This window comes from Oncorhynchus gorbuscha, linkage group LG03, assembly GCF_021184085.1.
Source record: "Oncorhynchus gorbuscha isolate QuinsamMale2020 ecotype Even-year linkage group LG03, OgorEven_v1.0, whole genome shotgun sequence".
NCBI classification, from domain to species: Eukaryota; Metazoa; Chordata; class Actinopteri; order Salmoniformes; family Salmonidae; genus Oncorhynchus; species Oncorhynchus gorbuscha.
In genome coordinates this window covers 103,068,330-103,205,829 of record NC_060175.1, presented here as the reverse complement: position 1 = coordinate 103,205,829, position 137,500 = coordinate 103,068,330, and the positions used below count along the sequence as shown (strand labels likewise).

General features: G+C 43.8%; 1 protein-coding gene across 1 annotated transcript; it reads right to left on the bottom strand.

Moving 5' to 3' along the window:
* Positions 1 to 29,345: 29,345 nt before the first annotated feature.
* Positions 29,346 to 84,898, bottom strand: LOC124018072 (transcription elongation factor A protein 2-like). Its single transcript, XM_046333331.1, has 10 exons — positions 84,684 to 84,898; positions 79,360 to 79,422; positions 78,812 to 78,917; positions 67,497 to 67,593; positions 65,822 to 65,946; positions 57,399 to 57,455; positions 37,058 to 37,212; positions 35,413 to 35,559; positions 33,041 to 33,112; positions 29,346 to 29,873 (listed from the first exon to the last, which is right to left on the bottom strand). Exons 1-10 carry the CDS (start codon positions 84,750 to 84,752, stop codon positions 29,865 to 29,867), a joined length of 900 nt encoding a protein of 299 aa, XP_046189287.1. The 5' UTR covers positions 84,753 to 84,898; the 3' UTR covers positions 29,346 to 29,864.
* Positions 84,899 to 137,500: the final 52,602 nt, after the last annotated feature.

Below are 137,500 nucleotides of genomic sequence, written 5' to 3'. Positions count from 1 at the left end.
AGTTAAACAACTGTTTCATGGGAAATGGAGTTTGAGGACAACACTTGTCTGTAGTTAGAAGACTGAAGATGATGCCTAGGTCTTTACTAGACTTGTTGTCACTCAAAATGCTTTAAACTTAGTATTATTAATGTTATTTATTTTATATTTTGTTAAACTGTGATAATGATTTTATTGTACATATATAAACAGAAACCCTTGACCATCAACACAAACCTCGCACAAACTCTCAATCAAATCATCAACTGTGTTTAAAGTTCTCTATGTGGTACCCTATTCCCTCAATGATGCACTAACAAAGCCCATTGCTTTTTGTCAAAAGTAGTGCACTCCATAGGGAATAGGGTTCCATTTGGGACCAGATTTGGTATTTCCAGGTTGAAAGGCCATGCTCTCTGGCACCGCCTGTAGGTGGTGAATGGTACTACCTCTATGTTAGGGTGTCTCCCTGCTGTGTGTGTGTGTGTGTGTGTGTGTGTGTGTGTGTGTGTGTGTGTGTGTGTGTGTGTGTGTGTGTGTGTGTGTGTGTGTGTGTGTGTGTGTGTGTGTGTGTGTGTGTGTGTGTGTGTGTGTGTGTGTGTGTGTGTGTGTGTGTGTGTGTGTGTGTGTGTGTTTCAAGTCCGTCTCCAGGTATGTTGGACAGGTGTGTCTTAGTTCTCATATAGTATACATCATACAGCCAACATCGTGTCAACATTTCTCCAGAACAGCTCTGGACTGAAAGATGGCCAACAAACATTTCATCCACTCTGTCCCTGGTGCTTCTGGGTAAAATACTGTGAACTGAACTCCTCCCATCACTGTCTCAAGTCAAGTCCCCTCACTCTGTCTAGTCCCCTTCTTGCCTCAAGTCAAGTCCCCTCACTCTGTCTAGTCCCCTTCCTGTCTCAAGTCAAGTCCCTCACTCTGTCTAGTCCCCTTCTTGCCTCAAGTCAAGTCCCCTCACTCTGTCTAGTCCCCTTCCTGTCTCAAGTCAAGTCCCCTCACTCTGTCTAGTCCCCTTCCTGTCTCAAGTCAAGTCCCCTCACTCTGTCTAGTCCCCTTCCTGTCTCAAGTCAAGTCCCCTCACTCTGTCTAGTCCCCTTCCTGTCTCAAGTCAAGTCCCCTCACTCTGTCTAGTCCCCTTCCTGTCTCAAGTCAAGTCCCCTCACTCTGTCTGGTCTCCTTCCTGTCTCTGCTGCTGTTAAGCAGTACATACTGTAGGACCAGTTCCCCAGACAGAGATTAAGCTTAGTCCTGGACTACGGGCCCAATGTGAAACACACCATCACCAACACCAGCCTGAAATGATGACACGCTGCATGATAGACAGTTGAAGTTTACATACACCATAGCCACACACCTTAGATGTACTGATGAAGTTTACATACACCATAGCCACACACCTTAGATGTACTGATGAAGTTTACATACACCATAGCCACACACCTTAGATGTACTGATGAAGTTTACATACACCATAGCCACACACCTTAGATGTACTGATGAAGTTTACATACACCATAGCCACACACCTTAGATGTACTGATGAAGTTTACATACACCATAGCCACACACCTTAGATGTACTGATGAAGTTTACATACACCATAGCCACACACCTTAGATGTACTGATGAAGTTTACATACACCATAGCCACACACCTTAGATGTACTGATGAAGTTTACATACACCATAGCCACACACCTTAGATGTACTGATGAAGTTTACATACACCATAGCCACACACCTTAGATGTACTGATGAAGTTTACATACACCATAGCCACACACCTTAGATGTACTGATGAAGTTTACATACACCATAGCCACACACCTTAGATGTACTGATGAAGTTTACATACACCATAGCCACACACCTTAGATGTACTGATGAAGTTTACATACACCATAGCCACACACCTTAGATGTACTGATGAAGTTTACATACACCATAGCCACACACCTTAGATGTACTGATGAAGTTTACATACACCATAGCCATACACCTTACTACAATCCTCTAGTGTCCAGTGTTTTTTTCCCCTCAGCCCGTAGTTTCTTGTTTTTGTTTTTGCTGAAAGAAGTGGAACTCTTAATGGTCGTCGGCTTGCCATTCCTCATTCGTGTCAAGGTACGATGAGTTGTGCATTCTGTCATAGGTCTTTGGCCATCAATTTTCTACAGGACTGTCAGTTGACTAACTGCTCTGCACAATTCATATCAGCCTCCTTTGTTCTCTTTAAAAATAAAAAAAACAGCAGTTTTTGACACACTCAAACCGGAATGTCTGGAACCTACTACTATACCCCGTTCAAAGGCACTTCAATATCTTGTCTTGCCCATTCACTCCCATGAATGGCACACACACACACAATGCATGTCTCAATTGTCTCAAGGGTTAAAAAATCCTTCTTTAGCCCATCTCCTCCTCCTACATCTACACTGATTGAAGTGGATTTAACAAGTGACATCAATAAGGGATCCTATATCTTTCGTCTGGATTCACCTGGTCAGTCTATGTCATGGAAAGAGCAGGTGTTCCTAATGTTTTGTACACTCAGTGTAGACTCCATTGAAAGTACATTCTAGTCCAGGACTAGGCTTGATCCATGTCTGGGAAACCAGCTCTAGATTATTTTTCAGAACAAAGTTTATTTTCAGATTGGGTCTGTCCACAAATTGCATTTTTCCTTTAAAAAAATGACTATTTTGTAAATATAAAGGGAATAGTCCATACACATAATACATACATGTACTACATACATGTACTACATACATACACATACTACATACACATACATAATACATACACATACATAATACATACACATACTACATACATGTACTACATACATACACATATTACATACACATACATAATACATACATACACATAATACATACACATACATAATACATACACATACGACATACATGTACTACATACATACACATACTACATACATACACATAATACATACACATACGACATTCATACACATAATACATACACATACGACATACATACACATAATACATACATACACATAAAAGATACACCTACTACATACACATAATACATACACCTACTACATACACCTACTACATACACATACTACATACATACACATAATACATACACATAAAAGATACACATATTACATACATACACATAATACATAAACATACTACATACATGTACTACATACATACACATAATATATACATGTACTACATACATATGCATAATACATACATGTACTACATACATACACATAATACATACATGTACTACATACATACACATAATGCATACACATAATACATTTACATTACATTTACATTACATTTAAGTCATTTAGCAGACGCTCTTATCCAGAGCGACTTACAAATTGGTGCATTCACCTTATGACATCCAGTAGAACAGTCACTTTACAATAGTGCATCTAAAACTTAAGGGGGGTGAGAGGGATTACTTATCCTATCCTAGGTATTCCTTAAAGAGGTGGGGTTTCAGGTGTCTCCGGAAGGTGGTGATTGACTCCGCTGTCCTGGCGTCGTGAGGGAGTTTGTTCCACCATTGGGGGCCAGGGCAGCGAACAGTTTTGACTGGGCAGAGCGGGAGCTGTACTTCCTCAGTGGTAGGGAGGCGAGCAGGCCAGAGGTGGATGAACGCAGTGCCCTTGTTTGGGTGTAGGGCCTGATCAGAGCCTGGAGGTACTGAGGTGCCGTTCCCCTCACAGCTCCGTAGGCAAGCACCATGGTCTTGTAGCGGATGCAAGCTTCAACTGGAAGCCAGTGGAGAGAACGGAGGAGCGGGGTGACGTGAGAGAACTTGGGAAGGTTGAACACCAGACGGGCTGCGGCGTTCTGGATGAGTTGAAGGGGTTTAATGGCACAGGCAGGGAGCCCAGCCAACAGCGAGTTGCAGTAATCCAGACGGGAGATGACAAGTGCCTGGATTAGGACCTGCGCCGCTTCCTGTGTGAGGCAGGGTCGTACTCTGCGGATGTTGTAGAACATGAACCTACAGGAACGGGCCACCGCCTTGATGTTGGTTGAGAACGACAGGGTGTTGTCCAGGATCACGCCAAGGTTCTTGGCGCTCTGGGAGGAGGACACAATGGAGTTGTCAACCGTGATGGCGAGATCATGGAACGGGCAGTCCTTCCCCGGGAGGAAGAGCAGCTCCGTCTTGCCGAGGTTCAGCTTGAGGTGGTGATCCGTCATCCACACTGATATGTCTGCCAGACATGCAGAGATGCGATTCGCCACCTGGTCATCAGAAGGGGGAAAGGAGAAGATTAATTGTGTGTCGTCTGCATAGCAATGATAAGAGAGACCATGTGAGGTTATGACAGAGCCAAGTGACTTGGTGTATAGCGAGAATAGGAGAGGGCCAAGAACAGAGCCCTGGGGACACCAGTGGTGAGAGCGCGTGGTGAGGAGACAGATTCTCGCCACGCCACCTGGTAGGAGCGACCTGTCAGGTAGGACGCAATCCAAGCGTGGGCCGCGCCGGAGATGCCCAACTCTGAGAGGGTGGAGAGGAGGATCTGATGGTTCACAGTATCGAAGGCAGCCGATAGATCTAGAAGGATGAGAGCAGAGGAGAGAGAGTTAGCTTTAGCAGTGCGGAGCGCCTCCGTGATACAGAGGAGAGCAGTCTCAGTTGAATGACTAGTCTTGAAACCTGACTGATTTGGATCAAGAAGGTCATTCAGAGAGAGATAGCGGGAGAGCTGGCCAAGGACGGCACGTTCAAGAGTTTTGAGAGAAAAGAAAGAAGGGATACTGGTCTGTAATTGTTGACATCGGAGGGATCGAGTGTAGGTTTTTTTCAGAAGGGGTGCAACTCTCGCTCTCTTGAAGACGGAAGGGACGTAGCCAGCGGTCAGGGATGAGTTGATGAGCGAGGTGAGGTAAGGGAGAAGGTCTCCGGAAATGGTCTGGAGAAGAGAGGAGGGGATAGGGTCAAGCGGGCAGGTTGTTGGGCGGCCGGCCATCACAAGACGCGAGATTTCATCTGAGAGAGAGGGGAGAAAGAGGTCAGAGCACAGGGTAGGGCAGTGTGAGCAGAACCAGCGGTGTCGTTTGACTTAGCAAACGAGGATCGGATGTCGTCGACCTTCTTTTCAAAATGGTTGACGAAGTCATCTGCAGAGAGGGGGGGGGGGGAGGAGGATTCAGGAGGGAGGAGAAGGTGGCAAAGAGCTTCCTAGGGTTAGAGGCAGATGCTTGGAATTTAGCGTGGTAGAAAGTGGCTTTAGCAGCAGAGACAGAGGAGGAAAATGTAGAGAGGAGGGAGTGAAAGGATGCCAGGTCCGCAGGGAGGCGAGTTTTCCTCCATTTCCGCTCGGCTGCCCGGAGCCCTGTTCTGTGAGCTCGCAATGAGTCATCGAGCCACGGAGCGGGGGAGGGGAGGACCGAGCCGGCCTGGAGGATAGGGGACATAGAGAGTCAAGGGATGCAGAGAGGGAGGAGAGGAGGGTTGAGGAGGCAGAATCAGGAGATAGGTGGGAGAAGGTTTGAGCGGAGGGAAGAGATGATAGGATGGAAGAGGAGAGAGTAGCGGGGGAGAGAGAGCGAAGGTTGGGACGGCGCGATACCATCCGAGTAGGGGCAGTGTGGGAGGTGTTGGATGAGAGCGAGAGGGAAAAGGATACAAGGTAGTGGTCGGAGACTTGGAGGGGAGTTGCAATGAGGTTAGTGGAAGAACAGCATCTAGTAAAGATGAGGTCGAGCGTATTGCCTGCCTTGTGAGTAGGGGGGAAGGTGAGAGGGTGAGGTCAAAAGAGGAGAGGAGTGGAAAGAAGGAGGCAGAGAGGAAAGAGTCAAAGGTAGACGTGGGGAGGTTAAAGTCGCCCAGAACTGTGAGAGGTGAGCCGTCCTCAGGAAAGGAGCTTATCAAGGCATCAAGGTCATTGATGAACTCTCCGAGGGAACCTGGAGGGCGATAAATGATAAGGATGTTAAGCTTGAAAGGGCTAGTAACTGTGACAGCATGGAATTCAAAGGAGGCGATAGACAGATGGGTAAGGGGAGAAAGAGAGAATGACCACTTGGGAGAGATGAGGATCCCGGTGCCACCACCCCGCTGACCAGACGCTCTCGGGTGTGCGAGAACACGTGGGCGGACGAAGAGAGAGCAGTAGGAGTAGCAGTGTTGTCTGTGGTGATCCATGTTTCCGTCAGTGCCAAGAAGTCGAGGGACTGGAGGGAGGCATAGGCTGAGATGAACTCTGCCTTGTTGACCGCAGATTGGCAGTTCCAAAGGCTACCGGAGACCTGGAACTCCACGTGGGTCGTGCGCGCTGGGACCACCAGAGTAGGGTGGCCGCGGCCACGCGGTGTGGAGCGTTTGTATGGTCTGTGCAGAGAGGAGAGAACAGGGATAGACAGACACATAGTTGACAGGCTACAGAAGAGGCTACGCTAATGCAAAGGAGATTGGAATGACAAGTGGACTACACGTCTCGAATGTTCAGAAAGTTAAGCTTACGTAGCAAGAATCTTATTGACTAAAATGATTAAAATGAGTGTAATAGTTTCTGCAGTGTTGCTATTCATGTACTACATACATGTACTACATACATACACATACATACACATAATACATACATGTACTACATACATACATACACATAAAAGATACACATACTACATACATACACATAATACACATAATACACACACATACTACATACATACATACACATACTACATACACATACTACATACATACACATACTACATACACACACATAATACCTACACATACTACATACATACATGCACTACATACATACACATACTACATACATGTACTACATACATACACATACTACATACATACACATAATACATACATGTACTACATACATACACATAATACATACATACATACACACATACATACATACATACATACATACATACATACATACATACATACATACATACATACATACATACACACACACACACACACACACACACACACACACACACACACACACACACACATACATACATACATACATACATACATACATACATACATACATACATACATACATACATACATACATACATACATACATACATACATACATACATACATACATACATACATACATACATACATACATACATACATACATACACACAATACATACATACACACACATACATACATACATACATACATACATACATACATACATACATACATACATACATACATACATACATACATACATACATACATACATACATACATACATACATACATACATACATACATACATACATACATACATACATACATACATACATACATACATACATACATACATACATACACATAATACATACATGTACTACATACATACACATAATACATACATACATACATGGTCCTTCTGTAGCTCAGTTGGTAGAGCATGGCGCTTGTAACGCCAGGGTAGTGGGTTCAATCCCCGGGACCACCCATACGTAGAATGTATGCACACATGACTGTAAGTCGCTTTGGATAAAAGCGTCTGCTAAATGGCATATATTATTATATATTATTATATTACACATGATACATACACACAATACATACATACACATGATACATACATACACATAATACATACATACACATGATACATACACACAATACATACATGTACAAAGGCTTGCGTAAGTATTCATCCCCCCTTTGGCATTTGTCCTATTTTATTACAAACTGGAATTAAAATAGTTTTTTGGGGATGTTTGTATCATTTGATTTACACAACATGCCTACCACTTTGAAGATACAAAATGTGTATGATTTATTTCAGTTTTTATTTCTTTCATCACATTCCCAGTCGGTCAGAAGTTCACATACACTCAATTAGTATGTGGTAGCATTGCCTTTAAATTGTTTAACTTGGGTCAAGCATTTCGGGAAGCCTTCCACAAGCTTTTGGCCCATTCCTCCTGACAGAGCTGGTGTAACGGAGTCAGGTTTGTAGGCCTCCTTGCTCGTGCATGCTTTTTCACTTCTGCCCAAACAAATTCTAGAGAATTGAGGTTAGGGCTTTGTGATGGCCCCTCCAATACCTTGACTTTGTTGTCCTTAAGCCATTTTGCCAAAACTTTGGAAGTATGCTTGGGGTTATTGTCCATTTGGAAGACCAATTTGCGACCAAGCTTTAACTTCTGACTGATGTCTTTGAGATGTTGCTTCAATATATCCATATACTTATCCTTCCTCATGATATCATCTATTTGGTGAAGTACACCAGTCCCTCCTGCAGCAAAGCACCTCCACAACATGATGCTGCCACCCCCATGCTTCATGGTTGGGATGGTGTTCTTCGGCTTGCAAGCCTCCACCTTTTCCTTCAAACATAATAATGGTCATTATGACCAAACAGTTCTATTTTTGTTTCATCAGACCAGAGGACATTTCTCCCAAAAGTATGATCTTTGTTCCCATGTGCAGTTGCAAACCATAGTCTGGCTTTTTTATGGAGGTTTTGGAGCAGTGGCTTCTTCCTTGCTGAGCGGTCTCTCAGGTTATGTCGATATAGGACTCGTTTTACTGTGGATTTAGATACTTTTGTACCTGTTTCTTCCAGCATCTTCACAAGGTCCTTTGCTGTTGTTCTGGGATTGATTTGCACCAAAGTACATTCATCTCTAGGAGACAGGACTCGTCTCCTTCCTGAGCGGTATGACGGCTGTGTGGTCCCATGGTGTTTATACTTGCGTACTATTGTTTGTACAGATGAACGTGGAACCTTCAGACGTTTGGAAATTGCTCCCAAGGATGAACCAGACTTGTGGAGGTCTACAATTTTTTTTTTGCTGATTTCTTTTGATTTTCCCATGATGTCAAGCAAAGAGGCACTGAGTTTGAAGGTAGGCCTTGAAATACATCCACAGGTTCACCTCCAATTGACTCAAATGATGTCAATTAGCCTATCAGAAGCTTCTAAAACCATGACATCATTTTCTAGAATTTTCCAAGCTGTTTAAAGGCACAGTCAACGTAGTGTATGTCATCTTCTGACCCACTGGAATTGTGATACAGTGAATTATAAGTGAAATAATCTGTCTGTAAACAATTGATGGAAAAATATTTGCCCCCTTCCTGATTTCTTTTTTTGCCCCATATTTGTCACTTAAAATGTTTCAGATCATCAAACAAATTTAAATATTACACAAAGGTAACCCAAGTAAACACAAAATGCAGTTAAGTGATGATTAAGTGATGAAAAAAGATATCTGGATCTTCATGGCCCTATGTGACAAAGTAATTGCCCCCTAAACCTAATAACTGGTCGTGCCTCTGCAGCAACAACTGAAATGCAGTGCTGGCTTCACATCGTTGTGAAGGACGTTTGGCCCACTCTTCTCTCCAGAATTGTTTTATTTGTTATTAATTAATTTCACCTTTATTTAACCAGGTAGGCTAGTTGAGAACACCTTTATTTAACCAGGTAGGCCAGTTGAGAACACCTTTATTTAACCAGGTAGGCCAGTTGAGAACACCTTTATTTAACCAGGTAGGCCAGTTGAGAACACCTTTATTTAACCAGGTAGGCTAGTTGAGAACACCTTTATTTACCCAGGTAGGCTAGTTGAGAACACCTTTATTTAACCAGGTAGGCTAGTTGAGAACACCTTTATTTACCCAGGTAGGCCAGTTGAGAACACCTTTATTTATCGAGGTAGGCTAGTTGAGAACACCTTTATTTAACCAGGTAGGCTAGTTGAGAACACCTTTATTTAACCAGGTAGGTTAGTTGAGAATACCTTTATTTACCCAGGTAGGCTAGTTGAGAACAGCTTTATTTAACCAGGTAGGCCAGTTGAGAACACCTTTATTTAACCAGGTAGGCCAGTTGAGAACACCTTTATTTAACCAGGTAGGCCAGTTGAGAACACCTTTATTTAACCAGGTAGGCTAGTTGAGAACACCTTTATTTACCCAGGTAGGCTAGTTGAGAACACCTTTATTTAACCAGGTAGGCCAGTTGAGAACACCTTTATTTAACCAGGTAGGCCATTTGAGAACACCTTTATTTAACCAGGTAGGCTAGTTGAGAACACCTTTATTTAACCAGGTAGGCTAGTTGAGAACACCTTTATTTAACCAGGTAGGCCAGTTGAGAACACCTTTATTTAACCAGGTAGGCTAGTTGAGAACACCTTTATTTAACCAGGTAGGCTAGTTGAGAACACCTATATTTAACCAGGTAGGACCAGTTGAGAACACCTTTATTTAACCAGGTAGGCCAGTTGAGAACACCTTTATTTAACCAGGTAGGCTAGTTGAGAACACCTTTATTTAACCAGGTAGGCTAGTTGAGAACACCTTTATTTAACCAGGTAGGCCAGTTGAGAACACCTTTATTTAACCAGGTAGGCCAGTTGAGAACACCTTTATTTAACCAGGTAGGCCAGTTGAGAACACCTTTATTTAACCAGGTAGGCCAGTTGAGAACACATTTATGTAACCAGGTAGGCCAGTTGAGAACACCTTTATTTAACCAGGTAGGCTAGTTGAGAACACCTTTATTTAACCAGGTAGGCTAGTTGAGAACACCTTTATTTAACCAGGTAGGCCAGTTGAGAACACCTTTATTTAACCAGGTAGGCCAGTTGAGAACACCTTTATTTAACCAGGTAGGCCAGTTGAGAACACCTTTATTTACCCAGGTAGGCTAGTTGAGAACACCTTTATTTAACCAGGTAGGCTAGTTGAGAACACCTTTATTTACCCAGGTAGGCCAGTTGAGAACACCTTTATTTATCGAGGTAGGCTAGTTGAGAACACCTTTATTTAACCAGGTAGGCTAGTTGAGAACACCTTTATTTAACCAGGTAGGCTAGTTGAGAACACCTTTATTTACCCAGGTAGGCCAGTTGAGAACACCTGTATTTAACCAGGTAGGCCAGTTGAGAACACCTTTATTTAACCAGGTAGGCTAGTTGAGAACACCTTTATTTAACCAGGTAGGCTAGTTGAGAACACCTTTATTTAACCAGGTAGGCTAGTTGAGAACACCTTTATTTAACCAGGTAGGCTAGTTGAGAACACCTTTATTTAACCAGGTAGGCCAGTTGAGAACACCTTTATTTAACCAGGTAGGCCAGTTGAGAACACCTTTATTTAACCAGGTAGGCCAGTTGAGAACACCTTTATTTAACCAGGTAGGCCAGTTGAGAACACCTTTATTTAACCAGGTAGGCTAGTTGAGAACACCTTTATTTAACCAGGTAGGCTAGTTGAGAACACCTTTATTTAACCAGGTAGGCCAGTTGAGAACACCTTTATTTAACCAGGTAGGCCATTTGAGAACACCTTTATTTAACCAGGTAGGCTAGTTGAGAACACCTTTATTTACCCAGGTAGGCCAGTTGAGAACACCTTTATTTAACCAGGTAGGCCAGTTGAGAACACCTTTATTTAACCAGGTAGGCTAGTTGAGAACACCTTTATTTAACCAGGTAGGCTAGTTGAGAACACCTATATTTACCCAGGTAGGCTAGTTGAGAACACCTTTATTTACCCAGGTAGGCTAGTTGAGAACACCTTTATTTAACCAGGTAGGCTAGTTGAGAACACCTATATTTACCCAGGTAGGCTAGTTGAGAACACCTTTATTTACCCAGGTAGGCTAGTTGAGAACACCTTTATTTAACCAGGTAGGCTAGTTGAGAACACCTTTATTTACCCAGGTAGGCTAGTTGAGAACACCTTTATTTAACCAGGTAGGCTAGTTGAGAACACCTTTATTTAACCAGGTAGGCCAGTTGAGAACACCTTTATTTAACCAGGTAGGCTAGTTGAGAACACCTTTATTTAACCAGGTTAACCAGGTTAAATGCAACTGCGACCTGGCCAAGATAAAGCATAGCAGTGTGAACAGACAACACAGTGTTACACATGGAGTAAACAATTAACAAGTCAATAACACAGTAGAAAAAAGGGGAGTCTATATACAATGTGTGCAAAAGGCATGAGGAGGTAGGCGAATAATTGCAATTTTACAGATTAACACTGGAGTGATAAATGATCAGATGGTCATGTACAGGTAGAGATATTGGTGTGCAAAAGAGCAGAAAAGTAAATAAATAAAAACAGTATGGGGATGAGGTAGGTAAAAATGGGTGGGCTATTTACCAAAAGACTATGTACAGCTGCAGCGATCGGTTAGCTGCTCAGATAGCTGATGTTTGAAGTTGGTGAGGGAGATAAAAGTCTCCAACTTCAGCGATTTTTGCAATTCGTTCCAATTGTTTTAATTCAGCCACATTGGAGGGTTTTCGAGCATGAACCGCCTTTTTTAAGGTCACGCCACAGCATCTCAATGGGATTCAAGTCCGGACTTTGACTAGGCCTCTCCAAAACCTTCATTTAGTTTTTTATTTAAGCCATTCAGAGGTGGACTTGCTGTTGTGTTTTGGATCATTGTCCTGCTGCAGAACCCAAGTGAGCTTCAGCTTGAGGTCACGTACTGATGGCCGGACATTCTCCTTCAGAATTTGTTTTGGGGTAGAGAGCAGAACTCACGGTTCCATCCATCACAGCAAGTCATCCAGGACCTGAAGCAGCAAAGCAGACCATCACACCACCACCACCACCACATTTGTCTGTTGGTATGATGTTCTATTTCTGAAACACTGTTACTTTTACACCAGATGTAAAGGGAAGCACACCTTCCAAAAAAGTTTAACATTTTGTCTCGTCAGTCCACAGAATGTTTTCACAAAAGCCTTGGGGATCATCAAGATGTTTTTTTTTTTGCCAAAAGTGAGACGAGCCTTTATGTTATTTTTTTTGGTCAGCAGTGGTTTTCCCCTTGGAACTCTGCCACGGATGCCATTTTTGCCCAGTCTCTTTCTTATGGTTGAGTTATGGACACTGACCTTAACTGAGGCAAGTGAGGTCTGCAGTTCTGTAGATGTTGTTGTGGGTTCTTTTGTGACCTCTTGGATGAGTCGTCGCTGCGCTCTTGGGGTAATTTTGGTAGGCCGGCCTCTCCTGGGAAGGTTCACCACTGTTCCAAATGTTCTCCATTTGTGGATAACGTCTCTCACTGTGGTTGGTTGGAGTCGCAAAGCTTTAGAAATGGCTTTGTAACCCTTTATAGACTTATAGATGTCAATCACTCTGTTTCTCATCTGTTCCTGAATTTCTTTGGATCGCGGCATGATGTCTTGTTTTTTGAGATCTTTTGGCCTACTTCACTTTGTCAGACAGGTTCTCTTTAAGTGATTTCTTGATTCAACAGGTCTGGCAGTAATCAGGCCTGGCAGTAATCAGGTCTGGCAGTAATCAGACCTGGCAGTAATCAGGCCTGGCAGTAATCAGGTCTGGCAGTAATCAGGCCTGGCAGTAATCAAGTCTGGCAGTAATCAGGTCTGGCAGTAAATCAGGTCTGGCAGTAATCAGGTCTGGCAGTAATCAGGCCTGGCAGTAATCAAGTCTGGCAGTAATCAGGCCTGGCAGTAATCAGGCCTGGCAGTAATCAGACCTGGCAGTAATCAGGTCTGGCAGTAATCAGGCCTGGCAGTAATCAGGTCTGGCAGGTCTGGCAGTAATCAGGCCTGGCAGTAATCAGGCCTGGCAGTAATCAGGCCTGGCAGTAATCAGGTCTGGCAGTAATCAGGTCTGGCAGTAATCAGGTCTGGCAGTAATCAGACCTGGCAGTAATCAGGTCTGGCAGGTCTGGCAGTAATCAGGCCTGGCAGTAATCAGGCCTGGCAGTAATCAGGCCTGGCAGTAATCAGGTCTGGCAGTAATCAGGTCTGGCAGTAATCAGGCCTGGCAGGTCTGGCAGTAATCAGGTCTGGCAGTAATCAGGCCTGGCAGGTCTGGCAGTAATCAGGCCTGGCAGTAATCAGGTCTGGCAGGTCTGGCAGTAATCAGGTCTGGCAGTAATCAGGCCTGGCAGTAATCAGGTCTGGCAGTAATCAGACCTGGCAGTAATCAGGTCTGGCAGTAATCAGGTCTGGCAGTAATCAGGTCTGGCAGTAATCAGGCCTGGCAGTAATCAGGCCTGGCAGTAATCAGGTCTGGCAGTAATCAGGTCTGGCAGTAATCAGGCCTGGCAGTAATCAGGTCTGGCAGTAATCAGGCCAGGCAGTAATCAGGCCTGGCAGTAATCAGGTCTGGCAGTAATCAGGTCTGGCAGTAATCAGGTCTGGCAGTAATCAGACCTGGGTGTGGCTAGTGAAATTGAACTCAGCTTTCCAAAAAATGTGATTAACCACAGTAAAGTCATGATTTAACAAGGGGGGGGGGGGTAATTGCTTTTTCCCTTCATAAATAAAATGATCACTTAAAAACGGCATTTTGTGTTTACTTGGGTTATCTTTGTGTAATATTTAAAATTGTTTGATGATCTGAAATATTTAAGTGTGACAAATGTGCAAAATAAGAAATCAGGAAGGGGGCAAATACTTTTCCGCAGCATTGTAGATTTATTTATTTTATTTTTATTTCACCTTTATTTACCCAGGTAGGCTAGTTGAGAACACCTTTATTTAACCAGGTAGGCCAGTTGAGAACAAGTTCTCATTTACAACTGCGACCTGGCCAAGATAAAGCAAAGCAGATGTCCTAACCGACTGGCCAAAAACTATAGTTTGTTAATTAACAAGAAATGTGTGGAGTGGTTGAAAAACGAGTTTTAATGACTCCAACCTAAGTGTATGTAAACTTCATGTGACAGATCATGTGACACTTAGATTGCACACAGGTGGACTTTATTGAACTAATTATGTGACACCTGAAGGTAATTAGTTGCACCAGATCTTATTTAGGGGCTTCATAGCAAAGGGGGTGAATACATACACAGAGGGGGTGAATACATACACAGAGGGGGTGAATACATACACAGAGGGGGTGAATACATACACAGAGGGGGTGAATACATACACAGAGGGGTGAATACATACACAGAGGGGGTGAATACATACACAGAGGGGGTGAATACATACACAGAGGGGGTGAATACATACACACACACCACTTTTCAGTTGAAAAGAAAAATTAGATTTTTTTTTTCCATTTCACCAATTTGAACTATTTTGTGTATGTCCATTACATGAAATCGAAAAATAAAAAACGTTTAAATTACACGTTGTAATGCAGCAAAATAGGAAAGGGGGATGAATACTTTTGCAAGGCAATGTATATAATAACATTGAATGTAAAGCTACTATGTCATAGAGAACTCCATTAGAAATGTCATTTTACCACAAAACAAAAGACTATTGAAATCCTACCGTGGAGTGGTTGATGCTCTGCAATTTGAAATGATTTTTGTCTCTGAGACGTTTAGGAGCATGCATGAGAGTATATGGGTTGTATGTACTATGCGTGTGTGTGCATACAGGCAGAGGAATGAATAGTGTGTAGCCTTGGCAGCCATCTGGCAATAGGAAGACACTGGTATGTCAAGTAGATGTGATAACAGACAGCAGTAGATGTGATAACAGAGAGCAGTAGATGTGATAACAGACAGCAGTAGATGTGATAACAGAGAGCAGCAGATGTGATAACAGACAGCAGTAGATGTGATAACAGACAGCAGTAGATGTGATAACAGAGAGCAGTAGATGTGATAACAGAGAGCAGTAGATGTGATAACAGACAGCAGTAGATGTGATAACAGACAGCAGTAGATGTGATAACAGACAGCAGTAGATGTGATAACAGACAGCAGTAGATGTGATAACAGAGAGCAGTAGATGTGATAACAGAGAGCAGTAGATGTGATAACAGAGAGCAGCAGTAGATGTGATAACAGAGAGCAGTAGATGTGATAACAGAGAGCAGCAGTAGATGTGATAACAGAGAGCAGGATAACAGACAGCAGTAGATGTGATAACAGAGAGCAGTAGATGTGATAACAGACAGCAGTAGATGTGATAACAGAGAGCAGCAGTAGATGTGATAACAGAGAGCAGTAGATGTGATAACAGAGAGCAGCAGTAGATGTGATAACAGAGAGCAGCAGTAGATGTGATAACAGCTCCAGGCTCTGATCAGGCCCTACACCCAAATAAGGGCACTGCGTTCATCCACCTCTGGCCTGCTCGCCTCCCTACCACTGAGGAAGTACAGTTCCCGCTCAGCCCAGTCAAAACTGTTCGCTGCTCTGGCTCCCCAATGGTGGAACAAACTCCCTCACGACGCCAGGACAGCGGAGTCAATCACCACCTTCCGGAGACACCTGAAACCCCACCTCTTTAAGGAATACCTAGGATAGGATAAAGTAATCCTTCTCACGCCCCCCCCCCCTTAAAATATTTAGATGCACTATTGTAAAGTGGCTGTTCCACTGGATGTCATAAGGTGAATGCACCAATTTGTAAGTCGCTCTGGATAAGAGCGTCTGCTAAATGACTTAAATGTAAATGTAAATAACAGACAGCAGTAGATGTGATAACAGACAGCAGTAGATGTGATAACAGACAGCAGTAGATGTGATAACAGACAGCAGTAGATGTGATAGCAGAGAGCAGGATAACAGACAGCAGTAGATGTGATAACAGACAGCAGTAGATGTGATAACAGACAGCAGTAGATGTGATAACAGAGAGCAGGATAACAGACAGCAGTAGATGTGATAACAGAGAGCAGGATAACAGACAGCAGTAGATGTGATAACTCCTCACAGAGAACAGGGAAGAGAAGGAGGGCACTTAACAACTTCGCTGTGTAACCCAGCAATGCTCTCGTACTGTTACCCTGGAACCCAGGACTCCTTGGAAAAAAAGTGGCAATTTTTACTGAATGGACAATCCTAGCTAAATACAATTAAATGAAATGTCACCTTTAACTGTAGCAGCTTTGCAACATATAACTCTTTTACTAAATGTAAATTCACCAAATGTCACAGTTGAAAGTAGGTCCTAGACCTTTATCTAATATTCCATTTGATGTTTTTGGCAGAGATGACAGAGTTCCTCTCCTCAGCTTCTGTTGTCAGGTGGACATGTGTTGGATGCTAGAGGGACAGGAAGGAGGACAGGCTGGACAGGAAGGAAGACAGGCTGGACAGGAAGGAGGACAGGCTGGACAGGAAGGAGGACAGGCTGGACAGGAAGGAGGACAGGCTGGACAGGAAGGAAGACAGGCTGGACAGGAAGGAAGACAGGCTGGACAGGAAGGAGGACAGGCTGGACAGGAAGGAGGACAGGCTGGACAGGAAGGAAGACAGGCTGGACAGGAAGGAGGACAGGCTGGACAGGAAGGAAGACCAGCTGGACAGGAAGGAAGACAGGCTGGACAGGAAGGAGGACAGGCTGGACAGGAAGGAAGACCAGCTGGACAGGAAGGAAGACAGGCTGGACAGGAAGGAGGACAGGCTGGACAGGAAGGAGGACAGGCTGGACAGGAAGGAGGACAGGCTGGACAGGAAGGAGGACAGGCTGGACAGGAAGGAAGAAAGGCTGGACAGGAAGGAGGACAGGCTGGACAGGAAGGAAGACCAGCTGGACAGGAAGGAAGACAGGCTGGACAGGAAGGAGGACAGGCTGGACAGGAAGGAAGACCAGCTGGACAGGAAGGAAGACAGGCTGGACAGGAAGGAGGACAGGCTGGACAGGAAGGAGGACAGGCTGGACAGGAAGGAAGACAGGCTGGACAGGAAGGAGGACAGGCTGGACAGGAAGGATAGGCTGGACAGGAAGGAAGACAGGCTGGACAGGAAGGAGGACAGGCTGGACAGGAAGGAGGACAAGCTGGACAGGAAGGAGGACAGGCTGGAAAGGAAGGAAGACAGGCTGGACAGGAGTCAACCCTCACATATCTAGAATGAACAAAAAATATAAACGCAACATGTATGTTTAATGAGCTGGAATAAAACATCCCAGAAATGTTCCATGCTGTAAGGGATTTCTTCCATTGACGGAGAGGCAGACCAAAGCGCAGTGTGGTTGTTTTAATTCATGTTTTAATAAATCACTTCACATGAACAAACTAACAAAAACAAGAAACGTGAAAACCCAAAACAGTCCTATCTGGTGCAAAGACAGAGACAGGAACAATCACCCACTTACACACGGTGAAACCCAGGCTACCTCAGTATGATTCTCAATCAGAGACAACTAATGACACCTGCCTCTGATTGAGAACCATACTAGGCCGAAACATAGAAATACCCCAAAAACATAGAAAAACAAACATAGACTGCCCACCCAACTCACGCCCTGAACATACTAAATAATGACATAAACAAAGGAAATAAAGGTCAGAACGTGACACATGCACACATTTTTTTTTACATTATTTCTCTCAAATTTTGTGCACAAATGTTTTTACATCCTTGTTAGTGAGCATTCCTCCTTTCCCAAGATAATCTATCCACCTTACAGGTCCGGCATATCAACAAGCTGATTAAACAGCATGATCATTACACAGGTGCACCTTGTGCTGGGGATAATAGAAGGCCATTCTAAAATGTGCAGTTTTGTTACACAACACATTGCCACAGATGTCTCAGGTTTTGAGGGAGCGTACAATTGGCATGCTGACTGGAGGAATGTCCACCAGAGCTGTTACCAGAGAAGAGAATGTTAATTTCTTTACCATAAGTCTACCAACGTCGCTTTAGAGAATATGGCAGTACGTCCAACTGGCCTCGCAACCCCAGACCACATAACCATGCCAACCCAGGACCTCCACATCCGGCCTCTTCACCTGCGGGATCGCCTGAGACCAGCCACCCGGACAGCTGATGAAACTGTGGGATCGCCTGAGACCAGCCACCCAGACAGCTGATGGAACTGTGGGATCGCCTGAGACCAGCCACCCAGACAGCTGATGGAACTGTGGGATCGCCTGAGACCAGCCACCCAGACAGCTGATGGAACTGTGGGATCGCCTGAGACCAGCCACCCGGACAGCTGATGAAACTGTGGGTTTTCACATCTGAAGAATTTCTGCACAAACTGTCAGAAACAGTCTCAGGGAAGTTCATCCGTGTGCTCATAATCCTCACCAGGGTCTTGACCTGACTGCAGTTTGGCATCATCAGTGGGCAAATGCTCCCCTTCAATAGCCACTGGCACGCTGGAGAAGTGTGCTCTTCGAGGATGAATCCTGGGTTTCAACTGTACCAGGCAGATGGCAGACAGCATGTGTGGCGTCGTGTGGATGAGCGGTTTGCTGATGTCAACGTTGTGAACAGATTGCCCCATTTACTGCCAGGTCGCAGTTGTAAATGAGAACTTGTTCTCAACTAGCCTACCTGGTTAAATAAAGGTGAAATAAATAAATAAATGGTGATGGTGGGGTTATGGTATGGGGCGGGGCGGGCATAAGCTACAGACAACAAACACAATTGTATTTCATCAAAGGCAATTTGAAAGCACAGTTACCGTAAAGAGATCCTGAGGCCCGTTGTGGTGCCATTCATCCGCCTCCATCACCTCATGTTTCAGCATGATAATATACAGCCCCATGTCACAAGGATCTGGACACAATTCCTGGAAGCTGAAAATGTCCCAGTTCTTCCATGGCCTGCATACTCACCAGACATGACCCATTGAGCATGTTTGGGATGCTCTGGATAGTCGTGTACGACAGTGTGTTCCAGTTCCCACCAATATCCAGCAACTTCGCACAGCCATTGAAGAGCAGTGGCACAACATTCCACAGGCCACAATCAACAGCCTGATCAACTCTTATGTGAAGGGGATGTGTCGCTGCATGAAGCAAATTGTGGTCAGACCAGATACTGACTGGTTTTCTGTTAAATGTATAAATGTTGTGTCCAGGAAATAAAACAAGTATTTAAAACTCCAGGACACCCAGCTGGTGATGGTGATATAACTGAGTATAACAATCCTTCAACACCAGACTGACAACATTACCTACATCTTTCATTCCTTCCATTTCAAACATATAGGAATCTGTGACCAGCAGATGCATATCTGTATTCCCAGTCATGTGAAATCAATTTCTCTCCAGAGAGAAAGCACGGAGGACTATGTGTCCAGAGAGAGAAAGGACGGAGGACTATGTGTCCAGAGAGAGAAAGGACAGGGGGAATATGTGTCCAGAGAGAGAAAGGACGTAGGACTACGTGTCCAGAGAGAGAAAGAACGGAGGACTATGTGTCCAGATAGAGAAAGGACGAGGGGAATATGTGTCCAGAGAGAGAAAGGACGGAGGACTATGTGTCCAGAGAGAGAAAGGACGGAGGACTATGTGTCCAGAGAGAGAAAGGACGGAGGACTATGTGTCCAGAGAGAGAAAGGACGGAGGACTATGTGTCCAGATAGAGAAAGGACGGACGACTATGTGTCCAGAGAGAGAAAGGACGGAGGACTATGTGTCCAGAGAGAGAAAGAATGGAGGACTATGTGTCCAGATAGAGAAAGGACGAGGGGACTATGTGTCCAGAGAGAGAAAGGACGGAGGACTATGTGTCCAGAGAGAGAAAGGACGGAGGACTATGTGTCCAGAGAGAGAAAGGACGGAGGACTATGTGTCCAGAGAGAGAAAGGACGGAGGACTATGTGTCCAGATAGAGAAAGGACGGACGACTATGTGTCCAGAGAGAGAAAGGACGGAGGACTATGTGTCCAGAGAGAGAAAGAATGGTGGAGGACTATGTGTCCAGATAGAGAAAGGACGAGGGGACTATGTGTCCAGAGAGAGAAAGGACGGAGGACTATGTGTCCAGAGAGAGAAAGGACGGAGGACTATGTGCCCAGAGAGAGAAAGGACGGAGGACTATGTGTCCAGATCGAGAAAGGACGGAGGACTATGTGTCCAGAGAGAGAAAGGACGGAGGACTATGTGTCCAGAGAGAGAAAGGACGGAGGACTATGTGTCCAGAGAGAGAAAGGACGGAGGACTATGTGTCCAGATAGAGAAAGGACGGACGACTATGTGTCCAGAGAGAGAAAGGACGGAGGACTATGTGTCCAGAGAGAGAAAGGACGGAGGACTATGTGTCCAGATAGAGAAAGGACGGACGACTATGTGTCCAGAGAGAGAAAGGACGGAGGACTATGTGCCCAGAGAGAGAAAGGACGGAGGACTATGTGTCCAGAGAGAGAAAGGACGGAGGACTATGTGCCCAGAGAGAGAAAGGACGGAGGACTATGTGTCCAGATCGAGAAAGGACGGAGGACTATGTGTCCAGAGAGAGAAAGGACGGAGGACTATGTGTCCAGAGAGAGAAAGGACGGAGGACTATGTGTCCAGAGAGAGAAAGGACGGAGGACTATGTGTCCAGATAGAGAAAGGACGGACGACTATGTGTCCAGAGAGAGAAAGGACGGAGGACTATGTGCCCAGAGAGAGAAAGGACGGAGGACTATGTGTCCAGAGAGAGAAAGGACGGAGGACTATGTGTCCAGATAGAGAAAGGACGGACGACTATGTGTCCAGAGAGAGAAAGGACGGAGGACTATGTGTCCAGAGAGAGAAAGGACGGAGGACTATGTGTCCAGATAGAGAAAGGACGGACGACTATGTGTCCAGAGAGAGAAAGGACGGAGGACTATGTGCCCAGAGAGAGAAAGGACGGAGGACTATGTGTCCAGAGAGAGAAAGGACGGAGGACTATGTGTCCAGAGAGAGAAAGGACGGAGGACTATGTGTCCAGAGAGAGAAAGGACGGAGGACTATGTGTCCAGAGAGAGAAACGGAGGACCATTGGGGGGGTTATTGTCAGCAGAGAGAAAGAAACAAGAGACCGGGGCTAAGTGAATACATACACTGAAACCTAATTAAGACTACAGTAATTAAGCGTCTAGTCTTGCAGTTCTTTAGAATTCACGTTGCCTCTGAGTGTCTTGTCAGGAGAGGTTGTGTCTAGACTTCACAGTTCATGCAACTTTACCATTCTGATCATTCTGTCTACACCTACATTTAAATGTGTCCACAGTGCGGCCTGCTTTCCAGCGCTATATTCAAATGCCAGCATGAATTCTACAAACGGTGGAATAGGCTAAATATCACAAACAACAACAACTGATGGCAACAGCTAACCAGCAAGCTAACCTCTGTAGCTAGCCAGCAAGCTAACCTCTGTAGCTAGCCAGCAAGCTACCCTCTGTAGCTAGCCAGCAACGTTAAAGGGATTGCAAAAAGGTTAGCATAACTCTGTTAGCCAAACAAAACCTTTTTTTTTCTAAATATTAGCTAGCTGGCTAGCATTTATAAGGCCAGCAAACACGTTAAAGGGACTAGGTCAAAACACATTTTCAGGAAACTTGTGGGAGGAGTGCTGATGACTGTCATCTCCCACTGTACCAACTTTCAGTAGCCTGAACGCATCCAGACTGAAGAGAAATCTGCACACAATGTTTAATTCAACCTTTATGTAACTAGGCAAGTCAGTTAAGAACAAATTCTCATTTACAATGATGGCCTAGGAACAGTGGGTTAACTGGTCTAGGAACAGTGGGTTAACTGGTCTAGGAACAGTGGGGTTAACTGGTGTAGGAACAGTGGGTTAACTGGTCTAGGAACAGTGGGGTTAACTGGTCTAGGAACAGTGGGGTTAACTGGTCTAGGAACAGTGGGTTAACTGGCCTAGGAACAGTGGGGTTAACTGGTCTAGGAACAGTGGGTTAACTGGTCTAGGAACAGTGGGTTAACTGGTCTAGGAACAGTGGGTTAATTGGTCTAGGAACAGTGGGTTAACTGGTCTAGGAACAGTGGGTTAACTGGCCTAGGAACAGTGGGGTTAACTGGTGTAGGAACAGTGGGTTAACTGGTCTAGGAACAGTGGGGTTAACTGGTCTAGGAACAGTGGGGTTAACTGGTCTAGGAACAGTGGGTTAACTGGCCTAGGAACAGTGGGGTTAACTGGTCTAGGAACAGTGGGTTAACTGGTCTAGGAACAGTGGGTTAACTGGTCTAGGAACAGTGGGTTAATTGGTCTAGGAACAGTGGGGTTAACTGGTCTAGGAACAGTGGGTTAACTGGTCTAGGAACAGTGGGTTAACTGGTCTAGGAACAGTGGGTTAACTGCCTTGTTCAGGGGCCGAATGACAGATTTTTACTTTGTCAGCTCAGGGGGTTCGAACCAGCAACCTTTACGCATACTGGCCCAGCACTCTAACCACTAGGCTACCTGACCGCCCCTACACTCTAACCACTAGGCTACCTGCCTCTAACCACTAGGTTACCTGCCGCCCCTACACTCTAACCACTAGGCTACCTGCCTCTAACCACTAGGCTACCTGCCGCCCCTACACTCTAACCACTAGGCTACCTGCCACCCCTACACTCTAACCACTAGGCTACCTGCCTCTAACCACTAGGCTACCTGCCACCCCTACACTCTAACCACTAGGCTACCTGCCTCTAACCACTAGGCTACCTGCCACCCCTACACTCTAACCACTAGGCTACCTGCCTCTAACCACTAGGCTACCTGCCACCGCCCCTACACTCTAACCACTAGGCTACCCTGCCACCCCTACACTCTAACCACTAGGCTACCTGCCTCTAACCACTAGGCTACCTGCCTCTAACCACTAGGTTACCTGTCGCCCCTACACTCTAACCACTAGGCTACCCTGCCACCCCTACACTCTAACCACTAGGCTACCTGCCTCTAACCACTAGGCTACCTGCTGCCCCTACACTCTAACCACTAGACTACCTGCCTCTAACCACTAGGCTACCTGCCGCCCCTACACTCTAACCACTAGGCTACCCTGCCACCCCTACACTCTAACCACTAGGCTACCTGCCTCTAACCACTAGGCTACCTGCCTCTAACCACTAGGTTACCTGTCGCCCCTACACTCTAACCACTAGGCTACCCTGCCACCCCTACACTCTAACCACTAGGCTACCTGCCTCTAACCACTAGACTACCTGCCTCTAACCACTAGGCTACCTGCCACCTCTTGAAGTGTTCAGCCAGATCTGAATATAATCAGATCGCAAAGCGACCTTTTTAATGCGATCTTTTGTATTCTGAAGTCACATGTAAGTGTCAAGTGTAGACAGGAGGGGGTTTTGAAAGGCCTGGTCCCCCGTCCTGATCCACAGATATGGAAATAACCTCCTATTGCCAAAATAAACATAGCACTCCACACACACAGACGCTACCACGAATAACTCACATTTCAAGTGTAGACACGACCTCACAATCGTGGTCATTACGGTACGCCGTAGTAAAATGTTTTGTATACTCTGTTTTGTACCATTTTGGTCTGTTTCCTACATTGTGAATGACTTAAATGTAATGTAAATGTATGTGAACAGGACTCTAGTCTCAGACCGTAGAGATGGCAGCTGTCCCATTTTGGTCTGTTTCCTACATTGTGAACAGGACTCTAGTCTCAGACCGTAGAGATGGCAGCTGTCCCATTTTGGTCTGTTTCCTACATTGTGAACAGGACTAGAGTCTCAGACAGTAGAGATGGCAGCTGTCCCATTTTGGTCTGTTTCCTACATTGTGAACAGGACTCTAGTCTCAGACCGTAGAGATGGCAGCTGTCCCATTTTGGTCTGTTTCCTACATTGTGAACAGGACTAGAGTCTCAGACAGTAGAGATGGCAGCTGTCCCATTTTGGTCTGTTTCCTACATTGTGAACAGGACTAGAGTCTCAGACCGTAGAGATGGCAGCTGTCCCATTTTGGTCTGTTTCCTACATTGTGAACAGGACTCTAGTCTCAGACCGTAGAGATGGCAGCCGTCCCATTTTGGTCTGTTTCCTACATTGTGAACAGGACTAGAGTCTCAGACAGTAGAGATGGCAGCTGTCCCATTTTGGTCTGTTTCCTACATTGTGAACAGGACTAGAGTCTCAGACCGTAGAGATGGCAGCTGTCCCATTTTGGTCTGTTTCCTACATTGTGAACAGGACTCTAGTCTCAGACCGTAGAGATGGCAGCTGTCCCATTTTGGTCTGTTTCCTACATTGTGAACAGGACTCTAGTCTCAGACCGTAGAGATGGCAGCTGTCCCATTTTGGTCTGTTTCCTACATTGTGAACAGGACTAGAGTCTCAGACAGTAGAGATGGCAGCTGTCCCATTTTGGTCTGTTTCCTACATTGTGAACAGGACTCTAGTCTCAGACCGTAGAGATGGCAGCCGTCCCATTTTGGTCTGTTTCCTACATTGTGAACAGGACTAGAGTCTCAGACAGTAGAGATGGCAGCTGTCCCATTTTGGTCTGTTTCCTACATTGTGAACAGGACTAGAGTCTCAGACCGTAGAGATGGCAGCTGTACCATTTTGGTCTGTTTCCTACATTGTGAACAGGACTCTAGTCTCAGACCGTAGAGATGGCAGCTGTACCATTTTGGTCTGTTTCCTACATTGTGAACAGGACTCTAGTCTCAGACCGTAGAGATGGCAGCTGTCCCATTTTGGTCTGTTTCCTACATTGTGAACAGGACTAGAGTCTCAGACCGTAGAGATGGCAGCTGTCCCATTTTGGTCTGTTTCCTACATTGTGAACAGGACTCTAGTCTCAGACCGTAGAGATGGCAGCTGTCCCATTTTGGTCTGTTTCCTACATTGTGAACAGGACTAGAGTCTCAGACAGTAGAGATGGCAGCTGTCCCATTTTGGTCTGTTTCCTACATTGTGAACAGGACTCTAGTCTCAGACCGTAGAGATGGCAGCTGTCCCATTTTGGTCTGTTTCCTACATTGTGAACAGGACTCTAGTCTCAGACCGTAGAGATGGCAGCTGTCCCATTTTGGTCTGTTTCCTACATTGTGAACAGGACTCTAGTCTCAGACAGTAGAGATGGCAGCTGTCCCATTTTGGTCTGTTTCCTACATTGTGAACAGGACTAGAGTCTCAGACCGTAGAGATGGCAGCTGTACCATTTTGGTCTGTTTCCTACATTGTGAACAGGACTCTAGTCTCAGACCGTAGAGATGGCAGCTGTCCCATTTTGGTCTGTTTCCTACATTGTGAACAGGACTAGAGTCTCAGACAGTAGAGATGGCAGCTGTCCCATTTTGGTCTGTTTCCTACATTGTGAACAGGACTAGAGTCTCAGACCGTAGAGATGGCAGCTGTCCCATTTTGGTCTGTTTCCTACATTGTGAACAGGACTCTAGTCTCAGACCGTAGAGATGGCAGCTGTCCCATTTTGGTCTGTTTACTACATTGTGAACAGGACTCTAGTCTCAGACCGTAGAGATGGCAGCTGTACCATTCCAAACCCGGTGTGACTACCTCATGACCTCGATGACACTGAACTACAACATTTAGTCATGTATAGGTTAATTAGTCACTTATAGATGTTTAATTACAATTAGGTTTCTATTCGAGGATAAGGTCAGCAGCAGATGGACTTTTAGGAGTAACTAGAAAGTGCCATGCCAAATGTAGTAGAGCTGAGATGTCATATTAAATGTAGTAGAGCTGAGATGTCATATTAAATGTAGTAGAGCTGAGATGTCATATTAAATGTAGTAGAGCTGAGATGTCATGTTAAATGTAGTAGAGCTGAGATGTCATATTAAATGTAGTAGAGCTGAATGGGCTAGAGGTTTGTTCCTCTTTTGGGTTTTTCCACAGCAAACTTTTCAGTTGATTTGGTGAGAAGTGATGGGAAACGTACATCAACTTTCTGTAAGGTTTTATATTCTATGATGAAGTGATACTCTAAAATATTTTATAAGACAAAGGGCAGGATTTCAGGCGTAACAAGTCAGGTAACATTGTCAAAAAGGGGGATACTTCCTGCTTTTTTGGGTGCAAACATTCCATCATGTAGATGGACCATCCTTGGTTCTTTCACCTTGTTTGCATAGGTGGTGCGTGTTCAGCGGGACGCAACGTTGTCGAACGTTCAGATAGAAATATGCCACGTAGAACAAACATGCTTCTCTGACATGGTTTCCTTGTTCTACATGTCTGATCTAGAACATTTGATCTACTGAACTGCATGTGGCCCAGTTGATCTACTGAACTTTACGTGGCCCAGTTGATCTACTGAACTGCATGTGGCCTAGTTGATCTACTGAACTGCATGTGGCCTAGTTGATCTACTGAACTGCATGTGGCATAGTTGATCTACTGAACTGCATGTGGCCCAGTTGATCTACTGAACTTTACGTGGCCCAGTTGATCTACTGAACTGCACGTGGCCCAGTTGATCTACTGAACTGCATGTGGCCTAGTTGATCTACTGAACTGCATGTGGCCTAGTTGATCTACTGAACTGCATGTGGCCCAGTTGATCTACTGAACTGCATGTGGCCTAGTTGATCTACTGAACTGCATGTGGCCCAGTTGATCTACTTAACTGCATGTGGCCCAGTTGATCTACTGAACTGCATGTGGCCCAGTTGATTTACTGAACTGCATGTGGCCCAGTTGATCTACTGAACTGCATGTGGCCCAGTTGATCTACTGAACTGCATGTGGCCTAGTTGATCTACTGAACTGCATGTGGCCCAGTTGATTTACTGAACTGCATGTGGCCTAGTTGATTTACTGAACTGCATGTGGCCTAGTTGATTTACTGAACTGCATGTGACCTAGTTGATTTCAGGTTCCCGAGTGGCTTGCGGTCTAAGGCATTTCAGTGCTAGAGGCGTCACTACAAACCCTGGTTCAATTCCAGGCTGTATCACAACCGACCTTTATTGGGAGTCCCATAGGGCAGCGCACAATTGGCCCAGCGTCGTCTGGGTTTGGGTTTGACCGGAGATAGGCCATCATTGTAAATAAGAATTTGTTCTTAACTGACTTGCCTGGTTAAATAAAGAAAGTGTTTACAAGTGCTAACAAGAACTTACCAGGACCCCCAGTCTCTTTCCACACTCCATACTGTTTTTAATTCAATTGACACTAGTACCCATTGGGAGGACAAATGTTTACATACAAAATAAATCACTTGCATGACAAAACTTTTCAAACCAGTCGAGCGTTTTTGTCAGGATGCCTTCTTCTCCAGTCCCCACTAACCTTCTTCTCCAGTCCCCACTAACCTTCTTCTCCAGTCCCCACTAACCTACTTCTCCAGTCCCCACTAACCTACTTCTCCAGTCCCCACTAACCTACTTCTCCAATTCCCACTAACCTACTTCTCCAGTCCCCACTAACCTTCTTCTCCAGTCCCCACTAACCTACTTCTCCAATCCCCACTAACCTACTTCTCCAGTCCCCACTAACCTTCTTCTCCAGTCCCCACTAACCTTCTTCTCCAGTCCCCACTAACCTTCTTCTCCAGTCCCCACTAACCTACTTCTCCAGTCCCCACTAACCTACTTCTCCAGTCCCCACTAACCTACTTCTCCAGTCCCCACTAACCTTCTTCTCCAGTCCCCACTAACCTACTTCTCCAGTCCCCACTAACCTTCTTCTCCAGTCCCCACTAACCTACTTCTCCAGTCCCCACTAACCTTCTTCTCCAGTCCCCACTAACCTTCTTCTCCAGTCCCCACTAACCTTCTTCTCCAGTCCCCACTAACCTTCTTCTCCAGTCCCCACTAACCTACTTCTCCAATCCCCACTAACCTACTTCTCCAATCCCCACTAACCTTCTTCTCCAGTCCCCACTAACCTTCTTCTCCAGTCCCCACTAACCTTCTTCCCCAGTCCCCACTAACCTTCTTCTCCAGTCCCCACTAACCTTCTTCCCCAGTCCCCACTAACCTTCTTCTCCAGTCCCCACTAACCTTCTTCTCCAGTCCCCACTAACCTTCTTCTCCAGTCCCCACTAACCTTCTTCTCCAGTCCCCACTAACCTACTTCTCCAATCCCCACTAACCTTCTTCTCCAGTCCCCACTAACCTTCTTCTCCAGTCCCCACTAACCTTCTTCTCCAGTCCCCACTAACCTTCTTCTCCAGTCCCCACTAACCTTCTTCTCCACTCCTCTGCAACTCTACATCTTCTAGCAGAACCTCCAGTTTCATTCATTTGTTCATTTTAACAGAAGAATTTAAACCTAAATGGAAGTCTTCAATAAGAACCCGTGCAGCGTGTATGTAAAGACAGTAGATTCAGAATGACTCCAAACAACGGTTTGTTCTATATACAGCAGGGCTGTGTCCCAAATGGCACCTTCTTCACTATATAGTGCACTATATAGTGAATAAGGTGCCATTTGGGATACAGACGTTAAGAGTGCATATACTCTATCTACAGCAAGTGTATAAAACTAATAGCAAAATAATCATTTGTGGCACAGAGAGGCAAAAAAAGGCACCACTATGTTCCCTAATGCCAAAAACAAAAGCTTTTTTGTTGTTGTTGTAAGTTATAGCTTAAACTAATAAACATCAAACCAAAACCTTATTTTTAAGAATAAGTGCTTAACTTCAGCCTGGTACCGATAACGGTTTCTATGATCGGATTCCGAGATCGGATTCCGAGATCGGATTCCGAGATCGGATTCCGAGATCGGATTCGAGATCGGTTTCTGAGATCGGATTCCGAGATCGGTTGGTGCTCTTGTCAACTCGTTGTCAAGCCAAACATGACATTCAATAAGAGGTTGGTAAGAGAGCAGAAACAGAAGATACCCAGACGAGCTCCATATCATAGAAATTAAAATACTAGACTAGCTCCATATCATAGAAATTAAAATACTAGACTAGCTCCATATCATAGAAATTAAAATACTAGACTAGCTCCATATCATAGAAATTAAAATACTAGACGAGCTCCATATCATAGAAATTAAAATACTAGACTAGCTCCATATCATAGAAATTAAAATACTAGACTAGCTATATATCATAGAAATTAAAATACTAGACTAGCTCCATATGATAGACATTTTCTCAAAATATATTCCAGATTTATGAGGTACAAAATGAAAACAACAAAAGTAGGAAAAGAAAAAAACGATTTGCAGTTGTAACAAAATAGGTCCCGGTTCTTCGTTATCCGTGTCAGCTCATCTTGTAGCAAATCATCATCTTCTCCTTAACAGAACTGGAATGGAAGGAGAAGAGATTTCAGTAAAGGTTCTACGTGTGGTTGATTTTACCTCAGTTGAATTCACTGATTGCAAGTCTTCTGGATTAGAGCGTCTGCTAAATTACCTAAATGTGAGAATACATGAGATAGAGAGAGAAAAAAAACTCTGGTTGGTGTGTGGTATTATCCTGATATGAGAGAATGTATAACTTCATTAAAAGTGTGCACGGTTACCACTACATTCGTAACCAAGGTAAAGTCAGCACTGCTTGACAATGTCTGCTACCATCTAGTGGTGACACTGTGGTACTGCAAAAGGGCTGAGCGAGCAAGCCACAGCCAGAATCACCATGATCCCACTTCCCCTACGTCTACCTAGCCCTTATTTACAAATCACAACAAGTCAAGGTGAGGTACCTCTCATTAGTCATATGTTGGATTCCAAATCAACGCCTTACCTCGACCCCGTATACACATGACTACTGATCTGACAGAAGTGGATACGTGGAAGCAATGTTGGTAAACATTCCACCTAACCAAATCACAACGTGAACCTCCATACATACAACTACCGTTCCAATCATTTAATATCTAGCGAAGAGGGTCCATGTGGAACTCAGCAAGATGCCCCAAACCCTTATCGATCCTAACTCCAACAAGAAAAAGTTAGGGAGCAGGGAAGTGTGTATATCTAGGGAGCAGGGTAGTGTGTATATCTAGGGAGCAGGGTAGTGTATATAACTAGGGAGCAGGGTAGTGTATATAACTAGGGAGCAGGGTAGTGTATATAACTAGGGAGCAGGGTAGTGTGTATATAACTAGGGAGCAGGGTAGTGTATATAACTAGGGAGCAGGGTAGTGTGTATATAACTAGGGAGCAGGGTAGTGTACCTAACTAGGCGCAGGGTAGTGTGTATATAACTAGGGAGCAGGGTAGTATACATAACTAGGGAGCAGGGTAGTGTCTATATCTAGGGAGCAGGGTAGTGTACATAACTAGGGAGCAGGGTAGTGTGTATATAACTAGGGAGCAGGGTAGTGGCTATAACTAGGAAGCAGGGTAGTGTATATAACTAGGGAGCAGGATAGTGTATATAACTAGGGAGCAGGGTAATGTATATAACTAGGGAGCAGGGTAGTGTGTATATAACTAGGGAGCAGGGTAGTGTGTATATAACTAGGGAGCAGGGTAGTATATATAACTAGGGAGCAGGGTAGTGTGTATATAACTAGGGAGCAGGGTAGTGTCTATAACTAGGGAGCAGGGTAGTGTATATATCTAGGGAGCAGGGTAGTGTATATAATTAGGGAGCAGGGTAGTGTCTAAAACTAGGGAGCAGGGTAGTGTATATATCTAGGGAGCAGGGTAGTGTATATAACTAGAGAGCAGGGTAGTGTCTATAACTAGGGAGCAGGGTAGTGTCTATAACTAGGGAGCAGGGTAGTGTCTATAACTAGGGAGCAGGGTAGTGTATATATCTAGGGAGCAGGGTAGTGTGTATATCTAGGGAGCAGGGTAGTGTATATAACTAGAGAGCAGGGTAGTGTATATAACTAGAGAGCAGGGTAGTGTATATAACTAGGGAGCAGGGTAGTGTATATAACTAGGGAGCAGGGTGGTGTATATAACTAGGGAGCAGGGTAGTGTATATAACTAGGGAGCAGGGTAGTGTCTATAACTAGGGAGCAGGGTAGTGTCTATAACTAGGGAGCAGGGTAGTGTCTATAACTAGGAAGCAGGGTAGTGTATATAACTAGGGAGCAGGATAGTGTATATAACTAGGGAGCAGGGTAATGTATATAACTAGGGAGCAGGGTAGTGTATATATCTAGGGAGCAGGGTAGTGTCTATAAATAGGGAGCAGGGTAGTGTGTATATCTAGGGAGCAGGGTAGTGTCTATAAATAGGGAGCAGGGTAGTGTGTATATCTAGGGAGCAGGGTAGTGTATATAACTAGGGAGCAGGGTAGTGTATATAACTAGGGAGCAGGGTAGTGTATATAACTAGGGAGCAGGGTAGTGTATATAACTAGGGAGCAGGGTAGTGTATATAACTAGGGAGCAGGGTAGTGTATATAACTAGGGAGCAGGGTAGTGTGTATAACTAGGGAGCAGGGTAGTGTGTATATAACTAGGGAGCAGGGTAGTGTATATAACTAGGGAGCAGGGTAGTGTATATAACTAGGGAGCAGGGTAGTGTGTATAACTAGGGAGCAGGGTAGTGTATATAACTAGGGAGCAGGGTAGTGTGTATATAACTAGGGAGCAGGGTAGTGTATATAACTAGGGAGCAGGGTAGTGTATATAACTAGGGAGCAGGGTAGTGTATATAACTAGGGAGCAGGGTAGTGTGTATATAACTAGGGAGCAGGGTAGTGTGTATATAACTAGGGAGCAGGGTAGTGTACATAACTAGGGAGCAGGGTAGTGTCTATATGTAGGGAGCAGGGTAGTGTACATAACTAGGGAGCAGGGTAGTGTTTATATAACTAGGGAGCAGGGTAGTGGCTATAACTAGGAAGCAGGGTAGTGTATATAACTAGGGAGCAGGATAGTGTATATAACTAGGGAGCAGGGTAATGTATATAACTAGGGAGCAGGGTAGTGTGTATATAACTAGGGAGCAGGGTAGTGTATATAACTAGGGAGCAGGGTAGTGTGTATATAACTAGGGAGCAGGGTAGTGTGTATATAACTAGGGAGCAGGGTAGTGTATATAACTAGGGAGCAGGGTAGTGTGTATAACTAGGGAGCAGGGTAGTGTATATAACTAGGGAGCAGGGTAGTGTGTATATAACTAGGGAGCAGGGTAGTGTATATAACTAGGGAGCAGGGTAGTGTATATAACTAGGGAGCAGGGTAGTGTATATAACTAGGGAGCAGGGTAGTGTGTATATAACTAGGGAGCAGGGTAGTGTGTATATAACTAGGGAGCAAGGTAGTGTGTATATAACTAGGGAGCAGGGTAGTGTACATAACTAGGGAGCAGGGTAGTGTGTACATAACTAGGGAGCAGGGTAGTGTGTATATAACTAGGGAGCAGGGTAGTGTCTATAACTAGGGAGCAGGGTAGTGTCTATATCTAGGGAGCAGGGTAGTGTACATAACTAGGGAGCAGGGTAGTGTATATAACTAGGGAGCAGGGTAGTGTATATAACTAGGGAGCAGGATACACAGCCTACCTTCCAGCGATTGCCACAGCCGTTGCACAGTACGAATGTAGTCATGGGTTCGTCAGCACTGCGCGTCTGCACCTAGAAAACACAGAGAACGACAGAGTGTACAGCAGGGGTAGGCAACTCAATTCAGCCGTGGGAAGATTTTTGTCGGAGCAGATGTTCAGGGGCACGGGGCATATTGATATTAATGTGTACACTACAACTAAGTCTAAAAATAGATTGTATTTGAAAATAAATAAAATTACATTGAGACATGATCACATATTTCTGATGATTTTACAGTCATTTTTCACCCCAAAATAAATATTTATAAATACAATACCAGTCAAAAGTTTGGACACACCTACTCATTCAAGGGTTTTTTATTTATTTTTACTATTTTCTACATTGTAAAATAATAGTGAAGACATCAAAACTGTGTAATGACACATATGGAAACATGTAGTAACCAAAAAAGTGTTAAAACACAGCAAAATATATTTTAGATTCTTCAAAGTAGCCACCCTTTGCCTTGATGACAGTTTTGCACACTCTTAACATTCTCTCAACCAGCTTCATAAAGGTAGTCACCTGGAATGCATTTCAATTAAGAGGTGTGCATTGCTAAAAGTTCAATTGTGGAATTTCTTTCCTTCTTAAATGCGTGTGAGCCAATCAGTTGTGTCGTGACATGGTAGGGGTGCTTTACAGAAGATAGACCTATTTGGTATAAGTGCATACTGAACAGGCAGTTAACCCACTGTTCCTCGGCCGTCATTGAAAATAAGAATTTGTTCTCAATAACTGACTAAATAAAGGTCAAATAAAAAATAAAAATAAAATCAATCTACACCCAATACCCCATAATGACAAAGCAAAAACAGGAAATGTTTGCTAATTTCTTAAAAATAAAAAATGTAAATGCCTTATTTACATAAGTATTCAGACCCTTTTGCTAAGAGACTGTAACTTGAGCTCATGTTCATCCTGTTTCCATTGATCATCCTTGAGATGTTTCTACAACTTGATTGGAGTTCACCTGTCTCAAATTCAATTGATTGGACATGATTTAGAAAGGCACACACACCTGTCTATATAAGGTCTGAGCCATTAGGTCCAAGGAATTGTCCCTAGAGCTCCGAGACAGAATTGTGTACACAGATCTGGGGATCTGGGGAAGGGTACCAAAACATTTCTGCAGCATTGAAGGTCCCCAAGAACACAGTGGTCTCCATCGTTCTTCAATGGAAGAAGTTTGAAACCACTAAGACTCTTACTAGAGCTGGCCGACCGTCCAAACTGAGCAATCGGGGGAAAAGGGTCTTAGTCAGGCTGGTGACCATGAACCTGATGGTCACTCTGACAGATCTCCAGAGCTCCTCTGTGTAGATGGGAGAACCTTCCAGAAGGACAGCGATCTATGCAGCACTCCACCAGTCAGGCCTTTATAGTAAAGTAGCCATACGGAAGACACTCCTCAGTAAAAGGCACATGACAGCCTGTTTGGAGTTTTCCAAAAGACACCTATGAGACCATGAGACACAAGATTCTCTGGCTTGATAAAACCAAGATTGAACACTGTGGCCTGAATGCCAAGCATCACGTCTGGAGGAAACCTGGAGGTACCATCCCAGTTCACTATGTCAGTACCTGTGTAGGTCCAGTTCACTATGTCGGTACCTGTGTCCAGTTCACTATGTCAGTACCTGTGTGTAGGTCCAGTTCACTATGTCGGTACCTGTGTAGAGGTCCAGTTCACTATGTCGGTACCTGTGTCCAGTTCACTATGTCAGTACCTGTGTGTAGGTCCAGTTCACTATGTCGGTACCTGTGTAGAGGTGCAGTTCACTATGTCGGTACCTGTGTCCAGTTCACTATGTCAGTACCTGTGTAGAGGTCCAGTTCACTATGTCGGTACCTGTGTCCAGTTCACTATGTCAGTACCTGTGTGTAGGTCCAGTTCACTATGTCGGTACCTGTGTAGAGGTCCAGTTCACTATGTCGGTACCTGTGTCCAGTTCACTATGTCAGTACCTGTGTAGAGGTCCAGTTCACTATGTCGGTACCTGTGTCCAGTTCACTATGTCAGTACCTGTGTAGAGGTCCAGTTCACTATGTCGGTACCTGTGTAGAGGTGCAGTTCACTATGTCGGTACCTGTGTAGAGGTCCAGTTCACTATGTCAGTACCTGTGTAGGTCCAGTTCACTATGTCAGTACCTGTGTGTAGGTCCAGTTCACTATGTCAGTACCTGTGTGTAGGTCCAGTTCACTATGTCAGTACCTGTGTCCAGTTCACTATGTCAGTACCTGTGTCCAGTTCACTATGTCAGTACCTGTGTAGGTCCAGTTCACTATGTCAGTACCTGTGTGTAGGTCCAGTTCACTATGTCGGTACCTGTGTGTAGGTGCAGTTCTTGCCCCTGCATTTTCCACATTGAAACATGTCAGTCTCGGTCCCGCCCACTTTAGACAGCTGGTGCTCTCTGATGGCGTCCTTGGTCAACGTCTTCCTCATCTCTTTCAGCTCCGCGCTCGCCATCTCCTGTTGGGTCACACACAGACAGAACCTTTACAGGACGCGTCTCAGCGTCAGAGATGAAGCGCACACAAACCACACTGTTTTAGAGTGAAACCCTTATATTTCAAAGCACCTGTCAAAAGGCGTCCGAATGCTTCGCATTGTTTTGTTTTTTTTCCTCGGACTGTTCCGGAAAGAAAAAAAGGAAAGGAAAGCCTAAGTCGGTAGCTGAAGTCCACGCCCCCTTTCGTTCTGTGATTGGTCAACAGTAGGGTTTTCTACAATTACGTTTTTTTGTTGTAATTCAACGAGAGACGACTCGCTTTCATGTCAAAAAATAAATAAAATCCATTGAGAAATACTACACCAAACATCTCTGTCAGATGTACAAATGTAGTTATCTTGGTTTATTCTGGCTACAACGTCTTTGTTTTTCAAGCGAAGATCTTTTAAGGGATTATGCGAGCTCACTAGTTTGGTTGGGGCCTGGGGCCTTTGGTTTGGTTGGGGCCTGGGGCCTTTTGTTTGGTTGGGGCCTGGGGCCTTTGGTTTGGTTGGGGCCTGGGGCCTTTGGTTTGGTTGGGGCCTGGGGCCTTTGGTTTGGTTGGGGCCTGGGGCCTTTGGTTTGGTTGGGGCCTGGGGCCTTTGGTTTGGTTGGGGCCTGGGGCCTTTGGTTTGGTTGGGGCCTGGGGCCTTTGGTTTGGTTGGGGCCTGGGGCCTTTGGTTTGGTTGGGGCCTGGTTAGACACCAGCTGAACTGAAGCACGATGCTACTATTACTATTAGAACATGAAATACACACACACACACTCCGACCCCACGCTCCCCACAACACACACTCCCCTCCACACAACACACACTCCCCCCCACACACACACTCCGACCCCACGCTCCCCACACACACACACCTCCTGTCCCCACTCTCCCCACACACACCCTCCCCCCACACACACCCCCCACACACACACACACCTCCCCCCACACACACACCCCCCCCACACACACTCCCCCCACACACACACCCCCCCACACACACACTCCCCCCACACACACACTCCCCCCCACACACACACCTCCTGTCCCCACGCTCCCACACACACACCTCCTGTCCCCACGCTCCCCACACACACACCTCCTGTCCCCACGCTCCCCACACACACACCTCCTGTCCCCACGCTCCCCACACACACACACACCTCCTGTCCCCACGCTCCCCACACACACACACACCTCCTGTCCCCACGCTCCCCACACACACACACCTCCTGTCCCCACGCTCCCCACACACACACACACCTCCTGTCCCCACGCTCCCCACACACACACACCTCCTGTCCCCACGCTCCCCACACACACACACACCTCCTGTCCCCACGCTCCCCACACACACACCTCCTGTCCCCACGCTCCCCACACACACACCTCCTGTCCCCACGCTCCCCACGCTCCCCCCACACACACACCCCCCCCACACCCCTCCCACCCACCACACGCTCCCCTCCCCGCACACAGACCCCCCGTACCTCAGCAGCCATGTTAGCGATACGGTCAGCAGAGATGTTTCCAGCGAGGACGTTGCGTCGGAGGTCCGGGTTCTTCTGGTCCTTCAGGTTGGAGATACGGCTCCTCAGTCTGGACTTGTACTTCTGGTCTGTGGACTTAAACTCCTGGTAGATACGTGAAGCAGGGAGAGTGAAGGAGAACCAGAAACAGAACGAAAACAAGAACAACTCTGTCCTCACACTATTACAATGTGTCTGGTCCTCACTACATCACACTATTACAATGTGTCTAGTCCTCACTACATCACACTATTACAATGTGTCTAGTCCTCACTACATCACACTATTACAATGTGTCTAGTCCTCACTACATCACACTATTACAATGTGTCTAGTCCTCACTACATCACACTATTACAATGTGTCTAGTCCTCACTACATCACACTATTACAATGTGTCTAGTCCTCACTACATCACACTATTACAATGTGTCTAGTCCTCACTACATCACACTATTACAATGTGTCTAGTCCTCACTACATCACACAATTACAATGTGTCTAGTCCTCACACTATTACAATGTGTCTAGTCCTCACTACATCACACTATTACAATGTGTCTAGTCCTCACTACATCACACTATTACAATGTGTCTAGTCCTCACACTATTACAATGTGTCTAGTCCTCACTACATCACACTATTACAATGTGTCTAGTCCTCACTACATCACACTATTACAATGTGTCTAGTCCTCACTACATCACACTATTACAATGTGTCTAGTCCTCACACTATTACAATGTGTCTAGTCCTCACACTATTACAATGTGTCTAGTCCTCACTACATCACACTATTACAATGTGTCTAGTCCTCACTACATCACACTATTACAATGTGTCTAGTCCTCACACTATTACAATGTGTCTGGTCCTCACTACATCACACTATTACAATGTGTCTGGTCCTCACTACATCACACTATTACAATGTGTCTGGTCCTCACACTATTACAATGTATCTAGTCCTCACACTATTACAATGTGTCTGGTCCTCACTACATCACACTATTACAATGTGTCTAGTCCTCACTACATCACACTATTACAATGTGTCTAGTCCTCACTACATCACACTATTACAATGTGTCTGGTCCTCACTACATCACACTATTACAATGTGTCTAGTCCTCACTACATCACACTATTACAATGTGTCTGGTCCTCACACTATTACAATGTGTCTGGTCCTCACTACATCACACTATTACAATGTGTCTAGTCCTCACTACATCACACTATTACAATGTGTCTGGTCCTCACTACATCACACTATTACAATGTGTCTAGTCCTCACACTATTACAATGTGTCTGGTCCTCACTACATCACACTATTACAATGTGTCTAGTCCTCACTACATCACACTATTACAATGTGTCTACTCCTCACTACATCACACTATTACAATGTGTCTAGTCCTCACTACATCACACTATTACAATGTGTCTAGTCCTCACACTATTACAATGTGTCTGGTCCTCACTACATCACACTATTACAATGTGTCTGGTCCTCACTACATCACACTATTACAATGTGTCTAGTCCTCACTACATCACACTATTACAATGTGTCTAGTCCTCACTACATCACACTATTACAATGTGTCTAGTCCTCACTACATCACACTATTACAATGTGTCTAGTCCTCACACTATTACAATGTGTCTGGTCCTCACTACATCACACTATTACAATGTGTCTGGTCCTCACTACATCACACTATTACAATGTGTCTAGTCCTCACTACATCACACTATTACAATGTGTCTAGTCCTCACTACATCACACTATTACAATGTGTCTAGTCCTCACTACACCACACTATTACAATGTGTCTAGTCCTCACTACATCACACTATTACAATGTGTCTAGTCCTCACTACATCACACTATTACAATGTGTCTAGTCCTCACTACATCACACTATTACAATGTGTCTAGTCCTCACACTATTACAATGTGTCTGGTCCTCACTACATCACACTATTACAATGTGTCTGGTCCTCACTACATCACACTATTACAATGTGTCTAGTCCTCACTACATCACACTATTACAATGTGTCTAGTCCTCACTACATCACACTATTACAATGTGTCTAGTCCTCACTACATCACACTATTACAATGTGTCTAGTCCTCACTACATCACACTATTACAATGTGTCTAGTCCTCACTACATCACACTATTACAATGTGTCTAGTCCTCACTACATCACACTATTACAATGTGTCTGGTCCTCACTACATCACACTATTACAATGTGTCTAGTCCTCACTACATCACACTATTACAATGTGTCTGGTCCATCACACTATTACAATGTGTCTAGTCCTCACTACATCACACTATTACAATGTGTCTAGTCCTCACTACATCACACTATTACAATGTGTCTGGTCCTCACACTATTACAATGTGTCTGGTCCTCACTACATCACACTATTACAATGTGTCTAGTCCTCACTACATCACACTATTACAATGTGTCTGGTCCTCACTACATCACACTATTACAATGTGTCTAGTCCTCACACTATTACAATGTGTCTGGTCCTCACTACATCACACTATTACAATGTGTCTGGTCCTCACTACATCACACTATTACAATGTGTCTAGTCCTCACTACATCACACTATTACAATGTGTCTAGTCCTCACTACATCACACTATTACAATGTGTCTAGTCCTCACTACATCACACTATTACAATGTGTCTAGTCCTCACACTATTACAATGTGTCTGGTCCTCACTACATCACACTATTACAATGTGTCTGGTCCTCACTACATCACACTATTACAATGTGTCTAGTCCTCACTACATCACACTATTACAATGTGTCTAGTCCTCACTACATCACACTATTACAATGTGTCTAGTCCTCACTACATCACACTATTACAATGTGTCTAGTCCTCACTACATCACACTATTACAATGTGTCTAGTCCTCACTACATCACACTATTACAATGTGTCTAGTCCTCACTACATCACACTATTACAATGTGTCTAGTCCTCACTACATCACACTATTACAATGTGTCTAGTCCTCACTACATCACACTATTACAATGTGTCTGGTCCTCACTACATCACACTATTACAATGTGTCTAGTCCTCACTACATCACACTATTACAATGTGTCTGGTCCTCACACTATTACAATGTGTCTGGTCCTCACTACATCACACTATTACAATGTGTCTGGTCCTCACTACATCACACTATTACAATGTGTCTAGTCCTCACACTATTACAATGTGTCTAGTCCTCACTACATCACACTATTACAATGTGTCTGGTCCTCACACTATTACAATGTGTCTGGTCCTCACTACATCACACTATTACAATGTGTCTGGTCCTCACTACATCACACTATTACAATGTGTCTGGTCCTCACTACATCACACTATTACAATGTGTCTGGTCCTCACTACATCACACTATTACAATGTGTCTGGTCCTCACTACATCACACTATTACAATGTGTCTAGTCCTCACTACATCACACTATTACAATGTGTCTGGTCCTCACTACATCACACTATTACAATGTGTCTGGTCCTCACTACATCACACTATTACAATGTGTCTGGTCCTCACTACATCACACTATTACAATGTGTCTGGTCCTCACACTATTACAATGTGTCTGGTCCTCACTACATCACACTATTACAATGTGTCTGGTCCTCACTACATCACACTATTACAATGTGTCTGGTCCTCACTACATCACACTATTACAATGTGTCTGGTCCTCACACTATTACAATGTGTCTGGTCCTCACTACATCACACTATTACAATGTGTCTGGTCCTCACTACATCACACTATTACAATGTGTCTGTGTCACACTGGTCCTCACACTATTACAATGTGTCTGGTCCTCACTACATCACACTATTACAATGTGTCTAGTCCTCACTACATCACACTATTACAATGTGTCTGGTCCTCACTACATCACACTATTACAATGTGTCTAGTCCTCACTACATCACACTATTACAATGTGTCTGGTCCTCACACTATTACAATGTGTCTGGTCCTCACTACATCACACTATTACAATGTGTCTGGTCCTCACTACATCACACTATTACAATGTGTCTGGTCCTCACTACATCACACTATTACAATGTGTCTGGTCCTCACTACATCACACTATTACAATGTGTCTGGTCCTCACTACATCACACTATTACAATGTGTCTAGTCCTCACTACATCACACTATTACAATGTGTCTAGTCCTCACTACATCACACTATTACAATGTGTCTAGTCCTCACTACATCACACTATTACAATGTGTCTGGTCCTCACTACATCACACTATTACAATGTGTCTGGTCCTCACTACATCACACTATTACAATGTGTCTAGTCCTCACTACATCACACTATTACAATGTGTCTAGTCCTCACTACATCACACTATTACAATGTGTCTAGTCCTCACACTATTACAATGTGTCTGGTCCTCACTACATCACACTATTACAATGTGTCTGGTCCTCACACTATTACAATGTGTCTGGTCCTCACTACATCACACTATTACAATGTGTCTGGTCCTCACACTATTACAATGTGTCTGGTCCTCACTACATCACACTATTACAATGTGTCTGGTCCTCACTACATCACACTATTACAATGTGTCTGGTCCTCACTACATCACACTATTACAATGTGTCTGGTCCTCACTACATCACACTATTACAATGTGTCTGGTCCTCACTACATCACACTATTACAATGTGTCTAGTCCTCACTACATCACACTATTACAATGTGTCTGGTCCTCACTACATCACACTATTACAATGTGTCTGGTCCTCACTACATCACACTATTACAATGTGTCTGGTCCTCACTACATCACACTATTACAATGTGTCTGGTCCTCACACTATTACAATGTGTCTGGTCCTCACTACATCACACTATTACAATGTGTCTGGTCCTCACTACATCACACTATTACAATGTGTCTGGTCCTCACTACATCACACTATTACAATGTGTCTGGTCCTCACACTATTACAATGTGTCTGGTCCTCACTACATCACACTATTACAATGTGTCTGGTCCTCACTACATCACACTATTACAATGTGTCTGGTCCTCACACTATTACAATGTGTCTGGTCCTCACTACATCACACTATTACAATGTGTCTAGTCCTCACTACATCACACTATTACAATGTGTCTGGTCCTCACTACATCACACTATTACAATGTGTCTAGTCCTCACTACATCACACTATTACAATGTGTCTGGTCCTCACACTATTACAATGTGTCTGGTCCTCACTACATCACACTATTACAATGTGTCTGGTCCTCACTACATCACACTATTACAATGTGTCTGGTCCTCACTACATCACACTATTACAATGTGTCTGGTCCTCACTACATCACACTATTACAATGTGTCTGGTCCTCACTACATCACACTATTACAATGTGTCTAGTCAATGTGTCTAGTCCTCACACTATTACAATGTGTCTAGTCCTCACTACATCACACTATTACAATGTGTCTGGTCCTCACTACATCACACTATTACAATGTGTCTAGTCCTCACTACATCACACTATTACAATGTGTCTAGTCCTCACACTATTACAATGTGTCTAGTCCTCACTACATCACACTATTACAATGTGTCTAGTCCTCACTACATCACACTATTACAATGTGTCTGGTCCTCACTACATCACACTATTACAATGTGTCTAGTCCTCACTACATCACACTATTACAATGTGTCTAGTCCTCACTACATCACACTATTACAATGTGTCTGGTCCTCACTACATCACACTATTACAATGTGTCTAGTCCTCACTACATCACACTATTACAATGTGTCTGGTCCTCACACTATTACAATGTGTCTAGTCCTCACTACATCACACTATTACAATGTGTCTAGTCCTCACTACATCACACTATTACAATGTGTCTAGTCCTCACTACATCACACTATTACAATGTGTCTGGTCCTCACACTATTACAATGTGTCTAGTCCTCACTACATCACACTATTACAATGTGTCTGGTCCTCACTACATCACACTATTACAATGTGTCTGGTCCTCACTACATCACACTATTACAATGTGTCTGGTCCTCACTACATCACACTATTACAATGTGTCTAGTCCTCACTACATCACACTATTACAATGTGTCTGGTCCTCACTACATCACACTATTACAATGTGTCTGGTCCTCACTACATCACACTATTACAATGTGTCTGGTCCTCACACTATTACAATGTGTCACACTATTACAATGTGTCTAGTCCTCACTACATCACACTATTACAATGTGTCTAGTCCTCACACTATTACAATGTGTCTGGTCCTCACTACATCACACTATTACAATGTGTCTGGTCCTCACTACATCACACTATTACAATGTGTCTAGTCCTCACTACATCACACTATTACGATGTGTCTGGTCCTCACTACATCACACTATCACACTATTACAATGTGTCTTGTCCTCACTACATCACACTATTACAATGTGTCTGGTCCTCACTACATCACACTATTACAATGTGTCTGGTCCTCACACTATTACAATGTGTCTGGTCCTCACTACATCACACTATTACAATGTGTCTGGTCCTCACTACATCACACTATTACAATGTGTCTGGTCCTCACTACATCACACTATTACAATGTGTCTGGTCCTCACACTATTACAATGTGTCTGGTCCTCACTACATCACACTATTACAATGTGTCTGGTCCTCACTACATCACACTATTACAATGTGTCTGGTCCTCACACTATTACAATGTGTCTGGTCCTCACTACATCACACTATTACAATGTGTCTAGTCCTCACTACATCACACTATTACAATGTGTCTGGTCCTCACTACATCACACTATTACAATGTGTCTAGTCCTCACTACATCACACTATTACAATGTGTCTGGTCCTCACTACATCACACTATTACAATGTGTCTGGTCCTCACACTATTACAATGTGTCTGGTCCTCACTACATCACACTATTACAATGTGTCTGGTCCTCACTACATCACACTATTACAATGTGTCTGGTCCTCACTACATCACACTATTACAATGTGTCTGGTCCTCACTACATCACACTATTACAATGTGTCTGGTCCTCACTACATCACACTATTACAATGTGTCTAGTCCTCACACTATTACAATGTGTCTAGTCCTCACTACATCACACTATTACAATGTGTCTGGTCCTCACTACATCACACTATTACAATGTGTCTAGTCCTCACTACATCACACTATTACAATGTGTCTAGTCCTCACACTATTACAATGTGTCTGGTCCTCACTACATCACACTATTACAATGTGTCTAGTCCTCACTACATCACACTATTACAATGTGTCTGGTCCTCACTACATCACACTATTACAATGTGTCTAGTCCTCACTACATCACACTATTACAATGTGTCTAGTCCTCACTACATCACACTATTACAATGTGTCTGGTCCTCACTACATCACACTATTACAATGTGTCTAGTCCTCACTACATCACACTATTACAATGTGTCTGGTCCTCACACTATTACAATGTGTCTAGTCCTCACTACATCACACTATTACAATGTGTCTAGTCCTCACTACATCACACTATTACAATGTGTCTAGTCCTCACTACATCACACTATTACAATGTGTCTGGTCCTCACACTATTACAATGTGTCTAGTCCTCAATACATCACACTATTACAATGTGTCTGGTCCTCACTACATCACACTATTACAATGTGTCTGGTCCTCACTACATCACACTATTACAATGTGTCTGGTCCTCACTACATCACACTATTACAATGTGTCTAGTCCTCACTACATCACACTATTACAATGTGTCTGGTCCTCACTACATCACACTATTACAATGTGTCTGGTCCTCACTACATCACACTATTACACTGTGTCTGGTCCTCACTACATCACAGTAAGTCGCTCTGGATAAGAGCGTCTGCTAAATGACTTAAATGTAAATGTATTACAATGTGTCTAGTCCTCACTACATCACACTATTACAATGTGTCTAGTCCTCACACTATTACAATGTGTCTGGTCCTCACTACATCACACTATTACAATGTGTCTAGTCCTCACTACATCACACTATTACAATGTGTCTAGTCCTCACTACATCACACTATTACAATGTGTCTAGTCCTCACTACATCACACTATTACAATGTGTCTGGTCCTCACTACATCACACTATTACAATGTGTCTAGTCCTCACTACATCACACTATTACAATGTGTCTGGTCCTACATCACACTATTACAATGTGTCTGGTCCTCACTACATCACACTATTACAATGTGTCTGGTCCTCACTACATCACACTATTACAATGTGTCTGGTCCTCACTACATCACACTATTACAATGTGTCTGGTCCTCACTACATCACACTATTACAATGTGTCTGGTCCTCACTACATCACACTATTACAATGTGTCTGGTCCTCACTACATCACACTATTACAATGTGTCTGGTCCTCACTACATCACACTATTACAATGTGTCTAGTCCTCACACTATTACAATGTGTCTAGTCCTCACTACATCACACTATTACAATGTGTCTGGTCCTCACTACATCACACTATTACAATGTGTCTAGTCCTCACTACATCACACTATTACAATGTGTCTAGTCCATCACACTATTACAATGTGTCTAGTCCTCACTACATCACACTATTACAATGTGTCTAGTCCTCACTACATCACACTATTACAATGTGTCTGGTCCTCACTACATCACACTATTACAATGTGTCTAGTCCTCACTACATCACACTATTACAATGTGTCTAGTCCTCACTACATCACACTATTACAATGTGTCTGGTCCTCACTACATCACACTATTACAATGTGTCTAGTCCTCACTACATCACACTATTACAATGTGTCTGGTCCTCACACTATTACAATGTGTCAAGTAGTCCCTCACTACATCACACTATTACAATGTGTCTAGTCCTCACTACATCACACTATTACAATGTGTCTAGTCCTCACTACATCACACTATTACAATGTGTCTGGTCCTCCTCACACTATTACAATGTGTCTAGTCCTCACTACATCACACTATTACAATGTGTCTGGTCCTCACTACATCACACTATTACAATGTGTCTAGTCCTCACTACATCACACTATTACAATGTGTCTGGTCCTCACTACATCACACTATTACAATGTGTCTGGTCCTCACTACATCACACTATTACAATGTGTCTGGTCCTCACTACATCACACTATTACAATGTGTCTGGTCCTCACTACATCACACTATTACAATGTGTCTGGTCCTCACTACATCACACTATTACAATGTGTCTGGTCCTCACTACATCACACTATTACAATGTGTCTGGTCCTCACTACATCACACTATTACAATGTGTCTGGTCCTCACTACATCACACTATTACAATGTGTCTGGTCCTCACTACATCACACTATTACAATGTGTCTGGTCCTCACTACATCACACTATTACAATGTGTCTGGTCCTCACTACATCACACTATTACAATGTGTCTAGTCCTCACTACATCACACTATTACAATGTGTCTAGTCCTCACTACATCACACTATTACAATGTGTCTGGTCCTCACTACATCACACTATTACAATGTGTCTGGTCCTCACTACATCACACTATTACAATGTGTCTGGTCCTCACTACATCACACTATTACAATGTGTCTAGTCCTCACTACATCACACTATTACAATGTGTCTAGTCCTCACTACATCACACTATTACAATGTGTCTGGTCCTCACTACATCACACTATTACAATGTGTCTGGTCCTCACTCACACATCACTAGTCCTCACATCACACTATTACAATGTGTCTGGTCCTCACACTATTACAATGTGTCTGGTCCTCACTACATCACACTATTACAATGTGTCTGGTCCTCACACTATTACAATGTGTCTGGTCCTCACTACATCACACTATTACAATGTGTCTAGTCCTCACTACATCACACTATTACAATGTGTCTGGTCCTCACACTATTACAATGTGTCTGGTCCTCACTACATCACACTATTACAATGTGTCTGGTCCTCACTACATCACACTATTACAATGTGTCTAGTCCTCACTACATCACACTATTACAATGTGTCTGGTCCTCACAACTATTACAATGTGTCTGGTCCTCACTACATCACACTATTACAATGTGTCTGGTCCTCACTACATCACACTATTACAATGTGTCTGGTCCTCACACTATTACAATGTGTCTGGTCCTCACTACATCACACTATTACAATGTGTCTAGTCCTCACTACATCACACTATTACAATGTGTCTGGTCCTCCTCATCACACTATTACAATGTGTCTGGTCCTCACTACATCACACTATTACAATGTGTCTGGTCCTCACACTATTACAATGTGTCTGGTCCTCACTACATCACACTATTACAATGTGTCTGGTCCTCACTACATCACACTATTACAATGTGTCTGGTCCTCACTACATCACACTATTACAATGTGTCTAGTCCTCACTACATCACACTATTACAATGTGTCTGGTCCTCACTACATCACACTATTACAATGTGTCTGGTCCTCACTACATCACACTATTACAATGTGTCTGGTCCTCACTACATCACACTATTACAATGTGTCTGGTCCTCACTACATCACACTATTACAATGTGTCTGGTCCTCACTACATCACACTATTACAATGTGTCTGGTCCTCACTACATCACACTATTACAATGTGTCTGGTCCTCACTACATCACACTATTACAATGTGTCTGGTCCTCACTACATCACACTATTACAATGTGTCTGGTCCTCACTACATCACACTATTACAATGTGTCTAGTCCTCACTACATCACACTATTACAATGTGTCTAGTCCTCACTACATCACACTATTACAATGTGTCTGGTCCTCACTACATCACACTATTACAATGTGTCTGGTCCTCACTACATCACACTATTACAATGTGTCTGGTCCTCACTACATCACACTATTACAATGTGTCTAGTCCTCACTACATCACACTATTACAATGTGTCTAGTCCTCACTACATCACACTATTACAATGTGTCTGGTCCTCACTACATCACACTATTACAATGTGTCTGGTCCTCACACTATTACAATGTGTCTGGTCACTACATCACACTATTACAATGTGTCTGGTCCTCACTACATCACACTATTACAATGTGTCTGGTCCTCACTACATCACACTATTACAATGTGTCTAGTCCTCACTACATCACACTATTACAATGTGTCTAGTCCTCACTACATCACACTATTACAATGTGTCTGGTCCTCACTACATCACACTATTACAATGTCTGTCCTCACTACATCACACTATTACAATGTGTCTGGTCCTCACTACATCACACTATTACAATGTGTCTAGTCCTCACACTATTACAATGTGTCTGGTCCTCACTACATCACACTATTACAATGTGTCTGGTCCTCACACTATTACAATGTGTCTGGTCCTCACACTATTACAATGTGTCTGGTCCTCACTACATCACACTATTACAATGTGTCTGGTCCTCACTACATCACACTATTACAATGTGTCTGGTCCTCACACTATTACAATGTGTCTGGTCCTCACTACATCACACTATTACAATGTCTGTCACACTATTACAATGTGTCTGGTCCTCACTACATCACACTATTACAATGTGTCTGGTCCTCACACTATTACAATGTGTCTGGTCCTCACTACATCACACTATTACAATGTGTCTAGTCCTCACTACATCACACTATTACAATGTGTCTGGTCCTCACTACATCACACTATTACAATGTGTCTAGTCCTCACTACATCACACTATTACAATGTGTCTACAATGTGTCTGGTCCTCACTACATCACACTATTACAATGTGTCTGTGTCCTCACTACATCACACTATTACAATGTGTCTAGTCCTCACTACATCACACTATTACAATGTGTCTGGTCCTCACACTATTACAATGTGTCTGGTCCTCACTACATCACACTATTACAATGTGTCTGGTCCTCACTACATCACACTATTACAATGTGTCTAGTCCTCACTACATCACACTATTACAATGTGTCTGGTCACTACATCACTATTACAATGTGTCTGGTCCTCACACTATTACAATGTGTCTGGTCCTCACTACATCACACTATTACAATGTGTCTAGTCCTCACTACATCACACTATTACAATGTGTCTAGTCCTCACTACATCACACTATTACAATGTGTCTAGTCCTCACACTATTACAATGTGTCTGGTCCTCACTACATCACACTATTACAATGTGTCTAGTCCTCACTACATCACACTATTACAATGTGTCTGGTCCTCACTACATCACACTATTACAATGTGTCTAGTCCTCACTACATCACACTATTACAATGTGTCTAGTCCTCACTACATCACACTATTACAATGTGTCTAGTCCTCACTACATCACACTATTACAATGTGTCTGGTCCTCACTACATCACACTATTACAATGTGTCTGTCTAGTCCTCACTACATCACACTATTACAATGTGTCTGGTCCTCACTATCACACTATTACAATGTGTCTAGTCCTCACTACATCACACTATTACAATGTGTCTAGTCCTCACTACATCACACTATTACAATGTGTCTAGTCCTCACTACATCACACTATTACAATGTGTCTAGTCCTCACTACATCACACTATTACAATGTGTCTAGTCCTCCTACATCACACTATTACAATGTCTGTCTACAATGTCTGGTCCTCACTACATCACACTATTACAATGTGTCTAGTCCTCACTACATCACACTATTACAATGTGTCTAGTCCTCACTACATCACACTATTACAATGTGTCTGGTCCTCACTACATCACACTATTACAATGTGTCTAGTCCTCACTACATCACACTATTACAATGTGTCTGGTCCTCACTACATCACACTATTACAATGTGTCTGGTCCTCACACTATTACACTATTACAATGTGTCTGGTCCTCACACTATTACAATGTGTCTAGTCCTCACTACATCACACTATTACAATGTGTCTGGTCCTCACACTATTACAATGTGTCTGGTCCTCACTACATCACACTATTACAATGTGTCTGGTCCTCACTACATCACACTATTACAATGTGTCTGGTCCTCACTACATCACACTATTACAATGTGTCTGGTCCTCACTACATCACACTATTACAATGTGTCTGGTCCTCACTACATCACACTATTACAATGTGTCTGGTCCTCACTACATCACACTATTACAATGTGTCTGGTCCTCACACTATTACAATGTGTCTGGTCCTCACTACATCACACTATTACAATGTGTCTGGTCCTCACTACATCACACTATTACAATGTGTCTGGTCCTCACTACATCACACTATTACAATGTGTCTAGTCCTCACTACATCACACTATTACAATGTGTGTCCTCACTACATCTACAAGTCTAGTCCTCACTACATCACACTATTACAATGTGTCTGGTCCTCACTACATCACACTATTACAATGTGTCTGGTCCTCACTACATCACACTATTACAATGTGTCTGGTCCTCACTACATCACACTATTACAATGTGTCTAGTCCTCACTACATCACACTATTACAATGTGTCTAGTCCTCACTACATCACACTATTACAATGTGTCTGGTCCTCACTACATCACACTATTACAATGTGTCTGGTCCTCACTACATCACACTATTACAATGTGTCTGGTCCTCACTACATCACACTATTACAATGTGTCTAGTCCTCACACTATTACAATGTGTCTGGTCCTCACTACATCACACTATTACAATGTGTCTAGTCCTCACTACATCACACTATTACAATGTGTCTAGTCCTCACTACATCACACTATTACAATGTGTCTGGTCCTCACTACATCACACTATTACAATGTGTCTAGTCCTCACTACATCACACTATTACAATGTGTCTGGTCCTCACTACATCACACTATTACAATGTGTCTGGTCCTCACACTATTACAATGTGTCTAGTCCTCACTACATCACACTATTACAATGTGTCTGGTCCTCACTACATCACACTATTACAATGTGTCTAGTCCTCACTACATCACACTATTACAATGTGTCTGGTCCTCACTACATCACACTATTACAATGTGTCTGGTCCTCACACTATTACAATGTGTCTAGTCCTCACTACATCACACTATTACAATGTGTCTGGTCCTCACACTATTACAATGTGTCTGGTCCTATTACAACTACATCACACTATTACAATGTGTCTGGTCCTCACTACATCACACTATTACAATGTGTCTGGTCCTCACTACATCACACTATTACAATGTGTCTGGTCCTCACTACATCACACTATTACAATGTGTCTGGTCCTCACTACATCACACTATTACAATGTGTCTGGTCCTCACTACATCACACTATTACAATGTGTCTGGTCCTCACACTATTACAATGTGTCTGGTCCTCACTACATCACACTATTACAATGTGTCTGGTCCTCACTACATCACACTATTACAATGTGTCTGGTCCTCACTACATCACACTATTACAATGTGTCTAGTCCTCACTACATCACACTATTACAATGTGTCTAGTCCTCACTACATCACACTATTACAATGTGTCTGGTCCTCACTACATCACACTATTACAATGTGTCTGGTCCTCACTACATCACACTATTACAATGTGTCTGGTCCTCACTACATCACACTATTACAATGTGTCTAGTCCTCACTACATCACACTATTACAATGTGTCTAGTCCTCACTACATCACACTATTACAATGTGTCTGGTCCTCACTACATCACACTATTACAATGTGTCTGGTCCTCACTACATCACACTATTACAATGTGTCTGGTCCTCACTACATCACACTATTACAATGTGTCTAGTCCTCACACTATTACAATGTGTCTGGTCCTCACTACATCACACTATTACAATGTGTCTAGTCCTCACTACATCACACTATTACAATGTGTCTAGTCCTCACTACATCACACTATTACAATGTGTCTGGTCCTCACTACATCACACTATTACAATGTGTCTAGTCCTCACTACATCACACTATTACAATGTGTCTGGTCCTCACTACATCACACTATTACAATGTGTCTGGTCCTCACACTATTACAATGTGTCTAGTCCTCACTACATCACACTATTACAATGTGTCTGGTCCTCACACTATTACAATGTGTCTGGTCCTCACTACATCACACTATTACAATGTGTCTGGTCCTCACTACATCACACTATTACAATGTGTCTGGTCCTCACTACATCACACTATTACAATGTGTCTGGTCCTCACTATTACAATCACACTATTACAATGTGTCTGGTCCTCACTACATCACACTATTACAATGTGTCTGGTCCTCACTACATCACACTATTACAATGTGTCTGGTCCTCACACTATTACAATGTGTCTGGTCCTCACTACATCACACTATTACAATGTGTCTGGTCCTCACTACATCACACTATTACAATGTGTCTGGTCCTCACTACATCACACTATTACAATGTGTCTAGTCCTCACTACATCACACTATTACAATGTGTCTAGTCCTCACTACATCACACTATTACAATGTGTCTGGTCCTCACTACATCACACTATTACAATGTGTCTGGTCCTCACTACATCACACTATTACAATGTGTCTGGTCCTCACTACATCACACTATTACAATGTGTCTAGTCCTCACTACATCACACTATTACAATGTGTCTAGTCCTCACTACATCAAATAAAATAATAAAATGCACACTATTACAATGTGTCTGGTCCTCACTACATCACACTATTACAATGTGTCTGGTCCTCACTACATCACACTATTACAATGTGTCTGGTCCTCACTACATCACACTATTACAATGTGTCTAGTCCTCACTACATCACACTATTACAATGTGTCTAGTCCTCACTACATCACACTATTACAATGTGTCTGGTCCTCACTACATCACACTATTACAATGTGTCTGGTCCTCACTACATCACACTATTACAATGTGTCTGGTCCTCACTACATCACACTATTACAATGTGTCTGGTCCTCACTACATCACACTATTACAATGTGTCTGGTCCTCACTATTACATCACACTATTACAATGTGTCTGGTCCTCACTACATCACACTATTACAATGTGTCTAGTCCTCACTACATCACACTATTACAATGTGTCTAGTCCTCACTACATCACACTATTACAATGTGTCTGGTCCTCACTACATCACACTATTACAATGTGTCTGGTCCTCACTACATCACACTATTACAATGTGTCTGGTCCTCACTACATCACACTATTACAATGTGTCTAGTCCTCACTACATCACACTATTACAATGTGTCTAGTCCTCACTACATCACACTATTACAATGTGTCTGGTCCTCACTACATCACACTATTACAATGTGTCTGGTCCTCACTACATCACACTATTACAATGTGTCTGGTCCTCACACTATTACAATGTGTCTGGTCCTCACACTATTACAATGTGTCTGGTCCTCACTACATCACACTATTACAATGTGTCTGGTCCTCACTACATCACACTATTACAATGTGTCTAGTCCTCACTACATCACACTATTACAATGTGTCTGGTCCTCACACTATTACAATGTGTCTGGTCCTCACTACATCACACTATTACAATGTGTCTAGTCCTCACTACACCACACTATTACAATGTGTCTGGTCCTCACACTATTACAATGTGTCTGGTCCTCACTACATCACACTATTACAATGTGTCTAGTCCTCACTACATCACACTATTACAATGTGTCTGGTCCTCACACTATTACAATGTGTCTGGTCCTCACTACATCACACTATTACAATGTGTCTGGTCCTCACTACATCACAACTATTACAATGTGTCTGGTCCTCACACTATTACAATGTGTCTGGTCCTCACTACATCACACTATTACAATGTGTCTAGTCCTCACTACATCACACTATTACAATGTGTCTGGTCCTCACACTATTACAATGTGTCTGGTCCTCACTACATCACACTATTACAATGTGTCTGGTCCTCACACTATTACAATGTGTCTGGTCCTCACTACATCACACTATTACAATGTGTCTAGTCCTCACTACATCACACTATTACAATGTGTCTGGTCCTCACACTATTACAATGTGTCTGGTCCTCACTACATCACACTATTACAATGTGTCTGGTCCTCACTACATCACACTATTACAATGTGTCTAGTCCTCACTACATCACACTATTACAATGTGTCTGGTCCTCACACTATTACAATGTGTCTGGTCCTCACTACATCACACTATTACAATGTGTCTGGTCCTCACACTATTACAATGTGTCTGGTCCTCACTACATCACACTATTACAATGTGTCTAGTCCTCACTACATCACACTATTACAATGTGTCTGGTCCTCACACTATTACAATGTGTCTGGTCCTCACTACATCACACTATTACAATGTGTCTGGTCCTCACTACATCACACTATTACAATGTGTCTAGTCCTCACTACATCACACTATTACAATGTGTCTGGTCCTCACACTATTACAATGTGTCTGGTCCTCACTACATCACACTATTACAATGTGTCTGGTCCTCACACTATTACAATGTGTCTGGTCCTCACTACATCACACTATTACAATGTGTCTGGTCCTCACACTATTACAATGTGTCTGGTCCTCACTACATCACACTATTACAATGTGTCTGGTCCTCACACTATTACAATGTGTCTGGTCCTCACTACATCACACTATTACAATGTGTCTAGTCCTCACTACATCACACTATTACAATGTGTCTAGTCCTCACTACACCACACTATTACAATGTGTCTAGTCCTCACTACATCACACTATTACAATGTGTCTAGTCCTCACTACATCACACTATTACGATGTGTCTGGTCCTCACACTATTACAATGTGTCTGGTCCTCACTACATCACACTATTACGATGTGTCTGGTCCTCACACTATTACAATGTGTCTGGTCCTCACTACATCACACTATTACGATGTGTCTGGTCCTCACACTATTACAATGTGTCTGGTCCTCACCACATCACACTATTACAATGTGTCTGGTCCTCACACTATTACAATGTGTCTGGTCCTCACTACATCACACTATTACGATGTGTCTGGTCCTCACACTATTACAATGTGTCTGGTCCTCACCACATCACACTATTACGATGTGTCTGGTCCTCACACTATTACAATGTGTCTGGTCCTCACCACATCACACTATTACAATGTGTCTGGTCCTCACCACATCACACTATTACAATGTGTCTGGTCCTCACACTATTACAATGTGTCTGGTCCTCACTACATCACACTATTACAATGTGTCTAGTCCTCACTACATCACACTATTACAATGTGTCTGGTCCTCACTACATCACACTATTACAATGTGTCTAGTCCTCACTACATCACACTATTACAATGTGTCTAGTCCTCACTACATCACACAATGTGTCTAGTCCTCACTACATCACACTATTACAATGTGTCTAGTCCTCACTACATCACACTATTACAATGTGTCTGGTCCTCACCACATCACACTATTACAATGTGTCTGGTCCTCACTACATCACACTATTACGATGTGTCTGGTCCTCACACTATTACAATGTGTCTGGTCCTCACCACATCACACTATTACAATGTGTCTGGTCCTCACACTATTACAATGTGTCTGGTCCTCACTACATCACACTATTACAATGTGTCTAGTCCTCACTACATCACACTATTACAATGTGTCTGGTCCTCACTACATCACACTATTACAATGTGTCTAGTCCTCACTACATCACACTATTACAATGTGTCTAGTCCTCACTACATCACACTATTACAATGTGTCTAGTCCTCACTACATCACACTATTACAATGTGTCTAGTCCTCACTACACCACACTATTACAATGTGTCTAGTCCTCACTACATCACACTATTACAATGTGTCTGGTCCTCACCACATCACACTATTACAATGTGTCTGGTCCTCACTACATCACACTATTACAATGTGTCTAGTCCTCACTACATCACACTATTACAATGTGTCTAGTCCTCACTACATCACACTATTACAATGTGTCTAGTCCTCACTACATCACACTATTACAATGTGTCTAGTCCTCACTACATCACACTATTACAATGTGTCTGGTCCTCACCACATCACACTATTACAATGTGTCTAGTCCTCACTACACCACACTATTACAATGTGTCTAGTCCTCACTACATCACACTATTACAATGTGTCTAGTCCTCACTACATCACACTATTACAATGTGTCTAGTCCTCACTACACCACACTATTACAATGTGTCTGGTCCTCACTACATCACACTATTACAATGTGTCTGGTCCTCACTACATCACACTATTACAATGTGTCTAGTCCTCACTACATCACACTATTACAATGTGTCTAGTCCTCACTACATCACACTATTACAATGTGTCTAGTCCTCACTACATCACACTATTACAATGTGTCTAGTCCTCACTACATCACACTATTACAATGTGTCTGGTCCTCACTACATCACACTATTACAATGTGTCTAGTCCTCACTACATCACACTATTACAATGTGTCTGGTCCTCACACTATTACAATGTGTCTGGTCCTCACACTATTACAATGTGTCTAGTCCTCACTACATCACACTATTACAATGTGTCTGGTCCTCACTACATCACACTATTACAATGTGTCTGGTCCTCACTACATCACACTATTACAATGTGTCTGGTCCTCACTACATCACACTATTACAATGTGTCTGGTCCTCACTACATCACACTATTACAACGTGTCTGGTCCTCACTACATCACACTATTACAATGTGTCTAGTCCTCACTACATCACACTATTACAATGTGTCTAGTCCTCACTACATCACACTATTACAATGTGTCTGGTCCTCACCACATCACACTATTACAATGTGTCTAGTCCTCACCACACCACCAGAAACAGAACGACAACACGATCACAGCTGGAAAGGATATAGTCCTCAATCTGAGCAGCCAAATTGTCAGTGTCTGCTCCAATGGGCTTGTAGTCATCTGGAATATAAAACAGAGTAGTCAGCTATTGGTCAATGCTCAAAAAAAAGGAGGCTTTAGTTTGAGATACCGATACTCGAGGTGGGACAAAACACTACCGTGTTTACCCCTCTATCCAAGGTCTCCCTTATATTTAAACGGTTGTATAAAAAAATATTTCACAATAAAAGCGATTAAGTTGATAGATTGTGACACATTCTTTAACTTAAAAAGTGCAGAATCATCATTTATGTCTCAAGGGGGGTCATAAGGTCATGTAAACCCAATATTTCAAGTTGTTGATGTTAGAGATCAATTGTGGAATACAAGTCGTCATTCAGACACAAACAACCAACATATCTTAACACATCGTAAACAGAGACCCGTGGTTAGAGTGTAGAGGAGGTAGGTAGCCTAGTGGTTAGAGTGTAGAGGAGGTAGGTAGCCTAGTGGTTAGAGTGTAGAGGAGGTAGGTAGTCTAGTGGTTAGAGTGTAGAGGAGGTAGGTAGCCTAGTGGTTAGAGTGTAGAGGAGGTAGGTAGCCTAGTGGTTAGAGTGTAGAGGAGGTGGGTAGCCTAGTGGTTAGAGTGTAGAGGAGGTAGGTAGCCTAGTGGTTAGAGTGTAGAGGAGGTAGGTAGCCTAGTGGTTAGAGTGTAGAGGCGGCAGGGTAGCCTAGTGGTTAGAGTGTAGAGGAGGTAGGTAGCCTAGTGGTTAGAGTGTAGAGGAGGTAGGTAGCCTAGTGGTTAGAGTGTAGAGGAGGTAGGTAGCCTAGTGGTTAGAGTGTAGAGGCGGCAGGGTAGCCTAGTGGTTAGAGTGTAGAGGAGGTAGGTAGCCTAGTGGTTAGAGTGTAGAGGAGGTGGGTAGCCTAGTGGTTAGAGTGTAGAGGAGGTGGGTAGCCTAGTGGTTAGAGTGTAGAGGAGGTAGGGTAGCCTAGTGGTTAGAGTGTAGAGGTGGCAGGGTAGCCTAGTGGTTAGAGTGTAGAGGAGGTGGTAGCCTAGTGGTTAGAGTGTAGAGGAGGTGGGTAGCCTAGTGGTTAGAGTGTAGAGGAGGTAGGTAGCCTAGTGGTTAGAGTGTAGAGGAGGTAGGTAGCCCTAGTGGTTAGAGTGTAGAGGAGGTAGGTAGCCTAGTGGTTAGAGTGTAGAGGAGGTAGGTAGCCTAGTGGTTAGAGTGTAGAGGTGGTAGGGTAGCCTAGTGGTTAGAGTGTAGAGGAGGTAGGGTAGCCTAGTGGTTAGAGTGTAGAGGAGGTAGGTAGCCTAGTGGTTAGAGTGTAGAGGAGGAGGAGTGTAGAGGAGGTAGGTAGCCTAGTGGTTAGAGTGTAGAGGAGGTAGGTAGCCTAGTGGTTAGAGTGTAGAGGTGGTAGGTAGCCTAGTGGTTAGAGTGTAGAGGAGGTAGGTAGCCTAGTGGTTAGAGTGTAGAGGAGGTAGGTAGCCTAGTGGTTAGAGTGTAGAGGAGGTGGGTAGCCTAGTGGTTAGAGTGTAGAGGAGGTAGGTAGCCTAGTGGTTAGAGTGTAGAGGAGGTAGTAGCCTAGTGGTTAGAGTGTAGGTAGCCTAGTGGTTAGAGTAGAGGGAGGTGGGTAACCTAGTGAGTAGAGGGTAGAGGAGGTAGGTAGCCTAGTGGTTAGAGTGTAGAGGTAGGTAGCCTAGTGGGTAGTCTAGTGGTTGGGTAGCCTAGTGTAGAGGAGGTAGGTAGCCTAGTGGTTAGAGTGTAGAGGAGGTAGGTAGCCTAGTGGTTAGTGGTTAGAGTGGTTAGAGTGTAGAGGAGGTAGGTAGCCTAGTGGTTAGAGTGTAGAGGAGGTAGGTAGCCTAGTGGTTAGAGTGTAGAGGAGGTAGGTAGCCTAGTGGTTAGAGTGTAGAGGAGGTAGGTAGCCTAGTGGTTAGAGTGTAGAGGAGGTAGGTAGCCTAGTGGTTAGAGTGTAGAGGAGGTAGGTAGCCTAGTGGTTAGAGTGTAGAGGAGGTAGGTAGCCTAGTGGTTAGAGTGTAGAGGAGGCAGGTAGCCTAGTGGTTAGAGTGTAGAGGTGGCAGGTAGCCTAGTGGTTAGAGTGTAGAGGAGGCAGGGTAGCCTAGTGGTTAGAGTGTAGAGGTGGCAGGGGCTAGTGGTTAGAGGCAGGGTAGCCTAGTGGTTAGAGTGTAGAGGAGGTAGGTAGCCTAGTGGTTAGAGTGTAGAGGCTAGTGGTTAGAGTGTAGAGCAGGGTAGCCTAGTGGTTAGAGTGTAGAGGAGGCAGGTAGCCTAGTGGTTAGAGTGTAGGAGGTAGGTAGCCTAGTGGTTAGAGTGTAGAGGAGGTAGGTAGACTAGTGGTTAGAGGAGGTAGGTAGCCTAGTGGTTAGAGTGTAGAGGTGGCAGGTAGCCTAGTGGTTAGAGTGTAGAGGAGGTAGGTAGCCTAGTGGTTAGAGTGTAGAGGTGGTAGGTAGACTAGTGGTTAGAGGAGGTAGGTAGCCTAGTGGTTAGAGTGTAGAGGAGGCAGGTAGCCTAGTGGTTAGGTTAGAGGTAGGTAGCCTAGTGGTTAGAGTGTAGAGGAGGTAGGTAGCCTAGTGGTTAGAGTGTAGAGGAGGTAGGTAGCCTAGTGGTTAGAGTGTAGAGGAGGTAGGTAGCTAGTGGTTAGAGGTAGAGGAGGTAGGTAGCCTAGTGGTTAGAGTGTAGAGGAGGTAGGTAGCCTAGTGGTTAGAGTGTAGAGGAGGTAGGTAGCCTAGTGGTTAGTAGAGCAGGTAGGTAGCCTAGTGGTTAGAGTGTAGAGGCGGTAGGGTAGCCTAGTGGTTAGAGTGTAGAGGAGGTAGGTAGCCTAGTGGTTAGAGGTTAGGTAGCCTAGTGGTTAGAGTGTAGAGGAGGTAGGTAGCCTAGTGGTTAGAGTGTAGAGGAGGTAGGTAGCCTAGTGGTTAGGAGTAGTCTAGTGGTTAGAGGAGGTAGCTAGTGGTTAGAGTGTAGAGGAGGTAGGTAGCCTAGTGGTTAGAGTGTAGAGGAGGTAGGTAGCCTAGTGGTTAGAGTGTAGAGGAGGTAGGTAGCCTAGTGGTTAGAGTGTAGAGGAGGTAGGTAGCCTAGTGGTTAGAGTGTAGAGGAGGTAGGTAGCCTAGTGGTTAGAGTGTAGAGGAGGTAGGTAGCCTAGTGGTTAGAGTGTAGAGGAGGTTAGGGTAGCCTAGTGGTTAGAGTGTAGAGGAGGTAGGTAGCCTAGTGGTTAGAGTGTAGAGGAGGTAGGTAGCCTAGTGGTTAGAGTGTAGAGGAGGTAGGTAGCCTAGTGGTTAGAGTGTAGAGGAGGTAGGTCTAGTGGTTAGAGTGTAGAGGCGGAGTAGGTAGCCTAGTGGTTAGAGTGTAGAGGAGGTAGGGTAGCCTAGTGGTTGGTTAGGAGTGTAGAGGTTAGGTAGAGGAGGGGTAGCCTAGTGGTTAGAGTGTAGAGGTGGCAGGTAGCCTAGTGGTTAGAGGAGGTAGGAGGAGGTAGAGTAGCCTAGTGGGCCTAGGTGGTAGGCCTAGTGGTTAGAGTGTAGAGGTGGCAGGGTAGCCTAGTGGTGGTTAGGAGTGGTTAGAGTGTAGAGGAGGCAGGGTAGCCTAGTGGTTAGAGTGTAGAGAGGTAGGTAGCAGAGGTAGCCTAGTGGTTAGAGGGTAGAGGTGGCAGGTAGCCTAGTGGTTAGAGTGTAGAGGTGGCAGGCTAGCCTAGTGGTTAGAGTGTAGAGGCGGCAGGCTAGCCTAGTGGTTAGAGGGTAGAGGTGGCAGGTAGCCTAGTGGTTAGAGTGTAGAGGAGGCAGGGTAGCCTAGTGGTTAGAGTGTAGAGGTGGCAGGTAGCCTAGTGGTTAGAGTGTAGAGGAGGCAGGGTAGCCTAGTGGTTAGAGTGTAGAGGAGGCAGGGTAGCCTAGTGGTTAGAGTGTAGAGGTGGCAGGTAGCCTAGTGGTTAGAGTTTAGAGGTGGCAGTGTAGCCTAGTGGTTAGAGTATAGAGGAGGCAGGTAGCCTAGTGGTTAGAGTGTAGAGGAGGCAGGTAGCCTAGTGGTTAGAGTGTAGAGGTGGCAGGGTAGCCTAGTGGTTAGAGTGTAGAGGAGGTGGCAGGTAGCCTAGTGGTTAGAGTGTAGAGGAGGTAGGTAGCCTAGTGGTTAGAGTGTAGAGGTGGCAGGGTAGCCTAGTGGTTAGAGTGTAGAGGTGGCAGGGTAGCCTAGTGGTTAGAGTGTAGAGGTGGCAGGGTAGCCTAGTGGTTAGAGTGTAGAGGTGGCAGGGTAGCCTAGTGGTTAGAGTGTAGAGGCGGCAGGGTAGCCTAGTGGTTAGAGCGTAGAGGTGGCAGGGTAGCCTAGTGGTTAGAGTGTAGAGGTGGCAGGGTAGCCTAGTGGTTAGAGTGTAGGGGTGGCAGGTAGACTAGTGGTTAGAGTGTAGAGGTGGCAGGTAGACTAGTGGTTAGAGTGTAGAGGTGGCAGGGTAGCCTAGTGATTAGAGTGTAGAGGTGGCAGGGTAGCGTAGTGGTTAGAGTGTAGAGGTGGCAGGGTAGCCTAGTGGTTAGAGCGTAGAGGAGGTAGGTAGCCTAGTGGTTCGAGTGTAGAGGTGGCAGGGTAGCCTAGTGGTTAGAGTGTAGAGGTGGCAGGGTAGCCTAGTGGTTAGAGTGTAGAGGAGGTAGGTAGCCTAGTGGTTAGAGTGTAGAGGTGGCAGGGTAGCCTAGTGGTTAGAGTGTAGAGGCGGCAGGGTAGCCTAGTGGTTAGAGTGTAGAGGTGGCAGGGTAGCCTAGTGGTTAGAGCGTAGAGGTGGCAGGGTAGCCTAGTGGTTAGAGTGGTTAGAGGTAGGGGTGGCAGGTAGCCTAGTGGTTAGAGTGTAGAGTAGAGGTAGGGTAGCCTAGTGGTTAGAGTGTAGAGGTGGCAGGGTAGCCTAGTGGTTAGAGTGTAGAGGTGGCAGGGTAGCCTAGTGGTTAGAGTGTAGAGGAGGCAGGTAGCCTAGTGGTTAGAGTGTAGAGGTGGCAGGTAGCCTAGTGGTTAGAGCGTTGGACTAGTAACCGAAAGGTTGCAAGTTCGAATCCCTGAGCTGGCAAGGATTTTCCAGTCTGTAATAACTACATGTCTCAACCTGACCCAGTCTGTAATATCTACATGTCTCAACCTGACCCAGTCTGTAATACCTACATGTCTCAACCTGACCCAGTCTGTAATACCTACATGTCTCAACCTGACCCAGTCTGTAATAAGGGGGTGAATACTTTCACAAGCCACTTTTAGCACAAATTTCACATTAATTTAAAATGGCCCTCCAGCCACCCCATACCATAGACCCCCCTTGTGATTGGGCTCTGTTACACCCACAGAGTGCCCCTTGATTTATTCCACAATGTGTTGTGTTACACACTCAATTCAAAATGTATTCCATGTTTTATAATTCTACACACAGTACCCCATAACTACAAAATGGATTCCATGTTTTATAACTCAATTAACGACAAAATGGATTCCATGTTTTATAATTCTACACACAGTACCCCATAACGACAAAGTGAAAACATGTTTTTATTAACAGTTTCAAATGTATTGAAAATGAACTGAAGAAAGATCTAATTTCCATAAGTATTCACACCCCTAAGTCAATACATGTTAGAATAACCTTTGGCAGTGATTACAGCTGTGAGTCTTTCTGGGGTAAGTCTCTAAGAGTGATTACAGCTGTGAGTCTTTCTGGGGTAAGTCTCTAAGAGTGATTACAGCTGGGAGTCTTTCTGGGTAAGTCTCTAAGAGTGATTACAGCTGTGAGTCTTTCTGGGGTAAGTCTCTTAAGAGTGATTACAGCTGGGAGTCTTTCTGGGGTATGTCTCTAAGAGTGATTACAGCTGGGAGTCTTTCTGGGGTAAGGAGTGATTACAGCTGTGAGTCTTTCTGGGGTAAGTCTCTAAGAGTGATTACAGCTGTGAGTCTTTCTGGGGTAAGTCTCTAAGAGTGATTACAGCTGTGAGTCTTTCTGGGGTAAGTCTCTAAGAGTGATTACAGCTGTGAGTCTTTCTGGGGTAAGTCTCTAAGAGTGATTAAGAGTGATTACAGCTGTGAGTCTTTCTGGGGTATGTCTCTAAGAGTGATTACAGCTGTGAGTCTTTCTGGGGTAAGTCTCTAAGAGTGATTACAGCTGTGAGTCTTTCTGGGGTAAGTCTCTAAGAGTGATTACAGATGTGAGTCTTTCTGGGGTAAGTCTCTAAGAGTGATTACAGCTGTGAGTCTTTCTGGGGTAAGTCTCTCAGAGTGATTGCAGTTGTGAGTCTTTCTGGGGTAAGTCTCTAAGAGTGATTACAGCTGTGAGTCTTTCTGGGGTAAGTCTCTAAGAGTGATTACAGATGTGAGTCTTTCTGGGGTAAGTCTCTAAGAGTGATTACAGATGTGAGTCTTTCTGGGTAAGTCTCTAAGAGTGATTACAGATGTGAGTCTTTCTGGGGTAAGTCTCTAAGAGTGATTACAGATTTGAGTCTTTCTGGGGTAAGTCTCTAAGAGCTTTGCACACCTGGAGTGTACAATATTTGCACATTACTCTTTACTAGACAACCATTTTCTGGTCTTGCCATAGATTTTCAAGATGATTTAAGTCAAAACTGTAACTAGGCCACTCTAAAAACATTCAGGGTCTTCTTGGTAAGCAACTCCAGTGTAGATGTGGCCATGTGTTTTAGGTTGTTGTCCTGCTGAAAGGTGAATTCATCTCCCAGACTGAACCAGGTTTTCCTCTAGGATTTTCCTTGTGCTTCGATCTATTCAGTTTATTTTTTATTAAAAACTCCTTCGTTCTTGCCGATGACAAGCATACCCATAACATGATGCAGCCACCACCATGCTTGAAACTATGAAGAGTGGTACTCAGTGACGTGTTGTCTTTACCCCAAACATAATGCTTTCGTATTCAGGACATAAAGGTAATTTCTTTGCCACATTTATTTCAGTTTTACTTTCTGCCTTATTGCAAACAGAATGCAAGCTTTGGATATTTTTTATTCTGTACAGGTTTCCTTCTTTTCACTGTCATTTAGGTTGGTATTGTAGACTAACTACAATTAACATTTACATTTACATTTAAGTCATTTAGCAGACGCTCTTATCCAGAGCGACTTACAAATTAAACTCTGTAACTGTTTTAAAGTCACTATTGGCCTCATGGTGAAATCTCTGAGCGGTTTCCTTCCTCTCCGGCAACCAAGTTAGGAAGGACGCTTGTGTCTTTGTATTACCTGGGTGTATTGATAATGCATACAAAATGTAATTAATAACTTCACCATGCTCAAAAGGGATAATCAGTGTCTGCTTTGTTTTACCAATAGGTGCCCTTCTTTACGAGGCATTGGAAAACCTCCCTGGCATTTGTGATTAAATGTTTGATAAGTGTTTGATAATCACTGCTTGATTGAGAGACCTTACAGATTATTGTATGTGTGGGGTACAGAGATGAGGTAGTCGTTAAAAAAATAAATGTCAATCTCTTATTGCACACAGAGTGAGTCCATGCAACTTATTACACTACATGGCCAAAGGTATGTGGACACCCCTTCAAACTATTTCAGCCACACCCATTGCTGACAGGTGTATTAAATCGAGCACACAGCCATGCAATCTCCAAAGACAAACATTGGCAGTAGCATGGGCCATACTGAAGAGTGTGCCTTTCAACGTGGCACAGTCGAACAAGTCAATTCCTCAGATTTCTGCCGTGCTAGAGCTGCCCCGGTCAACTGTAAGTGCTGTTATTGTTAAGTCGAAATGTCCAAGAGCAAAAACGGCTCAGCCACAAAGTGACAGGCCACACCAGCTCACAGAACGGGACCAGCGAGTGCTGAAAAATCATATATCCTCAGTTGCAACACTACAGAGTCCCAACCTGCCTCTGGAAGCAACATCAGCACAAGAACTGTTTGTCATGACAATCTAGACGATTCTGTGCTTCCAACATTGTGGCAACAGTTTGGGGAAGGCCCTTTCCTGTTTCAGCATGACAATGCCCCTTGCACAATGCGAGGTCCATACAGAAATTGTTTGTCGAGATTGGTGTGGAAGAACTTAACTGGCCTGCACAGAGCCCTGACCTCAACCCCATCCCGTAGTGTATATGACTTGTTAAGTAAATTTTTACTCCTAAACTTATTTAGGCTTGCCATAACAAAGGGGTTGAATACTTTTTCACTCAAGACATTTCAGCTCTTTTAAAAAAAAATTCATTTGTAAAAATGTCTAAAAAAAACACAATTCTACTTTGACATTATGGGGTATTGTGTGTAGGCCAGAGACACAACATGTCAATGTCATCCATTTTAAATTCAGGCTGCAACACAACAACAACAACATGTGGAGAAAGTCAAGGGGTGTGAATACTTTCTGAAGGCCACTGTATAAACCTATACAGCTCTGGAATGTGCTGATAATGGCAGCCATCTTGGTAGGGTCTGTCTCAAAATGTCTGCAAAAGCCACCAGCAGCTTCGGCACTTGGTGACGCTGTCAGTGGTGACGGGAGTGGGAGGGAAGGAGGTGAACTTCAGGGTGGTGGGGGTTGTAGGTGTGGTGGGGGTCTTCGGGGGCTCCGGCAGTTCTTGTTTCTTACTAGGGTAGACAAGAGGGCGACAGCGAGAAGAAAGTGTTACATTGTGTTATGAGTCACCCTGATCCTTCCATTTATTCTGACTGGGTATCAAACCCCCCGTCGTCTACCTACCATTTAAACCCTGTCGTCTACCTACCGGTTAAACCCATCTCTACCTACCGGTTAAACCCTGTCTCTACCTACCGGTTAAACCCTGTCGTCTACCTACCGGTTAAACCCTGTCGTCTACCTTCCGGTTAAACCCTGTCTACCTGGTTAAACCCTGTCGTCTACCTACCGGTTAAACCCTGTCGTCTACCTACAGGTTAAACCCTGTCGTCTACCTACCGGTTAAACCCTGTCGTCTACCTACCGGTTAAACCCTGTCGTCTACCTACCAGTTAAACCCTGTTTCTTACCTAGGGTAAACAAGTCGTCTACCTAGCGAGTTAAAGTGTTACATTGTGTCTACCTAGTAAACCCTGATCCTACCTACCATTAAACCCTTCTGACCTGGGTATCAAACCCCCTGTCGTCTACCTACCGGTTAAACCCTGTCGTCTACCTACCGGTTAAACCCTGTCGTCTACCTACCGGTTAAACCCTGTCGTCTACCTACCGGTTAAACCCTGTCGTCTCAGTCACATGAGGCTAGTTAGAGAGGTCTCAGTCACATTCAGAGTGGTCTCAGTCCTACCGGTTAAACCCTGTCGTCTACCTACCGGTTAAACCCTGTCGTCTACCTACCGGTTAAACCCTGTCGTCTACCTACCGGTTAAACCCTGTCGTCTACCTACCGGTTAAACCCTGTCGTCTACCTACCGGTTAAACCCTGTCGTCTACCTACCAGTTAAACCCTGTCGTCTACCTACAGGTTAAACCCTATCGTCTACCTACCAGCTAAACCCTGTCGTCTACCTACCAACCCAAGTCCTTTGGGCTAAAGCTAGATTACCCATCAACAACGAGTAGTTCATTGAACCACCTATGCAACATATGACTCCACATTAGCCCGCTGAGCTAAAGCCTAGGCATGATTGACAAACTATAGGCTACTACTATTTGACCCTGCTGGTCATTTATGAACATTTGAACATCTTGGCCATGTTATGTTATAATCTCCATAATCTGTGGTCCTTCTGTAGCTCAGTTGGTAGAGCATGGCGCTTGTAACGCCAGGGTAGTGGGTTCGATTCCCGGGACCACCCATACGTAGAATGTATGCACACATGACTGTAAGTCGCTTTGGATAAAAGCGTCTGCTAAATGGCATATATTATTATTATATTATCTCCACCCGGCACAGGCAGAAGAGGACTGGCCACCCCTGATAGCCTGGTTTCTTCCTAGGTTTTGGCCTTTCTAGGGAGTTTTTCCTAGCCACCGTGCTTCTACACCTGCATTGCTTGCTGTTTGAGGTTTTAGGCTGGGTTTCTGTACAGCACTTTGAGATATCAGCTGATGTACGAAGGGCTTTATAAATACATTTGATTTGATTAGTTCAGGGAGCTCATTCACTGAACCACCTCTTGTTTACATGACTGACACTCGGGTTGGCACGGCGTCTCACCTGCGGTCGCTGGATCCAGGACTGTCCTTGGACGAAGATGACCTCAGAGGAGAGCCTTCCCTCCTCTTCTCCTCCACAGCCTTCCCCTCAGAACCGTCTGTAGGGACACACAGTCAGCTGATTCATATCTATATAGGCGATGGGTCAACATTTACATAATGGGTACCTGGAGGAAAATTAGGGAGGTTTTTTTGCTTTTTAAAATGTTAGTCAAGATGAGGGTTTAGTATTATTTATTTTTATTGTCATCTAGTCTAATGAATTGTAATAGATTAAATGTCAAAATGTCCATGTTTGAGTATTTAGTTGCTTATGAGACTATATATCAATGTGCATGACGTCACCCTTCATCTCTGATTCTCATACGGGACCATATCAAGTGTGTGTATAGGCTAGTTAGAGTGGTCTCAGTCACATGATCTACAACCTATAGGCTAGTTAGAGTGGTCTCAGTCACATGATCTACAACCTATAGGCTAGTTAGAGTGGTCTCAGTCACATGATCTACAACCTATAGGCTAGTTAGAGTGGTCTCAGTCACATGATCCAACACCTACCTAGGCTAGTTAGAGTGGTCTCAGTCACATGATCTACAACCTATAGGCTAGTTAGAGTGGTCTCAGTCACATGATCTACAACCTATAGGCTAGTTAGAGTGGTCTCAGTCACATGATCTACAACCTATAGGCTAGTTAGAGTGGTCTCAGTCACATGATCCAACACCTATAGGCTAGTTAGAGTGGTCTCAGTCACATGATCTACAACCTATAGGCTAGTTAGAGTGGTCTCAGTCACATGATCTACAACCTATAGGCTAGTTAGAGTGGTCTCAGTCACATGATCTACAACCTATAGGCTAGTTAGAGTGGTCTCAGTCACATGATCTACAACCTATAGGCTAGTTAGAGTGGTCTCAGTCACATGATCTACAACCTATAGGCTAGTTAGAGTGGTCTCAGTCACATGATCTACAACCTATAGGCTAGTTAGAGTGGTCTCAGTCACATGATCTACAACCTATAGGCTAGTTAGAGTGGTCTCAGTCACATGATCTACAACCTATAGAGTGGTCTCTAGTTAGAGTGGTCTCAGTCACATGATCTACAACCTATAGGCTAGTTAGAGTGGTCTCAGTCACATGATCTACAACCTATAGGCTAGTTAGAGTGGTCTCAGTCACATGATCTACAACCTATAGGCTAGTTAGAGTGGTCTCAGTCACATGATCTACAACCTATAGGCTAGTTAGAGTGGTCTCAGTCACATGATCTACAACCTATAGGCTAGTTAGAGTGGTCTCAGTCACATGATCCACAACCTATAGGCTAGTTAGAGTGGTCTCAGTCACATGATCTACAACCTATAGGCTAGTTAGAGTGGTCTCAGTCACATGATCCAACACCTATAGGCTAGTTAGAGTGGTCTCAGTCACATGATCCAACACCTATAGGCTAGTTAGAGTGGTCTCAGTCACATGATCCACAACCTATAGGCTAGTTAGAGTGGTCTCAGTCACATGATCCACAACCTATAGGCTAGTTAGAGTGGTCTCAGTCACATGATCCAACACCTATAGGCTAGTTAGAGTGGTCTCAGTCACATGATCTACAACCTATAGGCTAGTTAGAGTGGTCTCAGTCTCAGTCACATGATCTACAACCTATAGGCTAGTTAGAGTGGTCTCAGTCACATGATCTACAACCTATAGGCTAGTTAGAGTGGTCTCAGTCACATGATCTACAACCTATAGGCTAGTTAGAGTGGTCTCAGTCACATGATCTACAACCTATAGGCTAGTTAGAGTGGTCTCAGTCACATGATCTACAACCTATAGGCTAGTTAGAGTGGTCTCAGTCACATGATCTACAACCTATAGGCTAGTTAGAGTGGTCTCAGTCACATGATCTACAACCTATAGGCTAGTTAGAGTGGTCTCAGTCACATGATCTACAACCTATAGGCTAGTTAGTGGTCTCAGTCACATGATCTACAACCTATAGGCTAGTTAGAGTGGTCTCAGTCACATGATCTACAACCTATAGGCTAGTTAGAGTGGTCTCAGTCACATGATCTACAACCTATAGGCTAGTTAGAGTGGTCTCAGTCACATGATCTACAACCTATAGGCTAGTTAGAGTGGTCTCAGTCACATGATCCACAACCTATAGGCTAGTTAGAGTGGTCTCAGTCACATGATCCAACACCTATAGGCTAGTTAGAGTGGTCTCAGTCACATGATCTACAACCTATAGGCTAGTTAGAGTGGTCTCAGTCACATGATCTACAACCTATAGGCTAGTTAGAGTGGTCTCAGTCACATGATCTACAACCTATAGGCTAGTTAGAGTGGTCTCAGTCACATGATCTACAACCTATAGGCTAGTTAGAGTGGTCTCAGTCACATGATCTACAACCTATAGGCTAGTTAGAGTGGTCTCAGTCACATGATCTACAACCTATAGGCTAGTTAGAGTGGTCTCAGTCACATGATCTACAACCTATAGGCTAGTTAGAGTGGTCTCAGTCACATGATCTACAACCTATAGGCTAGTTAGAGTGGTCTCAGTCACATGATCTACAACCTATAGGCTAGTTAGAGTGGTCTCAGTCACATGATCTACAACCTATAGGCTAGTTAGAGTGGTCTCAGTCACATGATCTACAACCTATAGGCTAGTTAGAGTGGTCTCAGTCACATGATCTACAACCTATAGGCTAGTTAGAGTGGTCTCAGTCACATGATCCAACACCTATAGGCTAGTTAGAGTGGTCTCAGTCACATGATCCACAACCTATAGGCTAGTTAGAGTGGTCTCAGTCACATGATCTACAACCTATAGGCTAGTTAGAGTGGTCTCAGTCACATGATCTACAACCTATAGGCTAGTTAGAGTGGTCTCAGTCACATGATCTACAACCTATAGGCTAGTTAGTGGTCTCAGTCACATGATCTACAACCTATAGGCTAGTTAGAGTGGTCTCAGTCACATGATCTACAACCTATAGGCTAGTTAGAGTGGTCTCAGTCACATGATCCACGGCATATAGGCTAGTTAGAGTGGTCTCAGTCACATGATCTACAACCTATAGGCTAGTTAGAGTGGTCTCAGTCACATGATCTACAACCTATAGGCTAGTTAGAGTGGTCTCAGTCACATGATCTACAACCTATAGGCTAGTTAGAGTGGTCTCAGTCACATGATCTACAACCTATAGGCTAGTTAGAGTGGTCTCAGTCACATGATCTACAACCTATAGGCTAGTTAGAGTGGTCTCAGTCACATGATCTACAACCTATAGGCTAGTTAGAGTGGTCTCAGTCACATGATCTACAACCTATAGGCTAGTTAGAGTGGTCTCAGTCACATGATCTACAACCTATAGGCTAGTTAGAGTGGTCTCAGTCACATGCTACAACCAGTATAGGCTAGTTAGCATATGATAACAACCTATAGGCTAGTGGGTCTCAGTCACATGATCTACAACCTATAGGCTAGTTAGAGTGGTCTCAGTCACATGATCCACCTATAGGCTAGTTAGAGTGGTCTCAGTATGATCTACAACCTATAGGCATGAGTGGTCTGTCAATGATCCAACACCTATAGGCTTTGGATCACATGAAAACCTATAGGCTAGTTAATGGTCTCAGTCACATGATCAACAACCTATAGGCTAGTTAGTGGTCTCAGTCACATGATCCACAACCTATAGGCTAGTTAGAGTGGTCTCAGTCACATGATCCAACACCTATAGGCTAGTTAGAGTGGTCTCAGTCACATGATCCAACACCTATAGGCTAGTTAGAGTGGTCTCAGTCACATGATCCAACACCTATAGGCTAGTTAGAGTGGTCTCAGTCACATGATCTACAACCTATAGGCTAGTTAGAGTGGTCTCAGTCACATGATCTACAACCTATAGGCTAGTTAGAGTGGTCTCAGTCACATGATCTACAACCTATAGGCTAGTTAGAGTGGTCTCAGTCACATGATCTACAACCTATAGGCTAGTTAGAGTGGTCTCAGTCACATGATCTACAACCTATAGGCTAGTTAGAGTGGTCTCAGTCACATGATCTACAACCTATAGGCTAGTTAGAGTGGTCTCAGTCACATGATCTACAACCTATAGGCTAGTTAGAGTGGTCTCAGTCACATGATCTACAACCTATAGGCTAGTTAGAGTGGTCTCAGTCACATGATCTACAACCTATAGGCTAGTTAGAGTGGTCTCAGTCACATGATCTACAACCTATAGGCTAGTTAGAGTGGTCTCAGTCACATGATCTACAACCTATAGGCTAGTTAGAGTGGTCTCAGTCACATGATCCAACACCTATAGGCTAGTTAGAGTGGTCTCAGTCACATGATCCACAACCTATAGGCTAGTTAGAGTGGTCTCAGTCACATGATCTACAACCTATAGGCTAGTTAGAGTGGTCTCAGTCACATGATCCAACACCTATAGGCTAGTTAGAGTGGTCTCAGTCACATGATCCAACACCTATAGGCTAGTTAGTGGTCTCAGTCACATGATCTACAACCTATAGGCTAGTTAGAGTGGTCTCAGTCACATGATCTACAACCTATAGGCTAGTTAGAGTGGTCTCAGTCACATGATCCAACACCTATAGGCTAGTTAGAGTGGTCTCAGTCACATGATCTACAACCTATAGGCTAGTTAGAGTGGTCTCAGTCACATGATCTACAACCTATAGGCTAGTTAGAGTGGTCTCAGTCACATGATCTACAACCTATAGGCTAGTTAGAGTGGTCTCAGTCACATGATCTACAACCTATAGGCTAGTTAGAGTGGTCTCAGTCACATGATCTACAACCTATAGGCTAGTTAGTGGTCTCAGTCACATGATCTACAACCTATAGGCTAGTTAGTGGTCTCAGTCACATGATCTACAACCTATAGGCTAGTTAGAGTGGTCTCAGTCACATGATCTACAACCTATAGGCTGGTTAGAGTGGTCTCAGTCACATGATCCACAACCTATAGGCTAGTTAGAGTGGTCTCAGTCACATGATCTACAACCTATAGGCTAGTTAGAGTGGTCTCAGTCACATGATCCAACACCTATAGGCTAGTTAGAGTGGTCTCAGTCACATGATCTACAACCTATAGGCTAGTTAGTGGTCTCAGTCACATGATCTACAACCTATAGGCTAGTTAGAGTGGTCTCAGTCACATGATCTACAACCTATAGGCTAGTTAGAGTGGTCTCAGTCACATGATCTACAACCTATAGGCTAGTTAGAGTGGTCTCAGTCACATGATCTAACACCTATAGGCTAGTTAGAGTGGTCTCAGTCACATGATCCAACACCTATAGGCTAGTTAGAGTGATCTCAGTCACATGCTGTAGCTCAGTTGGTAGAGCATGGCGCTTGTAACGCCAGGGTAGTTAGAGTGGTCTCAGAGGATCCACCCATAGGCGTAGAATGGTCTCAGTCACATGACTGGTCTCAGTCTCTAAATGGCATATATTATTATTATTATGATCCACAACCTATAGGCTAGTTAGAGTGGTCTCAGTCACATGATCCAACACCTATAGGCTAGTTAGAGTGGTCTCAGTCACATGATCCAACACCTATAGGCTAGTTAGAGTGGTCTCAGTCACATGATCTACAACCTATAGGCTAGTTAGAGTGGTCTCAGTCACATGATCTACAACCTATAGGCTAGTTAGAGTGGTCTCAGTCACATGATCTACAACCTATAGGCTAGTTAGAGTGGTCTCAGTCACATGATCTACAACCTATAGGCTAGTTAGAGTGGTCTCAGTCACATGATCTACAACCTATAGGCTAGTTAGAGTGGTCTCAGTCACATGATCTACAACCTATAGGCTAGTTAGAGTGGTCTCAGTCACATGATCTACAACCTATAGGCTAGTTAGAGTGGTCTCAGTCACATGATCTACAACCTATAGGCTAGTTAGAGTGGTCTCAGTCACATGATCTACAACCTATAGGCTAGTTAGAGTGGTCTCAGTCACATGATCTACAACCTATAGGCTAGTTAGAGTGGTCTCAGTCACATGATCTACAACCTATAGGCTAGTTAGAGTGGTCTCAGTCACATGATCTACAACCTATAGGCTAGTTAGAGTGGTCTCAGTCACATGATCTACAACCTATAGGCTAGTCTAGAGTGGTCTCAGTCACATGATCCAACACCTATAGGCTAGTTAGAGTGGTCTCAGTCACATGATCCACAACCTATAGGCTAGTTAGAGTGGTCTCAGTCACATGATCTACAACCTATAGGCTAGTTAGAGTGGTCTCAGTCACATGATCCAAACCTATAGGCTAGTTAGAGTGGTCTCAGTCACATGATCCACAACCTATAGGCTAGTTAGAGTGGTCTCAGTCACATGATCTACAACCTATAGGCTAGTTAGAGTGGTCTCAGTCACATGATCTACAACCTATAGGCTAGTTAGAGTGGTCTCAGTCACATGATCTACAACCTATAGGCTAGTTAGTGGTCTCAGTCACATGATCTACAACCTATAGACTAGTTAGTGGTCTCAGTCACATGATCTACAACCTATAGGCTAGTTAGAGTGGTCTCAGTCACATGATCCAACACCTATAGGCTAGTTAGAGTGGTCTCAGTCACATGATCCAACACCTATAGGCTAGTTAGTGGTCTCAGTCACATGATCTACAACCTATAGGCTAGTTAGAGTGGTCTCAGTCACATGATCCACAACCTATAGGCTAGTTAGAGTGGTCTCAGTCACATGATCCACAACCTATAGACTAGTTAGAGTGGTCTCAGTCACATGATCTACAACCTATAGGCTAGTTAGAGTGGTCTCAGTCACATGATCTACAACCTATAGGCTAGTTAGAGTGGTCTCAGTCACATGATCTACAACCTATAGGCTAGTTAGAGTGGTCTCAGTCACATGATCATGACAACCTATAGGCTAGTTAGAGTGGTCTCAGTCACATGATCTACAACCTATAGGCTAGTTAGAGTGGTCTCAGTCACATGATCTACAACCTATAGGCTAGTTAGAGTGGTCTCAGTCACATGATCTACAACCTATAGGCTAGTTAGAGTGGTCTCAGTCACATGATCTACAACCTATAGGCTAGTTAGAGTGGTCTCAGTCACATGATCTACAACCTATAGGCTAGTTAGAGTGGTCTCAGTCACATGATCTACAACCTATAGGCTAGTTAGAGTGGTCTCAGTCACATGATCTACAACCTATAGGCTAGTTAGTGGTCTCAGTGGTCTCAGTCACATGGTCTCAGTCACACACAACCTATAGGCTAGTTAGAGTGGTCTCAGTCACATGATCTACAACCTATAGGCTAGTTAGAGTGGTCTCAGTCACATGATCCACAACCTATAGGCTAGTTAGAGTGGTCTCAGTCACATGATCTACAACCTATAGGCTAGTTAGAGTGGTCTCAGTCACATGATCTACAACCTATAGGCTAGTTAGAGTGGTCTCAGTCACATGATCTACAACCTATAGGCTAGTTAGAGTGGTCTCAGTCACATGATCTACAACCTATAGGCTAGTTAGAGTGGTCTCAGTCACATGATCTAACACCTATAGGCTAGTTAGAGTGGTCTCAGTCACATGATCCAACACCTATAGGCTAGTTAGAGTGATCTCAGTCACATGCTGTAGCTCAGTTGGTAGAGCTGGCGCTTGATAACAACCTATAGGTAGTGGGTCTCAGATCCCATGATCATGACAACCTATAGGCTAGAATGTATGCACACATGACTGTAGAGTGGTCTCAGTCACATGGATAAACCTATAGGCTAGTTAGAGTGGTCTCAGTCACATGATTACAACCTTAGGCTAGTTAGATGATCCATGACAACCTATAGGCTAGTTAGAGTGGTCTCAGTCACATGATCCAACACCTATAGGCTAGTTAGAGTGGTCTCAGTCACATGATCCAACACCTATAGGCTAGTTAGAGTGGTCTCAGTCACATGATCTACAACCTATAGGCTAGTTAGAGTGGTCTCAGTCACATGATCACAACCTATAGGCTAGTTAGAGTGGTCTCAGTCACATGATCTACAACCTATAGGCTAGTTAGAGTGGTCTCAGTCACATGATCTACAACCTATAGGCTAGTTAGAGTGGTCTCAGTCACATGATCTACAACCTATAGGCTAGTTAGAGTGGTCTCAGTCACATGATCTACAACCTATAGGCTAGTTAGAGTGGTCTCAGTCACATGATCTACAACCTATAGGCTAGTTAGAGTGGTCTCAGTCACATGATCTACAACCTATAGGCTAGTTAGAGGGTCTCAGTCACATGATCTACAACCTATAGTGGTCTCTAGTTAGTTAGAGTGGTCTCAGTCACATGATCTACAACCTATAGGCTAGTTAGAGTGGTCTCAGTCACATGATCTACAACCTATAGGCTAGTTAGAGTGGTCTCAGTCACATGATCTACAACCCTATAGTGGTCTCTAGATCTACAACCTTAGGCTAGTTAGAGTGGTCTCAGTCACATGATCTACAACCTATAGGCTAGTTAGAGTGGTCTCAGTCACATGATCTACAACCTATAGGCTAGTTAGAGTGGTCTCAGTCACATGATCTACAACCTATAGGCTAGTTAGAGTGGTCTCAGTCACATGATCCAACACCTATAGGCTAGTTAGAGTGGTCTCAGTCACATGATCTACAACCTATAGGCTAGTTAGAGTGGTCTCAGTCACATGATCTACAACCTATAGGCTAGTTAGAGTGGTCTCAGTCACATGATCCACAACCTATAGGCTAGTTAGAGTGGTCTCAGTCACATGATCCACAACCTATAGGCTAGTTCTCAGTAGAGTGGTCTCAGTCACATGATCCAACACCTATAGGCTAGTTAGTGGTCTCAGTCACATGATCTACAACCTATAGGCTGGTTAGAGTGGTCTCAGTCACATGATCTACAACCTATAGGCTAGTTAGTGGTCTCAGTCACATGATCTACAACCTATAGACTAGTTAGTGGTCTCAGTCACATGATCTACAACCTATAGGCTAGTTAGAGTGGTCTCAGTCACATGATCCAACACCTATAGGCTAGTTAGAGTGGTCTCAGTCACATGATCTACAACCTATAGGCTAGTTAGAGTGGTCTCAGTCACATGATCCACAACCTATAGACTAGTTAGAGTGGTCTCAGTCACATGATCTACAACCTATAGGCTAGTTAGAGTGGTCTCAGTCACATGATCTACAACCTATAGGCTAGTTAGAGTGGTCTCAGTCACATGATCTACAACCTATAGGCTAGTTAGAGTGGTCTCAGTCACATGATCTACAACCTATAGGCTAGTTAGAGTGGTCTCAGTCACATGATCTACAACCTATAGGCTAGTTAGAGTGGTCTCAGTCACATGATCTACAACCTATAGGCTAGTTAGAGTGGTCTCAGTCACATGATCTACAACCTATAGGCTAGTTAGAGTGGTCTCAGTCACATGATCTACAACCTATAGGCTAGTTAGAGTGGTCTCAGTCACATGATCTACAACCTATAGGCTAGTTAGTGGTCTCAGTCACATGATCTACAACCTATAGGCTAGTTAGAGTGGTCTCAGTCACATGATCTCTCAGTCACATGATCTACAACCTATAGGCTAGTTAGTGGTCTCAGTCACATGATCTACAACCTATAGGCTAGTTAGAGTGGTCTCAGTCACATGATCTACAACCTATAGGCTAGTTAGAGTGGTCTCAGTCACATGATCTAACACCTATAGGCTAGTTAGAGTGGTCTCAGTCACATGATCCACGGCATATAGGCTAGTTAGAGTGGTCTCAGTCACATGATCCACGGCATATAGGCTAGGAAGGCCTAGTCCAAAGAAGTCATTATTTTACAGACGGACTAGCCTATGTTCTGTTCAGTTTGAGAATGAGATCGCGAAGACGAGGAGGACCGCTAGGTCAACTTTGATAGCTTGCTACTACTATAATAGATTTCAGAGGTCGGCCGATTATGATTTTTTTTTCCTCAACGCCGATACCGATACCGATTATTGGAGGACCAAATAAAGCCGAGACCGATTAATCAGTCGTTTTTTTAATTTTTTATTTGTAATAATGACAATTACAACAATACTGAATGAACACTTATTTTAACTTAATATAATACATCAATAAAACCAATTTAGCCTCAAATAAGTAATGTAACCTGTTCAATGTGGTTTAAATAATGCAAAAACAAAGTGTTGGAGAAGAAAGTAAAAGTGCAATATGTACCATGTAAGAAAGCTAACGTTTCAGTTCCTTGCTCAGAACATGAGAACATATGAAAGCTGGTGGTTCCTTTTAACATGAGTCTTCAATATTCCCAGGTAAGAAGTTTTAGATTGTAGTTATTATAGGAATTATAGGACTATTTCCCTCTATACCATTTGTATTTCATTAACCTTTGATTATTGGATGCTCTTATAGGTACTTTAGTTTTGCCAGTGTAACAATATAGCTTCCGTCCCTCTTCTCACTCCTCCCTGGGCTCGAACCAGGAACACATCGACAACAGCCACCCTCGAAGCAGCGTTACCCATGCAGAGCAAGGGAAACAACCACTCCAAGTCTCAGAGCGAGTGATGTTTGAAACACTATTAGCGCGCACCCCGCTAACTAGCTAGCCATTTTACATCGGTTACACCAGCCTCCTCTCGGGAGTTGATAGGCTTGAAGTCATAAACAACGCAATGCTTGAAGCACAGCAAAGAGCTGCTGGCAAAACGCACAAAAGTGCTGTTTGAATGAATGCTTACGAGCATGCTGCTGCCTACCACCGCTCAGTCAGACTGCTCTATCAAATTAAATAATGTTTTAATTCCTATTTTGGATATCGGGGAGGGTCACGTTTTTTTCCCCTCATGCGTTCAGAGAGGATGGAGGTCAAATATATTTTGCTGAAGGGAGACATACATTTCCTTTCCAGAGATTGATTTTCTAATCAAGTTCACAACCTTAGACACATGGTTCCTGTTTGGACTTCTTAAAACTATAGTGGTTGTATTACTCTATTATAATAAGTATATGTCCCGGTCTCTCTAGATCAGACAGGATCCCACCTGTCCAGTACAGGCAGACCTACAGACAGACACCATGTTTCACAGGTATGAGGCAAAACTACAGACTGAGTCGTATGAGATGTGAGGCAGACCTACAGACAGACAGAGTCGTATGAAATGTGAGGCAGACCTACAGACAGACAGAGTCGTATGAGATGTGAGGCAGACCTACAGACAGAGTCGTATGAGATGTGAGGCAGACCTACAGGACAGACTTACCCAGTAGTTTCTTCCAGGACTTGATGAGTGACTTGGCCAGGGTCTGGACCTCTTCCTCTGAACTCTGCTTCCTCACAGCGTTCACTGACATACCGATCCTGGTGGACTGACAAACACATCGTGTTTTAGCTTCATCATTACAGTTTCTCACAGCGTTCACGGATCCTGGTGGACTGACAAACACATCGTGTTTTAGCTTCATCATTACAGTTTCTCACAGCGTTCACAGATCCTGGTGGACTGACAAACACATCGTGTTTTAGCTTCATCATTACAGTTTCTCACAGCGTTCACGGATCCTGGTGGACTGACAAACACATCGTGTTTTAGCTTCATCATTACAGTTTCTCACAGCGTTCACGGATCCTGGTGGACTGACAAACACATCGTGTTTTAGCTTCATCATTACAGTTTCTCACAGCGTTCACGGATCCTGGTGGACTGACACCGGCGTTGAGAAATACTAGACACTGTATTGATCATAGTAATATAATATAATTTTCTTCAGACAGAGGCCTACAGCAAGAGGAGAACAAGCTTAGGTCTACCTGTAGAGTCTCCAGAGACATGTTAATGATCTTCAACTCCCTCAGCAGATATATGGCACCGTCCTGTGGAGAAAAAAGACATCTAAATGTTGACACCTGTTGAATTGAATAGATGCCGTCTACAATAATGTAAATCTATTTTTAGTGAGCAAGCAGTATGCAAATTCCAACACAATATTAGGCCAGATGGATGGATTTATGAGGTTTATCTCCTGGTAAAATATTCTGGTTTCGCCTCCAGGCAGGGGTTGACAGAAGAGGTAGTGGCCTGATAAAAAAATATCCAGGCTCAAGGTTAGCTTGTACACAGGGCAGCCTTTATGTGCCGGCCTTGGAGGACCTGTCCTGTTCTACCGTACCTCCTTGGAGGGCCTGTCCTGCTCTATCGTACCTCCTTGGAGGGCCTGCTCTACCGTACCTCCTTGGAAGGCCTGTCCCGCTCTACCGTACCTCCTTGGAAGGCCTGTCCCGCTCTACCGTACCTCCTTGGAAGGCCTGTCCCGCTCTACCGTACCTCCTTGGAGGGCCTGTCCCGCTCTACCGTACCTCCTTGGAGGGCCTGTCCCACTCTATTGCACCTCCTTGGAAGGCCTGTCTCGCTCTACCGTACCTCCTTGGAGGGCCTGCTCTATCGTACCTCCTTGGAGGGCCTGTCCCGCTCTACCGTACCTCCTTGGAGGGCCTGCTCTACCGTACCTCCTTGGAGGGCCTGTCCCGCTCTACCGTACCTCCTTGGAGGACCTGTTCCGCTCTACCGTACCTCCTTGGAGGGCCTGTTCCGCTCTATCGTACCTCCTTGGAGGGCCTGTCCCGCTCTATCGTACCTCCTTGGAGGGCCTGTCCTGCTCTATCGTACCTCCTTGGAGGGCCTGTCCTGCTCTACCGTACCTCCTTGGAGGGCCTGTCCTGCTATACCGTACCTCCTTGGAGGGCCTGTCCTGCTCTATCGTACCTCCTTGGAGGGCCTGCTCTATCGTACCTCCTTGGAGGGCCTGTCCTGCTCTATCGTGCCTCCTTGGAGGGCCTGTGTTGCTCTATCGTACCTCCTTGGAGGGCCTGCTCTATCGTACCTCCTTGGAGGGCCTGTCCTGCTCTATCGTGCCTCCTTGGAGAGCCTGTCCCGCTTGACCGAACCTTCTTGCCCATCCAAATAAAATATTGTCTTAGTATGTGTAGCCAGCCCATGAATCTGATTCTGTCTCGACTAAGAGCATGACATGTCATAATATTTTTGGCCAAACAGCATCATCATATAGGCTACATATTAGAGGTCGACCGATGAATCGAAATGGCCGATTTAATTAGGGCCAATTTCAAGTTTTCATAACAATCGGACATCGGTATTTTTGGATACCGATTTGGCCGATTTTTTTTTTTTACACCTTTATTTCATCTTTATTTAACCAGGCAAGTCAGTTAAGAACACGTTCTCATTTACAATGACGGCCTAAGAAAGGTGGGTTAACTGCCTTGTTCAGGGGCAGAATGACAGATTTTGACCTTGTCAGCTCGGGGGACCCATTCTTGCAACCTTAGTCGATGTGCAGGGGTACGAGGCTGTATACACAGAGTACCAGTACTGAGTCGATGTGCAGGGGTACGAGGCTATATATACAGGGTACCAGTACTGAGTCGCTGTGCAGGGGTACGAGGCTGTATACACAGAGTACCAGTACTGAGTCGATGTGCAGGGGTACGAGGCTATATATACAGGGTACCCGTACTGAGTTTATGTGCAGGGGTACGAGGCTATATATACAGGGTACCAGTACTGAGTCGATGTGCAGGGGTACGAGGCTATATATACAGGGTACCCGTACTGAGTTTATGTGCAGGGGTACGAGGCTATATATACAGGGTACCAGTACTGGGTCGATGTGCAGGATATCAGTACTGAGTCAAACCTTTATTTTTCCAGGGAAGTCAGTTAAGAACAAATTCTTATTTTCAATGACGGCCTAAAAAACAGCGGGTTAACTTGTTGTTCAGGGGCTGAACGGCAGATTTTTACCTTGTCCGCTAAGGGATTCGATCTAACAACTGTCAAAACGCCCTAACCACTAGGCTACCTGCCGCCCCAATGTGCAGGGGTACGAGGTAATACCATGGTTTTATACACACTGTACCAGTACTGAGTCAATGTGCAGGGGTACGAGGTAATACCATGGCTTTATACACACTGTACCAGTACTGAGTCAATGTGCAGGGGTACGAGGTAACAACATGGCTTTATACAGGAAGTACCAGTACTGAGTCAATGTGCAGGGGTATGAGGTAATAACATGGCTTTATACACACTGTACCAGTACTGAGTCAATGTGCAGGGGTACGAGGGAATAACATGGCTTTATACACACTGTACCAGTACTGAGTCAATGTGCAGGGGTACGAGGTAACAACATGGCTTTATACAGGAAGTACCAGTACTGAGTCAATGTGCAGGGGTACGAAGTAATAACATGGCTTTATACAGGAAGTACCAGTACTGAGTCAATGTGCAGGGGTATGAGGTAATAACATGGCTTTACACACTGTACCAGTACTGAGTCGATGCGCAGGGGTACGAGGTAACAACATGGCTTTATACAGGAAGTATCACTTCTGAGTTGATGCACAGGGGTACGAGGTAATACCATGGCTTTATACACACTGTACCAGTACTGAGTCAATGTGCAGGGGTACGAGGTAACAACATGGCTTTATACAGGAAGTACCAGTACTGAGTCAATGTGCAGGGGTATGAGGTAATAACATGGCTTTACACACTGTACCAGTACTGAGTCGATGCGCAGGGGTACGAGGTAACAACATGGCTTTATATAGGAAGTATCACTTCTGAGTTGATGCACAGGGGTACGAGGTAATACCATGGCTTTATACACACTGTACCAGTACTGAGTCAATGTGCAGGGGTACGAGGTAACAACATGGCTTTATACAGGAAGTACCAGTACTGAGTCAATGTGCAGGGGTATGAGGTAATAACATGGCTTTATACACACTGTACCAGTACTGAGTCAATGTGCAGGGGTACGAGGGAATAACATGGCTTTATACACACTGTACCAGTACTGAGTCAATGTGCAGGGGTACGAGGTAACAACATGGCTTTATACAGGAAGTACCAGTATTGAGTCAATGTGCAGGGGTACGAGGTAACAACATGGCTTTATACAGGAAGTACCAGTACTGAGTCAATGTGCAGGGGTACGAAGTAATAACATGGCTTTATACAGGAAGTACCAGTACTGAGTCAATGTGCAGGGGTATGAGGTAATAACATGGCTTTACACACTGTACCAGTACTGAGTCGATGCGCAGGGGTACGAGGTAACAACATGGCTTTATACAGGAAGTATCACTTCTGAGTTGATGCACAGGGGTACGAGGTAACAACATGACATATACTAGGATTAAGGCATTAGGATAGATAATAACCAGTAGATAGTAGAGTTGATAACCAAACCGTATAATTGCCTCGAAACTGAACCGAAACTAATTTTTACACATATAAACAAAATGAAATAAATGAAGGGGATGATGACGATGGGGGAGAAAGGGTGAGTTGATGCCTCAGGGGAAGCAAACAATGCATAATTATCACTAATTGTGAAGGAAAAACATGGTGGGCCATTCTATTGTAATGATCCATTGACATTATAATCTCTAAATGCTATGTACCCTCTATCAGACCACCAAATACAGTCTTATAGTCGTATGGTTTTGGTGGTGCCCATTCCCCCCCACCAGACGAAACCTTGAGACAGGAGAGAAGAACGGACTGTTTTTGTCCGATTATCAGCACAACATGTCATCACTGAGAGCGCAGGCTCAAGCAAAATCAGCAACGCACAAGCTTTCGTTGTTTATGCTCCAACAGATAACGGACTATTTTTGACTGCGGTCCAAGCGACACGATTATAATGATGTTTAGGCTACTGATGTGTTTTATCATTTGACTGGGCGTCTTGCTGACCGAGGGTCTTTGTGGTCGGTGCGTTTTGTTTAGTGTCGTTATAGAAGGAAACAGTTACCCCGTTACAACACAAACCCTTTCCTCTTTCACAGTTGTCGCGTTACAACACAAACCCTTTTCTCTTTCACAGTTGTCACGTTTCAACACAAACCCTTTCCTCTTTCACAGTTGTCGCGTTCCAACACAAACCCTTTTCTCTTTCACAGTTGTCACCTTTCAACACAAACCCTTTTCTCTTTCACAGTTGTCACGTTTCAACACAAACCCTTTCCTCTTTCACAGTTGTCGCGTTCCAACACAAACCCTTCCTCTTTCACAGTTGTCACGTTTCAACACAAACCCTTTCTCTTTCACAGTTGTCACGTTTCAACACAAACCCTTTCCTCTTTCACAGTTGTCACGTTTCAACACAAACCCTTTCCTCTTTCACAGTTGTCACGTTTCAACACAAACCCTTTCCTCTTTCACAGTTGTCACGTTTCAACACAAACCCTTTCTCTTTCACAGTTGTCACGTTTCAACACAAACCCTTTCCTCTTTCACAGTTGTCGCGTTACAACACAAACCCTTCCTCTTTCACAGTTGTAACTAAGGCGAATGTCATGTGTTGAACACTTGACTGTTTTTACATTTCCTACGGTAAAATAAATTCATGAAAATGCTTGTGATATTTAAACGATGTATTTTAATGTCACCGAAGACCTTCAAAAACAAACAAATTGTGTTTTTTTTGTAATAGCATATATGAAATGCATTAATTACACTATTATCTTGAAGGGGTTAGTGTTAATCATTTGATTAGTTCCGTGAAATAGAAGTGATTGGTTCTGGGCCGCTCCATACAGACATGAAATGATCCCAGTGATTAGTCTGCCTACCCAAACACTACCCCCATGGCCTTCAGTTTCTTCCTGGGGTAGGCTGTGTAGCGAACAATACAGCAACGACTGAATCCACTTTCAGTCGTCAAAAAGCAACGATTGGGCCTGACTAAGTATGAGAAGACGAGTGGCCGGGGATGTGCGGTCAACCATTCATAAATCACATCACCCGTTAATGTAACAATGTTTCTATATCTATCCATTATTACAACCTACGCTGCAACACTGTTGCAATGTGCAACAATTCCCTTTCATTTTATATCGACCGAACAATCAGCTAGTTTTTTTGAGTTTAGAACAACAAATAGCCAACACCTTACAGTAGCTTTCCAGAATGTTCGATGGCTACAAAGGTGCATCACACCAACATCACTATACTCCTGCACTGCCTCGCCTCTACCTGATTTCTGATGCTGGGGGCGTTGGTCCTGCGTCCACTGCCGCGATGGCTGGCAAACCCAACTTACCGTGTTTTTCTTGTGCACCATTTTGTCCAGCTTTTTAGCAATGCGTTCGACCTCGTGGTCTTTCGCCATTTTACTTGTATTTTTTTTTGTAGCTGCTCTTCTCTCCCGTTACGGATGAACCTCCATTTATGTTGGAAAAAACCCTCTATCGTCTCTTTCCTTACCCTCACAGTCCCCAACCCATCCACTTGTTTCCTCACGGCGCGCGGGTTCCTACTTCTTCTTCTTTCTTCATTATTGCAGACGATACCTCTTGGTGTATTGCCGCGCCACCTGCTGTACGGGGTATGAAAACAACAAATTCATTAATGAATGATCCAATATTAATTTCGGGAAGAGGGGTTGGGAAGGGGGGGGGGCTCAACATCATACAACAACAACAAAAACACGCATTCAGTCACAGTTGAAATCACGTCTCTAAACAGGCTCAGGTGCCTGTGAGGGCTGAGCGTTCATCAAAAGGACTCCTCCGCTCAGCCACGCTCACAAATGACACCTATTTTCTCAGACTTCCTCTCTGTTTGTGCTGTGGAGTTGATAGCCAGTGTCATTAAAACGCTACAAAATCCACCTTCTTAACATGTAACATGTCACGACCCCTCTGTTGACAAGGAAGAGTATCTGTTGTATCCTACTCCTACTATCATTACTTCCACAACTTCTCTCCCTTCCAGGAGTCATTACTGGACCATGCTTATTCTCAACACCTCAGTCTACTTCACCCTAACAGAAAACGTCAACTACATTTGTGTGCTTGTTCACCACCACAAGTGCATCATTTAGGCTCACCTGGTATACGATATAATAATAATAATATATGCCATTTAGTATGATCTACAGTCGTATGTCCATTTGACACATGATCAACTATTATGAATTTACCACACTGCATGGGCTTGGGCACGAATACTCTAACAGGGTATCTCTCAAACAAAAAGCATGAATACAAGAGAGAAGGGAATGGATTGAGTGGGCGTCCTCACTCCACCCACCATGCGGGTAAGTCAGTGCCCACAAAACACTTGATCCAATTATTTGAATATATCCTTTGCTTTGACTTCTAAAGCAAACCCACTCTTAGGCGCCCTGCTCTGTAGATCCACAGACACACACAACCAGTTCCAAACCGATATCTTCTTGAGGCGCTGAGCACACTCCTTCTGTTCCATAGATACACACAGTCACACAAACAAATTGAAAAAATGAGCCCACTTCTCTTCACTCTCATCAACACAGTCTTATTCAATGTATCCACAATTGTGATCCAAAAAATATACCACCGACTAAAATCTATACACCACTATTACACACCACCATCTATATACCACTATTACACACCACCATCTATATACCACTATTACACACCACCATCTATATACCACTATTACACACCACCATCTATATACCACTATTACACACCACCATCTATATACCACTATTACACACCACCATCTATATACCACTATTACACACCACCATCTATATACCATTATTACACACCACCATCTATATACCACCATCTATATACCACTATTACACACCACCATCTATATACCACCATCTATATACCACTATTACACACCACCATCTATATACCACTATTACACACCACCATCTATATACCACTATTACACACCACCATCTATATACCACTATTACACACCACCATCTATATACCACTATTACACACACCACATCTATATACCACTATTACACACCACCATCTATACCACTATTACACACCACCATCTATACACCACTATTACATACCACCATCTATACACCACTATTACACACCACCATCATCTATACCACCACTATTACACACCACCATCTATATACCACTATTACACACCACCATCTACCATCTATATACCACTATTACACACCACCATCTATATACCACTATTACACACCACCATCTATATACCACTATTACACACCACCATCTATATACCACTATTACACACCACCATCTATATACCACCATCTATATACCACTATTACACACCACCATCTATATACCACTATTACACACCACCATCTATATACCACTATTACACACCACCATCTATATACCACTATTACACACCACCATCTATATACCACTATTACACACCACCATCTATATACCACTATTACACACCACCATCTATATACCACTATTACACACCACCATCTATATACCACTATTACACACCACCATCTATATACCACTATTACACACCACCATCTATATACCACTATTACACACCACCATCTATATACCACTATTACACACCACCATCTATATACCACTATTACACACCACCATCTATATACCACCATCTATTACTATTACACCACCATCTATATACCACTATTACACACCACCATCTATATACCACTATTACACACCACCATCTATATACCACTATTACACACCACCATCTATATACCACTATTACACACCACCATCTATACACCACCATCTATATACCACTATTACACACCACCATCTATATACCACTATTACACACCACCATCTATATACCACTATTACACACCACCATCTATATACCACTATTACACACCACCATCTATATACCACTATTACACACCACCATCTATATACCACTATTACACACCACCATCTATATACCACTATTACACACCACCATCTATATACCACTATTACACACCACCATCTATATACCACTATTACACACCACCATCTATATACCACTATTACACACCACCATCTATATACCACTATTACACCACCACCATCTATCTATTACACACCACCATCTATACCACTATTACACACCACCATCTATATACCACTATTACACACCACCATCTATATACCACCACCACTATTACACCACCACCATCTATATACCACTATTACACACCACCATCTATATACCACTATTACACACCACCATCTATATACCATCTATATACACACCACCATCTATATACCACTATTACACACCACCATCTATACACCACTATTACATACCACCATCTATATACCACTATTACACACCACCATCTATATACCACTATTACACACCACCATCTATATACCACTATTACACACCACCATCTATATACCACTATTACACACCACCATCTATATACCACTATTACACACCACCATCTATACACCACCATCTATATACCACTATTACACACCACCATCTATATACCACTATTACACACCACCATCTATACACCACCATCTATATACCACTATTACACACCACCATCTATATACCACTATTACACACCACCATCTATATACCACTATTACACACCACCATCTATATACCACTATTACACACCACCATCTATATACCACTATTACATACCACCATCTATATACCACTATTACACACCACCATCTATATACCACTATTACACACCACCATCTATATACCACTATTACACACCACCATCTATATACCACTATTACACACCACCATCTATATACCACTATTACACACCACCATCCATCTATTACACACCACCATCTATACCACTATTACATACCACCATCTATATACCACTATTACATACCACCATCTATATACCACTATTACACACCACCATCTATATCTATATTACCATCTACACACCACCATCTATTACACACCACCATCTATATACCACTATTACACACCACCATCTATATACCACTATTACACACCACCATCTATATACCACTATTACACACCACCATCTATATACCACTATTACATACCACCATCCATACCACCATCTATACACACCACCATCTATATACCACTATTACATACCACCATCTATATACCACTATTACACACCACCATCTATATACCACTATTACACACCACCATCTATATACCATCACTATTACACACCACCATCTATATACCACTATTACACACCACCATCTATATACCACTATTACACACCACCATCTATATACACCACTATTACACACCACCATCTATATTACACACCACCATCCACTATTACACACCACCATCTATATACCACTATTACATACCACCATCTATATACCACTATTACACACCACCATCTATATACCACTATTACATACCACCATACACACCACCATCTATACCACCACTATTACATACCACCATCTATATACCACTATTTACCACCATCACCACATCACCACCATCTATATACACTACCACCATCTATATACCACTATTACACACCACCATCTATATACCACTATTACACACCACACTATATACCACCACCATCTATATACCACTATTACACACCACCATCTATATACCACTATTACATACCACCATCTATATACCACTATTACACACCACCATCTATATACCACTATTACACACCACCATCTATATACCACTATTACAGACCACCATCTATATACCACTATTACACACCACCATCTATATACCACTATTACATACCACCAACTATACACCACTACTACATACCACCATCTATATAACACTATTACACACCACCATCTATATAACACTATTACACACCTCCATCTATATACCACTATTACACACCACCATCTATATACCACTATTACACACCACCATCTATATACCACTATTACACACCACCATCTATATACCACTATTACACACCACCATCTATATACCACTATTACACACCACCATCTATATACCACTATTACACACCACCATCTATATACCACTATTACACACCACCATCTATATACCACTATTACACACCACCATCTATATACCACTATTACACACTACCATCTATATACCACTATTATACACCACCATCTATACACCACTATTACACACCACCATCTATATACCACTATTACACACCACCATCTATATACCACTATTACACACCACCATCTATATACCACTATTACACACCACCATCTATACATCACCATCTATATACCACTATTACACACCACCATCTATACATCACCATCTATATACCACTATTACACACCACCATCTATATACCACCATCTATATAACACTATTACACACCACCATCTATATAACACTATTACACACCTCCATCTATATACCACTATTACACACCACCATCTATATAACACTATTACACACCTCCATCTATATACCACTATTACACACCACCAACGGCCACTACATAAGACCCACTTTTCCACTCTGACCCTGGCAATCTCAACCTGTCTCTCTCGTACTGGACAGTCTTCTGATCCTGAGCAACATGAGCACCCCACATTTGACGCGCACATTCTTTCCCACAAGTTCTACGCATTCCTTCTTCCCTCCTGCACAGTTCTACGTGTTCCTCAGACCCTCCTGCACAGTTCTACGTGTTCCTTTGACCCTTCTGCACAGTTCTACGTGTTCCTCGTACCCTCCTGCATAGTTCTACGCCTTCCTTGGTCCCTCCTGCACTGTTCTACGCATTCCTTTTGTCCCTCCTGCACAGTTCTATGTTTTCCTTTGACCCTTCTGCACAGTTCTACGTTTTCCTTTGACCCTCCTGCACAGTTTTACGTATTCCTTTGACCCTCCTGCACAGTTTTATGTATTCCTTTGACCCTCCTGCACAGTTTTACGTATTTCTTTGACCCTCCTGCACAGTTTTACGTATTCCTTTGACCCTCCTGCACAGTTTTACGTGTTCCTTTGACCCTCCTGCACAGTTCTACGCATTCCTTTGACCCTCCTGCACAGTTCTACATATCCCTTTCACCCTCCTGCACAGTTTTACGTATTCCTTTGACCCTCCTGCACAGTTCTATGTATTCCTTTGTCCCTCCTGCACAGTTCTACGTGTTCCTCGGTCCCTCCTGCACAGTTCTACGTATTCCTTTGTCCCATGACCTCCTGCTCAGTTCTACGTATTCCTTTGTCCCATGACCTCCTGCTCAGTTCTACGTATTCCTTTGTCCCATGACCTCCTGCACAGTTCTACATATTCCTTTGTCCCATGACCTCCTGCACATTACTCACATGTCAGAATATCCCTCCTACACACTTCTGCAACCTGGCCCCCCAATGTTGGAACAAACTCCCTCACGACGCCAGGACAGCCGAGTCAATCACCACCTTCCGGAGACACCTGAAACCCCACCTCTTTAAGGAATACCTAGGATAGGATAAAGTAATCCTTCTCACCCCACCCCCCTTAAAAGATTTAGATGCACTATTGTAAAGTGGCTGTTCCACTGGATGTCATAATGTGAATGCACCAATTTGTAAGTCGCTCTGGATAAGAGCGTCTGCTAAATGACTTAAATGTAAATGTATGACCAAAAGCTTGGCATGTGAAACACCTTAGTGGGCTTAGAGGCACCAAAGCTATTTTGGAATAACTGACACATCCAAAAATGCGGGAAATATTGGTGCTGAGGGTGCTGAGGGTGCTGTAGCACCCCCGGATAAATAACAAGTAAACATTTCTCCGCCAAATTCGTGCAGTGGGCCTTTATCACTCATGTAAAAGCGGAGTGGGGTATTGTGGAGCAAAATATTCGTCAGCAGAGGGAGAAAGGCTTCGGAGTGTTCTGTATGTTGCATTGTTCTGTATGTTGCTTTAAACAGGTCAACATTCACAAAGTCGCTGGGCCAGACAGATAACCAGGATGTGTACTCAAAGCGAGTGTCTTCAATGACATTTTCAATCCCTGACCGAGTCTGTAATATCTACATGTTCCAAGCAGATCACCAAGGAAGCGAAGTTAACCTGCCTAAATGATTTGTGCTCCGTGGCACTCACACCGGTAGCCATGAAGTACTTTGAAAGGCTGGTCATGGCTCACAACAACAGCATCCACTAGGACACCCTTGACCCACTCCAATTTGCATACCACCCCAACATTGACCACAGCTCAGCGTCTAACACGTGGACTACAGGAAAAGGCAGGCCACCACTATTGTATCATTGGCAAACTTTTTTTTCTACCCAATTTCGTGGTATCCAATTGTTAGTGATTACTATCTTGTCTCATCGCTACAACTCCCGTACGGGCTCGGGAGAGACGAAGGTCGAAAGCCATGCGTCCTCCGAAACACAACGCAACCAAGCCGCATTGCTTCTTAACACAGTGCGCATCCAACCCGGAAGCACCAATGTGTCTGAGGAAACACCGTGCACCTGGCGACCTTGGTCAGCATGCACTGCGCCCGGCCCGCCACAGGTGCGCGATGAGACAAGGATATCCCTACCAGCTAAGCCCTCCCTAACCCAGACGACACTGGGCCAACTGTGAGTCGCCCCATGGACCTCCAGGTCGCAGCCAGCTGTGACAGAGCCTGGGCGCGAACCCAGAGTCTCTGGTGACAACACTGTGATGCAGTGCCTTAGACCACTGCGCCACCCGGGAGGCCATCGTCAGCAAACTTAACGATTGCATTGGAGTCGTGTTTGGCCTACGCAGTCGTGGGTGAACAGGAAGTACAGGAGGGGACTGAGCACGCACCCCTGACAGGCCCCCGTGTTGAGGATCATCGTGGCAGACGTGTTTTTGCCTACACTTAACTACCTGGGGAATGGCCATTCGGGAAGTCCGGGATCCAGTAGCAGAGGGAGGTGTTTAGTTCCAGGGTCCTTAGCTTAGTGATGAGCTTTGTGGGGAGTCTGGTGTTGAACGCTGAGCTGTAGTCTATGAACAGCATTCTCACATAGGTGTTCCTTTTGTCCAAGTGGGAAATGGCAGTGTGGAGTGAGTCATCTGTCGGGGTGTTAAGCGAATTGGTTTCGGGAGTCTCTGCATTTAAGCTTGTTTATTGCGGTATAGCGTGACAATAAGCAAAATTCTAAATATACAAGAACTCATTAACATTGTGCTCCCTCACCGATTTAAACTGCCCCTTTAGTCCGTTTATCATGATGCCGGGTCTGGTCTGGTCTCTCCATGCTCTTCAAGAACAAAGTAACTCCGGCACCAGACTAAATCACACCTTTTCTTCATCAGCCAGCGGGCGTCGCTGTTACTCTGTTTAGGGCGGATGTGGGCGTCGCTGTTTCTCTGTTTAGGGCGGATGTGGGCGTCGCTGTTTCTCTGTTTAGGGCGGATGTGGGCGTCGCTGTTTCTCTGTTTAGGGCGGATGTGGGCGTCGCTGTTTCTCTGTTTAGGGCGGATGTGGGCGTCGCTGTTTCTCTGTTTAGGGCGGATGTGGGCGTCGCTGTTTCTCTGTTTAGGGCGGATGTGGGCGTCGCTGTTTCTCTGTTTAGGGCGGATGTGGGCGTCGCTGTTTCTCTGTTTAGGGCGGATGTGGGCGTCGCTGTTTCTCTTTTAGGGCGGATGTGGGCGTCGCTGTTTCTCTGTTTAGGGCGGATGTGGGCGTCGCTGTTTCTCTGTTTAGGGCGGATGTGGGCGTCGCTGTTTCTCTGTTTAGGGAGGATGTGGGCATCGCTGTTTCTCTGTTTAGGGCTGATGTGGGCGTCGCTGTTTCTCTGTTTAGGGCGGATGGGTGGTTCGCCTGCCAGTTCATTTTATTTCATTCCATAATAGTAAGCCACCCACTGACAGTGTAATGTGTGTGTGTGTGTGTGTGTGCATGTGTGTGTGTGTGTGTGTGTGTGTGTGTGTGTGTGTGTGTGTGTGTGTGTGTGTGTGTGTGTGTGTGTGTGTGTGTGTGTGTGTGTGTGTGTGTGTGTGTGTGTGTGCGTGTGTGTGTGTGTGTTTGCTTTGTTAGGAAACTCCACCTCAGCGAGTGGGGGAAGTCCTTCTATGCCACTGTTCAGGCTTCACACACACACACACACACACACACACACACACACACACACACACACACACACACACACACACACACACACACACACACACACACACACACACACACACACACACACACACACACACACACACACACACACACACACACACACGTTGTGGAGGAAGCCCTGCCGCCATAGTGGCAGTGAGGTCATTTGTTCCTCCACCGTTTCCAAGGCTCTATTATTCCTGTCCATAACAATGTTCTGCTCCACCGGGGGCCCAGTGAGGAGGGCATTGTTGTCATACAAAAGTTATTCAGCAGAAAGATTCATCTGTGAACACACAGCCTTCTTGCTTTGCGTGTGTCTGTCTTCAACATCTAATACGCGCTAGGCTAAAAGTAAAAGTATTGTAGTGGTCCTATAGTATCTTAACTAATACGCGCTAGGCTAAAAGTAAAAGTATTGTAGTGGTCCTATAGTATCTTAACTAATACGCGCTAGGCTAAAAGTAAAAGTATTGTAGTGGTCCTATAGTATCTTAACTAATACGCGCTAGGCTAAAAGTAAAAGTATTGTAGTGGTCCTATAGTATCTTAACTAATAGCGCTAAAAGTATTATAGTGGTCCTATAGTATCTTAACTAATAGCGCTAAAAGTATTGTAGTGGTCCTATAGTATCTTAACTAATAGCGCTAAAAGTATTGTAGTGGTCCTATAGTATCTTAACTAATAGCGCTAAAAGTATTATAGTGGTCCTATAGTATCTTCACTAATAGCGCTAAAAGTAATGTAGTGGTCCTATAGTATCTTAACTAATAGCGCTAAAAGTATTGGGACGCCGTCAAGCAATCTTGTCAAGTAATTGACTTTGTTTTACGTGAATTGTTTAGCCATTTTACTGAATGCCATTTATACATGCCATGTAATGTATGGGAATTACTCCAGGCAGTCGTTTTGAGTTATTTCTCCAATGGCAGTTGCTTCATTGCACCACTAGATGGCAATAGTTTTCCGATTCTTTGTTTCAAAGCTGTCCTCTTTTACTACGCTGCATGATGAAATACTTCAGATGGCCTACTCGCAAAAAAATACCGATTGTCTTTATTGTGCAAGCCATTATGACGTTTTTTTAAATTGTCATGTGTGATTTTTTTGTGTCTAACCTTCAGAGTAGGCTTCTAGTGTTGTTTATAAGATGTTATGAGTTGATATGAGGACAGATATACAGATTATACAAATGGTGTTTCTTCAAAGGCCTTTATAGCACAACAAAGTCCTCATACTGGGCCGGCAGAGTAGCCTAGTGGTTAGAGTGTTGGACTAGTAACCGAAAGGTTGCAAGTTCAGAATGGCTCTCTCTCTCTCTTTCTCTCTTCTCTCTCTCTCTCTCTCTCTCTCTCTCTCTCTCTCTCTCTCTCTCTCTCCCTCTCTCTCTCTCTCTCTCTTCTCCTCTCTCTCTCTCTCTCTATTCTCTGCTCTGCTCTTCTCTTCTCTTCTCTTCTCTTCTCTTCTCTCTCTCATGATAAAAAAAGGGACTGAGACATCCAAGCTGATTTGATAAACAAAGAGACAGTATCCTCCCTGCCTCTCCTCTGTCTAGAGTCCTCTCTGTCTATTAGAGGAGAGGACATGTTGTTGATTCCTAACACATGTACTAAAGCACATAAAACACTGGTTCACACACACACACACACACACACACACACACACACACACACACACACACACACACACACACACACACACACACACACACACACACACACACACACACACACACACACACACACACACACACACACACACACACACACACACACACACACACACACACACACACACACACACACACACACACACACACACACACACACACACACACACACACACACACACACACACACACACACACACACACACAGGTTCACAAGCCTGGAGACAAAAACAGACAAGACAAAACATGTTGTTGTTGATGTTGACATGTTGTTGTTTAGGTTGACATGTTGTTGTTGATGTTGACATGTTGTTGTTTAGGTTGACATGTTGTTGTTGATGTTGACATGTTGTTGTTGATGTTGACATTTAGTTTATGTTGGCAACAGTTTTTAGGTGAGTTGCACTGCAGAAGAAATCCCTGAGTCAACATAGGCTACTTACCGGATATCATACCAATCTTTTCTAATAGATCATGGGAAGTTAAGGGTAATGACAGTAATGATAAGTAATGACTAGTAATGACAGTAAAGAGTAATGACAGTAATGATTAATAATGACAGTAATGACTAGTAATGACTAGTAATGACAGTAAAGAGTAATGACAGTAATGATGAGTAATTACTAGTAATGACAGTAAAGAGTAATGACAGTAATGATTAGTAATGACTAGTAATGACTAGTAATGACTAGTAATGACAGTAATGACAGTAAAGAGTAATGACAGTAATGATTAGTAATTACTAGTAATGACAGTAAAGAGTAATGACAGTAATGATTAGTAATGACTAGTAATGACTAGTAATGATTAATAATGACAGTAAAGAGTAATGACAGTAATGATTAGTAATGACTAGTAATGACTAGTAATGACTAGTAATGACAGTAAAGAGTAATGACAGTAATGATTAGTACGTAGAATGACAGTAATGATTAATAATGACAGTAATGACTAGTAATGACTAGTCATTACTAGTAATGACAGTAAAGAGTAATGACAGTAATGATTAGTAATGACTAGTAATGACAGTAATGATTAATAATGACAGTAATGACTAGTAATGACTAGTAATGACAGTAATGATTAGTAATGACTAGTAATGACAGTAATGATTAATAATGACAGTAATGATTAATAATGACAGTAATTATTAATAATGACAGTAATGATTAATAATGACAGTAATGACTAGTAATGACTAGTAATGACAGTAATGATTAGTAATGACTAGTAATGACAGTAATGATTAGTAATGACTAGTAATGACAGTAATGATTAATAATGACAGTAATGATTAGTAATGACTAGTAATGACAGTAAAGAGTAATGACAGTAATGATTAGTAATGACTAGTAATGACAGTAATGATTAATAATGACAGTAATGACTAGTAATGACAGTAATGACAGTAAAGAGTAATGACAGTAATGATTAGTAATTACTAGTAATGACAGTAAAGAGTAATGACAGTAATGATTAGTAATGACTAGTAATGACTAGTAATGACTAGTAATGATTAATAATGACAGTAAAGAGTAATGACAGTAATGATTAGTAATGACTAGTAATGACAGTAATGATTAATAATGACAGTAATGACTAGTAATGACTAGTAATGACAGTAAAGAGTAATGACAGTAATTATTAGTAATGACTAGTAATGACAGTAATGATTAATAATGACAGTAATGACTAGTAATGACTAGTAATGACAGTAATGATTAGTAATGACTAGTAATGACAGTAATGATTAATAATGACAGTAATGATTAATAATGACAGTAATGATTAATAATGACAGTAATGATTAATAATGACAGTAATGACTAGTAATGACTAGTAATGACAGTAATGATTAGTAATGACTAGTAATGACAGTAATGATTAATAATGACAGTAATGACTAGTAATGACTAGTAATGACAGTAAAGAGTAATGACAGTAATGATTAGTAATTACTAGTAATGACAGTAAAGAGTAATGACAGTAATTATTAGTAATGACTAGTAATGACTAGTAATGACAGTAATGACAGTAAAGAGTAATGACAGTAATGATTAGTAATTACTAGTAATGACAGTAAAGAGTAATGACAGTAATGATTAGTAATGACTAGTAATGACTAGTAATGACTAGTAATGATTAATAATGACAGTAAAGAGTAATGACAGTAATGATTAGTAATGACTAGTAATGACTAGTAATGACTAGTAATGACAGTAAAGAGTAATGACAGTAATGATTAGTAATGACTAGTAATGACTAGTAATGACTAGTAATGACTAGTAATGACAGTAAAGAGTAATGACAGTAATGATTAGTAATTACTAGTAATGACAGTAAAGAGTAATGACAGTAATGATTAGTAATGACTAGTAATGACTAGTAATGACTAGTAATGACAGTAATGACAGTAAAGAGTAATGACAGTAATGATTAGTAATGACTAGTAATGACAGTAAAGAGTAATGACAGTAATGATTAGTAATTACTAGTAATGACAGTAAAGAGTAATGACAGTAATGATTAGTAATGACTAGTAATGACTAGTAATGACTAGTAATGACAGTAATGACAGTAATGATTAGTAATTATTAGTAATGACAGTAATGACTAGTAATGACTAGTAATGACAGTAATGACAGTAATGATTAGTAATGACTTGTAATGATAGTAAAGAGTAATGACAGTAATGATTAGTAATGACTAGTAATGACAGTAAAGACTAATGACAGTAATGATTAGTAATGACTAGTAATGACAGTAAAGACTAATGACAGTAATGATTAGTAATGACTAGTAATGACAGTAAAGACTAATGACAGTAATGATTAGTAATGACTAGTAATGACAGTAAAGACTAATGACAGTAATGATTAGTAATGACTAGTAATGACTAGTAATGACTAGTAAAGACTAGTAATGACAGTAATGACTGGTAATGACAGTTATGACTAGTAATGACTAGTAAAGACTAGTAATGACAGTAATGACTGGTAATGACAGTAATGACTAGTAATGACAGTAATGACAGTAATGATTAGTAATAATTAGTAATGACAGAATGACAGTAATGACTAGTAATGACTAGTAATGACTATTAATGAAAATAATGACCAGTAATGACAGTAATGACAGTAAATATTAGTAATGATTAGTAATGACTAGTAATGACAGTAATGATTAGTAATGACTAGTAATGACTAGTAATGACTAGTAATGACAGTAATGACAGTAATGACAGTAATGACAGTAATGACAGTAATGACAGTAATGACTAGTAATGATAGTAATGACTAGTAATGACTAGTAATGATTAGTAATGACTAATAATGACTAGTACTGACTGGTAATGAGAGTAATGATTAATAATGACTACTAATGACAGTAATGATTAGTAATGACTAGTAATGACAGTAATGGCAGTAAAGAGTAACGACAGTAATGACAGCAATGACAGTAATGATTAGTAATGATTAGTAATGACTAGTAATTACAGTAATGACAGTAAAGAGTAACGACAGTAATGACAGTAAAGAGTAATGACAGTAATGATAGTAAAGCGTAATGACAGTGATGATAGTAAAGCGTAATGACAGTAATGATTAGTAATGACAGCAATGACTAGTAATGACAGTAATGATTAGTAATGACTAGTAATGACAGTAATGATTAGTAATGAATAGTAATGACAGTAATGATTAGTAATGACTAGTAATGACAGTAATGATTAGTAATGAATAGTAATGACAGTAATGATTAGTAATGATTAGTAATGACTAGTAATGACAGTAATGACAGTAAAGAGTAATGACAGTAATGATAGTAAAGCGTAATGACAGTAATGATTAGTAATGACAGCAATGACTAGTAATGACAGTAATGATTAGTAATGACTAGTAATGACAGTAATGATTAGTAATGAATAGTAATGACAGTAATGATTAGTAATGACTAGTAATGACAGTAATGATTAGTAATGACTAGTAATGACAGTAATGATTAGTAATGAATAGTAATGACAGTAATGATTAGTAATGACTAGTAATGACAGTAATGACAGTAAAGAGTAATGACAGTAATGATAGTAAAGCGTAATGACAGTGATGATAGTAAAGCGTAATGACAGTAATGATTAGTAATGACAGCAATGACTAGTAATGACTAGTAATGACTAGTAATGACAGTAATGATTAGTAATGACTAGTAATAACAGTAATGACAGTAAAGAGTCATGACAGTAATGACAGTAATGACTGGTAATGACTAGTAATAACAGTAATGACAGTAAAGAGTCATGACAGTAATGACAGTAATGACTAGTAATGACTAGTAATAACAGTAATGACAGTAAAGAGTCATGACAGTAATGACAGTAATGATTAGTAATGACTAGTAATGACAGTAATGACAGTAAAGAGTAATGACAGTAAAGACAGTAAAGAGTAATGACAGTAAAGAGTAATGACAGTAATGACAGTAAAGAGTAATGACAGTAAAGAGTAATGACAGTAATGACAGTAAAGAGTAATGACAGCGACGACAGTAAAGAGTAATGACAGTAAAGAGTAATGACAGTAAAGAGTAATGACAGTAATGACAGTAAAGAGTAATGACAGCGACGACAGTAAAGAGTAATGACAGTAAAGAGTAATGACAGCTACGACAGTAAAGAGTAATGACAGCTACGACAGTAAAGAGTAATGACAGTAATGACAGTAAAGAGTAATGACAGTAATGACAGTAAAGAGTAATGACAGTAATGACAGTAAAGAGTAATGACAGCTACGACAGTAAAGAGTAATGACTGTAAGAGTAATCATTAGTAATGACTAGTAATAACAGTAATGACATTAATGACAGTAAAGAGTATTGACAGTAATGGCAGTATTGACAGTAAGATAATTATTGTTCCAGAGCTTTCCTTTTGAAAGAATGACTAGCTATGGCTTCCAAAGTCAGTGAACTAAGGAAGTATATATTTTTAAGAATTCTATGAAAGAGAGTGGCTGTAAGCCAGTGCTGTGTCCCTCATCTGAGTGTGTCAAACACTGACTCATTGGTTCACGGTCCGTCTTAACCTGACAGTGGTGGACATTGGGTGATACTATTCAATATTAATAATACAGTATTGTATTATAATACTTATCAATGTTGGGGTCATGGGTTCCATTCCCACAGGGATGACACACTGAGCATTTATGCATTCATGTCTGAGAAATGTCTGCTGGCTCTGAGTCCAGCCTTCAACAACCCTCTGGATCTCTGCCCAGCCTTCAACAACCCTTTCTGCTGCTGGCTCTGAGTCCAGCCTTCAACAACCCTCTGGCTCTCTGTCCAGCTTTCAACAACCCTTTCTGCTGCTGGCTCTGAGTCCAGCCTTCAACAACCCTCTGGCTCTCTGCCCAGCCTTCAACAACCCTTTCTGCTGCTGGCTCTGAGTCCACTCTTCAACAACGAGGCAGTCGGTTTATCCCGCGTGTGTGCGTGTGGTGTGTGTGATGTGTGTGTGTGTTTGTGTGTGTGTAGCTTCCCCCTTGTCCAACCCGTGTCACGACAGATGTTCTCATGTCCTCGTTCTGCTAGCCCATAACGATGATATCACCATGTTCCTGTCTCCGAAGCTGAGATTTGAGTCACACTGGCGGAATGTGGTGGGGTCGTGTCTCAAATTGGTACCCTTATTCCCTATGTAGTGCACTACTTTAGACCAGGGTCCATAGAGCACCGGTAGTACACTATAGGGAAACGGTGTGCCATTTGGGACATAACGGTGGCTGATCTGGCCTGGACAGTGGCAGGAAATACAGTAATACAACCAAACAATGGGCTCCACCATGCACCTTACCTCAGACTGACCCTCTCCTATGTCTCTAAGTCTCTTCCTCTTTCCACGGTCAATCAATGTTTACACCACACCATGTCGTCGTTTGCAAAACGTCCAGAAAACCAAAACTCTACAAAAGAATGATTACTTTTCACACTAGAAAATATCCATCAAAATGTTTTTGAACGTTAAAAGTTGTTACTGCCCAGAAGCAGCATCTGGAACAATAGAGGAGCATGGGTAAAAACACTGGGGGGGAAGGGGGGGGTCAAGCCAGGAGTCACACCCTGACCTTAGAGAGACGTTTTATTTCTCTATTTGGTTAGGTCAGGCTGTGATTTGGGGTGGGCATTCTATGTTGTCTATTTGTTTTTGGCCGAGTACGGTTCCCAATCAGAGTCTATCGTTGTCTCTGATTGGGGATCATATTTAGGCAGCCCCTTTCCCACTTTCTGTTGTGGGATCTTGTCTTTGTTTGTTGCATGTGTGGCACTCCTAAGCTTTTCGTTCGTTAAGTTGTTTTTGTTTTTGGTGAACATTTAAAATATTCAAGAAAATGTACGCCTACCACGCTGCACCTTGGTCTCATTCGAATGACGGTCGTGACACCAGGAAAGAAAATACATTTTTACAACCTATGTGTTGTGATAATTGTGCTGTTTGCTCTATAACATGTTAGTTCATATGCCTTGACACTGTGATATAGAGGCCTAAAGGCTGAGACAATAAGAAGACACATTGACAGAATAAATTCAACCACACCTTTGTTTCATCACAAAACCGAAAAGTAAATATACATTTCTGCTCCATTACGCATTTGTTTGCAGAGCAGTTACATTTTCAATATAGGCCGCTGAACTACAAAGACCAGAACAGTTACATTTTCAATATAGGCTGCTGAACTACAAAGACCAGAACAGTTACATTTTCAATATAGGCTGCTGAACTACAAAGACCAGAACAGTTACATTTTCAATATAGGCCGCTGAACTACAAAGACCAGAACAGTTACATTTTCAATATAGGCCGCTGAACTACAAAGACCAGAACAGTTACATTTTCAATATAGGCTGCTGAACTACAAAGACCAGAACAGTTACATTTTCAATATAGGCCGCTGAACTACAAAGACCAGAACAGTTACATTTTCAATATAGCCTCATGCAAATTGAAGGAAATGTATGAAACACAGAGAATATGTTTTTCTTTGTCCTTGGTCAATTTTTGGGGAATGCTGGTTCTCTTCACGTCCAGGAATACATTCCACTGCTGTGAGAGCACTTTATGTACTGTTCAAACCAAAGAAAGTTTTGGGAGGCAGGTAGCCAGGTGGTTAGCGAGTTGAGCCATTAACCGCAAGGTTGCTAGATCGAATCCCAGAGAGGGTAAAAAAATATGCCGTTCTGCCCCTGAACAAGGCAGTTAACCCACTGTTCCTAGGCTGTCATTGTCAATAAGAATCTCTCCTTGACTGACTTGCCTAGTTAAACAAAGGTCAAATAAAATGTTTATTGGTCACATACAGATGTTATTGTTGTGAGTGTAGTGAAATCCTTGTGTTCCTAGTTCCAACAGTGCAGTAATAATCTAATAATCTAATAGTAATAATCTAATAATCTAATAATCTAATAATCTAATAGTAATAATCTAATAATCTAATAATCTAATAGTAATAATCTAATAATCTAATAGTAATAATCTAATAATCTAATAATCTAATAATCTAATAATCTAATAATCTAATAATCTAATAGTAATAATCTAATAATCTAATAATCTAATAATCTAATAATCTAATAATCTAATAGTAATAATCTAATAATCTAATAATCTAATAATCTAATAATAATAATCTAATAATCTAATAATCTAATAGTAATAATCTAATAATCTAATAATCTAATAATCTAATAGTAATAATCTAATAATCTAATAATCGAATAATAATAATCTAATAATCTAATAATAATAATCTAATAATCTAATAATCTAATAATAATAATCTAATAATCTAATAGTAATAATCTAATAATCTAATAGTAATAATCTAATAATCTAATAGTAATAATCTAATAATCTAATAATCGAATAATAATAATCTAATAATCTAATAATAATAATCTAATAATCTAATAATCTAATAATAATAATCTAATAATCTAATAGTAATAATCTAATAATCTAATAATCGAATAATAATAATCTAATAATCGAATAATCGAATAATCTAATAGTAATAATCTAATAATCTAATAATAATAATCTAATAATCTAATAATCTAATAATCTAATAGTAATAATCTAATAATCTAATAATAATAATCTAATAATCTAATAATCGAATAATCTAATAGTAATAATCTAATAATCTAATAATAATAATCTAATAATCTAATAATAATAATCTAATAATAATAATCTAATGATAATAATCTAATAATCTAATAATCTAATAATAATAATCTAATAATCTAATAATCGAATAATCTAATAGTAATAATCTAATAATCTAATAGTAATAATCTAATAATCTAATAGTAATAATCTAATAATCTAATAGAATAATCTAATAATCTAATAGTAATAATCTAATAATCTAATAATCTAATAGTAATAATCTAATAATCTAATAGTAATAATCTAATAATCTAATAGTAATAATCTAATAATCTAATAATCTAATAGTAATAATCTAATAATCTAATAATCTAATAGTAATAATCTAATAATCTAATAGTAATAATCTAATAATCTAATAGTAATAATCTAATAATCTAATAGTAATAATCTAATAATCTAATAGTAATAATCTAATAATCTAATAGTAATAATCTAATAATCTAATAGTAATAATCTAATAATCTAATAGTCTAATAATCTAATAATCTAATAATCTAATAAATCACAACAGTACTACGTTCACACATGTAAATGAAGAAGTAAAGTATGGTGGAGGTGAAAGGTTGAAGGGGAAGCAAACAAACCATAAATATGTCATCACCAATTGTGAATGAAGAACAGGGATTGCCATTATGTTGTATTGATCCATTTGAATCTCAAATCCAAGAAGTTTTATCAGTCTTCTCGCCGAGCGTACTTGGAATTCACAGTGGGAGCTTGTGTAACTGACAATGGGAGGAAGACCACGATGAATGAATGCACATGTTGCGTTAGCGTTGCTTCAAAATCAATGAAAAACCACTCAGATGGAGAATAAGTGTATCATGATGAAATCACTGATGATTATTCTTCTGATTCTGATCCTCAGCCTGATGCCAAACCTCAGAGGCCTCAGCCTGAACCCAAACCTCAGTGGCCTCAGCCTGAACCCAAACCTCAGAGGCCTCAGCCTGAACCCAAACCTCAGAGGCCTCAGCCTGAACCCAAACCTCAGAGGCCTCAGCCTGAACCCAAACCTCAGAGGCCTCAGCCTGAACCCAAACCTCAGAGGCCTCAGCCTGAACCCAAACCTCAGAGGCCTCAGCCTGAACCCAAACCTCAGAGGCCTCAGCCTGAACGCAAACCTCAGAGGCCTCAGCCTGAACCCAAACCTCAGAGGCCTCAGCCTGAACCCAAACCTCAGATGCCTCCGCCTGAATCCTACACTGTCTCAGCCTGAATCCTACACCTCCGAAGCCTGAACTCTACACCTCCGAGGCCTGAACTCTACACCTCCGAAGCCTGAACTCTACACCTCCGAGGCCTGAATCCTACACCTCCGAGGCCTGAACTCTACACCTCCGAGGCCTGAATCCTTCACCACCGAGGCCTGAAATCTACACCTCCGAGGTCTGAACTCTACACCTCCGAGGCCTGAAACCTACACCTCCGCGGCCTGAACTCTACACCTCCGAGGCCTGAACCCTACACCTCCGAGGCCTGAACTCTACACCTCCGAGGCCTGAACTCTACACCTCCGAGGCCTGAACTCTACACCTCCGAGGCCTGAATCCTACACCTCCGAGGCCTGAACTCTACACCTCCGAGGCCTGAATCCTTCACCTCCGAGCCCTGAAATCTACACCTCCGAGGCCTGAACTCTACACCTCCGAGGCCTGAATCCTACACCTCCGAGGCCTGAACTCTACACCTCCGAGGCCTGAACCCTACACTTCCGAGGCCTGAACTCTACACCTCCGAGGCCTGAACCCTACACTTCCGAGGCCTGAACTCTACACCTCCGAGGCCTGAACCCTACACCTCCGAGGCCTGAACCCTACACCTCCGAGGCCTGAACCCTACACCTCTGAGGCCTGAACTCTACACCTCCGAGGTCTGAACTCTACACCTCCGAGGCCTGAATCCTACACCTCCGAGGCCTGAACTCTACACCTCCGAGGCCTGAATCCTACACCTCCTAGGCCTGAACCTTACACCTCTGAGGCCTGAGCGCAAAAAAGCAAGAATGGTGCGCATAAAGACAGCGGAGAAGAAAGGACTGAACCGGTTGGACAGAAAAAAGCCAATGCTTTGGGCCGATTATCAGCACAAAATGTCATCACTGAGAGCACAGGCTCAAGCAAAACAAAAAAAAACGAAATCAGCAACGCACCAGCTTTCGTTGTTTATGTGACATGGACATGCTCCAACCGATTCTTTTGACTGTTGTCATAGCGACACATTCATTAAAATGACATTATACATTTTGTGCCGGTTTTAACCGTTATCAAGCATGTTTGGTGAATTTGTTTGTTTTTTTGTCACGATAGAAATAAGCTGTTCCAATCCATACGCTTTCTGTTTTAATAGGAACTAAGGTGCTCCATGAATATAATGTATTGAACACTTGAATGTGTTTCCATATATACTATAGTAACATAAACTAATGAAAATGCTTGTGATATTAAAAATACGTATTTTTCTCATTTTAAACGTTACCTTCAAACATAACCAAATTATATATATTTTCCGATAGCATATAATGGCACCATTAGCTTGAAGAGGAGCTCCTTTTCGTGTTAATCATTTGTTTAACTTGAACACATACTGTAGGAGATCTCGTGAAACTGATTCGTTCTGGCCCCGTCTCTATAGATATCAAATCAAAATGGACTGTTATTGGTCACATACACATTTTTTAGCAGATGCTATTGCGGGTGTATCGAAATGCGTGTGTTCCTCGTTCCAACAGCGAAAGTACTATCTAACAATTCACAACAATACATACAAATCTAAAAAGTGAAACAAATGGATTTGAGAACTATTTAAATAATAGGATGAGCGATGTCACAGTGGCATTGACTAAAATACAGTAGAATAGAACAGAGTATCCACATATGAGATGAGTAATGCAGTATGTAAACGTTGGTAAAGTGACCATGGATTCCATGTCTATGTATATAGGGCAGCAGCCTCTAAGGTTGGACACGTCCCCCACCTCAACTCCCTTCCTGCCTCATCCATCTCCCTTCCTACCTCATCCATTTCCCTTCCTACCTCATTCATCTCCCTTCCTGCCTCATCCATCTCCCTTCCTACCTCATCCATTTCCCCTCCTACCTCATTCATCTCCCTTCCTACCTCATCCAACTCCCTTCCTACCTCATCCATCTCCCTTCCTACCTCATCCATCTCTCTTCCTACCTCATCCAACTCCAATCCTACCTCATCCATCTCCCTTCCTACCTCATCCATTTCCCTTCCTACCTCATCCATTTTTCTTCCTACCTCATCCAACTCCAATCCTACCTCATCCATCTCCCTTCCTACCTCATCCATTTCCCTTCCTACCTCATCCATTATTCTTCCTACCTCATCCAACTCCCTTCCTACCTCATCCAACTCCCTTCCTACCTCATCCAACTCCTGTCCTACCTCATCCAACTCCCTTCCTACCTCATCCATCTCCCTTCCTACCTCATCCATCTCCCTTCCTACCTCATCCATTTCCCTTCCTACCTCATCCATTTTTCTTCCTACCTCATCCAACTCCCTTCCTACCTCATCCAACTCCTGTCCTACCTCATCCAACTCCCTTCCTACCTCATCCAACTCCTGTCCTACCTCATCCAACTCCCTTCCTACCTCATCCATCTCCCTTCCTACCTCATCCAACTCTCTTCCTACCTCATCCTACCTCATCCAACTCCCTTCCTACCTCATCCACCTCCCTTCCTACCTCATCCATCTCTGTTCCTACCTCAGCCAACTCCCTTCCTACCTCATCCATCTCCCATCCTACCTGATTTGATTTGAACCTAACTCATCCATTTCCCATCCTACCTCATCCAACTCCCTTCCTACCTCATCCATCTCTCTTCCTATCTCATCCATCTCTCTTCCTACCTCATCCATCTCTCTTCCTATCTCATCCATCTCTCTTCCTACCTCATCCATCTCTCTTCCTATCTCATCCATCTCCCTTCCTACCTCATCCATCTCTCTTCCTATCTCATCCATCTCCCTTCCTACCTCATCCATCTCTCTTCCTACCTCATCAATCTCTCTTCCTACCTCATCCAACTCCTGTCCTACCTCATCCAACTCCCTTCCTACCTCATCCATCTCCCTTCCTACCTCATCCAACTCTCTTCCTACCTCATCCTACCTCATCCAACTCCCTTCCTACCTCATCCACCTCCCTTCCTACCTCATCCATCTCTGTTCCTACCTCAGCCAACTCCCTTCCTACCTCATCCATCTCCCATCCTACCTGATTTGATTTGAACCTAACTCATCCATTTCCCATCCTACCTCATCCAACTCCCTTCCTACCTCATCCATCTCTCTTCCTATCTCATCCATCTCTCTTCCTACCTCATCCATCTCTCTTCCTATCTCATCCATCTCTCTTCCTACCTCATCCATCTCTCTTCCTACCTCATCCATCTCTCTTCCTATCTCATCCATCTCCCTTCCTACCTCATCCATCTCTCTTCCTACCTCATCAATCTCTCTTCCTACCTCATCCATCTCCCTTCCTATCTCATCCATCTCTCTTCCTACCTCATCAATCTCTCTTCCTACCTCATCCACCTCTCTTCCTATCTCATCCATCTCTCATCCTACCTCATCCATCTCTCTTCCTACCTCATCAATCTCTCTTCCTACCTCATCCTACCTCATCCATATCTCTTCCTATCTCATCCATCTCTCTTCCTACCTCATCCATCTCTCTTCCTACCTCATCAATCTCTCTTCCTACCTCATCCTACCTCATCCATCTCTCTTCCTACCTCATCCATCTCTCTTTTGCACGCTTCTCACTCCTTTCTTTCATCAGCTCCTCAGCACATCATTCTCTCACTCCTTTCTTAACTCACCTCTCTCCTCAGCGGTCCCTATCATGCCGTGCACCCTAACCGGTCTAATCCTCCTCCCCCTCCTATCCCTCTCTCCAACCTTGACCTGGCTCAGCTGGGGACTGCAGCACTTCCTGCTTGGCCTGACCACATGGGGACAGACGGACGGACGGACGGATTGGGGTCCGTAGCTGGCCTCCATGTGCCACACTGCTCTGTCTGACCATTCTGTGGGAAGGACTGGACCGGCCAACTCTCACCCGGCTCTCTCTCTCTCTCTCTCTCTCTCTCTCTCTCTCTCTCTCTCTCTCTCTCTCTCTCTCTCTCTCTCTTCCCCTCACAGCCATTTCCTCCTCCCGCCTGTCTGCTTTCTCGTCCGTTTGCTTCTCTCCCTTTCTGCTCCCCAACCAACGAACAGCTTGAGACTTTTTTTATGTTTTGTTTTGTTCTCCATCTAAGTTGTGTCCCTTGAGCATAGGGAGAAGAATAGAGGGAACAGTGTGAAGCAGAGAAATGTGCTTTCTTCCTGCTGTGGAGTAGAGGGGCTGTAAAGGGGCAGGAGCAGATCTCAGGGGGGTCTGTCTGTCTGTCTGTCTGTCTGTCTGTCTGTCTGTCTGTCTGTCTGTCTGTCTGTCTGTCTGTCTGTCTGTCTGTCTGTCTGTCTGTCTGTCTGTCTGTCTGTCTGTCTGTCTGTGTCTCTGCCTGTCTCTCTGTCTGCCTGTCTGTGCCTGTCTGTCTGCCTGTTTCTCTGTCTCTCTGTCTCTCTGTCTCTCTGTCTCTCTGCTCTGTCTGTCTGTCTGTCTGTGTCTCTGCCTGTCTCTCTGTCTGCCTGTCTGTGCCTGTCTGTCTGCCTGTTTCTCTGTCTCTCTGTCTCTCTGTCTCTCTGTCTCTCTGTCTCTCTGTCTCTCTGTCTGTCTGTCTGTCTGTCTGTCTGTCTGTCTGTCTGTCTGTCTGTCTGTCTGTCTGTCTGTCTGTCTGTCTGTCTGTCTGTCTGTCTGTCTGTCTGTCTGTCTCTGCCTGTCTGTCTGTCTGTCTGTCTGTCTGTCTGTCTGTCTGTCTGTCTGTCTGTCTGTCTGTCTGTCTGTCTGTCTGTCTGTCTGTCTGTCTGTCTGTCTGTCTGCCTGCCTGCCTGCCTGCCTGCCTGCCTGCCTGCCTGCCTGCCTGCCTGCCTGCCTGCCTGTCTGTCTGTCTGTCTGTCTGCCTGTCTGTCTGTCTCGCATTTGCAAATTTTGGAGGCACATTTCCCCTCTCTTCTCATGCAAGATGTGGTTTTCAAGACTTCTGTTGTCCTCCAATATGATTTCATTAGAGCCATTACACAAGGGGTCAATCAATCAGCCCACTGAAGCACAAAACTGCAGGCAGCATATATATATATATATACACAGTACCAGCAAAAGTTTGGACACACACTCATGCAAGGGGTTTTCTTTATTTTATTTTATACATTGTGGAATAATAGTGAAGACATCAGAACTATGAAATAACACATATGGAATCATGTAGTAAGCAATAAAGTATCCACGCTTTGCCTTGATGACAGCTTTGCCCAATCTTGGCATTCTCTCAACCATCTTCACCTGGAATGCTTTTCTTGAGTTCTCACATATGCTCAGCACTTGTTGGCTGCTTTTCCTTCACTCTGCAGTCCAACACATCCCAAACCATCTCAATTAGGTTGAGGTCAGGTGATTGTGAAGGCCAGGTCATCTGATGAAGCATTCCATCACTCTCCTTCTTGGTCAAATACCCCTTACACAGCCTGGATGTGTGTTGGGTCATTGTCCTGTTGAAAAACAAATGATAGTCCCAATAAGGGGTGGCAGGGTAGCCTAGTCGTTAGAGTGTAGGGGCGGCAGTGTAGCCTAGTGGTTAGAGTGTAGAGGCGGCAGGGTAGCCTAGTGGTTAGAGTGTAGAGGAGGCAGGGTAGCCTAGTGGTTAGAGTGTAGAGGAGGCAGGGTAGCCTAGTGGTTAGAGTGTAGGGGCGGCAGTGTAGCCTAGTGGTTAGAGTGTAGGGGCGGCAGGGTAGCCTAGTGGTTAGAGTGTAGAGGTGGCAGCGTAGCTTAGTGGTTAGAGTGTAGAGGTGGCAGCGTAGCCTAGTGGTTAGAGTTTAGAGGTGGCAGGGTAGCCTAGTGGTTAGAGTGTAGAGGAGGCAGGGTAGCCTAGTGGTTAGAGTGTAGAGGTGGCAGCGTAGTCTAGTGGTTAGAGTGTAGGGGCGGTAGGGTAGCCTAGTGGTTAGAGTGTAGGGGCGGCAGGGTAGCCTAGTGGTTAGACTGTAGAGGAGGCAGGGTAGCCTAGTGGTTAGAGTGTAGGGGCGGCAGTGTAGCCTAGTGGTTAGAGTGTAGGGGCGGCAGGGTAGCCTAGTGGTTAGACTGTAGGGGCGGCAGGTAGCCTAGTGGTTAGAGTGTAGGGGCGGCAGTGTAGCCTAGTGGTTAGAGTGTAGAGGCGGCAGGGTAGCCTAGTGGTTAGAGTGTAGAGGAGGCAGGGTAGCCTAGTGGTTAGAGTGTAGGGGCGGTAGGGTAGCCTAGTGGTTAGAGTGTAGGGGCGGCAGGGTAGCCTAGTGGTTAGACTGTAGGGGCGGCAGGTAGCCTAGTGGTTAGAGTGTAGGGGCGGCAGGGTAGCCTAGTGGTTAGAGTGTAGGGGCGGCAGGGTAGCCTAGTGGTAAGACTGTAGGGGCGGCAGGTAGCCTAGTGGTTAGAGTGTAGAGGCGGCAGGGTAGCCTAGTGGTTAGAGTGTAGGGGCGGCAGGGTAGCCTAGTGGTTAGAGCATTGGACTTGAAATTGAAAGGTGGAGATGATAAGGTAATAATATGTTGTTTTTTCCTTGAACAAGTCAGTTAACCCACTCTTCCTAGGCCGTCATTGAAAATAATAATGTGTTCTTAACTGACTAACTGCCTAGTTAATAAAAGGTAGAAAAAAAGTGCAAACCAGATGGGATGGAGTATTTCTGCAGAATGCTGTGGTAGCCATGCTGGATAGGTGTGCCTTGAATTCTAAATAAATCACAAACAGTGTCACCAGCAAATCACCCCCACACCGTCACACCTCCTCCTCCATGCTTCACGGTGGGGACCACACATTCCGAGATCATTCGTTCACCTACTCTCCATCTCACAAAGACATCACACCTCCTCCTCCATGCTTCACCTACTCTCCATCTCACAAAGCACCATCACACCTCCTCCTCCATGCTTCACGGTGGGAACCACACATTCCGAGATCTTCCGTTCACCTACTCTCCATCTCACAAAGACATCACACCTCCTCCTCCATGCTTCACCTACTCTCCATCTTACAAAGCACCATCACACCTCCTCCTCCATGCTTCACCTACTCTGCATCTCACAAAGACACAGTGGTTGCAATCAAACATCTCATATTTGGGCTCATCAGACCCAAAAGACAGATTTCCACCGGTCTAGAGTCCATTGCTCGTGTTTCTTGGCCCAAGCAAGTATCTTCTTCTTATTGGTGTCCTTTAGTAGTGGTTTCTTTGCAGCAATTCGTCCATGAAGGCCTGATTAACGCAGTCACCTCTGATCAGTTGATGTTGAGATGTGTCTGTTACTTGAACGCTGTGAATCATTTATTTGGGCTGCCATTTCTGAGGCTGAGATCTCTAATGAACTCTCCAATGAATCATCTGCAGCAGAGGTAACTCTGGGTCTTCCTCATTAGACCCAGTTTCATCATAGCGCTTGATGGTTTTTGCGACTGCACTTGAAGAAACTTTCAAAGTTCTTGAAATGTTCCGTATTGACTGACTTAATGATGGACTGTTTGTTTCTCTTTGCTTATTTGAGCTGTTCCTGCCATAATTTGGACTTGGTCTTTTACCAAATAGGTCTATCTTCTGTATACCACCCCTACCTTGTCACAACACAACTGATTGGCTCAAGCGCATTAAGAAGGAAAATAAATCCACAAATTAATACATTTAGTCATACATACATACATACATGAATACATACATACACTTTACATACATACATACATGTGTTATTTCATACATACATACATACATACATACATACATACATACATACATACATACATACATACATACATACATACATACATACATACATACATACATACATACATACATACATACATACATACATACATACATACATACATACATACATACATACATACATACATACATACATACATACATACATACATACATACATACATACATACATACATACATACATACATACACATATATATGTATATATATATATACAGTGGGGCAAAAAAGTATTTAGTCAGTCACCAATTGTGCAAGTTCTCCCACTTAAAAAGATGAGAGAGGCCTGTCATTTTCATCATAGGTACACTTCAACTATGACAGACAAAATGAGAAAAAAAATCCAGAAAATCACATTGTAGGATTTTTAATGCATTTTCTTGCTCGGTAATCTGTTTGTTGACTTGGCTTTCGAAGACCTTAGAAAGACATGGTAGGATAGATATAGGTCTGTAGCAGTTTGGGTCAAGAGTGTCCCCCCCTTTGAAGAGGGGGATGACCGCAGCTGCTTTCCAATCTTTGGGAATCTCAGACGACACGAAAGAGAGGTTGAACAGGCTAGTAATAGGGGTGGCAACAATTTCGGCAGATAATTTTTAGAAAGAAAGGGTCCAGATTGTCTAGCCCGGCTGATTTGTAGGGGTCCAGATTTTTCAGCTCTTTCAGAACATCAGCTGAATGGATTTGGGAGAAGGAGAAATGGGGAAGGCTTGGGCGAGTTGCTGTTGGGGGTGCAGTGCTGTTGACCGGGGTAGGAGTAGCCAGGTGGACAGCATGGCCAGCCGTAGAAAAATGCTTATTGAAATTGTCAATTATGGTGGATTTATCAGTGGTGACAGTGTTTCCTATCTTCAGTGCAGTGGGCAGCTGGGAGGAGGTGTTCTTATTCTCCATGGACTTTACAGTATCCCTGAACTTTTTGAGTTAGTGTTGCAGGAAGCAAATTTCTGCTTGAAAAAACTAGCCTTGGCTTTTCTAACTGCCTGTGTATAATGGTTTCTAGCTTCCCTGAACAGCTAGCTGCATATCACGGGGGATGTTCGATGCTAATGCAGAACGCCATAGGATGTTTTTGTGTTGGTTAAGGGCAGTCAGGTCTGGGGAGAACCAAGGGCTATATCTGTTTCTGGTTCAAAATTTCAAAAAAATAAGTATATATATATATATATATATATTGATGGTGGAAAATAATATATATATATATATATATATATATATATATATATATATATATATATATATATATATATATATATATATATATATATATATATATATATATATATATATATATATATATATACAGAGTGTACAGAACATCAGGAACACCTTCTTAATATTGAGTTTCACCCCCTTTTGTCCTCAGAACAGCCTCAATTTTCGCTGTATGGTATATCAGTTTGTCAGGGCATGGTCTCTACAACGTGTTGAAGGTGTTCCACAGGGATGCTGGTCCATGTTGACTCCAAATACACACAAGAATCTGTTGAGCGGGAAAAACCCAGCAGTGTTGCAGTTCTTCAAACCGGTTCGCCTGGCATCTACTACCATACCCTGTTGAATGGCTATAAAAATATTTAGTCATTCGCCCTCTGTTCGGCACACAAGCCATGTCTCAAGGCTTAAAAGTCCTTCTTTCTTTAAAACCTCTTAAGACTAGGCCTCAATACTGCCCCCTTTGGAGGAAGTGCGTGCCCATAGTAAACTGAAAATATTTTTTCCCAAAATTGCTAATATATGCATGTAATAATTATTATTGAATAGAAAACACTCTAAAGTTTCTAAAACCGTTTAAATTATGTCTGTATGTAAAGCAGAACTCTCAGGGCAGCCTTTCTCCCAAACTCTCTCTTGTCAAGAGAAAAGTTGGGTCAACTTTGACGTCATCGCCCCCACCCTTCCCAGGCAGCTACCGATCTGGGAACAGTATGTATGTGTTCAGCGCGATGCCCTCGTCATTTGGCGGGCGAAAATGTTCGGGTCACTCTCAAATATATGCACTCTATTGCGCGCGGCCGATTTGGGGCACATTCTTTTCCAAGAAACACCAATTGAAGGCGGTTTGTCTGTTCGCGCTGATCATTGTTTTACATGTTAAAAACATCATAAAGCTCGATTCTGCACATAGTTTGACCAGTTTAGTCGACATATAATATGTAATTTTGAAGTTTTGATGCGCAAGAGTGCGGGACCAGAAGTCATTTTGGGTGCATTTCAGCTGGAGCTGTTAGCATATGCTAATACAGAGACACACAACGTGAAACCAAACAATGTATTGGGTAAGTATGACTCCTTCTACGTCTTCTGATGGAAGAACATCAAAGGTAAGGGAATATTTATGTGGTTATTTTGGGTTTCCGTGGACTCCAAACGTAGAGGAGACATACTGCTAATATACTGCTAATATCTGAGCGCCGTCTCATTGTATAGCCTAGTGAACGAATTCTGTAATGTAATACAGCGGTTGCATTAAGAAGGAGTGTATCTTTGTAAATATATGTAGAACATGTATATTTAGTCATGTTTATTGCTTGTTATCTGACGTTATCTGTCGGAGCTATCATCATTTCTCCGGACATTTGAGTAGCATTTTTTGAAATGTCGTCATTGTAAACAGAGATTTATGGATATAAATGGCATATTATTGAAAAAAAAATGTATTGTGTAACATGTACTATTTACTGTCATCTGATGAAGATTTTCAAAAGGTTAGTGAATGATTTATTTTTTAATCCTGCTTTTATAATTGTATATTTTCTGGGACAAAATGGCTGCCTCTCGTCTTTTGTTTCGGTGGTGGTCTAATATAAATATGTGCTATGTTTTCGCCGTAAAACATTTTAGAAATCTGACTTGCTGGGTAGATGAACAAGGTGTTTATCTTTCATTTGAGCTATTGGACTTGTTAATGTGTGGAGGTTAAATATTTCTAAGAATATTTTTTTGCATTTTGCGTTATGGTAATGAGCTTGAGCCGTAGTCACGATCCTGGATCCGGGGGAAGAAGTTCTTGTCTCCTCCAGGTTCATCTGATTGAAGTGGATTTAACAAGTGACATCAATAAGGGATCATAGCGTTCACCTGGATTCACCTGTTCAGTCTATGTCATGGAAAGAGCAGGTGTTCCTAATGTTTTCTAAAACAATGTGTATATATTGTAAACCCAGTGTGTATATACTGAAAAAAACTACATGTAAAGTGTTGGTAAACCTCTTGTGTCTCTTCAAAGGGGACACACTCTTAACCCAAACTGCTACAGACCTATATCTACCCTACCCTGCCTTTCTAAGGTCTTCGAAAGCCAAGTCAACAAACAGATTACCGACCATTTCGAATCCCACCATACCTTCTCCGCTATGCAATCTGGATTCAGAGCTGGTCATGGGTGCACCTCAGCCACGCTCAAGGTCCTAAACGATATCTTAACCGCCATCGATAAGAAACAATACTGTGCAGCTGTATTCATTGACCTGGCCAAGGCTTTCGACTCTGTCAATCACCACATCCTCATCGGGAGACTCGCCTGGTTCACCAACTACTTTTCAGATAGAGTTCAGTGTGTCCAATCGGAAGGTCTGTTGTCCGGACCTCTGGCAGTCTCTATGGGGGTGCCACAGGGTTCAATTCTCGGCCGCCTCTCTTCTCTGTATACATCAATGATGTCTCTCTTGCTGCTGGTGATTCTCTGATCCACCTCTACGCAGACGACACCATTCTGTATACTTCTGGCCCTTCTTTGGACACTGTGTTAACAACCCTCCAGGCAAGCTTCAATGCCATACAACTCTCCTTCCGTGGCCTCCAATTGCTCTTAAATACAAGTAAAACTAAATGCATGCTCTTTAAACGATCGCTGCCTGCACCTGCACGCCTGTCCAACATCACTACTCTTGACGGCTCTGACTTAGAATATGTGGACAACTACGAATACCTGGGTGTCTGGTTAGACTGTAAACTCTCCTTCCAGACTCACATCAAACATTTCCAATCCAAAGTTAAATCTAGAATCTGCTTCCTATTTCGCAACAAAGCCTCCTTCACTCATGCTGCCAAACATACCCTTGTAAAACTGACCATCCTACCAATCCTCGACTTCGGCGATGTCATTTACAAAATAGCCTCCAATATCCTACTCAATAAATTGGATGCAGTCTATCACAGTGCCATCCGTTTTGTCACCAAAGCCCCATATACTATCCACCACTGCGACCTGTACGCTCTCGTTGGCTGGCCCTCGCTTCATACTCGTCGCCAAACCCACTGGCTCCATGTCATCTACAAGACGCTGCTAGGTAAAGTCCCCCCTGATCACCATAGCAGCACCCACCTGTAGCACGCGCTCCAGCAGGTATATCTCTCTGGTCACCCCCAAAACCAATTCCTTCTTTGGCCGCCTCTCCTTCCAGTTCTCTGCTGCCAAAGACTGGAACTCCAAAAATCTCTGAAACTGGAAACACTTATCTCCCTCACTAGCTTTATGCACCAGCTGTCAGAGCAGCTCACAGATTACTGCACCTGTACATAGCCCATCTATAATTTAGCCCAAACACCTACCTCTCCCCCTACTGTATTTATTTATTTATATAGCTCCTTTGCACCCCATTATTTCTATCTCTACTTTGCACATTCTTCCACTGCAAATCAACCATTCCAGTGTTTTACTTGCTATATTGTATTTAATTCGCCACCATGGCCTTTTTTTGCCTTTACCTCCCTTCTCACCTCATTTGCTCACATCGTATATAGACTTATTTTTCTACTGTATTATTGACTGTATGTTTGTTTTACTCCATGTGTAACTCTGTGTTGTTGTATGTGTCAAACTGCTTTGCTTTATATTGGCCAGGTCGCAATTGTAAATGAGAACTTGTTCTCAACTGGCCTACCTGGTTAGATAAAGGTGAAATAAAAAATAAAAATAAAAAATAGAGTCAAATGAAGTTCGTTCAGGGCCATCGATGTGTCTGCGGCTGTGATTATAATGGAAGAGAATTCTCTTGGTAGATAATGCGGTCGACATTTTATTGTGAGGAATTCTAAGTCAGGTGAACAGAATGACCAAATACTAATTGAGTGTATGTTAACTTATGACCCCTTGGGAATGTGATGAAAGAAAGAAAGAAATACTGAAATAAATCATTCTCTCTACTATTATTCTGGCATTTCACATTCTTAAAATAAAGTGGTGATCCTAACTGACCTAAGACAAAGAATTATTACAAGGATTAAATGTCAGGAATTGTGAAAAACTGAGTTTAAATATATTTGACTAAGGTGTATGTAAACTTTTGACTTCAACCGTATGTGTTGTGAGTGTGTTTGTTTGTGTGTATGCCTACATGTGGTAGTAGTATCTCTGTCTCAGCAGAGGCGTCTCAGGCTCCAGTCATCCCAGTGCTGGAGCCCTGAGGTCAGGCTGACTGAGCTGACTGAGGCAGGGCAGTCCCTCCAGACCCAGGCCAACGCTCCAGTGTTACAACCGCGTCTATATTTAAAGACTAATTGTTGTCAGGAGCCAGCGTCAGTAACACTGTTTACCACCCCTGAAGTCTACTACTGATGTGTTGCTGTTATACAGCCCCTCTATCTGTCATACCACATACTGTACACACACACACACACACACACACACACACACACACACACACACACACACACACACACACACACACACACACACACACACACACACACACACACACACACACACACACACACACACACACACACACACACACACACACACACACACACACACTGTTAAACACACGTTTTTACATGTTAAACACTCCACATAAATGCATACTTTATACACACACACACACAGCACGCATACACATGCACACACTGTAGGTTGCGACCCCCCCCTCCTCGCACATATTTAACATTTTCCAAATAGCTGTGCTGACCACAGAACAGTTTCCAAATAGCTGTGCTGACCACAGAATAGTTTGTGGCAAACAGAATTCTGCCTGTCTGAGACGGCCAGTTGGTGAACTGTAGACACTGGAGTTTCCATCCCAAATGGCAGCCTGTTCCCTCTGTAGTCCACTACTTTTGGCTATGGCCTATAGGGAATAGGGAGCCATTTGTCCCCTCCGTAGTGCACTACTTTTGACAATGGCCTACAGGGAATAGGGAGCCATTTGTCCCCTCTGTAGTCCACTACTTTTGGCTATGGCCTACAGGGAATAGGGAGCCATTTGTCCCCTCCGTAGTCCACTACTTTTGACCATGGCCTACAGGGAATAGGGAGCCATTTGTCCCCTCCGTAGTCCACTACTTTTGACCATGGCCTACAGGGAATAGGGAGCCATTTGTCCCCTCCGTAGTCCACTACTTTTGACCATGGCCTACAGGGAATAGGGAGCCATTTGTCCCCTCCGTAGTCCACTACTTTTGACCATGGCCTACAGGGAATAGGGAGCCATTTGTTCCCTCCGTAGTCCACTACTTTTGACCATGACCTACAGGGAATAGGGAGCCATTTGTCCCCTCCGTAGTCCACTACTTTTGACCATGGCCTATAGGGGATAGGGAGCCATTTGTTCCCTCCGTAGTCCACTACTTTTGGCCATGGCCTACAGGGGATAGGGAGCCATTTGTTCCCTCCGTAATCCACTACTTTTGGCCATGGCCCATAGGGGATAGGGAGCCATTTGTTCCCTCCGTAGTCCACTACTTTTGGCCATGGCCTATAGGGGATAGGGAGCCATTTGTTCCCTCCGTAGTCCACTACTTTTGGCCATGGCCCATAGGGGATAGGGTGCCATTTGGGATGTATACAGCCTCGGTAGAGCTATACTCTCTTATTTCAGGGGACATACAATTATAGCATTGCCACCACAACGGTTAAAGAGGAATTAGACGGGTACTTGTAGAGGCACGATGGTTTGTGCCGCGGTGTATTCTCACTGACCACCACTCAAATAATATCATTATCTTTAATCACAGTCCTCTTTAAAGTACTGCCTGTTCAAAACAACAGAAAGAAAAACAAACACAAGGGAAGTTGGGAGAAATATACCTGAAAAGATACAACTTTCTCTCTCTTCTGCTTTTCCTTCATTCAGAGGTAAAACAAGAAACCCTTTTGTAAAGACAGACACTGGGAGATGAGAAGCAAGTACAGGGAGTGAACATTTAAAAAAACTAACCCACAAGGACAGCGTCTGGACAGGGGGAAACATAACAACAATACTGCTGACACGGGGATCAAACCGAGGAACAGACAGATATAGGACGGGCAATCAACAAAGTAATGGAGTCCGGGCGAGTCGAAAGATGCGCTGGTGCGCGTAATGATGTTGACAGGTGTGCGTAATGATGGGCAGCCTGGCGCCCCCTGAGTGCCGAGGAGGAGGAGCAGGCGCGACACCTTTTTCCTTCATTCAGATTCATGAGGCTTTCTTCCTGAATAGTTTAAACAAGAAACTCTGAAGTAGCATGTTCCCCAACCTCCTTACCAGTCCCACCCCAGACCCCCAGTGTGAATAACCTGTTCCCCAACCTCCCTACCAGTCCCACCCCAGACCCCCAGTGTGGATAACCTGTTCCCCAACCTCCCTACCAGTCCCACCCCAGACCCCCAGTGTGGATAACCTGTTCCCCAACCACCCTACCAGTCCCACCCCAGACCCCCAGTGTGGATAACCTGTTCCCCAACCTCCCTACCAGTCCCACCCCAGACCCCCAGTGTGAATAACTTGTTCCCCAACCTCCTTACCAGTCCCACCCCAGGCCCCCAGTGTGAATAACTCCTCCCTACCAGTCCCACCCCAGACCCCCAGTGTGAATAACTCCTCCCTACCAGTCCCACCCCAGACCCCCAGTGTGAATAACTCCTCCCTACCAGTCCCACCCCAGACCCCCAGTTTGTGTGTGTGTGTGTGTGTGTGTGTGTGTGTGTGTGTGTGTGTGTGTGTGTGTGTGTGTGTGTGTGTGTGTGTGTGTGTGTGTGTGTGTGTGTGTGTGTGTGTGTGTGTGTGTGTGTGTGTGTGTGTGTGTGAGTCAATGTGTTCCAGCCCCAGATTATGGTAAAGGTCAGTTGTAGTGCATTGCAGGCCACTGGCACTAGATTTTTCGTGTGTTGTGTGTGTGTGTGTGTGTCCACATCCCCTGTTATCAGCTGAGCCATGAATGCCAGCCAAGTCCCAGTAAGATCGGCACTGATAGCATTTTCTCACACACACACACACAGACACACACACACACAGACACACACACACACACACACACACACACACACACACACACACACACACACACACACACACACACACACACACACACACACACACACACACACACACACACACACACACACACACACACACACACCCTAACTCAGTGTGTGCACTGCTGATAGCATTGAGTGAGAGGTTTGCGTGGGGAATCACCCCATCAGATTTATGTTCCCACACACAGACCACAAAAGACTCTTCTGCTTGTCTCTTATTACATCAAACAATCTATCTCGCTTTGTACCAGGGAATTTCTCTTTCTCCTTTTTTTCCCTCGTTGTTCAAAAATACATTTTTTTTTTGATGGCTAAAGATATTTGGTGGGTCAGGAAATGAATATAAGGTGGGGACGTGCAGAAATGTGAACAGAAAAGTCTGAGAAAATGAAAAGTAGTACTTGTATAAATCAACAGACTAAATATGCTCCTTTGTTAATGTGTAGGAATACGTGGTGTAGCGCACAGAGCCAGCCGAGATATCTCTATAACACATCACTATTCAAGCCTTACTCAGATCTCACGTCTTCTAAATCAACGTATTGTGTGTGTGTGTGTGTGTGTGTGTGTGTGTGTGTGTGTGTGTGTGTGTGTGTGTGTGTGTGTGTGTGTGTGTGTGTGTGTGTGTGTGTGTGTGTGTGTGTGTGTGTGTGTGTGTGTGTGTGTGTGTTTGTCAGTGGAGGCTACTCAGAGGAGGAAGCATCCTACTCAGTGAAATTCATTGAAACATTTTTTTTAATTGTAAAAACATTGAAAAATATATATATATTTTTTTAGATAAAACTATTCTCAATATATTTAAGTCACCAAATCACTGATTAAAACACACTGTTTTACAATGAAATCCTCAACAGCACTCTGTAGGGGTAGATATTCTCCTACCTCCTCTGAATGACGAAAAGGAGCCTGCTTTTACCTAGGGTACCTACCTCTTACCAAAGCTACCGGTAATTTACCAAAGTCTGCAGAATCTTCAGAAATTTGTGTAATTAACAGAAACATCTACAGGCAATATATCATTAACTTTGGTCGTTTCAACTTGAATTACTTTTAATAAAAAATGTATTCATGTGTAATGACCTCTGCTCATTGTATTTTCCCCTGTCGAAGGAATTTACCAGATTCTCTAAAAAAGCTAATTCTTTCAGGCCCCAAAGCCGCTTGAGAACATCCCCGTTTTTTCAAATGTTCTTGTTGTGTCGCAAAGTTTGAATACGCAGACCTTCGTCATGATGCAGCTTTTTTTTCCCTCCCAGAAATATGAATCTGATTTGGGCATTTATATGCTGCCTGTTGGACGATCAACGTTCTTCGGGTCACTGTACCAACCTGTCAACCAAGGCTCAGATTTTCCAAAAAGAGGTAAGGCATAACAGCATGAAAAGCTCCTTGTTTAAACAGATATTTTTTGATACCAGTTGGCATTGAACGTCCCTCTGTCATGTTTTGTCATTTATTATCTTGTCTTGTCCCTGTGCTTCCCATTCTATTCGTTTCCCTCTGCTGGTCTTATTAGGTTCTTTCCCTCTTTCTATCCCTCTCTCTCCCCCTCCCTCTCTCACTCTCTCGCTCTCTCTTCTCTCTATCGTTCCGTTCCTGCTCCCAGCTGTTCCTATTCCCCTAATCAATCATTTAGTCTTCCCACACCTGTTCCCGATCCTTTCCCCTGATTAGAGTCCCTATTTCTTCCTTTGTGTTCCGTTCCTGTCCTGTCGGTTCCTTGTCTAGAATTCACCGTGCTGTGTTTGTGTATCGCCCTGTCGTGTCGTGTTTTCCTCAGATGCTGCGTGGTGAGCAGGTGTCTGAGTCTGTCTGGTTCAAGTGCCTTCCCGAGGCAACCTGCTGTTCACCTGCTGTTCAAGATCGAGTCTCCAGTTTGTCCTCGTCATTTCGAGTGAAAGTTGTGTTTTTTGTTTGTATTTACTTTACTGGATTAAAGACTCTGTTTTCGCCAAGTCGCTTTTGGGTCCTCTTTCACCTGCATGACAGAAGGAACCGACCAAGGAATGGACCCAGCGACTTCAGACGCTCGTTACACTGCCGTCGAGATCCAAGGAGCCATGCTCGGCAGACACGAGCAGGAATTGTCTGCTGCTCGCCATGCCGTGGAGAACCTGGCCGCTCAGGTTTCCGACCTCTCTGGACAGTTCCAGAGTCTACGTCTCGTGCCACCTGTTACTTCCTGGCCTGCCGAGCCTCCAGAACCTAGGGTTAATAACCCACCTTGCTACTCCGGGCAGCCCACTGAGTGCCGCTCCTTTCTCACGCAGTGTGAGATTGTGTTCTCTCTCCAACCCAACACATACTCTAGAGAGAGAGCTCGGGTTGCTTACGTCATTTCACTCCTTACTGGCCGGGCTCGAGAATGGGGCACAGCTATCTGGGAGGCAAGGGCTGATTGCTCTAACAAGTTCCAGAACTTTAAAGAGGAGATGATTCGGGTTTTTGACCGTTCAGTTTTTGGTAGGGAGGCTTCTAGGGCCCTGGCTTCCTTATGCCAAGGTGAACGGTCCATAACGGATTATTCTATTGAGTTTCGCACTCTTGCTGCCTCTAGTGAGTGGAACGAGCCGGCGCTGCTCGCTCGTTTTCTGGAGGGACTCCACGCAGTGGTTAAGGATGAGATTCTCTCCCGGGAGGTTCCTTCAGATGTGGACTCTTTGATTGCTCTCGCCATCCGCATAGAACGACGGGTAGATCTTCGTCACCGGGCTCGTGGAAGAGAGCTCGCATCAACGGTGTTTCCCTGCTCCGCATCGCAACCATCTCCCTCCTCTGGCTCAGAGTCTGAGCCCATGCAGCTGGGAGGGATTCGCATCTCGACTAAGGAGAGGGAACGGAGGATCACCAACCGCCTGTGCCTCTATTGCGGAGTTGCTGGACATTTTGTTAATTCATGTCCAGTAAAGCCAGAGCTCATCTGTAAGCGGAGGGCTACAGGTGAGCGCAACTACTCAAGTCTCTCCATCAAAATCCTGTACTACTTTGTCGGTCCATCTACGCTGGACCGGTTCGGGTGCTACATGTAGTGCCTTGATAGACTCTGGGGCTGAGGGTTGTTTCATGGACGAAGCATGGGTTCGGAAACATGACATTCCTTTCAGAGAGTTAGAGAAGCCTACGCCCATGTTCGCCTTAGATGGTAGTCATCTTCCCAGTATCAGATTTGAGACACTACCTTTAACCCTCACAGTATCTGGTAACCACAGTGAGACTATTTCTTTTTTGATTTTTCGTTCACCGTTTACACCTGTTGTTTTGGGTCATCCCTGGCTAGTATGTCATAATCCTTCTATTAATTGGTCTAGTAATTCTATCCTATCCTGGAACGTTTCTTGTCATGTGAAGTGTTTAATGTCTGCCATCCCTCCCGTTTCTTCTGTCCCTACTTCTTAGGAGGAACCTGGCGATTTGACAGGAGTGCCGGAGGAATATCATGATCTGCGCACGGTCTTCAGTCGGTCCCGAGCCAACTCCCTTCCTCCTCACCGGTCGTATGATTGTAGTATTGATCTCCTTCCGGGGACCACTCCTCCTCGGGGTAGACTATACTCTCTGTCGGCTCCCGAACGTAAGGCTCTCGAGGATTATTTGTCTGTGTCTCTTGACGCCGGTACCATAGTGCCTTCTTCCTCTCCGGCCGGGCGGGGTTCTTTTTTGTTAAGAAGAAGGACGGTACTCTGCGCCCCTGCGTGGATTATCGAGGGCTGAATGACATAACGGTTAAGAATCGTTATCCGCTTCCCCTTATGTCATCAGCCTTCGAGATTCTGCAGGGAGCCAGGTGCTTTACTAAGTTGGACCTTCGTAACGCTTACCATCTCGTGCGCATCAGAGAGGGGGACGAGTGGAAAACGGCGTTTAACACTCCGTTAGGGCATTTTGAGTACCGGGTTCTGCCGTTTGGTCTCGCCAATGCGCCAGCTGTTTTTCAGGCATTAGTTAATGATGTTCTGAGAGACATGCTGAACATCTTTGTTTTTGTCTATCTTGACGATATCCTGATTTTTTCTCCGTCACTCGAGATTCATGTTCAGCACGTTCGACGTGTTCTACAGCGCCTTTTAGAGAATTGTCTCTACGTAAAGTCTGAGAAGTGCTCTTTTCATGTCTCCTCCGTTACTTTTCTCGGTTCCGTTATTTCCGCTGAAGGCATTCAGATGGATTCCGCTAAGGTCCAAGCTGTCAGTGATTGGCCCGTTCCAAGGTCACGTGTCGAGTTGCAGCGCTTTTTTAGGTTTCGCTAATTTCTATCGGCGTTTCATTCGTAATTTCGGTCAAGTTGCTGCCCCTCTCACAGCTCTTACTTCTGTCAAGACGTGTTTTAAGTGGTCCGGTTCCGCCCAGGGAGCTTTTGATCTTCTAAAAGAACGTTTTACGTCCGCTCCTATCCTCGTTACTCCTGACGTCACTAGACAATTCATTGTCGAGGTTGACGCTTCAGAGGTAGGCGTGGGAGCCATTCTATCCCAGCGCTTCCAGTCTGACGATAAGGTTCATCCTTGCGCTTATTTTTCTCATCGCCTGTCGCCATCTGAGCGCAACTATGATGTGGGTAACCGTGAACTGCTCGCCATCCGCTTAGCCCTAGGCGAATGGCGACAGTGGTTGGAGGGGGCGACCGTTCCTTTTGTCGTTTGGACAGACCATAAGAACCTTGAGTACATCCGTTCTGCCAAACGACTTAATGCCCGTCAAGCTCGTTGGGCGTTGTTTTTCGCTCGTTTCGAGTTTGTGATTTCTTACCGTCCGGGTAGCAAGAACACCAAGCCTGATGCCTTATCCCGTCTGTTTAGTTCTTCTGTGGCTTCTACTGATCCCGAGGGGATTCTTCCTTATGGGCGTGTTGTCGGGTTAACAGTCTGGGGAATTGAGAGACAGGTTAAGCAAGCACTCACGCACACTGCGTCGCCGCGCGCTTGTCCTAGTAACCTCCTTTTCGTTCCTGTTTCCACTCGTCTGGCTGTTCTTCAGTGGGCTCACTCTGCCAAGTTAGCTGGTCATCCCGGTGTTCGAGGCACTCTTGCGTCTATTCGCCAGCGCTTTTGGTGGCCGACTCAGGAGCGTGACACGCGCCGTTTCGTGGCTGCTTGTTCGGACTGCGCGCAGACTAAGTCGGGTAACTCTCCTCCTGCCGGTCGTCTCAGACCGCTCCCCATTCCTTCTCGACCATGGTCTCACATCGCCCTAGACTTCATTACCGGTCTGCCTTTGTCTGCGGGGAAGACTGTGATTCTTACGGTTGTCGATAGGTTCTCTAAGGCGGCACATTTCATTCCCCTCGCTAAACTTCCTTCCGCTAAGGAGACGGCACAAATCATTATCGAGAATGTATTCAGAATTCATGGCCTCCCGTTAGACGCCGTTTCAGACAGAGGCCCACAATTCACGTCACAGTTTTGGAGGGAGTTCTGTCGTTTGATTGGTGCGTCCGTCAGTCTCTCTTCCGGGTTTCATCCCCAGTCTAACGGTCAAGCAGAGAGGGCCAATCAGACGGTTGGTCGCATACTACGCAGCCTTTCTTTCAGAAACCCTGCGTCTTGGGCAGAACAGCTCCCTGGGCAGAATACGCTCACAATTCGCTTCCTTCGTCTGCTACCGGGTTATCTCCGTTTCAGAGTAGTCTGGGTTACCAGCCTCCTCTGTTCTCATCCCAGCTTGCCGAGTCCAGCGTTCCCTCCGCTCAAGCGTTTGTCCAACGTTGTGAGCGCACCTGGAGGAGGGTGAGGTCTGCACTTTGCCGTTACAGGGCACAGACTGTGAGAGCCGCCAATAAACGCAGGATTAAGAGTCCAAGGTATTGTTGCGGCCAGAGAGTGTGGCTTTCCACTCGCAACCTTCCTCTTACGACAGCTTCTCGTAAGTTGACTCCGCGGTTCATTGGTCCGTTCCGTGTCTCCCAGGTCGTCAATCCTGTCGCTGTGCGACTGCTTCTTCCGCGACATCTTCGTCGCGTCCATCCTGTCTTCCATGTCTCCTGTGTCAAGCCCTTTCTTCGCACCCCCGTTCGTCTTCCCTCCCCCTCCCGTCCTTGTCGAGAGCGCACCTATTTACAAGGTACATAAGATCATGGACATGCGTTCTCGGGGACGGGGTCACCAATACTTAGTGGATTGGGAGGGTTACGGTCCTGAGGAGAGGAGTTGGGTTCCGTCTCGGGACGTGCTGGACCGTTCACTCATTGATGATTTCCTCCGTTGCCGCCAGGATTCCTCCTCGAGTGCGCCAGGAGGCGCTCGGTGAGTGGGGGGTACTGTCATGTTTTGTCATTTATTATCTTGTCTTGTCCCTGTGCTTCCCATTCTATTCGTTTCCCTCTGCTGGTCTTATTAGGTTCTTTCCCTCTTTCTATCCTCTCTCTCCCCCTCCTCTCTCACTCTCTCGCTCTCTTCTATCGTTCCGTTCCTGCTCCCAGCTGTTCCTATTCCCCTAATCAATCATTTAGTCTTCCCACACCTGTTCCCGATCCTTTCCCCTGATTAGAGTCCCTATTTCTTCCTTTGTGTTCCGTTCCTGTCCTGTCGGTTCCTTGTCTAGAATTCACCGTGCTGTGTTTGTGTATCGCCCTGTCGTGTCGTGTTTTCCTCAGATGCTGCGTGGTGAGCAGGTGTCTGAGTCTGTCTGGTTCAAGTGCCTTCCCGAGGCAACCTGCTGTTCACCTGCTGTTCAAGATCGAGTCTCCAGTTTGTCCTCGTCATTTCGAGTGAAAGTTGTGTTTTTTGTTTGTATTTACTTTACTGGATTAAAGACTCTGTTTTCGCCAAGTCGCTTTTGGGTCCTCTTTCACCTGCATGACACCCTCACCTTTTCATCCTTCTTCATGAAACTGATCTCAGGCAGAGGTCGAACCTCACTTTTAATTTGCACCGTGTACCCCAGAGAATGAAAGGGGTTCGTCAACAAACAAAGTCCCCCGTTATCGTCAGCGTTCGCCATTCCACCTCTCTGGCGGAGAAAACTGCACACTCCATGCTAGCTACTGAAGTTAGAGAGGCAAATTTAAATATTTTGCACAAAATGGACTCAAAAATAAAGATCTAAAACCAAGAATATAATATAAAGTGGCTTGCGAAAGTATTCAACCCCCTTGGCATTTTTCCTATTTTGTTGCCTTACACCCTGGAATTAAAATGGATTTTTGGGGGGGTTGTATGATTTGATTTACACAGCATGCCCGCCACTTTGAAGATGCAAAATATTTTTTATTGTGAAACAAACAAGAAATAAGATTTAAAAAAAAAACAGAAAACTTGAGCGTGCGTAACTATTCACCTCCCAAAGTCAATACTTTCTAGAGCCACCTTTTGTAGCAATTACAGCTGCAAGTATCTTGGGGTATGTCTCTATAAGCTTGGCACATCTAGCCACTGGGATTATTGCCCATTCTGCTCCAGCTCCTTCAAGTTGGGTGGGTTGGTGGGTTCCGCTGGTGTACAGCAATCTTTAAATCATACCACAGATTCTCAATTGGATTGAGGTCTGGGCTTTGACTAGGCCATTCCAAGACATTTAAATGTTTCCCCTTAAACCACACAAGTGTTGCTTTAACAGTATGTGTAGGGTCATTGTACTGCTGGAAGGTGAACCTCCGTCCCAGTCTCAAATCTCTGGAAGACTGAAAAAGGTTTCCCTTAAGAATTTCCCTGTATTTAGCTCCATCCATACTTTCTTCAATTCTGACCAGTTTCCCAGTCCCTGCTGATGAAATACAACCCCACAGCATGATACTTCCACCACCATGCTTCACTGTGGGGATGATGTTCACGGGGTGATGACAGGTGTTGGGTTTGCACAAGACATAGGGCTTTCCTTGATGGACAAAAAGCTATATTTTTGTCTCATCTGACCAGAGTCCCTTCCTCCATATATTTGGGAGTCTCCGACATGCCTTTTGGTGAGCACCAAAGGTGTTTGCTTATTTTTTCTTTCTTTAAGCAAAGGCATTTTTCTGGCCACTCTTCTGGAAAGCCCAGCTCTGTGGCGTGTGCGACTTAAAGTGGTCCTATGGACAGATACTCCAATCTCCGCGGTGGAGCTTTGCAGCTCCTTCAGGGTTACTTTCGGTCTCTTTTTTTGCCTCTCTGATAATTGCCATCCTTGCCTGGTCCGTGAGTTTTGGTGGGCGGCTCTCTCTTGGCAGGTTTGTTGTGGTGCCAGATTCTTTAAAAAAATATTATAATGGATTTAATGATGCTCCATGGGATGTTCAAAGTTTCTGATATTTTTTTATAACCCAACCCTGATCTGTACTTCTTCACAACTTTGTCCCTGACCTGTTTGGAGAGCTCCTTGGTCTTCATGGTGCCACTTACTTGGTGGTGCCCCTTGCTTAGCAGTGTTGCAGACTCTGGGCCTTTCGGAACAGGGCTATATATACTGAGAACATGTGACAGATCATGTGACACACAGCTGAACATTATTTAAGTAATTACGTGACTTCCGAATGTAATTGGTTCCACCAGATCTTATTTAGGGGCTTCATAGTAAAGGGGGTGAATACATATGCACACACCACTTTTACGTTTTCTTTTTTAGAATTTCTTTTTTGATCAAGGAATTGTTTTCATTTCACTTCACCAATTTGATTTTTTTTTGTGTATGTCAATTACAGGAAATCCAAATAAAAATGTATTTAAATTACAGGTTGTAAAGCAGCCAAATAGGATAAACACCAAGGGGATGAATACTTTTGCCAGGCGCTGTGCTTCCTCCATCTCCTGTAATTTGAAAAAAAATGTTTGATTCGAATTATATAAAAAACAATATTTTTATGTTTCACAGTTTTGCTTTTTATGAAATTTCACTGAGGAGGAGCCTCCACTGATATATAGAATGGATTTATTATATCTGTGTCCATATTGTCAATGAGTTTCTAGGTGACCATATGGTTCAAGAGAAAATAAATCAGAAATCAAATCAAATCAAATGTTTTTTTTTTTTACCAACTGTGCAGTTTTAAGACCCCCCCCCCCAGAAAAAGGTAAGAGATAAGAATAACAAATTATTGAAGAGCAGCTGTAAATAACAATAGGGGGGCTATATACAGTGGGTATCACTCCTGTGATAATCTGAAGTAATTTAAAGGGCCAATGATAAAGAGACGCTTTGCTTTTTTGACACCACACTCCACAAAGCAAGTCCTGCAGGCTTTAGTTTTTATCTTATCTTGATTATTGTCCAGTCATATGGTCAGATACAACAAATAAGGACCTAGTTAAGCTGCAGAACAGAACAGAACCCAGAACAGGGCGCAATGTTTTTCTCTTCATTGTAATCAAAGGGCTAATATCAATACTATGCAGCCAGTCTCTTTTGGATAAAAGTAGAGAGAATGACTGCATCACTTATTGTTTTTATAAGAAACATTAATCATCCCAGTGCCCAAGAAAGGGAAAGTGACAGAACTGAATGACTATCGACCCTGTAGCTCCTCCGTCATCATGAAGTGCTTCGAGAGGCTAGTCAAAGACCACATCACCTCCTCCCTCCCGTCATACTCGACCCTCTCCAATTCATCTACCGCCCTGACAGAAACACTGACGATGCAATCGCCATTGCACTGCACAAGGAATGTATATATGAGCATGCTGTTCATTGACTAAAGCTTGACCTTCAATACCATAGTTCCCTCTAAGCTCACTACAAAGCTCACGGCCCTGGGTCTGAACACGTCCCTATGTAACTGGGTCCTGGACTTCCTGACAGACCGCATCCAGGTGGTGAAGGTAGGCAACATTACCTCCTCAACACTGATTCTCAACACGGGGGTCCCACCAGGGTGCGTCCTCAGTCCCCTCCTGTATTCCCTGTATACCCACGACTGTCTGGCCTCACACAGCTTCAACTCCATCATCAAGTTCGCTGACGACACGACAGTAGTAGGTCTGATTACCAACAACAATGAGACAGCCTACAGAGAAGAGCTAGGCATTCTGGCAGCGTGGTGCAAGCTGATTGTGGACTTCATGAAGAATCAAGCAGGGCACGCACCCATCCTCATCAATGGAGCCACAGTGGAGACAGTCAAAAACGTCAAGTTCCTCGGCGTACAGATCTCAGAGCAGCTCAAATGGTCAAACCACACGGACACCGTGGTGAAAAAGACACGAGGGTGACTGTTCAACCTCAGGATACTGAAGACATTTGTCCTGTATATCAGGATTTGGCCAGGGTTGTTCCGGTTTTTGGTCACTAGATGCCCCCATTGTGCCTTTTGACCTTTTGTTTTCCCTTGATCCCCATTATTATTTGCACCTGTGCCTCGTTTCCCCTGATTGTATTTAAACCCTTTGTTTTCCTCAGTTCTGTGCTCTGTGTTTGTATGTTAGCACCCAGCCCTAGTACTCTGTGAGCTCTTGTTGATCCCGGTGGACTCTCTTGTGGAGTTCTGTTTTTTTTTGTTCTTGTTTCTTTTTTTTTGAGTATCTTTTGAGGCTTTTTGTGCTTTACCTTCCACCTTGTGGATTTACCTTTTTTGTCTTGGAGGATTACCTTGTTCTTGTAGGATTCCTTTTGAGGTTGTGGAGTTACATGTTTTCCTGAAGAACTTCACTTTTTACTTCATTAAATACACCGTCTCAAGTACTGCTGTGTCTGCCTCATCTTCTGGGTTCTGCCGACTATTCGTGGCTCAGTTGGTTAAGTGACTGTTTCTCACTCCAGAGACCCGGGTTTGTAACCGGGTCCTGACAGAAACACAGAGCCAAAAATGAACCCAGAGGCAGCCAGTTCCCAGGACCTTGTTGCCATGCTGTCCCACCACCAGGAGACTGTCCAACGCCACGAAGCTGCCCTGGTTCAGCAAGAGGCCTTAATGGCTAGACATTCTCATCTTCTGTCGGAGATGCTGACTTCCATAAAGTAGATATCTGATCGACTTACCCCGGCAACAGTTCCCGTCCCAGTACCTCAGATTCACGTACCCATGGCAGTTAACCCTCTGGCTGAACCTCGTCTTCCACCTCCCCAACGGTTCTCAGGTGATCCAAGTGCTTGTAAAGGGTTTCTCACCCAATGTTCTCTCTCCTTCGAGCTGCAACCCTTGTCGTTCCCCACCGACCGGTCTAAGATCGCATATATCATCACCCTGCTGTCGGAAAAAGCCCTGGCCTGGGCTACTGCTGTGTGGGATGCCCATAGTTCCTGCTGTGCCAGCTACTCTGCCTTTGCTGAGGAATTCAAATGAGTGTTTCAAGGCCCAAGCAGTGGTCCTGACTCAGCCAAACAGCTCCTGACTCTCCACCAAGGTCGGCGCAGCGTGACAGACTATGCCATCCAGTTCCGCACGGTGGCAGCAGCGAGTGGCTGGAACAACGAGGCGCTCACAGTGTGCTTTCTGAAAGGCCTTTCCGACACTATCCAAGATAAACTGGCCACTCGGGAACCACCGGACAATCTCGAGTCCCTGATCAAGTTGGCCTCACGCATTGACCAGCATCTGAGAGAGAGAGAACTCAACCGCAGACCTCTAGCCCCTATCAGTCCCAGCTCCGAGTCCCCACCTTTATCCTCGCTGGCTCCACCGGAACCCATGCAGATTGGACGCATCTCCCAGGCTGAGAGAGACCGCCGGATGAGGGAGCGACGCTGTCTATATTGCGGCAAACCAGGCCATTTCCGTTCCACGTGTCCCGGGCTCCAGGGAAACGCTCTGTCCCGTACAGACCGGGGGGAACTGTAACGGAAAACATAACCTCCTCCCATCCGTCCAACTCCCGTCTGCTCATTCCAGTCACCCTTTCCTGGGACAACCACAAGCTTCACCTTCAAGCCTTGGTAAACTCTGGAGCCGCAGGTAAATTCATGGATGGTGTCTGGGCGAAGGAGAATGGCGTTCCCTCTGAACCTCTAAGTGACCCCATGAGGGTTACTACATTGGATGGAAGCCCTTTGGGATCTGGACTTGTCACTCATGTCACTACCTCCTTGCGACTTTCAGTTTCACAACACCAGGAATTGATGAACTTTCATTTGATCTCCTGTTCCGAGTTCCCTCTCGTCCTTGGATACCCCTGGCTTCACAGCCATAACCCTCACATCGACTGGTCTGTGGGCACTATCAAGCAGTGGGGTCCTACGTGCCAAGCTACTTGTATTTTCCCGAATTCCCCGAGTTCTACTCCCAAGTCTTTAGAATCCATTGACCTGACCCGAGTTCCCGAGTGTTACCATGACCTCAAACTGGTATTTAGCAAACAGAGGGTCACCATGCTACCACCCCATAGACCTTATGAATGCCCCATCGAACTGTTTCCGGGCACTTGCCCTCCCAGGGGTCGGATCTTTTCCCTATCTCCACCCGAACGAGCTGCTATGGATACCTACATCAAGGACGCTCTGGAAGCAGGCCTCATGCGTCCATCCACCTCCCCGGCGGGAGCAGGGTTTTTCTTTGTGGCCAAGAAAGACGGTGGATTACGTCCTTGCATCGACTACCGGGGACTCAATGCCATAACCGTCCGTAACCGTTACCCGCTACCCCTTATGGCCACAGCCTTCGAGCTGCTCCAGGAAGCAGTTGTTTTCACTAAGCCTGACCTGCGGAGCGCATACCATCTTGTGCGGATCAGACCTGGTGACGAGTGGAAGACCGCTTTCAACACGCCTACTGGTCACTATGAATACTTGGTGATGCCCTTCGGCCTGACCAATGACCCAGCGGTGTTCCAAGCGCTCATAAACGATGTGCTTAGGGATATGCTTAACATATTTGTGTTCGTTTACTTGGATGACATCCTCATCTTTTCGAGCTCTCTTCAAGAACACACTAAGCATGTCAGACAAGTACTCAAACACCTCCTAGACAGCCATCTGTACGTTAAATCTCTTACTCACGTCGACCACGGAAAATAGAGCTCACAGTCCTCCTGAGCGGCGGTGGCCTGTGTCAGCGGCACTGTTTTTTTCTTGAAGCAGATGAAGAAGTTGTTTAGCTTGTCGAGTAGCAAGACGTTGGTGTCTGCTGTTCCTTTTATAATTTGAGATTGCCTGGAGTATTTGCAACCTGGTCCGTAGATAGACACTCTTGGCCAGTCTTCCAGCTTTTGCCATGATGCTCCTGTACTGCCCGCATCTTAGTGATGGAAGCGGGGAGAAGAGGCCATGGCTCGGGTGGCTGGGGTCCCTGATGAATTTCTTGGCCTTCCTGAGACACTTGGCATTGTAGGTGTCCTGCAGGGCAGGCAGAGTGCCCCCAACGGTACCTTCGGCTGAGCCACCCTCTGTAGCTCCTTGCGATCCTCAGCGGTGGAGATGCCATACCAGACAGTGATGCAGCCCGACAGCATGCTCTCAGCGGTGCTCCTGTAGAACAATGAGGGCCCTCAAGTACAGTGTCAGGACCCGGTTATGAACCCGGGTCTCCGGAGTGAGAAACAGTCACTAAACCAACTGAGCCATGAATAGTCGGCAGAACCCAGAAGATGAGGCAGACACAGCAGTACTTGAGACGGTGTATTTAATGAAGTAAAAAGTGAAGTTCTTCAGGAAAACATGTAACTCCACAACCTCAAAAGGAATCCTACAAGAACAAAGGTAATCCTCCAAGACAAAAAAGGTAAATCCACAAGGTGGAAGGTAAAGCACAAAAAGCCTCAAAAGATACTCAAAAAACAAACAAACAAGAACAAAAAAAAACAGAATTCCACAAAAGAGTCCACCGGGATCAACAAGAGTTCTCAGAGTACTAGGGCTGGGTGCTAACATACAAACACAGAGCAAAGAACAGAGGAAAACAAAGGGTTTAAATACAATCAGGGGAAACGAGGCACAGGTGCAAATAATAATGGGGATCAAGGGAAAACAAAAGGTCAAAAGGCACAATGGGGGCATCTAGTGACCAAAAACCGGAACAACCCTGGCCAAATCCTGACAGAATCCCCCCCCTAGGAACGGCTCCTGACGTTCCTACCAGCTCTCTCAGGGTGGATGGCCCTGAACTGACGAATGAGGTCAGGGTCCAGTATGTCTTTGGCAGGAACCCAGGAGCGCTCCTCGGGACCGTAGCCTTCCCAGTCCACCAGATACTGCCAGGACCGCTGCACCCGGTGGGAATCCAGTATCCGATGGCCGGTATAAGCCGGCTGGCCTCCAATGACACGAGGCGGAGGGGGAGGTCTGTATGTCGGGACAAGGGGAGAAAAAACAACAGGTTTTAATAAGGAAATGTGAAACGTGGGATTAATCTTAAGGGATCTGGGTAAGTGTAGGCGATAAGAAACTGGGTTAACTCTCCTGGCAACCTTAAAGGGACCGATGTATTTTTGGGACAGCTTGCGAGACTCCACCCGTAGTGGTAAGTCTCTTGTGGAGAGCCAGACTCTCTGGCCGGGGCGAAGGGTAGGCCCAGGACGGCGACGTCTGTTTGCTTGTTGTTGGTACCTCTGTGAGGAACGCATAAGATTATGACGGGTCTTCCTCCACATAAGCCGACAGCGTCTGACGAAGTTCAAGGCTGAAGGCACTCTGACTTCTGCCTCCTGGTCCGGGAACAATGGAGGGGCATAGCCAAACTGACACTCGTGCGGGGACATACCAGTGGAGGAGGAGCGCAAGGTGTTGTGCGCGTATTCGGCCCAAACAATGAAGGACGACCATGTGGACGGGTTGTTACGAGTCATACATCGGAGGGTGGTTTCCAGCTCTTGATTCATCCTCTCAGTTTGGCCATTGGACTCCGGATGGTACCCTGAAGATAGACTGGCAGAAGCCCCCATGAGTTGGCAGAAGCCCTTCCAAAACCTAGAGGCGAACTGGGGACCTCTGTCAGAAACCATATCTTGAGGAATGCCGAAGACTCGGAACACATGATTAATTACCAACTCAGCCGTTTCCTTGGCAGAAGGTAACTTAGTCAGAGGGACGAACCTGGCCGCCTTTGAAAACCTGTCGATAATGACTAGGATAGTAGTATTGCCATGGGATGGAGGAAGGCCAGTAATGAAGTCCAACGAGATATGGGACCAGGGTCTGTGGGGAACAGGTAAAGGGTGAAGGAGTCCTTGCGGGCGGAGGTGAGAAGATTTGCCCTGGCAGCACACGGGGCAGGCATTGACGAAAGTGGCAACGTCTTCTCTTATGGTAGGCCACCAGAACTTACGCTGGATGACCTCCAAGGTGCGACCTACGCCCGGGTGACAGGTGAGGCGAGAGGAGTGCCCCCACAGAAGGACCTGAGTCCTCACTGCCTTGGGGACAAACAACCGATTGGCAGGACCTCCTTTCGGGTCCGGTTCAATAGCTTGAGCTCGTCTCACGGTATCCTCAACTTGCCACGAGATCGGAGCCACGATCTTAGCAGCAGGAACGACAGGCATGTCCGTGTCATCTCGAATGGCAGGAGCGTAGACTCGGGACAGGGCATCCGGTTTGAGATTCTTCGACCCGGGCCGATAGGTGAGGATAAACTGGAATCGATTGAAGAAAAGAGACCATCTAGCTTGTCTAGAGTTCAACCACTTCGCCTGCTGGATATACTCCAGATTTGTGTGGTCCGTAAGCACTTGAAACGGGTGAGAAGCCCCCTCGAGCCAGTGTCTCCATTCCTTCAATGCCATCTTAACCGCTAGGAGTTCACGATCCCCCACATCGTAGTTCCTCTCAGCCGGGGTAAGCCGGTGTGAGAAGAAAGCGCACGGATGAAGCTTCTTGTCTTCACCCCTCTGAGACAGGACAGCTCCAACACCAACCTCTGAGGCGTCTACCTCCACCACAAACGGTTCATCCGTAGTCGGTAGTATCAGGATGGGAGCAGAGAGGACGCGCTGCTTGAGTCCTTGGAAGGCCGTCTCAGCTTCTCTTCCCCACAAAAACCTTGCATTGCCACCCTTGGTTAAAGCTGAGAGAGGGGCTGCCACCAAGCTGAAGTTCTTGATGAACTTGCGGTAAAAGTTAGTGAAGCCCAGGAAACGCTGAACTTCCTTAACGGATTTGGGGGTGGGCCAATCCGCTACCGCCCCTACCTTCCTGGGGTCCATTTGGACTCGACCGGGTTCCACTACAAATCCCAGGAATTGTACTCGGGATGAATGGAATTCACATTTTTCCGGCTTAACCTGTTATGGCTGCAATCCCGATATCGGGATCGATATGACAACTTCCAGGGAAAATAAAGGGTGCAAATTCAAACCACAGAAATATCATAATTACAATTCCTAAAACATACATGTCTTATATAATTTTAAAGCTATTCTCATTGTTAATCCCACCAAAGTGTCAGATTTCAAATATGCTTTTCAGCGAAAGCACTAAAAAAGATTATGTTAGGTCTCCACCAAACCACAATAAGCACAGCCATTTCCAGCAAAATATAGCATTCACAAAAAGCATAAATAAAGATAAAATGAATCACTAACTATTATCTTCATCAGATGACACTCATAAGACTACATGTTACACAATACATGCATGTTTTGTTTGATAAAGTTCATATTTATATAAAAAAAATCTGAGTTTACATTGGCGCGTTAGATTCACTAGTTCCAAAAACATCAAGTGATTTTGCATAGCCACATCGTTTCAACATAAATACTCATCATAAATGGAGATGATAATACAAGTTATACACATGGAATTATAGATATACCTCTCCTTTATACAACCGCTGTGTCAGATTTCAAAAAAGGTTTATGGAAAAAGCAACCCATGCAATAATCTGAGACGGTGCTCAGAACAGTAGCCAAATTAGCCTCCATGTTGGAGTCAACAGAAACCAGAAAATACAGGATAAATGTTTCCTTACCTTTGATGAACTTCATCAGAATGCAGTCCTAGGAATCCCAGGTCCACAATAAATGCTTGATTTGTTTGAAAATGTCCGTTATTTATGTCCAATTAGCTACTTTGGTTAGATCGTTTGGAAAACAATTCCAAAGTCACAAAGCGCGTCCACTATAACGTGACAAAATGTCCAAAAGTTCCGTAACAGTCAGTGGAAACATGTCAAACGATGTACTGAATCAATCTTTAGAATGTTGTTTACATATATCCAACCGGAGAATTAGAATTACTTCAGATGAGCGGTGGAACACAAGTCCTGGTGAAAGCATGGTC

Coding starts and splice junctions, on each gene's coding strand:
- LOC124018072 (XM_046333331.1), bottom strand. CDS start 84,752: ATGGCGAAAGACCACGAGGTCGAACGCATTGCTAAAAAGCTGGACAAA. Junction 79,423..84,683: donor TGGTGCACAAGAAAAACACG/GTAAGTTGGGTT, acceptor TTTTCTCCACAG/GACGGTGCCATATATCTGCT. Junction 37,213..57,398: donor GGCTGCTCAGATTGAGGACT/ATATCCTTTCCA, acceptor TCCCTGCTTCAC/GTATCTACCAGGAGTTTAAG.